At 38.3% G+C, this 144,179-nt stretch overlaps 6 protein-coding genes and 1 long non-coding RNA gene across 11 annotated transcripts; 3 read left to right on the forward strand and 4 right to left on the reverse strand.

Moving 5' to 3' along the window:
• The first annotated feature begins 14,575 nt into the window (after positions 1-14,575).
• Positions 14,576-40,076, forward strand: LOC145777230 (proto-oncogene tyrosine-protein kinase ROS-like). Its single transcript, XM_082588557.1, has 25 exons — positions 14,576-14,728; positions 20,111-20,239; positions 20,872-20,979; positions 21,484-21,621; positions 22,813-23,042; positions 23,439-23,586; positions 24,248-24,438; positions 24,974-25,159; positions 25,406-25,518; positions 26,139-26,306; positions 26,905-27,034; positions 27,674-27,752; positions 27,982-28,062; positions 28,519-28,772; positions 28,936-29,063; positions 29,375-29,501; positions 30,259-30,356; positions 30,939-31,142; positions 34,709-34,843; positions 35,340-35,427; positions 35,738-35,885; positions 36,890-37,017; positions 37,275-37,378; positions 37,778-37,936; positions 38,920-40,076. The coding sequence occupies exons 1-25, from the start codon at positions 14,617-14,619 to the stop codon at positions 39,107-39,109; spliced, it is 3,576 nt and encodes a 1,191-aa protein (XP_082444683.1). The 5' UTR covers positions 14,576-14,616; the 3' UTR covers positions 39,110-40,076.
• A 1,750-nt stretch (positions 40,077-41,826) lies between these two features.
• Positions 41,827-45,932, reverse strand: LOC145777673 (uncharacterized). Of its 3 annotated transcripts, none has more exons than XM_082589107.1 (4): positions 45,812-45,932; positions 44,581-45,148; positions 42,805-43,416; positions 41,827-42,109 (listed from the first exon to the last, which is right to left on the reverse strand). In XM_082589107.1, exons 2-4 carry the CDS (start codon positions 44,951-44,953, stop codon positions 42,096-42,098), a joined length of 999 nt encoding a protein of 332 aa, XP_082445233.1. In that variant the 5' UTR covers positions 44,954-45,148; positions 45,812-45,932; the 3' UTR covers positions 41,827-42,095. The 3 variants fall into 3 exon arrangements, with proteins under 3 accessions (XP_082445233.1, XP_082445234.1, XP_082445231.1); XM_082589108.1 differs by having other exon boundaries at positions 42,805-43,164; positions 45,837-45,852; XM_082589105.1 differs by having other exon boundaries at positions 45,837-45,852.
• A 9,554-nt stretch (positions 45,933-55,486) lies between these two features.
• LOC145777368 (uncharacterized) lies at positions 55,487-64,157 on the reverse strand. The gene is made up of 7 exons (XM_082588734.1): positions 64,000-64,157; positions 61,697-61,786; positions 60,358-60,676; positions 58,606-58,785; positions 58,078-58,218; positions 57,522-57,642; positions 55,487-56,564 (listed from the first exon to the last, which is right to left on the reverse strand). The coding sequence occupies exons 2-7, from the start codon at positions 61,728-61,730 to the stop codon at positions 56,397-56,399; spliced, it is 963 nt and encodes a 320-aa protein (XP_082444860.1). The 5' UTR covers positions 61,731-61,786; positions 64,000-64,157; the 3' UTR covers positions 55,487-56,396.
• A 10,781-nt stretch (positions 64,158-74,938) lies between these two features.
• On the forward strand, positions 74,939-77,902 carry LOC145777435 (uncharacterized). The gene has a single exon (XM_082588807.1). The coding sequence runs from the start codon at positions 74,939-74,941 to the stop codon at positions 77,900-77,902; it is 2,964 nt and encodes a 987-aa protein (XP_082444933.1).
• A 5,193-nt stretch (positions 77,903-83,095) lies between these two features.
• LOC145777437 (uncharacterized protein F54H12.2-like) lies at positions 83,096-84,394 on the forward strand. Its single transcript, XM_082588809.1, has one exon. The coding sequence runs from the start codon at positions 83,096-83,098 to the stop codon at positions 84,392-84,394; it is 1,299 nt and encodes a 432-aa protein (XP_082444935.1).
• A 2,664-nt stretch (positions 84,395-87,058) lies between these two features.
• On the reverse strand, positions 87,059-105,546 carry LOC145777520 (carbohydrate sulfotransferase 9-like). 3 transcript variants are annotated; one of them, XM_082588917.1, is made up of 5 exons: positions 105,438-105,546; positions 94,758-94,873; positions 93,482-93,673; positions 89,286-89,426; positions 87,059-87,426 (listed from the first exon to the last, which is right to left on the reverse strand). In XM_082588917.1, the coding sequence occupies exons 1-5, from the start codon at positions 105,519-105,521 to the stop codon at positions 87,066-87,068; spliced, it is 894 nt and encodes a 297-aa protein (XP_082445043.1). In that variant the 5' UTR covers positions 105,522-105,546; the 3' UTR covers positions 87,059-87,065. The 3 variants fall into 3 exon arrangements, with proteins under 3 accessions (XP_082445043.1, XP_082445044.1, XP_082445045.1); XM_082588918.1 differs by lacking the exon at positions 105,438-105,546 and adding an exon at positions 101,882-102,187; XM_082588919.1 differs by lacking the exon at positions 105,438-105,546 and adding an exon at positions 95,469-95,548.
• A 16,661-nt stretch (positions 105,547-122,207) lies between these two features.
• On the reverse strand, positions 122,208-124,613 carry LOC145777647 (uncharacterized). Its single transcript, XR_014290343.1, has 3 exons — positions 124,377-124,613; positions 123,473-123,607; positions 122,208-123,203 (listed from the first exon to the last, which is right to left on the reverse strand). It is a non-coding gene; the product is annotated as an uncharacterized LOC145777647 (long non-coding RNA).
• Between the last annotated feature and the right edge of the window lie 19,566 nt (positions 124,614-144,179).

The raw sequence follows: 144,179 nt of genomic DNA on the forward strand, positions 1-144,179 counted from the left end.
CCAGGTAGAGGCAATTATCGTAAAGTTTCTTGCCCAGAGAAACAACAGCAAGTGCGAGTGGCTGGAGTCGAACATGCAGGCTCTCGACTGCGAGCCCAACGCGCTAACCACTCGGCCACGGCTGCCGTACTAACTTGCCCGGTATTGCTTTCCATTATTTCATTTATTGTTCAAATTTAACAATTTTTTTTGTCGTTGAAAAGCACAAACATAGGTTTAATGAATTAAATAAATTCCAAGTTCCAAATTATTAATAGCTCCTTTTTTGCGATTGCTTAAACCTGACCTGACCTGCCCCCGTTTTCTGAAGGTGTTGCGACCGTGCCAATTTTTTTTCAACTCAATAACTTACTTCGATCACAAGCACGTTTTAACGTTCGCGTTTTGTCGCTTCTACCTTTTTCTTGACCTTTGCTATGTTGATGTGTATTGTTTTGATATGATGGTCAGAAATAAAAAAACAACTGAACTGAACTGAACTGCTTATCACCAAATAAATTTATGAGATAAACAAATTAAAGTAGGCCTAAATGCTAATTAAAAAAAACATTTCATTGTATATTTAACTACTGACTTTCATGTTTGTATCTCGTTTAACATACAACATACGAGAAATTGTTATTCAAATGCAGCTCCTCACACAAGCTTTTGCAATGCGTGATCTCGATAAATATGTAACATATATCTCACCAATAATAAATGAATAACAAATGAACAAATGGGAGACCAGTTAGACCTGCACTAACAGGTCTCCCATTTGTTCATTTATTGTTCAATTTTACCAGATTTGCTAGCGTTGGAAAGTACAAGCATAGACCCAACAAACTAAGTCAATGCCAAGCAGGGCCGGATTTAGCTGATGGGGGGCCCGGGCAGTGATGGGCACTATCGGCGATAATTCATCGACGATAATTATCGGCGATAAATTTTTATCGCTTATCGTTATCGCTCAATTATTTTTTCAATTATCGTTTATCGTTATCGCCAAAGGCAATATTTGATTATCGCCGATAATTAATCGCCGATAAATTTTATTTTGGATCAACACACATGTGGAAAGATCGTGAAAAGTAATATTTTTACTAGCCACCTAGTTAATGAAACTAAAATTAAAACCAGTTCTTCTTCAGTGCCTGAAGTGTGTGTGCACAGGTCGTTATCAGGGGAGGGGGCACGCCCCCCTGCAGCGACGGCCCTGACAACACAATAATTTTTAGAGTTGCAAATTGCAATGCAATGAAAGGCATGCAACAAGTCTCTTGTTGTTTTGCTGCAATGGGCAATCGCGAGTGAATTATACAATTAAAATGTAAGCGCACAGACAGTAGGCTACAGACTCCTTTGAAGCGAAGCGAAAGGAGTTGGCAAGTGGTTTGTGAAAGTGTCGCAATGCGAGGCCGCTTTTACATCGAAAACATGGTCTTTCGCGCCACCTCACGATCAACTATTGTATTCTTGTGTTTTTTTTTCGTTGGAAGTGTTAGTTTTTAGTAATTGTCGTAAAAAAATAATCTCTCTCGTCAAAAAATATCTCTCTCGTCAAAACATGAAACTTACTGTTTTAAGCGCATTAAATCTTTAGATGAGTAGATTAACTAAAATTGCAAGAACTTGCCTTGAGACGTACGGTTACGTCACAAATTCAGATTAAAAGACAAAATTCACACACAATAACAACACAAGATCGGTTATAGACTGTAAGATCGATTTTTTTCTAGCTTGGCGATATAACTTTAATCCAAAAATAATAATCGAATGCATAAGTGCCATTTAACTTAAAAAGTTAACCCATTTGTGCCGAAAGTGAAAGTACTTAAAAAAAAATTCGGAAAATTTAAATATTGCATAATTATGACCTAAAAAACATATCACAATTATTTTTTTCCTAATTGTGTTTGTACTTTTTGAGAAAAAAGCCGTCCTATATATAAAACGCTAGGCAAATCCGTTATCAAATTTCACAAGTTTCTTGTGCGTAATGCGTAAGCGTTATTACGTTTTACTTATCGCTCAAAGTGATAAATGGGAAATGTCTTGTTCATGTCTTGTCATGTCATTATTTTCATCCATAGGCGTAGCCAGGGGGGGGCGAAAGGGGCCATGGCCCCCCAAATTTTCAAAAATTGGATTCCGATATTGAGCCCTTTGTTGAAAATATAATAAAATTTGTAGAAATTTATAACGTTTTCCAAGACATCTGGCTATTAACACCCCCAAGGATTTGTTTTAGACACACAGAAAGACACCAATAAATTTTGCAAATCGTAAATCGCGCAAAATTTACGCGATTTACGTTTCTTTAAACTAATTTGTAGATCAGTTTCAGAATGGCTTACTCTGTTGGGTTTTTGTGTACCGTAGTTTTTAGTTTTTGTGTAGCTGAGTTTTTGGTTCTCTAATTTTAGCCGCAGTTTTGCCCGTTTGTGTGTAAGAGCTACCTTTAATAAGTCAATAGCTGGTTTTCTGCTAATAAATTTCATACAAATATTACCCTAAAAGTGTTTCCAGAAAGCGCTATAATCCATTATTTGAGTGTAAATTTGCAAAAATTTTCCGGGGGAGCATGCCCCGGACCGCCCTAGAATACGCGTGCCTTCGGCACGCTCTAACCCCTCATCACTTTTATTGCTTCCCTTGTTCAACCCACTAGGATACGCCACTGCATATCAGGTGGCGATGGCTTAATCAAACACTTTGTCGTTCTCATCATTTCATCAAATATTTGGCCCCCCTCCAAATTTTTTTTCTGGCTACGCCACTGTATGTCATCGAGCATTTTATTGAAATGAAAGTTCAAAAAATATGAAGATGAAAATTAGCAAAGTAACACAACATCACTGAAACAAGTCATTGCGGAATATGATATTGCTTGAAGCATTTGACATGCAGACAGACATCACATTTTTTGCATCTTGTAGTAGTTTTTGCATGACAATAGGCGGATCGAGTTGCGTGGTAAAATTATGCTAAATACAGTATAACCTTTCTCATTTACTGTAGCCTACCTATGCGACATAGCCTACCCCAACCAAATATTTTATTCCCACTAATACAGTGCCTACATTGTAATTCTTATCTCAACAACTCAGCGTTCTGCCATTGCTTTAATGATGGTGTTCAAACAAAAAAAAATTATCTGAAATTATCAGTAAATTACGATAATTATGTTATTGTTCTTAAACAAACACGACTAATTTGACAAGCTTGATGGATTTCACAGTATGCACATTTTTGCTACCTATAACGCTTAAGATTACTGATAAATTTTCAAGCATTTTGCGTTTTTGGTAAACAGCCCTTTAAGCAGAAAGCAAAATACAAAGTTTGGAATTAATTATGGTATTTTCATTTGATTTAATTATTTTGCCTACTGCACGTAAGCGGCAGTGTAACTCAATTGATAAAAGCATCCAACTACGGCGGTTACCTCAGTGGTTTGATTCTGGATCAAGAGGTTGAAGATTCGATACCCACTACCGCTATTGCAATTCTATTTATGCACAACTTATAAAAAGTTTTGTCCCTTTACAGTATATTATGTTCGATTTTTCGGCATGTTGATGAAAACAGTTCGTGCTGCATGGGATGGGGCAGCGCTAATCAAGAAAAAAAAAATTATCGTTATCGGACATTATCGGCGATAATTTATCGTTTATCGTTATCGCTTAACTTTTTTTTGATTTATTGTTTATCGTTATCGCTTTAGGCATTTTTCGTTTATCGATTATCGTTATCGCTTAACTGAAAAATGAGTTATCGCGCCCAACACTGGGCCCGGGGCACTTTTAGATCGGGGGGCCTCCGTGCAAAAACCACCTCTACGTTTTCAGTAGCATCAGTCCAGTACTGCACAGCATTTTGCAGAAACTTTAAAGGCCAAAAGGAAAAAATAACACAAAATCACATTTTTTCCACATAGGGGGGCCCTTCAAAAGTCGGGGGGCCCGGGGCAACTGCCCCCTCTGCCCCCCCCTAAATCCGGGCCTGATGCCAAGTCTCAAAATACTACTAGGTCGCTTTTGCGGCTGACTAATATTAACCGAGGTCAAACGCTTATCACCAAATAAATTTTAATGATAAACAAATCAAATCAAAGCTAATTTATTTGAAGAACATATCATTGTGTATTTAACTATTGATTTTCATTTCTATATTTCATTTAACATAGGGAGATGCAGGACCCATTATACAGCGTTGTAGCCTATTTTATTTACTTCAAAACAAATTAAGTTGTATGAAGTTTCGTGTTGCAAAAGCTTCCGGTTTAAGAGAAACACAGGATTTTCCATTTTGGAGTCAAAAAGTAAACTTTTGAGAGTTCAGCAATAAGGCGAGAATTTTTTCTATTAAAACTTTTCGCAAAAGTTTGCATGCATTTGAGGTTGTGTGGTATTTAATGCAACTTGCCACAATATTTCAGCGTGATTGCTTGTGTAAATACTTTTGTATTAATTAAAAATAGTGAATTTTGGCCGTGGTGCAAAAGAGTTCAACACTATCTCAGGGATATCTAGAACAACGGGATTGCTGACTTTGCAAATTTCGATAAAGCGATGGACACTAGAAGGGTCAGCGCTGTTAACGCCTGAAAATGAAAAAGGTGAAAGCGCGTGTCAATTACGCTGTTGAGAAGTCGTCGTTTTTAGATATCCTTGCTGTGAAGCTAAAATAAGGTCTTGAAAGTGGGCACTCCTAGGCATCTTCCCTAGCAACGCCCATAGCAACAACTAATAGCTGGCATTGTCTATAACTTAAGATCATCATTTTAAAGCAAACTTTTGCTGTTAGTCTCATCCAAGACTATTGAGTATTGAACACAGCTTTAGTTTTTATATTTAATTGATTATTGCATCACTTTTGGGCAAGTTTTAGTCATCAAAAATAGGAAATAAAAATAACACGAAAAGAAGTAAAAAAATTCAATTTCGTGGTATTGCTAAACAAAGAAAGTTGGATAAGGTTGGTTGTAAGTCTAACAATGGTGGTAGACTTGATGAACTGTTACTGTAACACAAGTGTAACCTTTCCTGTAACACCAGAAAGCCATCCAACAACAGAAGATCAAAGCCCTTTTTACCAACTTTCTACTTCAGCAAAAAAAATTAGGTAAACAAGACAGTGGCAAAATCTCTGCATATTCAGAGATCTGCCAAATACTCGACAAGTTTTGACTTGACAAATCAAGAAAAAGAAGCTTTGACACATCCAAGGCCAAGAGAAAAACATTAAAAGCACTTAAGAAAAAATTACAAACCCAAGCAGAGGCAAAAAAAGGGTCTACTTATGATAAAGGAGGCTTTAAGGTGTTGAAAATGTTTATTGTTGTTTTTCGTAAAATGTGATTTTTGACCAAGTACCAAATTTTAATCCCAAATATCTCTTTCATTTAATTGCCAATCGCTTTCAAATTTTTAACACTATCAGACAGAGTAAACATGCAAAGCCTCTGGTCAAAGAATTTCAGAAATTTTTTCCATGATGCTGTCGGCACCCATTTGTTTCATGTCCGAGGATCAAAAATTTTGAAAAAATGCAACAATTCGAATAACTTTTTATTTTCTCAAAATATCTTCATTTCCTTCCATAGAGCTTCAGTCTTGATACTTATAAACAGTCTGTTAAAATTAGATTCAAATCCAGTTTGTTTTTTTTTTGTTGAATTTGTATTAGCTTACGTTTATTTTATGTTATGTTGTCCGCTCACTATTTTGTCTCATGACCACACTCCCGCATAATTATGACAGATTGCTACCACCTTTTGTGTTTGTTCGTCAGTTGTTGCTTGTACGCAGGTCAGTGCAGTTTTATTGAATTTCAGTCATTTATTATTAACATTTCACGAATAATTTTGTTTTGTTTAGATAAATTAAGATATTTTCCTGAAGAGGGCAGAAAGTTTTGCCGAAAACGTTTGAAATTATGTATCTATTTCATTTCTGTATTAATTTTGAATTATGCAATTCAATGTTATTAAGTTGTTATCGATTGTCTGTCTATGGTTTTTAAAAAGTACCTCTCTACCAAAGCTATACTATCCAGTAAGTGGTATTAAAAATATTTGTGTTTAAAATTTGTGTATTTTTCACAACTTGGTGGCGGTTTGGGGAAAAACGGCCACATTTTCATTTTTTTTTTTTTGCTTTTTTTAAATTATTTCATCTTCAAGCATCATTTTAAAAACAAGAAATGGGTTGTATGTTGAGAAATTCACATTTTAGTTTGTGCAGTAATGATGCAGTTACCCTCCTATTGTCCACTTCAAAACAGAGTCAGCAATCCCGTTGTTCTAGATATCCCTGCACTATCCCTATGAAGGTGCTGATTTTGGTGAGATCTGTGAGTTCAACACTCTCCCATCTATTGATGTAATGTTAATCAATCTTAATTTGGCAATTAAAGTGTTTATTTGTGATTGTGGTGCTGACTGTTGAGGAGCAGACCGGATCATCAACCACTGCAACATTTTCAGCCTGCCTAATGGAGTGAAAGGTCTACGTGTCTTGGATGATGAAACAAAAAACCTCCTGCTCTTTAGTAGCCTTCCAGCTTAGTCCGGGAAACAAATTTTTTTCCCACGAACTTTTTGTTAGGCTACTTCGCATAGAGTTTGAATTAATACCGGGTGAATGCAAACATTTTTCGTTTGCGTGTTTGGTTCAATGGTTTCATCTTTTGCTTTATGTTCGTAAGGACAACGGTTCGACGCCTATCGTAGTCCATTTTTTTTCTTTAAATTAAATTTTGCAATGCACAAAAGCTTTAAAAAAATGGTTAGAGTTGGGTTAGGATCAATCCTTAATCAATTCGGAAAATGTTACTTTTACAGTGACCAGAATCAATTTCTTTTCTTAACTTTTTGAAACAAAACTAAACTAGGTGTGTCTCAGCAGTGACGATCGGTGAGGGAAAGCAAGGAAAGCAGTGCTTACCTTAGCAAAAACTATGCAAAATATAATGACTGAATTCTAGGTTTAACTTATTATTTTTATCACGTCTATTTTAACTTGAAAATTACTGTATTCGTGACTAGAATTACTCGTAACACTTGTGAGTAGTCTAAGTCCTCACCAAACCGCATGTCTTGCCTATAAATGCCAATTGACGCAAACGCTTCTGTCAGAAACAATCACTGAGGCTCCAGGTAAGCAACTATCAAACTTGCTTTCCCAGATTCAAAAATGTCAAAAAACGCCTTCGTTTTAACCAATCCTCACCCGTTTTGCAAAACGTCACCAGCTGCTTAGCCAATCAGATGTGTTATGGTTATGGTAGGTTAGTTGTGCTTTCCCAGTGACGTCAATGCGTACATTCGCTAGAGCGACTAGACTAACTCGTCAGAATGGTATCTCGTCACGGTAAACGCACAGCATCATAATGCCAAAAAGCCTGTTGCAGTTTTTTGATGTCTCCTCGCCATGTACTTTAGCCTACTGTACTAGCTTTCATAGTCATGCCTTTGCCCTTTTTACAGCGTTGATATAACGTTACTTCGCCAATGAACGTTCAGGTGCGGATGCAATATTTAGTTCGTTAAGCTTCTATACGCAGGAGGCAAACTTATCCAGCTTTTTGTACAAATTGCTTGCGGTTGTATTGTTTAGGCCTAAGTGTTAGTTTTTGTAGTGTAGGCTTAACTGAATATCTGAGAATGAACATTCATGACGAATTAAACATTTATACAACTATTATTCCATGTCTAACACAGGATTTTGGTCCTGCAACGTTAAAATTAAGATTGTTCATGACTTCTAAACATTAAATGGATGTATGATCACGACATAGGCGAAGCACAATTTGACAGATTTTTATTTTTGATTTGTTTTGGAAATGCTCTCAGAGCGCACCAAATTGGAAGTGTTTTTTAAAAATTTCTGGGGGAGGCCCCCCAGACCCCCCGCTGGAAGTGTTGCCTTCGGCAACACGCCTTCGGGCTTCGCCCGACGGTTACGCCCTTCGTGCCTACTACCTTGCTGCAGCATATTTCCAAGTTGCTTTCCCAACGGTTTAAGCCACCGAACGTCACTGTGTCTCAGGCTACGTTATTTTTTAAGTTCAATGTTTAGATTTGGACCGGAATGGCGAAAATTGGCTGCTGACTTTGAAAACCGCTCGAAAAAAATAAATCTGTAAAAACAGTTACGTGCCCCTCGCGGTAACCAATATATGGCTACGCTTACAGAAATATGCAAATGAGACAAAAAATTCGCGTCCGGGAATGGGTATAGATCAGTGGTTCTTAACCTGGGCGCTACCGCCCCCTAGTGGGCGCTGTTAACTTTTAGAGGGGCGGAAATATTCAAGGGGCGTTATAGGGGGCGCTACATTCAGAAGGTGTAACGATATTTTCCTCACTGCAAACTTGCTTTAGTAGTTCTGCTGGGGGTACGAGAATCCACCGAGGATGAGGAGCTATATACAGTATAGAGATTGTGTTTAACAAGGGAAGTAGTGATTCTCTCTCAGAGCATTCTATGTTGGCCTATACAGCACAATGCACAACACCATCCGACAAGCGTGGACGTCGGATGGTGTTGTGCATGGCCTTTGTTGTTGATAATGGGCATTGTTTCCCTTTCCTTGTAGTAAGTAAATGGCATTTTGTGGTCAGCTTTTGGCAGGGACAGCGGGCAGGCAGTGCAAGCAAACCATAAGGACTGGTCATAATAATAGTCAGTCAATAATGGTTATTAGTGTAACTCTTACTAACTACTAAAAAATCAGCAGAGATGTGCCTTAAGACTTTTAAGTTAAGAGCCTTAAGGCACATCTGTGCTGATTTTTTAGTATTAAAACTAACATCGGCTTAAACTAGTTTTTTCTTACTAACTAATAACTAATTACTACTGGCTGTAGGCTAGCCTTATAGTCTTGGAAGAAAATGTCATTAGTAGGCGACAGCCCTTATATTATGGTGGGCGCCAGACTATGGAAATCTCTGAAAAGGGGCGCTGGGGAAAAAAAGGTTAAGAACCACTGGTATAGATAAACCGTTGGAACTTCGTTAGAACTTTGTTCGTCAATCAGACTCTACTCCTACTGTATAATAGTAAGGCAGTCTACACATTAAGCACGAAGCGTACAACAAGCTTTCATCACAATAACATACAATTTATAAACATCGGAAGAACGCGTAAATATGTAGGGACTGGTGATGAACGTCGATTGTTTTCAACCCTGTGCAAATGTTTTTCTCTGATAATATTTAAATAAAAGGTTTCGCTCTCTCTCCGTTTAAGCAAGACGTTACATTATGACGTCAAATCCATGATTTCATCAACAATAACTTTTAACAAATTGTTACGGACAATATCTGTACAAATCAAACGTCACATAAAACCGTTGTCTACTGAACCTGACGTCTTACGTCATATGGACTATTGCTAGAAATAAGCAAAGATTGCATCACCTTTGTCACACCTGTTGAAACATTACATAATCGTTAAATCTTGAATTACGAGATATGGTGTAAGCCAAAGCCAACAAGTGCTTGAATAGCTTCATAATGCTTATTATTATTACGTCACAGAAGCTGCTTACGTGCGTTTGAAATATTGCAATCCATTTGGTTACAACGGTAAACCATAATCTCTTCGTGGGAAAATTGCAACATATAAGATTCCCGGATCCGTTCGTCTGTATGCAATGACCGAAAGAAACACTCTTTTGAAAACGTCTATTCAAAAAGTGTATTTCTGTAAAAATAGCCCAAGGCTGTCGAAATTGAGGTGCAACGCGATACACCACTAAACTTGTCACTACAATGCAAATTACTTGGATAAAAACGGAAATTTCGTCCAGCTGGCAAGCACTAAGCAAAACAGTTAAATATGCGACCAACTCTCAAGTAACAATTTTAAGAATGACCAGAATACATTGCAATATCTCAAACGCACGTAGGCAGCTACTGTGACGTAATAATGATAGGACAAAGGCAGGTTAGTTGATACAAATTTTACATAAAATGCGTTTTTTTACGATACGCTAGGTGTAGCGACGCAACTTTAGGTGCATATGAAAGCTCATTTATAGGGTTACTTTTTCGCCAAGTTTGGCTCCTTGCATTTAAATAGCAATCAGTTTATGCACCTTGGAATACAACATTCTATAATGTATCAACTAACCTTTCGAAAAGGTTAGTTGATACACTCTTAAGGTTAGTTGATACACACATTGCAGTCCAGCAGGTTAGTTGATGCATGGCTGTATTCAAGCAGAAAAAATCAGGAAATAAATGTTCATGAGCAAAGCAGTGAGCAGTGTTTTTTTAAGGTGTTTTGGGGGAACGAAACGGTCCCCCAAATTGCTCCAGCGGTTTCCCAAAATTTGGATTTGCAACTACAGTAGAAAAGTAAGTTTCTCGCTATGTCTTAAGCAAATATGTCTATTTTTTGGTATTTAAATGAAACACTTGCGGTCTCTTAAAACTACTTAGCGGTCACCCAAACCAAACCTTAAAAAAAACCTGGCAGTGAGTATTACCGTCCACAATAAAACACATCACATAAACGAATGCCCTTTTTGTAAACAATTATATTGTCAGATTAGTAGGCCAAATCCCACTACTTCAAATAGTTGCTCCTTCTGGAAGACCCTCCTAAAGCATTGGGGTATGGCACTTTATAAAACTGTGGTATTCCAGTTATGTCTGATACACAAACTATTTATTGAATTAGTTTATACAAGATATTGAATTATTATCTGTAAAACATAATGCAACCTTTTTGGGCACATGCCAATACTTAATTTTAAGTTTGCTATTTTTCCCATAGCAATTAAATTTTGGGGCACTAGCAGACTTGTCAAAATCTTGAGGGAACACTGCCCCTAACTATCACATCATTGACTTTGCCCAATACAATCTAGGCCTATCTTAAGGTTAGAGGGGATTGATGTTGATATTGCATAACAATTTCCATAAAACCTTGATAATTTTGGTCATGCAGTTTAGTTGATACAGTGTCTCAACTAACCCATAGATTAATGTATCAACTAACCTTTTCTTAAAATTTTGAAAAACATGGATGTCATTGTGCCAATTAACACAAGAGTTGGAAAACTTTTTCACTTGCACATTGTTACCTTGCCTCGAGATACTAAATCTTACCTATAAGTAAATATTCTACCTTAACTCAACTTTCTCTAATTCATTGTAATGAAATTCTGATAAAAATTACAAAAAAGTCTAAATTTCTAACTTTTTTCAATCTTTTCCAAATTAAGCAACTCTACGCTGCCAAATCTTTATCTGATATAATTATCATAACACTTGACCAGCTGATGGCTGTATTTCCCAAAAATATTGTTTATTTGTTTTTGTTTTGGGGGGTGTATCAACTAACCTGTTGACTGTTGTATCAACTAACCTGTCCTTGCCCTAAGCAATGATAAGTTATTCAAGTACCTGTTCAAGTTTGGCTTACACCTGTTCAAGTAATTAAAGATTTAACGATGATGTAATGCTTCAACAGGTATTCAAACGGTTGTACAATTCAAGATTTAACGATGATGTAATGTTTGCTTATTTCTAGCCATAGTCCATGACGTAAGACGTCAGGTTTAGTAGACAACGGTTCTATGTGACGTTTGATATGAAAATTGTCCGTAACACCATTCTCGTCATTTTAAAATTGTTGCTTGAAAAGTTGGTCGCATATTAGGCCTAAAACGGTTTGTTTGTGCTCATACCAACTAGACGAAATTTTCGTCTTTATCTCAGTAATTTGTATTGTAGTGACAAGTTTTAGTGGCGTACGGTGTTTCCTTCATTCTTCGACAGCCTTGAGGCTATTTTTACAGAAATACAATTCTTGAATAGACGTTTTCAGAAGAGTGTTTCTTTCGGTCATTGCATACAGACGAACGGATCCGGAAAATTAATGTTACAATTTTCCCACGAAGAGATTATGGTTTACTGCTGTGACCAGGGCCGGATTTAGCTGATGGGGGGCCCGGGGCACTTTTAGATCGGGGGGCCCCCGTGCAAAAAATTTTTTCGCGCCTACGGCGCGTCAAAATCATCTCAACGTCTACAGTAGCATCAGTCCAGTACTGCACAGCATTTTTCAGAAACTTTAAAGGTCAAAAGGAATAAAATAACACAAAATCACATTTTTTTCCACATAAGGGGGCCCTTCAAAAGTCGGGGGGCCCGGGGCAACTGCCCCCTCTGCCCCCCCCTAAATCCGGGCCTGGCTGTGACCACGAATAGCGCCAGTTTCAAGTTGCTGCAAAGTAGCAACTATTCAATATCTCCGCAACAATTAACCTCTGTGACAAAATCTTACCATGAGCTCACCTTTGTTGTTCTACAATCGTAAACATATTGTTAAAACTTGCAAATTTTTAATTACGCAATTATTTGTCCTTTCTTTTAATCTAAAAGTGCTTTATACCTCCACACAAATAAGTTTTACACACATTAATTATTTCCAAATTCAAAATCTATTCATTTTAAAACACGCTATTTCAAAAATTGGTGTTCTAAATTCTGCAATTCAAACTCATAAATAAAGAAATTCCTTGAAAACTCATTTCGTTACCTCTGTGTCATTCAACGGAGCGTAGTTAAAGTTACCCCTGCAAGCAGTGGCGTAGCTAGGGGGGGGGGCGGACCGCCCCGGGCGGCACGTCTGGGGGGCGGCACTTTCAGACAGGACGTTTTGTTTTTTTTGTTGATAATGCAAAAGTACACGGAAAATAAAAACAAACAGAATGGCAACGTTCAAAACAGTGGCGTAGCCAAGGGGGAGGAGGGGTCTGAGGGTTACAACCCCCCTTTGGCACGCATGTGACGTCACGATATTGAGAATGATGCTTTCAGTCTCTATGTCTCTAAAAGAAAGTTTGCCTAATTTTAAACGAAACTCCATTAAAAGAGCGAGAATTTTGCCAATACCAAACATTCAAATATCTCAGCCAGGAATTAGCAGCAAGAAAACATAGAGACTTAGCTTTATTAAGTTACCAAAAAATTCCCAAGAAAACATGATCTTATCCTTTTGCTATGCCACCGGACAGCACCATTTTACAGGAATATTTATACCAGGGGATTTATACCCACATTTTTGTTGAAAATGCTCTCAGAATGCACCAAATCCAAAGTAATTTTTCAAAATTTTCTGGGGGAGGCCCCCAGACCCCCCGCCGCTGGGTGTCGTCTTTGGCGAGGACGCCGTCGGGCTTCGCCCGCCGGCCTTTAAAACCCCCTCTTTCAAAATTACTGGCTACGCTACTGGTTCAAAACATACAATAATTTCACTTTAAGTCAATTAAAAAAATTTCATTTTCACATGCTTTTACTTGAAGGGGTGCGGCAAAATCTGACTCCGCCCCGGGCGGCACATTCCCTAGCTACGCCACTGCCTGCAAGTACGTTCAGTACTTAACAACTTAATCAGATTGACCAGGAGCAGTGAAAGATTGTTTCGATTTGGTCATCTCGTCAGTTGCTTCTTCTTCTTCGTCGTCGTATGAGCTGTTCTTCCGGACTATATGTTTGGGCATGATGTCATCAGCCACTCGACAGTCTCGTCATCCAGGGCCTTCAGTCCAAGCGTTCCATGTGGTGGTTGATAGATTGGGCAGTCATGGACGACATGGTCTACAGTCTGGTCTGTGGCGCCACACTCGCATCCCGGTGAGGGAGCCAGGCCCCATCTGCACAATTGCACATGTCTGAACGAAAGCGACCGACGCCGGTTCGTAGGCGGTTAAGCCGGACCCACGCAAGTCTTGCGAGGGACATTCCCGGAGGGTGGGGATCGACGTCGGGTAGGAAATCATGGAGTCGGGAGGTGTTGTTTTGCCACTCCATGTTCCATGTGTAGTTCGTCCAGTCATTTGCCTATATTGCTCAATGCTCATATCCAAGCACATCTGGTTTTTGTAACACTTAAAAGTTAATTTTTTATGAGAATCTGGCAGCATTTTGAAGTGTCATTCAAGCGTGATAGTCTGACTAATGATCCATACCATAACCGCAATGGAAACTGGAAATGGAAGGACTACCGTACCTAACAAATAGAGAAGTTAAGTTAGCAGGAACCTACCTGTATCACAGGAGAAATGTAACGGATGTTGTTTGCCAAAAAAGTAACTTTTGTGCTTGAAATCGTGTAGTTATGTGTCTTTATTCTGAAAACTTACTGATAGCTACTAGTACAGTAGGCTACGTATCTACCGTATCAAAGTTTTGAAAAATTCTTTTTGGGCATGAACAGTTGGGTTTCCTATCATCTAGTCCTAGAATCATCTTCAAATTGGGTAGCTTAATCTATTAAGCAAAGCTATTTCGTTGTAACAGTTTTCTGAAATTTCTGTTGTCACTTTCTTTTTTGAAAACACAGCATTGTTATGGTTCTTGACAAAGCAGAGTTTTGAAATCCAAAACTGTGTTGATTTGTTTTGACTTTGTTGAAGGAATTTGGTTGAGTTGCAGATTAGCTAAAGAAAACATTTAGTCTGGTGTTGTTGCAAAATTTTCATGTATTGTTGCAATATATCAGGAAAAACAAGAATTTTTTTTTTTGGTTTCCAATTTGTATCGCGTAGTCGACCACTTGAGGTAAAAGCAAAGTATATAGCCTACATATTGCGTTGTAAATATATAATGGTGCCATGGTAATGGATAATTGTCTTGTTCTTTTATGTTTGATGACTTTTTCACCCTTTCACTTCATTATTGGAAAAGTTACATATGAGCCAATTAGAGAAAAGATTTTGCAGACAGGTAAGAAATAAGTTTACTGTCATCACTGTAGCAGTATTGTAAACATGGTGGTCTTTAAGAGTTGTAATAATTTACAATTGCTTCATTATTTGCAGCTATGTAGATTGTATTGTTAAGAGCTGTTCCTTTGAAATATTTGTGCAAACACAAATCAACATGCCAACAATAGTTACGGTAGAATTCAGCTATCATGCTGTTACAGCTGTCATGCAGCTCACACAAAATAATTATTATGTTATGAAAATACTCCCACTTGGCCTTAGAATGCATTCAAATGTAGCATATTTCCAGATAACATGACACCAAAAATCTGTCATTTATTATGGTATATACTAGTTTTCTCACAACTTTAAACATGAAGCTTTTGAACCCAAAAGCTTATTGCACTGCTAGATTAATTATACAGAAAACTTTGACAATCAAAATTTTTAATGAAAAGTTTTGATGAAACTTTATTATTTAGTCTGGATTTAGAAGCTTTGAATTTTGGTCATTATCGAATAGCTTTAAATTTAGCACTATGAATTGTCCATTCTTAAATCGGTATATGTCCTTAAAATGTTTGAAGTGGCTATTTTTACCTACTTGTTGCCATGGTTACAATCAGGTGTTGCCAGAGTTAAGATTAAAGTTAGGAAGGGTTAAGGTTAGAGTTAGGATTTTTGCCCAGGACTAAAATTTTTTTCCAAAATACAAGTTTTTATTTCCAACAGCTTTAAACTTTTCTCAAATTAGGGCAGAATTCCTTATCTAGCAATGCTATTGAGGCTATATTCACACTATAGTCAATTTGGGTAATGCGCAGCGCAGGAGAAATAACGATAATGCGCAGCGGTGCGCTTTATAAGAAACAAACAAAGAAATTTAATATTTAAAAGTTGGTTATTTACAGCTAAACTATCCAGCTGTTTAGTGGAAACCAAGTCAAAAGAAGGATTGGACGGCATCCAGGCTAAAATCTTTCTTTTCATGCGTCACCTATTTTCTCTTCATTTTAACTTAAAAAGTCGGATTTCTAACTTCGCTGCTGCAAAGAGAAGAGCGCTTGTATCGAAACGGCTCCAACGTGTAGCGATCATGCACACACAAGCCTTTATTTAAACTAAAAGATGATAGAGAAGTAATTTTGTTTCTTTAAGAAAATTGAAAAATACGCATTTGGCCGCAACAACAGTCACCCGGTGAATGCGTGGCAACCACGTGAGGCTTTGAAATTGATAGCCAGACGGTGATACAAAATGGCGGCTCGGTCTGTTGTGTTTCCCCAGGCAGCAAATAAGTCATTTTTACGTTGCTTCAATGTTTGCTGACGTTGAATCAATATAAAAAACATGTGATTTGCTGTCCAGTGCAGTAAAAGCGTGCTTAGCTAAGCATCTCGGCTTGGACAGTTACAGCACAGAATTAAAAATTTACCGGTGTTATTAAGATGTTGAAGTTTTAGACAACAACAACTACAGCAAAAATTAGTCGTAAATCAACCGGAAACAGTGATCCCAGCGGCTCCACGGGGGTGCAGCTTAATGCGAAGTATAGCGATACATTTCGCTTTCCCACTCCAGAGGATAAAAATGTTAAAGAAAACAAAAAACAGTTTAGTATGGTATTCAGCGTTAAAATGAACTACGGAAGGTATAACTTCATATTTTCCAGGCTATCTAAATCTTCCTACAATATCACATTGTTTGTGTTACGTTCACTGTTCGAGTCATAGCAAGGAAAACAAATTATTTCCTGTTTCGAGCATTTAAAGAGAATGTCCCCACTGATTGATAACTGTTACTGCCAAATTTCTTAGTTAAGCCCTCTGCATTCATTTGTGACTCGTTTGTTAATTATTTGGCTTTTTTCTCCTTTGCAAGTCTACTGTACTAAAAAAGCCACCTGTTTTTGTTTTTTCTTTTATAATGTTTTGGCCTCTGTCGCGTTTGTGTTTGCACCTGTGCTTTGTTTTCGTTAAATCAATAACTTATTAGTCAACGATATAACGTCAGTTTACATCGAATTATACAACCATTATGACCTATTCGTTTTTCAATAATTGCCAATCCTTGAGAAAGGGAATTCGTAATTGTACTGTAAATCGTTTTGTTTCATTCGACAAAATTGCTTTTCTCTAGACGGTCGCAAATTTAAGAAATCTCAAAGTTACCTGTGTTTAAAAGATTGTCTAAAAACGCACAATAAGAACACGTGAAACTCAATTAAAACTTATATATATGTTGTGTTGTTGTTAGCAATCCAGACAGTTCAAATAGAGCAAAGGTCAACAACGATAAACAAAATACATCACTGTAACGTTGCAATAAAATAGACAAAGCGGATGTTACAATAACCCCTGTTGGTAACTTGTGCCATAAACAGCCATAATTTTTATCTGCTATTTTGATAATGATAATTTGTGCCATAAACAGAGTTTTTTAGGCAACTGACTGATTTGTTTTGATGCTAAAGTAGCTATATACATAATGCCCGTTGTGTTGTTATTTGTGAACGCCGCTTCGTTTAGTCGTTTATTTTATGCGTCAGCAAAATCTTACATTTTGTCGACTCTGTGTTTCTTGACATTGAATCAAGGTAGTTAGAAGCTTGCGCCGGCAAAGGCAGCTTGTACCTTTGTGTGTATGAGGAATCATTTCTCTTTTCAAGCTATAAATGAGGTCTGTGCTTGTCATGTAAAGCTTATACTGTAGTGTACTAAACACTGATAAATTTCGTTTTCCCGATTTTGCCTGGTGGTACACTGCAAGGGCACAAAGCTGTTATAATGCAGGCTAACTGCGCATTCGATTGCGCGGTGCGCTTTAGCCCAACGCGCACTGCGCATTCGTAATTAAGCGATTATTGCGCAAGCGATGCCGAAAATTCGCTCGAAAACAAACAAAAGGCGCACTTGACCTACTTCTTAGTACAATTGATCTACAAGTAGCAAGGTACTTAAAAAGTTAAAACTGGCTTGTTTAAGGTGTAATTTGACCAAATGAGAGCAAAGTTTGTTAAAATTGGCTGCGCATTACCCCAATTGACTATATATAGTGTAAATATCCATAGCCTATAATGTTAAATAGTGAGGGTATTTGTAGTTACACCGCTTGCTAATGAGGCATTCCATTATAATTCAACAAATTTTAGAAAAAAATGTAACCACTAGGTTTCAAAAGGTGTTGGTTTTGTTATAATTTGTTGTTTTAAAAATTTGAACTTGGGCAAAAAAAAATTTTGAAAATCGGACAAGCGGTTTTTGAGATATCGGGTTGTGAAATTTTGTTGTTGTCACTAGGCGGCGCTGTTGATGTGCCCAATGTTTTTTGATTTTAGGGTTATATTTGGGGTAGAAAGTTGGTTGAAGTGTCTATTCCACCATTTTTCATGATGCAGATTTCAAAAATGGTCTCAATTTTAGTCTAAAAGCATTAGCTAAGGAGTTATGGGGCATTTAAAAAAAATTGGGGGACCAAATGCCAACCCTCAAATTGTCATGTGGGCAATGAGATATCCCAAAAAAAATTTCTGTTCTTCAAAGTTTCTTGCATATACTTCATGATAGTATAATATTTTTTTATGAGACTTTTGTCCTTTTTGCACAATGCAACCTTATATCAAAGATCTATTAATGCAATATTTGAATGATGCTTGCTTATGATGTCACAATAACAAATTATAGATTTCCCCAAAAAACTTTTTTTCATTGTGAAAATTGCCCGGGAGAACAAAATTTGACTGCAATTTTGAAACAAGGGCTGGTTTTCCCGGGCAATTTTCACAACAAAATAAGTTTTTTGGGGAAATCTGTAATTTGTTATTGTGACATCATAAGCACGCATCATTCAAATATTGCATTAATAGATCATATAACTTCTCATGCAAGTCTTTAATAAAAGGTTGCATTGTGAAAAAACGACAAAAGTCTCATAAATAAACAGTATATATATTATCATGAAGTATACGCAAGAAACTTTAAAGAACAAAAAATTTTTTTGGGATATCTTGTTACCCACATGGAAATTTGGGGGTTGGCATTTGGTCCCCCAATTTTTTTTAAATGCCACACAATTCCTTAGCTAATTCTTGTAGACTAAAATTGACATAATTTTTGAATTCTGCCTCATGAAAAATGGTGGAATAGACACTTCAACCGACTTTCTACCTCAAATATAAACCTAAAATCAAAAAACATTGAGCACATCAACAGCGCCACCTAGTGACAACAACAAAACTTCAGAACGCGATATCTCGAAAACCGCTTGTCCAATTTTCAAATTTTTTTTTTTGCCGAGATGCATTTTTCACATACTATAACAGGCCTCGAAATTCACGGCGGACATGTCCGCCGTCACAGCATGTGATGTCCGCGGGAAGTACCATCTAGATCGGTCACATTTGTCCGCCGAGAAATAACACAGCAACTAGCGATACAAATCGTCATTGCATAACACGAACAATTGTTGCGAGAATATAATTTCCCGTGCATCTAGAAAATGTGAATACTGTATCTCCTAATTCCATTCAAGAAGGAAAACTTTCGATTTTTACGTTGCTTCAACGATTGCTGACATTGAACCAGCGTAACAAAGACAAATTCTTCGCTAAGAATCGATGGGAATACCGGTACTTCCACACTAATCACGCGCAACGTTAGTTCAAGTCTTACGTCACAATGTCTGGCTTTGATCGAGTAATATTGATAACGCAAGGTTGGTTGCAAAATTAGATTCTACGAGTAGGCTATATCACAGCAAGATGCAGCAAAATTTGTTAAGTTTTGGTATTACAGTAAGAAAGAAAACGTCCAGGGAAAATTCACTTTCGCTCAAAAGACACGCAAAAATAAACCTAAAGAAAAAAGCTCAATGAAACTTTGCACAGCAGAAAAAAGTGGTGTAGTGTAGAAGTTTTCCGACTCGTGCCAAGAGCATTGTGACGCAAGAAGCCACACGATCTCGTTCGGTGGAAGCTAATCAGATATGCGGCGTATTAAGCATCTACACAGCGCTTTGACTCTTCAAGCGCACATCGTTGGTCTGATGAAAGCCTTTCGGAGTGACTTTGCTGAAATTTTAAAAAGCCTTCTAAATAGTAGCTATAGTTTTCGAATGGCGAAGAATTATCAAGATAAAGTGATTAAACATGTCAATCGACGTTAAAACTGGTGTGTCCGCCGTGAAACTTAATTTGTCCGCCGAGATAGCTGCTCAGATCGGACACGTTTGTCCGCCGTCAACAAAAACGAATTTCGAGGCCTGCTATAACATATGCTTTAGTCATCAAAATTGAAGACTTAGTGGTTATTTGGATTTGTTGAATTATAATGGAATGCCTCTAATATTAACAAAAACTTGCTTGAAGTTTAATGTCATTCTGACGTACTTTTTTCTAATTCAGCTATTGTAAAATCAAGACATAAAAGATCAACTGATGAAGGAAGCTCACTTGTACATAACTTAATATTGTGTCAATCAACATCATGTCAGTTGGCATTTGATGGTGCCACCTACCTTGCAAATGTTCATGGTAAGAAGTTTCAATGTATTATTATTATTATTATGTATTACATTTCATTATGTGGCAATAGTTGGATGATAATACAATTTGTGGTTACCATTGCTGAGACTTTACCTATTGCAAATACAACATAAAATCCATACCTATTTTGCAAAGAAGGACTACTCAGACGACAAAATTTGCCAGTTTTACATTGATTTAACATCTGTAAATGTTGAATCATTGTAATCACAACAGATTTTGTTGTCTAGGTATATTAGAATGCTCGATTGTGGCTTTCATTTGCACATTTTTTCGCAATTACAACTTTATTTGTCTGCCTTCATAGCTCTGTTGGTTAGCGTGGGACTTTATGGACAAAGAAGCTTCAAGATCAAGCGACGCTGGTTCGACTCTCGGGGTGTGTGCTTGGGCAACGTTCATTAAGGTCTGCTCTCCATTCAGCGGTATGTAATGGACGGAAGAGTTTCCTGGCAACAACGCTTCAACAATTAAAAACTTCACTCTGTCAATCTCGGTGACTGGGCCTGCGTCAAAAGCCTTCACAAGTATGTGAAACTACCAGGATGAAGCTCTCAAAGAAGCTTTCCTTTCCCAGTCCGAGGATAAAGATTCAATTAATCAAATTTGAATTTTTGCAGAAGGTCTTGTCCGTTCGACCTTTGTATGCAATGGCCAGGATATTTGGGTAGTATCATCATCAACATCAGACTGCACTTGCAAAAAGAGATATCACCATCAGCAACCAGGTCATCTTTACATCAAAATTACCAAGCCTACTTTGCTGTATCATGCTAACAACGTCAGGATAACCTGAATGCAATTTTTTTTCAACTTATTGATGTTGCTTTCGTGCAACTTGCTTTGCTGACGTTAAGTTTCGCGCCAAACTTTGGTTTAGTGAAGATTGCTTTTATTCTCAAAGCAGCTTAAGAAACAGTTCTTTGGTTGTTCACTAAAATCGATTGACTGCCTCCAAGTAATATTACGGCACTCATGTGCTGACTGCCAACACATGTGTTTTACGTTTATCAAAAACTGCTTAATTGGTACAGCAGCAAGTGCCAATAAATCTTTGTCTTTGATTAATCAAGGCTGGTTTCACAACTAGTACAAAGAAATTCGTATAAACATAGTTTATCCAGTTTCATTATATATTGTTTGTGAATTATTCCAAGCATCTCACATCGTAATTTAGAAGCTGTAGGTGCTACAATTAACATCTTGTGAAAGCAATGGTCCTGTTATTTCAGTGCGGTCGTTATTGGTCGGTGCTCGTGCGCTCCATTGGCTCAGTGCTTCTGATGCAACCTTTTCCACACTTTCTACTGCCACCTGGCGGATTGTCAACACAACCTCAGATGATGCCGTCAACCAAACGCACATTTTAAGTAAGGAATATCTCTGCTAACAGGTGCATGTGCTTCATAGGTTTTACTAACAAGTTTTAAGAATACGGCAGCCACATTCAGTCCCGGTCTGATACAGCAACATGCAGCCCTGATAAATATTTGTGGTTGCATCTTAAATGTAACCGACTCTTGAGTTGTTGCTCGTACCTGGACTTCGTGGCAAGTGAGTGGCGATGATTGCTTTGTACCTTCTGGTTAAGGTGGGTCCCATACTTGATTCAAGCATCGGGGGATGAGAAGATAAGGTTCTCATTGTACTAAGCCTTCGGCACTAACGAGAGTAGGGTGGCCAGTTCTTTTCTCTCGGCCGCCTTTACTTCAGCAACTATGCCCACCCAAATTATTACACCCTGGGTAGAGGTGAGCGGTGTTTGTCAACAACCAGCATAAGCCGGGAGTCGAACCAGGTTTGCATAATTGGAAAGCCAACGCCTTATCCGTTGCGCCATCCCACCGCCTTCTGGTTAAATTGAAGTGCAAAACCTCAAAAGGACTTTGAAACATGTAGATTTAAGTGTATTCAGGAAACTGCTTTATGGCATTATGTTGTCAGGTATTCTGGCGCATAGTGAGAAAATGTCATAAATCAGCTATTTTCATTAGTTTGCCTCTTACCCATTCGCTTGAGCACAAATGAGAAACAAAGCCTGGTCTCATTAAAACTAAAAGAAACTCATGGAGTCATGCCTGACTCAGTCCAGCTCAGGCACTACGTTTTCTTCTGCCCTGCACAGTGCACAGCTTATTACACTAATACAGAAGCAATTTGAACCAGATCACTGTTGGATTGTTTGTTTTTGTTGCATAACTGAAGCGATTTAATAGAATGTATACTACGTTTCTAAAGGCAAACAAATCAAAGCATTTAAAAGTATCTTGCCACCTTCAACTCCAAATAATGACGATGGTACTGAAAAGCGACTACCTACTTCTTTACAGCAGTCTGTTCAACATTTTAGTGTTATAGTTTGGTCAAACGTTAGTTGATTTATTATAATTCAGACGACTTTTGTTGAACCTTTGAATTCAAGTTGTCGAACCCTAACCCAGGGAGCTCATGATTGACACAGTTTTGTGCAACAGCTGATGCGTTAGTGCGTTGTTGTTTGGTCTGGTGGTAAAAAAAATTCATAGAAATGTCATCATTCAGTTTCCGGTCATACTTTCCAGGCTCACTTTGCACCATTCCTCCAGCTCTGGCCGCCGCCCCCGTTATAGAGGCTTTGAACGGGACTTACATCTTATTCAACTTTTCAAAACTGATATCTTCACAAAGAAAGCTTGCAGTACAAAAGTGTCATGGAGTGGTGTCTACTGATGACTTTGTCATGTCCTTCATATACTTCATGAATGATTCGGATCATACGATGTGCTTGGGAAATTCTGATTGCACCGAACAGGTAGACTTGTACTCCAAGCTGATAATGGCAAATGCAAAAATCAAACTTTTAGGTCCTTGACATATCAAAAAATTTGCAAAAAAAAATCAATCAAATCTTTCCCTGGACCACATATGATCGTGCGGTGCATTGCAAGCTCTTACTTTTGATCAATTGTCTTCCGATGTTTCTGAGAATTTGTTTTGTTGAAAAAACGGACGTTTATTTACAAACACTTCTGTTGTGATTGAGATTTCAATTACGCCTGATAATATGAATTTCTGATTGATTGATTAATCCAATAAAAGTAATTCCATGCGGTCTTTAAGGTTGCGATTATTAGTTTATGACAATTAAAAGTAACGATCTTCAAATTTAATTACTTAATTATGTGTGCTTGTATTGCTGTCTTGGCAGGCCGTCAGTACGGACAACGACATTGCCCTTTTGAGCAACCTCTCACCAAATACTTCGTACTGGATGAGACTCTCAATAAATCGAAGCCTGGGAAATGTTACTTATCTTTCTTGGTCCCCTCAGTTCCAAGTTTCCACAATTTGTGGAGGTAAGTACTTTGCTAATGTAGTTTTTATTCGAAATTCAATTGCTTTGACAAACAGCGTGGTAGATGTTCGAAACTACCTTTGTTTGAGAGAAAGCAACTGAATTCTACTCAAAGAAAAACAAATCTTCACTTATATACCATTCCATGATCATTGTGTGTCTTCCACGTGTGCGTTTCGTGAATGGAGCCAATGCGAGAAGTGAGTTTCCTCGTTGCGGAACGACTAAAGGAACGTTTTTATCTTTTCTCAAATACTTTTCGAAACGATTCTTGAGACAAAGTAGCCTTGCGTTGATACCAAACGGATTCTTGTTCCTTGTCAAAAAAGCAAAATCGCTACATTGCACCCTGATTTTGAAGAGTTTTGATTTCTTTACTTTCACTACACTGAAAAGAAAATAATAGCTATTTTAGTCTTTCATAATTTTTGAAAATGACACGGCAAGTTATTTGTGTAGCTTCAAACGTTTTCTTATCCAACTCGTCTGTTTCGGCCATTATAGTATAGGCTAATACTGTTTTTTTTTGCATCTTTTCTGTTTTACAAACGACTGTGATACGTTAAGTTTGATTCATCAATTCCAGTGTCGTTTCTAGCAACTAGTGCTAGAAACGATAATTGTCCTGATGAACACCCAAACTTTTCAGTATTCAATTCCAGTGTCATCGCCGGTATCCGAGGTAGCTTGTCTTCCCCAGTCTTTCGATCGTGTCCAGATAGCGTGGGCTCCTCCAGTGATGCAGAACAGTGTTGACATCCGGTACGTGGTAGCTACCTCATCCACCCGAGCAAACATACCACCGCGTTCCTTCACTCACGAAGCCACATCCACTGATGGACAGATGTATGAGGTATGTCCTTTCACAGGTGGATTGATCGACAATAACCTATGAATTTAGACAAACATCTCACAGAGCATTGAAAATAAACTTCTCTTGCTACACCAACCATTAATATCTGCCATGTAGCAGTGAATCTCTTCTGATATGTATAGTCGCTGATGTCGCACAATATCTATGACAGCGACGTAAACGGGTCTGCTACTATTCGGTGAGTCCGATTCGGTGAGTTCCTAACCTCTAAGTCTAACCCCTAACCCTAAAACGGCAATGATAATTAGGCTACGGTACCCGATAATTTAAAAAAAAATTGAAAAAATCCCCCGTTAAGGGATCGGACTCACCGAATCGGACTCACCGAAACGGGCCATTCCGACGTAAACATATGTTTGTTTCCTAAAGTCTATTTCAATCGTTACAAAATTTATTTGAATCTATTCGGCCGTGTCAATGAGTCTTTAACTGGTTAAGAAGGCGAGAGATACTGCGGTGAGGAAATGGTTTATGGTTTCGTTGCCGCGCATTATTAACTGGCGATGTTTTCCAGATACAAGCACATGCTGTTGACTGTCCGTCTGCCAGAGAATCCTTCAGTTCTGTATCACTATTCTGCGCTCCCTTCCAATCTCCTCCACGTCTGTCAATCAACAAGACCACGAGCACAACGATATCATTGTTCTGGGATCCTCTTCCTCCCAACCAAGCATCCAGCATCACAGTGTGGTGGTCGGAGGTGGGTAGATGCCACTCAACTGTTAGGAAAACTATTTTCACTTTAGGAAGCTTTCCTGCTGCGCTGTTATCGAACGACAATGATTGCTAACTCACATTTAGGATTTAACATATATGGCTTGCGTATTTATTTATTTCTTGTTACATTTTGCTACAAGTTTACACATTTAATACGTAGTGATCACACTTTGCATGCCTAGTGCCTGGAAGCACAAACGCAGTGAACATATACATTGTCTACCCACAGAGCAACCGGGATGATGTATGGACGGAGAGTGTCTCCCTACCAGGCACCGCGTCACGTGATACCATCACGGATCTGAAACCAAACACCGCATATGAGTTCCGAGCTCTCGTAAGGTTGGCATGCCTGTAGGCTGTAGATTTTACTTTTCATTCAATTGAAAATAATTTGACGTGTATGTTCAATGAAGCAAGACAGGAGTGTGCAGCCTGAGGTCCGGGAATTGGCAACTTCAGTTCAGCAGGCCATAGCCCTAAGAGGGGCCATAGGCCACGGTCGAAAGGGCGCCACTCCGCATTCCGCAATCGACGGCGTGCCTTTAAGTGTCTTGCATGCCTTTAAGTGACAAAGCTACAACTGCTACATGCTCTTGAGCGGTGTCGAACTGACCGCCTTACGAACGTCGAACCATGGCTCTCACCGCTCAGCCATGCAGCCGACTTAAACCGGCAACTTAAAATGTTTTATCTAGTAACGTCAGAAGGGCAACTACAGTTTTTTCTTGTTTTACCTCAGTTCTGTAGCTTCATTATTTTGCCAAAGATCAAGAATTTTCGCTCCTCGACAGTAGGATGATGGCGACTTTCAGTGTTATATTCAGAATTAGTTTTGTATTTGATTATTGTTGCTGTTTTGGGATATCGTGACACTCTGAAAAGTTTTGGGTTAATGTTATGAAAATTGCCATGTGCGTTTCAATAATCGACAAAGGCGATTGACCCGATTTCTTTGACAGGTATATATCAGGAACCAAGGTATACACCCAACGAGTTCAAAGCATTCGCACTGATCCAGGCCCCCCGAACCCACCCAGCAACGTACAAGTGGTTATTGAAATCCCGGAGAGTTCGTTGACTTGGGTTCCGTCTGGAAGCAAAGTAGACAACTATTCAATAGAAGCGAGGTAACATCTCTTCTCTAGCGCCCTCTAACTTGCATGACAAAATTGTTGCTTTTCATGATTTGTGCAACATTGTCTTCGCGTTGTGAACATGTTCCATAATTTGCTTTGTTGTTTGCTATTGCGGTCAAGTGGCTCACTTTATTTTCATAAAACAGGTTCACCCGTGGCCTGGTTTTACCTAATCTAGTTTAGGTTTGAAGTCTCAACCTAATGCATCAAGTTGTTATTTCAATGCATTTTCCGTTTTCCATTTTCCAATGCATATTCAATAACCTCTGTGGTTAAGCACCCGACTGTGCTTATCACACGGCGTTGGTTCGGCTCTCGGGGTGTGAGCAACGCATTTCAGGACCGCTCTTCATTCAGCGGCACATAGTGAATGGAATAATTCCCCGGCAACAACACTTCAACAATCGGAAACTTCACTCTGCCAATCTCGGTAACCGGCCCTGCGTCAAGAGCCTCTACAGTCTACAAGTATGCGAAACTACCAGGCATAACCTATCAAGGCTTTGTCAGTCCGAGGATAAAGATTTAAAAACCAACCAATCACAAGGAACAAAACAGTGTTTCAAACTACTTTACTTTGTTGTTATAGAAACCGTTCCGACCCAGCAAGCGCTCACGTGTTGTTTGGTGATTGGTCAGTGATGGAGGTGGTTAATTCAATCGGTGACCAGCGATGGTTGATACAAGGTTTGACTGACCAGCAGTGGTATGAATTTAGGGTAAGTTCGTTGATCGCTTCGAGTGGCGACTTTGGAATAAATATGCGGGCATCGATCCGATTGGGAACGTTGCTGTGCGTCAACAAACGCAACATGTCTTTGAAACGATTTGATTCTCACCGTTGCTGAACGATACTTGTTACAGCGTAGAAATATTACTAATTACCGCGAAAGAGCGAATTATTAAACAGCTTTTGTAAAAATCTACTCATTGCCTGCACATATTGAGACTTCCATTTGGCATTTGCCGGTCGAACTATCACTGCTTATATCATTTCAAAACCTTCCCGGCATTCCTTTTGACATTTCCTTGTCATCCCCTCATGAGTTATCGTTCCTGTTTGTCTGAAGAATGAAAATGCGGTTATTTTTCCATCAAAATTTCAGCAATGCAATCCTCCACAATGCTGGTTCAGCTTTAGGTGAATGCAGCCAATCCGGTAACTCACTTCAACCACATCTCTCCACTCAGTGATACCTAACTGATGCAGCGCTTGCAGGCAGCAACAATTTAACCTCATCTGGAAACTTTGAATTATTACTTTGCTTTTGATACCTTACTTTTCACGATAATCTATTGATTTGATGACTTCAGCTAATTGTGAAAGTTCAATGATTGGAAGAGCAATGTATTGACAGGTATTCGCCAGCAACAGCCATGGTAGGGGTGACGCCGGCCCGAGCACCCTCCCCCACAAGTACATTGCCCCTGTTGATTGTAAGTTATTGTTGATGGAATTCGCAATTTTAAATTCATATAGATTTGCATGAAAAAAGACTAAACGTTTTAAGGCGGAGAAGTGTTTAAAATTTGCACTGGTCATCATCAGGGTTCTTCCTGGCTGCAGTGCTTGTATGGGTGGTTGTGTTACCTTCAGTGTGTGGGTGATCACCACACTGTATCATTGGTGACCTGCTGGTGCAGTCAGTTTGTTACTTTGTTGCAGATACCAGAGTGAGGTGGATTGCGGTTGGCTCGTCGATTGGTGGCGCCATACTTCTAATTATCCTTGTCACCGCGTACGGCTGTGAGTCCGCCTTGGTGTGGTTTTAACCTTGTAGCCGACAGGCAGTTGGTAGTCAAGTCTGATTTGCTTTGATCGTTTGACATCAGTTCCATACACGGCTAATCTAGACGGCTTTTTATTCAAGATTGTAAATGGATGTGGTCTGTGGATTATGAAATACCTATTGACTTAATTGAACATTTTATCCGCGCCGTGGGTACCCGATTACGTGTCCTTTTTCTATAGTTGTTTAAATAGCGCTGTATTTATCGCAGATACCCGTGACGTTTAGGGCTTCACAGAGCAGCCGGTAGAGGCTCCAGCCTTGTACATTCTTATCCTAAATGTGTTCCTTTTTGATGAGTGCTAAACATGAATAATATCCAGCACCCCTTTTGAAAAGTCTGAGTTAACATCAGTGGCAGCCGGCAGGGTTGCCCAACGTCATCTAAATTGAAGAAAACGCTTCATTCCCAGGTTGGAGGTACCGGATACGGAAGCGGCGTCGCAAAGCTCTCAAAAGTCTCCCCTCCGACATTACCACCATCCAGCTCAACTACGGCATGGACGTCGAACTGGCTCGAATCAGACAGATGACTCAGATTGCTATGGCAACTGGCAACCAGGAAGGACTGGGTAACCTTCCCTCCGACTATAGGAAGCGTCTGAGGTTATTTCCGAGGGAAAAGTTGATGCTTGGTCCTCAGCTGGGTAGCGGGGCGTTCGGGGAGGTATATTTTTAGCTTCACAACTTCCGTTTAAAACTTTAAAATAACAATTTTTGTTTTGTCATTTGTCGATATACATATAGTACATCCCACAGTTGCTACGTACACTCGTACAGTATATGCTGTATATAGACAATTTTACATACAGTATATCTTCTACTCACAGGTGTACCAAGGTACGGCAATTGGTATAAAAGAGGGCGAGGATCGAACTCTGGTCGCGGTGAAGACGTTGAAGGTGACTGCGAGTGAGAACGAGAAGTGCGAGTTCCTGGTGGAGGCATACTTTATGAGGTGGGCCACTGTTGATCTGTGGCGATCATTGATGGGACTGGTCCCTCGCTGACGTGGCATGATTGCCGAACTATTCAATAAAAAAAAAGTGTCAATGAGTTTTCAAACTGTAATTTGTGCATGATTTTGCATTGAAAATGTACATTGATACGGTAGAATAACCGTTTGTGCAGTAACACTCGGATTGCACGCGATGGTTACGTCATGGGAGGAGCATCGCATCTCTATCATGTTGTAGCAACGAATCTAGGTTGTAAGTGCCAACAGCGACATCGAACGGTTACTGAACTTCCTCTTGTGGCTGTCTTTAGTTTATTCGACCATCCGAACATCATCTCCTTGCTCGGGGTGTGCTTGGACAATGAGCCACAATTCCTCATTCTGGAACTCATGGAAGGCGGGGACCTCCTCAAGTACCTGAGAGGCGCAAGGCCATCGGTAATACGTCATGTAGGCTATCTTTTTGCGAAGTGAAGTCGACCACAGTAACTGCGTCTATTGACTACGTAGGTTGTTGACGCTTCAAGAAACTGCCGCTTGTGTTTGAATTGCAAGCTACCATCACATTCATTTATATTCTTCACACAAACTAATAGAGTGCCAAGTCTTAAAAGAAAACATTTTGTAAAAGTGCAATGTAGTTGTGACGTTTAAAAACCCTCTTCACATCATTGTTGCGCTCAAATTGTTTTGCTGACGTCATCAAAGAGAACGGAAGTTTGTATGTTTGTCCTACCGAATCATTCCTTGATTGCAAACTGTAAGATCGAGTCACTGCCCGATTGTTGGACGGCTACGTGTGTTGTGAGACAGTCCTAGTGACTCTCAGTCAATTGACACCTCGTTTGAAACTTTGAGCACTAGTTTTGTCCGTCTCTGCATCAAGTTCTAATCTCCAGCAAAACAAATCAATTTACCAACCAAGAGCACTTACTGCACGACATATAGGGAACGCTGGGAAAATTTACGAACTGAGCGTTTTGTTCATCAAAGGCCGCATCGGCTATGATACTGTAGTTAGTGTAGTAGTAGTATCAAGTAGGTCTTGTACATACAGCACCTGAGGATGGATACATCATTGTTATCCACATAGATGAAGAATTATTTTGTTGCAACATTCGTTGAAACAGTCTTAAATGTACCATTGTTATTATAGACTTTTATAAATTATTCTGTGTCTATATGTGATCACCAGGTGGCAGTAGCACATCTTTCCATGGTGGACTTGCTGGAAATCTCTCTCGACCTCGCATGTGGCTGCCAGTATCTCGCTAGCAAGCACTTCATACACAGGTTTGTCCCTTCCACGCATTTCATACCTTCATAGGATTTGTACCTCATGAACATTCATCTGCTTGAGGTTGAGAATCTCGATAAATGACTTCCTGCCTTCTCATGTGTATTGTGTAGTTAATCCTATCATTGTCGGCTACATAGCTGAGTGGCGAGAACCTTGGAACGGCAATCGAAAGGGCGCTGGTTCGACACCGCTCAAGAGCATGCGGCCGTGTCTTTGGCAGGACACTTAAAAGCTATGTCTGAAAGTGGACACGAAGATTGACTTCCTTGCCTTTCCGTCCACTTAATATAAATGTTCAACCACCGGGCGAAACCTGGATACGATAAAAACTCCATCATTTTGCAAGATGAACAATACTAGTACTTGCTCGATTAAAGCTAATACGTGAGTCGTGTGTAACTGGAAGGTTCCTTTTCTCCAGTTTTGTCCCATTGATAAACCAACGACTCACCTGCCACCTTGCGATGTCATCGGTGCGCATGTTTCTGTTGAGTATGTTTCCACACCGAGTTGGGCAACCGTTTGTCCCACTACCTGGCCGCATCTGTCGTAACCTTGTTGTTCACCCATTACAGAGACATAGCCGCAAGAAACTGCCTGGTATCAACCAAATTGTATCGCACCCAGACTAGAGTAGTCAAGATAGGAGACTTTGGTCTGACCAGGGATGTTGACAAGAACGATTCTTATTACAAGAAGGGCGATGGAATGCTGCCTGTGCGTTGGATGGCGGTAGAGAGCTTGACAGTGAAGCGCTACACAATCCAAAGCGATGTTTGGTGAGACACTTAAGTAATCATGGAGATTGGAGAACTTGTTCATTGCGCTTCGATAGCTTTTGTAAATTGTTATTTTTTCACAATCGTACAATGCCCCCACGTGACGTTGGTACTTCAACCTCCAGTGCCGACGCAGCCAATAATGCAGGCAGTGGCGTTGGTTTGTGTCAACTAAAGTTCTTGCTGAATGAATTTTAGGTCGAGTAGTTTGTGTAGACCTGATATTTACTCGTAGACTACTTTAGATCTTTAGCGCTTCACCTTTCAGCCGCTTGTGTTGCCTGAGGCTGGGCCGGAACTGTTTGTTGCATTTATTTAAATTTCAATTATTTGGTATTCTCGCACAACAATCGGAGTTGTAAGATTTTGAAGCACAGCTTTAAGCGCATGGTTTATATTGAATCCCCTTTTCCGGCCATGGTTGTTTCCCTGACCCATCAATTGTTGTAATGGGCCAATAGTTATTGTCGGTGACTTACCTTTGCGATAGTCAACTTTCAGGCTTTCTGTTTTTCTTCTCGCTAATGTTTCGCTGCTCCAGGCTAATCAGATTGAGTTATTCAACACTGAGCGCACTCATGCCTTCCTCTATGTTTGTGAATTGTATGTTATTGTGATATAAGCTTATTGTGTAAGTTTTTTTTAGAATCTGGTTGGCAAATACAGTTATTTCCCTTTCCTTCGCTCTCGTCAGCACTTATCTGTCGACTTCCCATACCACGATATCAGCAATATCCCCAAGAATCAATGTTTCATTCCTATCGCACGAGGCAGTCGCCAGTTAGCACCGTTCCACCGTTAGTGTTTAGAAGCCTCCAACTGGTTAGCTATACTCGGTCATGTACTTCCCGTTTCTTTTGCAAATCCGCCGATTTAAATTATGACGCTTGAAATGTTTAAGTTCCCGCAAGGCAGTTTGTTCCGCCAGCAAAGTCATGCGTTTGCTTGTCTTCGGCTTTGATGTTCTTTTTACTAGACGTGGAAGAGTATACTACCTTAAAAGCTATCTCGTTTAAGTGGTTGGCGATTCGATCGTTATCTCTTGTCTCAACTCCCTAAGTCAAATCAAAGACACTTCATTGTCCCCGTTAACATCTAGTCAAGGTCTTTTCCTGTTTTTCCCATTTCCCCGATTTATTGGGATTCCTGATGCGCATGAGTGACTCGTCAACGCGCCGTAACATTTCAGCTATCGCAAGATCTTGGAAGTTGTTTTTTGTTTCTCAACTTCTATATGCCTGATGTCAAGCGTCGCGTATTGAAAGTCGACACTCGCCCTTCAAAGGGAGCGGCTATAGGCAGATTCCATCAACACTTCTGCCCCGTAACGACATTATCACAGTTGTGCTCTAATTTCTCATCACGCAGCGTCAAATTAGCACAAAACTGGAAACTTGTTATATTTTTGGATTGTGTCGTTTCAAGAATTGATAAAGGCGAGGTAATGTCTTCATCCCCTCCCCAGCAGTGACCCCTATCATGAAATATTCACTTTGACGAGGCATTACAGTTCTCAGAGAGTGTTTGGCTCCTTGCAAACAGACATATGATGTTTCAATTACAATACATGTAAAGGTAACTTGAAAACTTTACTAAATATCAGACAACAATTCTGCGGTGTGGTTGGTGTCTTGTGTTCAATGGTTGTCTGACTTTTTGTGGGTCGCTTGCGCTGCATGGGTTACGTCATGGTTGGTTTAAATAACCTATGAAGCAGCATTTGAAAACTTTCATGATGTTTTAAATCTTATTTTATGGTTTGTCTTAATGGTTTTAGCATTTGCGGTATGTTGAATGTGTTTGCATGCGGCCGATATTTTATGATCATTAACTTTTTGTTCCACCCTACCCCTCTCCGAGTTGCTTATTGCCATATAAAGTGAGATATTAAAATGTCATTTTAAATGTTTCTTATAGTGTGACGTTTAATCAATGCAAATAAATGCAAATTATGTGGTTCGTTGCTGTGCTGATAACTATGCCCGGTTTATACTCCATACCCCATAGTTGCATCGATATACAAACGTAGAATATGCACTTATGCAGTGAACAGTTTATGTTTCAGTTCACACCATTATGTTTTTTTGAAGACATTGTCATCTGCAACATACTGATGCTTTTGTGTCATGAAGTTTATCTGAAAATCCTTGCTACTGGTTGGAAGCACTTGTGGCCGTTCGCTAGTAACTTCTTGATCTTTTCGATCTAGAAACGTTTAACAAAAGCGACACCAACAATAACATGCGAAGGTATTGCGGCCGTCACTTGACAATTGTAATAGATGAAATTTTTGGGAGCTTCCAGTTCGAAATTATTTTGCGTAGAAGTATGACAAATTTTTAGTTCGAAAGTTTGCTGTAAAATTTGAGACGAATTGAACCCAAGTTAGATTGTTTTATTTGGGTGGGAGCTGGACCCATCTGGGGCTAGACAATTACCTTCTTCCTTTGATATCACTAATTACCTGGTTAAAGAAAACCGTTATATTTGTGTCCTTCCTCCTATGAGTGCTGGACTATTTAAGATCTCTACACCTAGTTAGGACAGATCCACAGCATGGACCTTATATGGTTGAGTACCATGCGTATCACTGTTCGTTATTTTGATGAGAATTACTTTATTTTCTGAGTGTGGATCTTTTTGACAACAAAACAATTCCACCAGCATGACGCCCGGGAAAGTTTTTGGTTTTCGCCGGAATGTGACGTTTAGCCAACCGCGATTAGTTTCAAGAACTTCCGATGTCTGTTGACTGTGCGACTCGATACTCTGAATTATGCAGCTAGTGGTGGAATTAATCGACTAATCTGTGGTGAGGCGAAGTGGCTGGTGATTGGTTGAATTAAAGTGCCCCCTTCGCGGTTGACTGACTCCCTTTCTTGAACCACGCAACAGTGTTGACGGTTTTGTGACATTACTTTAGTTTGATGGAAAATAATCGGTGTTGCAAAGTGAGAATGGTCGAAGTGAATACAGCAGTAAGCGTGGTATGGCTTTTGCAAACCTTGATACTCCATCAAACCTGGTTTGTTGAATGACACCCATCTTTTCCATGTTCAACTGATCTGTTTTGACGCAAAAGCCTACTGTTTCTGTGGTCGTCAGCTGTTTCATTGAACTATTGTTCTTGGATAATACAACTGACGTTGTTTCTAAGGCAATGGCTGGCCTCTGTAGTCATGGCAACTAACCTAAATAGTTCATACGCTACCGACTGTAACAGATGAATCTTTTTCATACTTTTGATTTAGTTGAGAACCACCAATGAAATTTTACCGCCCTAGACCAGTTTGTGTGTGCCCGCATGAAGACTTGTTGGGTCACTATGTCCCTTGATTTTCAATGGGAAATGCAATTCCTCGCTCTTGTGGGTCTTCACCAATTCGTACTCCTTCACTATGTAACCTAAGCCACGTCTTTGCACAAAATGAAGTGAAAGTTAACGAATGGCAACGATGAAATGGGTCAAGTTTGGTTAAAGTGAGTAATGTTTGTCCAGTGGCTGCACTTGATGATACGTATGACGTTTTGTTGAAGCGGTTCATGACGTAATTGTTTCCTGGTAGGTCGTTTGGCGTCACCTTGTGGGAGATTCTAACATTCGGTCAGCAACCGTATCCTGTCTACAACAACATGGAGGTGATTCACTTTGTGAAAGAAGGTGGAAGGCTTCCACAACCAGCTGCTTGCCCGGATGTCTTGTTAGTATTGCTTTGGACTTGCTTGAATTAACATCTAGAAAGTCCCAGAAGCTTTTCAATGCTGGGCGTCCAACCAGTTCCGTGCTGTATTGTTGCTTGACAAACCCAAGCTTTTCATCAAGTTTTGTTAATGTTATCCAACTCAATGTAAATATAAAGTACTTGCACAAATGCTTTTTATTTGATTCCCAGCTTATTTGTCAAACTAATACTTTTCCCTGGTTTGGTTGTTTGTTGGTTTTGTTTCCATACATGTGGCGCAACTTCATTGGAACGATTTATTGATTTTATAATTCCATTTTTCCAAACATAATGGCTTAAACGATAAATATATTTTGTTTCTTAGTTTTGAAAGAGGTTCAAGTATCCGGTTTGTGAGTAATTGAGATATGAGAAACTGGAAAATGTACAACGAATTACTTTCATTTTTAATTGTGGAGAGAATTAGAGAACCTGCAAAGAAAAGTTTTTGATCAACATTTCCATTGCTTTCAAGGTACGACTTGATGAGGGATTGTTGGAACACAGAGCCGACCCAACGACCAACCTTCCAGAAGATTCGTGAAATGCTGGAAGGTTTCAAGGTAGGTGGCGCTGTTGTTGCAGTCATGTTGTCTGTGTGGATCCAAAGAGCCGCGGAATGGAGGCTATCCTTGAACTGCGCTCGCTGTTGTCGCATAATGAAACAAGTTATTCTTCTGTGTCGCCAGACGTTAGAGTGATGTAGTGCATGGTTGACACGTCGAATGATGTCAATAACCTCCTGAACTTCACTGTAACCTCGCTTTTTATCCTTCGCTTTTTCTCGAGACCAAAAGCAATCAGTCTATATAGTTACCTGTCACCGCTTCGTTCCCTTGTAATAGTGAAATGATTTTTTGATTTCCCTTACAGATCAAGTGCTCATTGGCTGACCAGTTCCGCAAGCACACCGTCCATCTGTCCAGTGGTCCGGTCAACTACTCCGCAATGGGCACGACTGACGCCGCCTTCACCGACGGCGCACCCAGCTTCGACAATGACGCTTTTCTAAACGATGAAGGTGAGAGCATCATACATTGATCTGTTTCAATTTGTAACTAAACATGCACAGCCGAGGAGTACCAGTCAACATATTTATATTAAACAAACAAGAAGTAGATTATTTGCATTGCAAGCAGAAGTACAAGTTGTTTTTATTATTTCACTAACGTTACAATGCACAGCACATTCTAGTATGTGAGTATTAAGGTGTTTCATATTATCACCATTTTCGATTTTCAAAAAGCCTGGGGTCTGATGTGATGGGGGTTTGGGTAAAAACTCGACACCCAAAATTTTACCTCATTATGACGTCGTAAAGATCTGGGCACGTGCCTCCTGCCTGTGCCTCCAATGACTTTTTTTCTGCTCTCAGTTCTACTTTCGACTCTTAGGAGCGATCATAGGAAACCGCATCGTTTGCGCATTTTGACACCAATTTTGGCACTCTACGAGAAGTAGTTTTTGAAATACGTGAAAATGGGGTATTTAGAACTTCAGGGGGCGTGCCCACATCTTTACGACGTCATAATGAGGTAAAATTTTGGGTGTCGAGTTTTTACCCAAACCCCCATCACATCAGACCCCAGCCTTTTTGAAAATCAAAAATGGTGATAATATGAAACACCTTAGTGAGTATGGTACAAACTATAATTTCGAAATTCCAATATATGCTGCAATACGTGTGAAGGCATGAAAGAAAGTTAGTTTAAAACATATTTGGAATAATAATTACAATAATTTACTTAGTTGACATTGAAATGACATAGAGACTTCGGAGAATAATTTTCCGAGCGACGACAATATGTCACGATGACAATTTTATTGATTGCCTGATCAGACACTCAGTTAGAATTGAACCAAGCGTAACGCAGAAGGAATGTCTTTGGACAAAGTCAACGTATGCGATCCTTAATGCCAGAGAAATGTTGCTCTTTTCGTAGCGTTTAACCTCACAAGACTGATACGTTTCGTCGTACTGTGGTACGAATAATTCTTTGTGATTCGCTATCAAAACTTCCACAGATATCGCCACCACCGATCACTCAACCACCGATGTGACCGCTAGTAACCTCCCCGATCACCTGACACCGGGTGGTTTGCATTACCTCAACCACGTGCGTGCTCGCTCGGCTTCCACCACTGACTCTGAAGTAACTATGTGGCTTTCATTTTAATTTTATATCTTGTTGTTTTGAAGCAAATTTGTTTTTTATTGTGAAGCGAATCTACCTCAAAGTTGCAGAATATCATCTCCATAATGGCATGATCCGCGTTGGCTCATAAGGCTTAACCTAGATGTGACAGAGCCTACCCCTCAAATGTATTTGTGGTGAGGACATGTACTTAGCAGTATGCGCATGATTATTTGCAAGGCATCCACTTTGTTCTCATATTATTTATACTCCAGTTTGAAACCGTGTGCAAGCAACCCTTCACTGAATCACTGAACTATGCCATGATGGGATTTCCCCCAAGCAGAGAAACCAGTGTTAAAAGTGTCGTCACGCATCAGTAAGTACTTTATTTATGTCCCAGCTAGTTCCCTTTTTGTATCTTTGAATTGTTGTACTTTGTTGTTCCCGTGTTGATTCAACTTTTAACTTGTAATATCTCGTGTAGCACCCAGGATGCTGTTGCATCAAGTTATGTTTCTTTTTCGTTTTACGACTTGAGGTTTCGTATGTCTGAATTAGCTGCACCGTGTTGTCGCACACACGCTAGTTCTGCCAGAACTGTTGCACGGGGTGTCACTGTGCGGCATTTGATAAGTTCTTCTCCAGCTTTGGTAGCCAAACTCGCATTCACTTGCCATACTTTATTGATTGCCACAGCAGCCCTCCATACAAACATTGTTGCGTAGTAACAAGTTTGCCGCTTGTCATCGCTTTGTAAGCTTGTTATTCGCCGCAGACCAGCCACCACCGGTTCGACCCCGATCGATGAAACGAAGCCATTGCAATCGTACCCCACCAGCCAACCATCGTCGCCTAGGAACCAGTACGTGAAAACACCATCCAGCAATAATTTGGTGGCAGGATTACCAGCCCGAAACGGTGGCAAGACATCCGGGTACGATTGATTCGAATACCGGTTATCCAGTACTACACTCTGTCACACACACACACATGCAGGTTTTTTTTTAAGGTTTGGTTTGGGTGAACGCTAAGTAGTTTTAAGAGACCGCAAGTGTTTCATTTAAATACCAAAAAATAGCCATAACTACATACAATCAACGCAACATAAAACGAATTATTCGACAAGGCACAGCTTAAATGATTGTGACAGCGACCAAACAGCCTGCCCAACACAGCCGCCAAACAAGTTTGCTGCACAATCAAACAAAGTGTGCTTGTTGGCTTCTGCTTGTTATGTTTCCACACGTAAAAACTGATCATTATGAGCCATAAATTAGAAATAAACATTGACGAGTATCGAAGGTGCACTTCTTTTGTGAATAACTCTTTGATTCAGCTGTTGGCTGTACCTCCACTTATTCTTTTTTCCGGACGTGAACTATTGATCGTAGGCTATATTCGTATTATCGACAAGATATAGCGAGAAACAACCATTACTTTTCTACTGTAGTTGCAAGTCCAAATTTTGGGAAACCGCTGGAGAAATTTGGGAGACCGTTTCGGTCCCCCAAAACACCTTAAAAAAAACACTGCACACATGCATACACAATGATGTAACACTGTAGTATTGCTTAGGTGTATACACTTGTGGCAATACAGTTGTGTTTCAATATAAACATGTTTAAATGGAGTTGGAAAGGCAACCTCGTGCTTTGGTGGCTTCGATTTGCGCACAAGATGAGCAATTTAGCAATCGAGTTGTCGCTAGATGATTTCCACAAGTGGATTTCATAGACAACAACACCAGGCTATTGTTTTGTTATAATTTCTGTAAGATGCGTACATTTGATGGCATTTTGATTTTAAATTATTTATTTTAAAATTATTCGTGTGGGGTCTGAATCGGAGTCCCTACAAAATCTCAATACTTCGGGTAGCTTGATGGATCAAGTATTTGCACTTGTTTTGTTTCAACAGCAACGTGTCTTCGAAGAAACTGCAAACTAGCCGGGGATACAATGGACCCCCTCGTCGAAAGAAACGTCAAAAGAGAGCCCCCCGGCACCCTCCACCCGAAAGAGGTTGTAGTAATGAATCCGCACCAACCCCCGCTGATGATGACCTCACAGAAGATGACGTCACTCGGAGCAACTCCACTTTCGTATGACGATGATGGTTGGGACATGTCGCTTGGGGTCAACAGAGGTTCTGTTGTTTATATTTGTTCATTCTGGGTCCGTTTGGTTGCTCCTTTGTATCTGTTTGTTCAAATTGTTGTTACATCCTGCACTTGCTATGCTGATCAACAGTTTGCCTCTGATCAAACGCGCTACTTGCGACGTCATAGCTTCTCACACCAGTCGACTACATGTGAACATTGCATCTCGGTGTACAACAAGGTCGCCTTCAGCCTGCACTTGAAACAAACGCATCGTCTAATTCCGCTTCGATTTGCCTTCATTCTGTGCATCATCGCGTATTGCCCGTGGTGCTGTGGCCATTAGGCGAGTATGGCGGTGGCGGAGATCGACTTTGCTCAAACAGCCTTCCATTTATCCGGTCACTGTACACATCACAATGCTGATTCTCCTGCGTCGGCTGAGTGTTGGGTCATTGTAATACTTCCCTATTTAACTTGTTCTCCACGGTACCGCTGCATACACAATTACACAACCAATCATAACGTTACTTTTGCCACACTTGTTGCATTTATTGAACTTCATATTTTACTATGTAAATATTTTTTCGTTTCAAATTTTTTGAAAGTTTTTTCTTGTTTTTATCTTTCAACCGTTTTATCACAAGATGATCATTGTCTCCCAGTTTTAAAGTATTTTGTTGAAGCAAATTATATTTTTGTTACTTTCATGTTCTTTCGTGACGTATGGCAGTTACCATGCCAACCAGTTGTGGGTGCTCTCCAATCCCGTTGCTTACTATGTTCCACGCTGCTGATGTCTTTATGGTTTTATATTTCAATGTTATCAACAGAATTTTTTTCTATCATAGATCATCCTGTCATGGCGGGTCTGAAGCACTTTGTCCGTCATTCACGTTTTTATTACGGTGCAGTGATGTTCTGTATTACTTGTTGCTACGTTCTACTCACGTTGTCTATGCAATAAATGGTGACGACATAATGCGTCATTGTGGGGCAAGAGTGTGAACCCGGCGACCGTCCAGGCCGGGTTTAGCTGAGAGGGCCCGAGGCACTTTTAGATCGGGGGCCCCGTGCTAAAAAGTTTTTCGCGCCCTCGGCGCAAAAAAACTTTACAAAGTAAATTGAAAGTCACCCGCACCGCTAATGCCTTTAAGCCAAGCTCAGTCGCCACCTTGTGACTAAAAATTACCCTTGAAAGAAAAAGGAGGCATTTTGCAGAAACTTCAAAGGCTAAGAGAAAATAATAATAACACAAAATCACATTTTTCCACGTCGGGGAGCCTCCAAAAGGGGGGCCCGGGGCAACTACACCGCCGGAAGATATAATGAGTTGTGTAGACGCAAATTAAACGTTTGAAAACAACGCCAGGATGTTCTGCCCTGGTGCAACCGCAGACACAGGTAGGGCAGTGTATTGTATACTACCCTTCCAACCAGGCGCGAATCTAAGAGTTTTTTTCGGGAGGGGCCAGAAAATTTGAAAATCAATTAAAAAGAAAGAAAAAGCTAAACAGATATGAACAATGATACTACGACATATACGATATGCTAGAAAATAGACATTAAAACAACCATTTTCATCAATTGTGATGCCGAGGGACTAATATCAGCTGTTTAGAAGCATATCAAACCATTTGATGCGGAAACATACAATTTTTCACAAAATTTATGGGGGGGCCCGGGCCCCCCCATAAATCCGCGCCTGCTTCCAACAAATCTGTCCTTTATTACGTTAATTTAATGTCTGCAGTTGAATCTACCTAAAAACGACTGATTTGCTTGATGGTTTTGATTTGATTCAACAGAATGCGCCTGCACAATTCGGTGCAATGAACACCGCCATCTTGCAACAAATTGTGACATTGGTTGGTTAGTTTGAAAAACTTCTTTTGCGAACACACCCTGCTGCATACCTGGCACGTTACTCACGAAGGTATCACATCGCTGGCTACAGTGACTGTATATTCATCCATTTGCTTAAATCTTTACTAGACTAAAAACTAACGCGCGTTGCACTTGATTATTTGTGCTGCCCTGATCCGATCGAACCCTTTGATTCAAAAGAGTCTCACACTGGTTGACCTAACCACTGAGACTGCTTGAAATAAATCCGCGCGGGGTTGTTAAGAAGTAGGCTACCTGTCTTGGACGAATGCAACGTACACAAACCGTAGGAATTTTGCTGGGACATACAAAAGTGTGACCGCTTAGGGGAAGACGAATAAGGCAATAGCTCATCTGGTGACAATATGAGTCCTGTGAAATCAGTGGATAGGCCTACTACTCTTTCATTGTTTGAGATTGTTGATTTTTTTCATTCAACAGTCGATTTTGGTTCTTTATCGCTTCAGTCATGATGAGCAAGAACCTGTCCTGGTCCACGTTCAGAGAGAAACAGCAAAACATAATTAACACGATTAACTTCAACAAGACTTCAACAATCGGAAACTTCACTCTGTCAATCTCGGTGACCGGGCCTGCGTCAGTGGTTCAAAGCCTCTACAAGTATGCGAAACTGCCAGGATTAAGCTCTGCAAGAAGCTTTCCCAGTCCGAGGATAAAAATTCAATCAATCAACCAATTTCAAATCAGAAGAATCAAAAGTAGCTGCGATCAACTGACAAGGAACATGATCTTTAACGTGCAAAAGCAGTGTGTTTTGTGACACTTTGTATTTACAACAATAGAATAGATCTTCATGCGAAAAACAATAAAAAGCCAAAGGAATAATACCGAACAAATCAACAAGCGATAAAGGTGATGACGTAGGGTATTGCTATGACAAGACTCAAATGATTATAATAATTAAACGTCACGACATGAAGGAAACTGCCATGATTCTTTCAGGCCTTCTTCAATTCAAATGCTTTTCAATAAGTTTGATCGTACGTACAGTACCACAACTATTTTGACAATTAGAACATAACAAGCAGATGATTTTGTTCATGCGTGACGTGATGGCGCCTTGGCTGTTATCGCCATCTTCTGGTGGTTAAAATCGTAAACCTGCAAAATATAGTTCTTGGTAAAGATTCGCATCTAATCAGTTACAACGATTAACTTATTTTGACGCTAATTCGGGATAATACAAGCTTGCCTCCGTGTTGATCAGTTTTAACTTAAGATTGTTTCTGGCATGCTTAGGGGATAATAAATCGGGTTAGACAAAAGTGTTGCAGGATGTTCTTTCTTACCATGCTATATTTTTATTTGACACCTAACGACAGATAGGTCTGTAGATAACTGGCAAAGACCTACGTCCACCTCGTTAGCTCAGTTGGCTAGCGCATGACTTCGTAAACGAAGAAACTTCAAGATCAAGCGTGCTGGTTTGACTCTCAGGGTGTGCGCTTGAGCAACGCATTCTAAGAACTGCTCTCCATTCAGCGCCACCTAATGGATAGAATAATTCCCCGGCAATACCACTTCAACAATCGGCAATTTCACTCTGCCAATCTCGGTAACGGGTCCTGCGTCAAGAGCCTCTACAAGTATGCGAAACTACCAGGAATAACCTATCAAGGCTTTGTCAGTCCGAGGATAAAGATTCAAAAACCAACCCTACGTCGACAAGGCTGCTTCAGAAATAACTACAATTTAAGGTTAGACACTTGTCTGACTGCGTCACTGCTGAAAGTTGAGAGTGACTTACTGCATTGTTCGAAATACAAAAGTTGATTAAAAATATACGTTTTCCTCACCAGAATAATGGGCTAGAGGCCATAAACTTTTAGATTCCGATCCTCTGCATGCCAGAGATGATGTAAAAGAATTTCTTTTCATCACTGATGCTTGCTGTAGCAGCAACGGGTTGAAATGCTGGTCGAATGATTGATTTGCTGCGGCGACGGCAGCTGCCGACATCCCATACAAGTCTTGAACTCCCGAAGCAGCCACTGCCGCATTCATAACTTGATGAGAATAAAAATTTTGGCCGGGCAAGGAAGGAGAATTTCCAGCGAGAACTCTCCACGGATCCGATGTTCTTCGGGAAACCGCAGCGGCAGCCGCTACAGCACTGACGGTTTGGTGAATACTTTGGAGGCCAGAGAGCTTGCTTTCTGACGAATAGAGATCAAATGTTGAAGCAAAATGTGGAGGACATTCTCTCCAACTTACGGAAGCACCAAAACCAGCACGGTGGTTGGAGGGATGTGATAAAAATGGGGAAAACGCTGTGAGACCATTAAACGGATAAATAGAGTTTTTTGTTTCTTCAGATGTGGATTTACTGAGTGACGTTGTTGAAAATTGGTACTCAGAATCCCAGAAGCTAGCTGGGAATTTTCTGTCGCACATTCTGGAAGTGATTTCTATAAAAAAAATATGATAAAAGATATTTAGTTTTTAAACATGTTGATAACTGTAGGCTACCAATGACCATGAAACTTCCAGGAAATTATTCTACCCATTTGTTGGCTTACTGTAACGTTTCGAAGGCGCCATTTTCACCTTACTGGTATTAGCGCACAGCAAACTGTCACAGATTTTCACCCATGTCACGTTCTATAGCTTTCATTAAAAACAGTATTTCAAGCCGTCTGCGGACCAATAGCGTGTTCAATGCTACATCGCTTTGATGTGAAATAATGGTTGGCGAGGTTGAAGCAAAACTAGCTCTTTGGATTCTTAAAAATGATTTATGTTTGAACGTTAAACGCAGACAGTGGATATTGTTCAAGCAACATGTAGAGATGAAACATATGTTTTGTTTCAACATGATTGACTGGTCGAGTCCGCTGATGTTCATTATTATTTGATGGTGATGACCTGGACAGGCAAACCTGTCATCAAATATTCAATGTCAAGTAAAAAGTAACTCATCTTGGAAAAACTTTCGGCCTGGTTAGATTGAATAACTCATGCGATGGTCAAGACCTCTGACTCATTTTTCTAAAATATCTGTTAATTCTTGCTCATTTTTAAAGTGTTTTGATTTTTTTTTTTTTTGGACAATGTTAATTTTTAATAATCAACTCTCGAATTTGTGCAAATGAACAAAGACGAGCTCTGTTAATTGCTTTCGCTGCCCTCCATTCATCTTCCGAGTTCATCAATTATGTAACAGCAACCGCAAGAAGAGTAATTACGCACATTGCTTATGCAAACCCGGCCGCCTGCTAGTAATTAAATAACTCATTTGACCCCAATAAACTCTTAGTGGCCAAATCAAAAGAATAACGTAAGTTTACATCAACAAAATATTAAGAACTGAAAACTTGCAAACCGACAAAATTTTCGCTTAAAACATGATACTCTTGAACAAGTGAACATGTCAAATACAAATATCTCACTGTCCAGTTAATTTCCTCAAGTGGATGATAAGACCTAATCATGATTTGAAACATTTCAATTTGTGGAGATGTCAGTAGCTATGTTTGCTTATAATGATTCAAAGTCTCAAACAAAAATATTTTGTATATTAAAAATATTTTGTATATTAGATATATTTTACATGGTAAAACTCATAAGCTTACTTTGACGCGGTGATTGTGACCGCAACGCTCTGTTGAAGTGCTGATCCACTTCGTCGCTAGTTCTTCCATCAAAGTAGCTCAACATAACACATCGGGAGTTTACACGGCGAGCGGTTGGGTTTCGCTGCTTCTTCATTCGGCCTCTGGTTGGCAAGTGCCCCGTTGAAGACACATCGACGTGTTTCGTTTGGGTGGATGGCAATATAGGAATTGATGATGATGAAGCGGATTCTACGTGTTTTGTACTAAAGAGATTCCCTTGTTTGTCATTGTGGCTAAGATTATCTTGGAAGTGATCCACCTGTGTAGGCGTTGACAGTCTTTCGTCTTGACCCGGTAAGATTTTCTGATGTTGGTTGGATGACTCGACCATGTCTAGAGAGTTTGATGCAAGGATTTCGGAATAATCTCGGCTCGTCGGTTGATGAGGCGATCCAGTATGAGGTCTGTGTTCTGGTGAAAATCTCAACGGAGAGTCGGATGTTGTTTCCTGATCCGATCCTTCTGACGTTGATTGAGCTGATAGGAATTCTGATGAATGATAAAAAAGCTTTTTCCGCCAAAATACCTAGTAAATTTGAAATAAAAATAATTATTAGTGAAATACTGGGAAAAGTGAAGAAAAATAATTAGACAGATGTCAAACCCACAAGCGTGATATAAACGACTTCGTTACATGTCAATTCAAATAAAAATTTTACCGGAAAAAGATTAACTTATTTTACTTGAAAATAAATTTATTTGTAGGCTATTACATATTTCTGAAGAAGAAAACTTGAAGTAAATCTTCAATTGATCAATTGATTTCAAGCAAAAAAATGTTAAATTTGTAAAATTGCTTCCATCTGTATTTCCTTGGTCACGTGATCAGGTGACATTATATTCCATAAATTTGGACAGGCAATAATTATGTTAATCAACAAAAATTCGGTGTAAATTTTCAACATATTTTAGTGCATTTGATGCTCAGCCTCTGTCTATCTCGAAAAAGCTTATTTTCCCATCATTGTTTTAAACAAGCACACTTTAAAAAGAAACAGTCGATATAGCTTACGTTAAAAAAATGATGACAAGATTGCTAATACATTTCTTTTTATGTCAACAAAAAGCCTTGATATTAGCAGCTGATAGCCTACTAATTGTCATCAGCTTATGCAAGAGAGATCTGAAATCGTTTAGTCTAATTTTATCCATAATAATTTTGGTAGACAATTTTTAAAAATTCTCCCACCACAAATGTGAATTCTTCTTCAAACCTGCTTGCTCATATTCTCTCCCTTTGCATGATGCAGTTGTGTTGAGTAAGGATGGTACATCACTCCTGCACAGCTCATAATGAAATAGTCAATTACGTTCTATGCCTAAAACAATCAGATAATGTATTACTAGCGCTGCATATTTCCTCAGTCATAAGCAGTTACAGCCACTACATTTATTTTGTATTTACAAGCAGGTTAATGCGACTGAACCAAAATACTCAATTCCGTATTACAGGGCGAACTTTGACATCGGACATTCCAAAAAGTCTATTATCTTTTTAATCGTTTGTTTCGGACTAATTTATTTATTCCTCCATCATTTGTTTACTTCTTGTTAGTTGAACCTTTCCATCAAGCCTGCATTACATGCTTTACTTAAATATATCAGAAAAGGAATAGAGTATATAGACTGCTCAGAAAACCCATCTAACCTTCGAAATAAATCCAAGGCCAAGATTTAGTGAACAAAAAAGATTTAGTTTGTTGAATTATTGTGAACAGGGCACCAAGAAATTGTTGTTGGGGGCTTCTCACTTGCATTTATAAAACTATGTTTGTTCTCCATACAAAAGGTCGGCTGGTCTAGAAAGATGCTATAGCCTGGTCGCCTACGTTCCTTTGTTCATAATACAAAACTAAACTGAGCAGTTCACCAGGTGCTATTTATATCAGTTAAAAATCCAACTTTTGTGAAATTTTTGAATTTTTTTGAAAAAGTTTTATTGCAGAAGATAGATGGCGCTTTGGGCCGTTGATCGCTGCACTAGGCGGGTGTAGAATTAACTCTCAGCACAACTTTAAGTTTTGAACTGTTCTGACCGATGCTCGTCTTACAATTGATGCAGCACCGCGCTCGTCTGCCGTCATATCGTCTTCAGGTTGTTGGCACAAATGTCAATGAAGAAGGTAATCGTCAGTTTCAAGTCGCCACTATGTGTCCAGGCGCCAGTCCTCTGCGGACCGATGCGCGCCGCTGCATTTGCAAACAAACCCGAAAATCTGTGAGGAAAATGCGATAATGGCCTACGCGTTCCGTCGGCCACTTTTAAAAACAAAAACACGCTTTGTCTTTTAACAACCGGACATATTGGTGAGTGATAAAATATCAGTCTTCTGAAGGTATTCCGGCGCTGGTTATGGTATGTTGATGTTATTTGAAGCCGGCAATGAAAGAAAATGTTTCCATAAGTGTGATGGTAAGAGACAGCCTTTGACAACTATTTACCGACAGCACTTGTAGTTGTTGGTCTTTTGTTGGTTCCACGTCAACCTAAGCGGAATGTCAATAACTTGGAAGTGAATATTTTACAAGCACATTTCGGCGTAGGCTACTATATTAATTGATTGTACTGTTTCATTGCTTTAACGAAGGCTATGTACATTGAAATTACTTCATTAAAATTGAAAACGAAACTGCAAGAAGACGTCTTTCAATATTTGTGTTTAATTTGACAACGAAGACTTTGGAGAGTAGTTATTTCGCTAATTGCGTAACTTGTAGTTTGCTTTTTGTATAAAAATTGTTTGACTGTCAAAGTTAAAATTTTGTCACTACTATGTTCATCTCGTTTACAAGCACAAATTCTATTCGCGGCTGCTTTTTCAACGCTATTGTTGTGACGTCATTTAGGAAACGATTGATTGAATATTATTTGTATCGTTTTATTAACGATTTTCTAATAATTATAAACCATTTCGATCTTCTGGCCATTCAGTAATCCTTTTATTTGTGTTAAATCACCTTTTCCGACCCCTAGTCAGTTGGCAGTCATTTTAGACCACCCAGGGCTAATTGAAAGTGCAACAATGGCTGTTGGATTGGTTTCATTTTCCAACTCACTCTGCCATCCAGTAAGCTTGCATTGTCAAATTTGGACAATCTGTAAACATAAGTGCAGTTAAAATGCTAATAATTGATCAGGAATTTTGTAATTAAGCCGATTGTATAAGAAAGTTTGTTTGACGCAGGCTCTGCTAAATCAAAACTTGGTTTGGCTCTTTTGCAATTTGCATTGCTTTCTTCACCTTTTTGCCAAAGTTGCATAAACGGCAAATGATGAAAAGTTGTTAGTATGCATGGTTGGCAGAAGGTAAGCGATTTATTTAATCATGTTGCAAAAATGTTTGTTGATGATGAGTTTTTAAACATCAAACTAATGAAACAAAAATGGCAACAGACCTTGCAACCGGGGAGGTCGTGAAATGGATGATAATAATCTACAAAACAATGAGAAGTAGGTGCAATTTGTGCATTGTGTTACACCACGTAGAATGGATGAACTAAACCTTGGGGTTAATGACAAATACACGGCATTTAACTATTTAAATTGTTTATTTATTGATTGATTAATTAATTGCTCACAGTTAGCAATTTTCTTGATATTGCCAAAATATTTCATTTTTTGTCGTCCTTTTGTTCGTTTGCCTTGCACCATCCCAGTCAACATTAAATTTTCCAACGAGTTGCTTCTTGCTATGTGTCTGTAATATCTTAATTTTCTGAAGTTGATGTTGTTAATCAGACTCCAGTCATTGTCTATTTGTTGAGTGACGAATTCATTTGTTTTTCTTTCCATCCAGCTGATGCATAATAGTCTCATGTGACACCACATTTCAAAACTTTTTAATGTTACGTTTTTTGCAAGTCCAAACTTTACATCCGTATGTGGCAATTGGGAACCGAATACCAGAGTTCGCAGCAATTTTAATAAATTTAAACACCACTGATGAAATATAAAGAAGAATATTTGTAAGAATTGTGTAACACAGAAGTGTGTGGGAAGACGACACTGTTGGGTCTTCGGCTACTCATGCTTACAGAGCATATTCTGTTACAAAACATCTATTCTAGAAGGTACAAACATCATGTAAAGAAGGTGAAGGTGTCTGCGCAAAATTTTTACATTTAATCAATTAACATCAATTTTACAGTAATAAACCATAAAATTATATTACGATTGATGTTCTGTATAGCTGTCAAACATTGTGACACACTTTGCCATGTAGTATTGTAGTATGCAGCCATCTATAACCTACATGTTTTAATTAAGCGGCCGCAAGTCGAGTTTCAGCGATCTCCAAGTTGTTGGGTGGTGGAAGAATGGACGGTTGTTATAACAAGCTGACCTTGCTTGGCAATCTAGGACAGGTTTGCGTTACAGCTGTGAGTTGTCTGGTAAGTTGGTACTTGACCACTGGGTTACAGTATGGACCGACTCGGGCACTGGAACGTCGGTTGAGGGGTAAATTATAGTATTCTATAAAAACTTAGAAAAACCGAGCAATTTTAACATTCTTTCTACATAAATGGATGGCCAATCAACCATATAGCAATCGATTTACTATTCCACGTTGAAACAATAGCTCCCGAAAGTTTAGCGGGGCCGTCAGCACAAACAGTCTGGTCGTTTTGTAAACAAGCTCATTGAAACGAATGCACTTGAACAAACAAAAGCTTGTCTTCAAATATCACCTTTCCAATGTCTGACTTGCACTTGCTTCGCCTCAGTCAGCAAATTAGCTCGTTTTTACGTTGATTAAAAGTCTGCAAACGTTGAACCAACATAAAAGAGGATTAATTTTCCAGCAGGGATTATCTTCCAGGCATCCTACAAACTGCCACCCAGAAGTAACAAGGTTGGCTCGTGGTTGTGTCTTGTCGGTTTACACAATGTCATGTCGAAGAATGTCGCTTCTGGTGTAAGTCTAGATTCATCATATCTGGTGCAGATCTTTATCAGATGAGGTATGGATCTGAAACGACCTGGTCCATATGTAAACCAGATTAAGTGGCTGTCTGGGATTACTAGCCTATAAACAAGTAAGCTTAAGTGATTGCATGGAAAACTTTGCCTGCATGCAATTATGCATAGGCCTAAGATTGTTATTTATTACTACATGGAACCCAAAGTTAAGATTACTGCGAACTCTCGTTTTCTCAATTGCCAGTATGAATGTGAGATTTGGACATGCAAATACATGACTTTAAAAAGTTTTGAAATGTGGTGTCACATGAGATTATTATGCATCAGCTGGATGGAATGAAAAACAAATGAATTTGTTACCCAACAAATAGACGATGACTGGAGTCTGATTAACAATATTAACTTCAGAAAATTAAGATATCTCGGACACATAGCAAGAAACAACTCGTTGGAAAATGTAATATTGACTGGGATGGTGCAAGGCAAACAAACAAAAGGATCAAACAAATTACAGGAATAAAAAGTGTGCCAGAAGTATCAACAAAAACAGAGCTAAATGGAATGAGTTCACATGGGAGGCCACAGCTGACCGAATATAATTAATCTGTTATAGAAAAAGAAGAAATTCAATCCAAACAAAATAAAAAGATTGAATGAAAAGAAGAATGAAAAGCTCGAGTTGAATCTCTGTAACGGTTTTGCCAAAGAATTTTTGAGTGATTGTACAGAAAAAACACTTCAGACTAACATTAGCCAAGGCTACATCTGCTTATTTTGCAATATATCTGTCAACGACCAGCGTGCTGTCATAGGCAGATCTGTTGGTTGTTTTAGGATACCGCCAAGTCAGTAGAGATTTGAGAAAAAAGTAGCGAGGCATTAGGCCTATAAGTTATTTCCGGGAAAGCGAAATGTTTGAAAGATGTTTGATGTGAAAATTTATTTCTGAAGAACAAGGCTCTGAGGATTTTCTTTAAATTTTTTCCTTCAATTGCCTAATGTTCTTTTTATTGTTTATTTAAAATTTTGTAAATTTAAAACTCAATATAAACTCAGATTTAAAACCTCAATAAAATCAAATTTGAAACCGATACCAAAGGTATCTCACCCTACCGCTTTAATCAGCTTCAGACCAATATCTCTTTTGCCAACCTTCTCTGAAATTTTTGAAAAGCTATTATGGAACGAATAGCCTACATAAACTTTTGGATAAAAATAATATATTAACTTCCAATCAACACAGACAATTCGACAGAGTTAAATGTAACTCAGGTAGCCTATATGATGACTTACTCAAAAACTTAAACAACAATAGGCCTAACTATATGTGCTCCATTTTTCTTCATCTGAGTAAAGCATTTGACACTGTTGATCATGGCACTTGATTGAACAATTAAAAACAAATTATATTGTTATGGGTTACGGTACGTTCAAAAATATGGGATTTAATGAAGTCGTAGGCCTACTTAACCAACAAACAGCAATGCACCAAGCTTAATTCTAAATTATCAAGCTTTTTGACCGTCAAATGTGGCATCCCCCAAAGTTAGGGCTACCATACGTCCTCTTTTAAGAGGATTTGTCCTCTTTTTTCAAGAAAAATGAATTGTCCTCCGAGGACACTAAAAAATGCTCAAATGTCCTCTTTTTTGACAGTTTGAGTTTTCATGCTTATATTTTCAACGGGATTAGGTTGCTTGATGACATTTCAGCGACGGGTTGCAGGCTATTTGTTTTCTAAAGATTTTGTATAGGCCTTTACCAATGTAACATGCTGATTTATAAATTCTACAAAAATTGGCGCATTTTTATGGAACTGTTGTTGAACGTTCATTGCCTGGTTCTCTGCAAGATATTAAACGACATTTTAAAGGCCATGCTCGGACTTTCACAAAAAATTATTCTTTTACCTGCATGCGTTTTATATTGATACAACGCTTGTAGACGTTGTTGATTACAAACGCAGTTTGGTTCGTTTGTTACTTGAAACAAATCGAAACGAATGTCTAAAAGTGCAATGTGTAGCCTATAACACCTTACAGCAGGGTGTGCAACCTTTAGTACAGGAGGGCCAGATATAAATAACTGGGTGAAACCGTGGGTCGCAGGCTTATTTAAGATATGATTTCTAGTAGTTGCAATCACAAAAAATGTTGTTGTTTTTTTGTTATTCTTATGGTATTATTAGGGATTATCTCCTTGCAGAAATAAGTTAAGTTAAGACGCATAAATTTCTGAAGAAAACTGCCATTCTAATTTATTATCACACCGTCTTTAAACGAGCTCAGTCAGAAGTCAAAAAGCCAAGCCAAAAAGAGCCATTTTTGAAGCAATGTATTTTTTCAAATGTGGAAAGTCATCTTGGTTGAGATGTTTTCGGTAAAAATCGCCAAAATTTATTTCTATATACTTTGCTTTCAAATCCGTTTTCTCTTGAAGATCAATCAGTTCAAGTTGGATATCAGCTGGTGCTTTGTCAATGTCTGTGTCGAATGGCGAAGAGAACATACCAAACAAATATTCATGAGATTTGAAACGAGCCAAAAATTCAAACAACAATTTTTCAAATTTAGTTTTCTTCTCAGGATGCACACCATAGTCTCTAAAAGTTGGAAAGTGGAAAAGATTTCTTATCTGTATATGAGCTTTCCAAAGTCGTAATTTGTTCATAAATCCTTTTATGTGACCATACATTTTTACGTTCTACGTAATTAAACACAATGGATTAGCTGTGGCCAGTGGGAGATTTCTAAAATGGTTAACAGAAAGTACGAAATCTATAATAATCCAATCCACAATGAATTGTTCACACGTACCAGACTAAACTAAATTATAAACACGTTTCGCGGGCCGCACACAATTCAAAATTGGCACACCTTTGCTGACCGTACAGTTTTTCTTCGCGGGCCGCCATAGGCCTACAGCTTTGCAAGGAAAGGAACAACTTTTTAGTTCACGTCGTTTTTAGCATCTTAGCGGTTATGTGGAGCCTACTGTTTTAATCATGCTTCTTGCAAATAATTTAACAATTTCGTTAAGGCTGACCAATCCTTATTAAAAAAAAGTTAAAGCTTGACCTGGAGGTCGTGCCTGATTTGTCACATTTTGCAGATTTTTGCGATCATTGCTGTCTGACTGAAACTGTTTAAAAATTAGGTATTTTTTTCACTTTTTGCTGACTCTTAAAAATATAAAATCATTTGTTGTCTTAAAGGAAGCACTAGAAATGAGAAAAAATAAGTTAAACGTTCAGTCAATCTGTTTTCTTGTTTTTATCTGGTTACTTTTGCTGCGTATGCCTACACTGTAATGATCTAAAACATGTAAAAGATTCTTCAAGCGTAAAATTCTACTTGCTAGCGAAACGTGTCCTCTTTTTAGGCGATGAAAATATGGTAGGCCTACCCAAAGTTCAGTCCTTGATTATTTCTGTTATATGTGGACGATCTACCTACTGCATCCCAGTGACGTGCGGTGAGGTTCCTAGATGGTGAGGCACTAATTTTTTTAAGTCACGTTTAGAATAATTTTTCTTTAACAACAGAAAAGGCATCGTACTAATAAAAAAAAATTAGCAGCATGCTTTCACATTTATTTAAAAATAAAATCCATGCGCCTATCCTTTAGGACAAAAACATCTGTGACTTTGTTGTAAAAATCTCTTCTTTATTCCAAACATTATCACTGGATGTTGAAAACAAGAGACAGGAAAAGTAGAATAGGCCTAGGCGATTTTTAAAGCACAGCCACTCCGTTTTTTTTAATACATTACCAATCTCTTTGAAAGCTGAGAGTTTTTTTTTTATCCAGTCGTCTGATGCAAACCTTTTAAATCTGAAACAGGTCTTCCTTTATTTATGACTTCAACTTTAGATTGAAAGGTTAGTTTTGAAGGCAGTGCCTTACCTGCCTCCCCCCTCTTTTTGAGGATGACACAACCTAAACATGACCCACCACAATCTGACTTGCCTGAAACAAAAAGTGAATGAATAAAAAGCGTTGATGCACGGTATGGATGAGAACCGACAAACTACCTATTTCACTAAAACTAGTTTTATAATCACTTATGGTATATGACATGGTATAAGTCATGGTATATGACATTGCTTATAAAATAAGATACTATGTGTCTATGTCCCATTATTAACATTACGATTAAAAATATAACTTCCGATCGCCTCTTAGATTTGTTTATACTTTTCATTATTTCAATCACATCTTCAAAAATTATGTAATTAATTGGAGTAGAGCCAACAAAACATTCCTCCACTACACAATGTTTCAAAACAGATTTGTTCGAGCGAGCTGGTTTAGTGTAAGGAAAACCTCGACAGCCTACTTGTAACTTACAAACAACCAATTTCAAGTTTTGTTTGTCGTATCCAGATTTACGCCCGGTGGTTGAGGATTTAGATTAAGTGGACGGGAAGGCAAGGAAGCCAATCTTCGTGTCCACCTTCAGGCATGTCTTAAGTGTCCTGCCAGAGACACGGCTACATGCTCTTGAGCGGTGTCGAACCGGCGCCCTTTCGATTGCCGTCCCATGGCTTTCACCACTCGGCTATGCAGCCAACATTTCAAGTATTAAAAGTAGATGATCGTACAAAGCTGGCATGCACACTACAGTTCATATTTAAATATGAAAACAATTTATTGCCAGCTTGTTTCTCTAGCTGCTTTGTTGAGCTTGATGACGCACATCAATATGGCACCAGACATAAAGCTAAAAATGGATTTTTTTCTAAAGATTTGAGACCAACTTTGGCAAAAAAAAAACACTCCATTTCTTGTGTGTACACTGTACAAGTGTGGAGTGACATTTCACACGACATTAAAGGTTTACCGTTCCATCGCTTTACACAAATGTCAAAAACCAACTCTTACCGGTAGGCTACATGGAAAATTGGATATACTCCATGCACACCTCAAAGTTGATAATGCAAAGGATTACTTTTCTCAATATTATCGTTCTTCTTAATTTTTGTCATCTATAGCAACAAAACAAACCAAATCATCCTATTTATGTCTGTTTTCCATGATAATCATTACATTGTGATCAGGGCCGGATTTAGCTGATGGGGGGCCCGGGGCACTTTTAGATCGGGAGGCCCCCCGTGCAAAAAAATTTTTTGCGCCTACGGCGCGAAAAACCACCTCTACGTCTTCAGTAGCATCAGTCCAGTACTGCACAGCATTTTGCAGAAACTTTAAAGGCCAAAAGAAAAAATAACATAAAATCACATTTTTTTCCACATAGGGGGGCCCTTTAAAAGTCGGGGGGCCCGGGTCAACTGCCCCCCCTTAAATCCGGGCCTGATTGTGATGGCGGCCTATACGTTTTTTTTCTGTTATATTTTAGTAAAACTTTGGCGACAACTGTATTCTAGCACACAGTCATAGATTGGTCGTTGGCTTAAACTTGGTTGCTGGTTTGAATCCTTATCCTCGGTTTTCTCAGCCTGAGAATGAAGAATCAAACCAACAGCAGTTTGTTTTAATGTCAATGGCTAAACCCTTTTCATTTACTGAAGTAGTGTGCCACTGTGCCTGCCTCTACACACATATGTGCATGAATGAGTAGTTAAATTTATTGTTATGGAAGTGGTGGCTGACTAGATGACCGCTTGTGGTCTTTCGTTACCATCCTGATTGCGCCATAATTACCACCAACTGTAACTTACAATGCATTGTTTTACTTTTCATTTACTCTGCTTCTTTGTTTATATGTGGCGCTATTGAAACAAAATAAATTGACTTGACTCAAGTTTTCAGATTTGGTACATTTCCAGGCCGGATCGTATAATGTAGGCCTACTCTCTAGAAAAAGTTATTTTCTTCAAACGACTTTAAAATCCCTTAACTGCCACGGGCTCTTTGAAGAGTCCCACCTCTTGACAGATTGACGATTTGAACTATCAGTGAAACTCTGTTTTTTTTTTTTTATGAACAATTTATGAAAAAAGTTTTCCAATCCCAAGCTCCAATTAGACAGATGAAAGTTTCAATTGTATGAAGTAAAAAGGTCACAAACGGTGAACTGAGAGAATGTGTGCGGCAGTTAAAGAGATTTAAAAACAGACTATCCATATCGTGATGAGCAGAAACCAGACATCATGCGGGTTAACAGCACCACAAAAACAAACACCCGGGCGCTAAAAATGAGACAAAATGGTAGATTCTTCAATCAACATGGCTACGTACCACCAGACTTCACATTCCATTCTAAAATTATTTGCGGTAATAAAAGCTAACGTCGGTAATAAAAGCTAAGCATCATCCATAACATCAGGAGGCAACCTAGTAGTCTATAGTCACCAGAAGAGCGCGAGTCACTTTATCTAAAACCATTTGTTGCAATGATTCAATTTTATTAAATACTTGCAAGAAAAACACTTTATAAGTTAGGCCAGTGCAAATCACAATTTGCGTTAGTCCAGAGATGCACAATATTTTGATCTCAAATACAATTCAGACTACGGTACGCTTTGATTTATACGGCAGTCAATAAGTTATTTCCCAGTCAGCAAATCAATCTTTTCTTAAAAAAGGATGGATTTGAGGTTTAGGAAAATGTCAACCTTACATTTTGTTACCTCAAACCGTCTGACCAAATTAAGCTTGTAGAGTGGAAGAGCCAATTGAACAACGTCGAACAGGGTCGACGTGGCTATTCATCATGCGATGCAGTTAAAACTCATATCAGAGAAGGTATGACCGTTGAGTCGCATTATACAGTGCACAGAGCAAGTGGTATTTATGTCAAGAGCTATTCGGCGAGTTTGCTCTGCTAAACATTGCCGACACATAATTGAAAGAATTCAAATAACTAATGCGTTTTGATAATATTTATCTACTATCTAAGTTCACTTGAGGAAACTTCTTGAACTTTGACCTGCACGCATGCGTCGTACATCACGCTGTGCGCAACGTCCATATGCGCACGCACTTGACGCTCATCGCTACACTTGACGTCACAGACCCCGCACTGGTAGATTGTGCCGTCACTTTCACTGCAGGTCTCCTGGGGGAATGCACATGGGTCACTCAAAAGAAGCCTTCTCGAAATTAGAGGAAGGCGAAGACTACCGTAAAATAAAAGTCAAATATATCCATGTACACGGTTGATTGGGAACACCCTGGCTGCCTAAAGATACGGCCTGATTTGTCACATATTGCAGAAATTTCCAGATTTTTCTATCTTTGGGCGAATGTTCAAATAAATTTTTCTAAAAATTATATTTTTACGCTTTCTTTACTGTTTTCCCCAGATGACACAATAGGTTTTAACATCCTTAGATGTTGAAAAACAAAGAAAATTTGATTTCGAAGATTTTAGTCAGACTGTTAATTTTTCAATAACAGTCCGATTCAGTGTTTTTAAACTTACTTTTTCTCATTTGCTACTGCTTCTCCAAGGTAACAAAAAGCTTTTGTATGAATAGGAGACAGCAAAAAGTGAAAAAATCTCAGAAAATGTCAGTCAAACACTCGCAGTAGCTGTAATCAAAATCTGCAAAATGTGACAAATCAGGCCGCATCTCCAGGTGGCCATGGCAACGCTTATGGAGCCAGGAAATTGAGCGGTATGCAAGACGGCCTTAAACAAATAATTTGCAAAACGTCAGACAATATAAAGCTGGTTTGAGAGCTAATGATATAGTTAGGAATAACCACTGTTTAGAAACAGATATACAGTAGAAAATTCCAAGCCTGCAATGAAGGTAATCGTGAACACATGAGCTATTTCACTGCACAAACTTCCATGCAACTTCCAACAATGATAATGTGCTAGCCTTTGGTGGCCAGAGCAGTTCAACACAAAGAAGATTGGAACAACTACTTACTGCTTATCTTTTTCATGGTCAGCTTCTGATATTATATCGATTACTTCGCACAGCGATGTCACATACTTTATTATGTTAGTATATAGCACGCAACCCACACAAGCCACGGGTAAAAGCACAAAAACGTTTCTTACCAAGTGCTTCTGGAATTGATTCTTCGATTTGAAGATTTCACAACAGCGGCTGCACACGAATTTTTCATTAGAAGGTTTCTTACCACTACACTTCTCCACATGAAGGTTGTAGCCGTGCAGCCTGCAAATTGATTGAAATGTGTTTAGTTTTATCTCACACTTGATCGAAAGAAACCCAAAAACCAAAGCTACGAAACGAAGTACACATAGAACTTCAGAAAAATCCATTCTACTGTAAATTAACATTGTGCTTGCATAAACACAAGTGTTCATCGTTTTATATCAAGCCTGAGTCGGCCTTTTTTAACGACTCCGGACACGTCAAACTCCCTAGCTCTGCATTGTATGAGGTATTTTCAACAGAGTCGAACTGACAGAGTGTTGGTGAGAGAAAGTTTTTAACACATTATAAACACCATCAAGTAGTAAAGATGATGGGACTAGATGGTATGGTTTAGTAAATATTGGTTGAAGTGGTAGCGATCTAGCAACCTACAAAGTTTCAAAATCAGTTTTTATAGATTCACTCTCGTATCAACTTTAACTTGAAACCAACCCTAGATACTTCTTCCCACATAAAGGACAGAGAAAAAAATCCTTCCCAAAATGGCTGCCATGCTTTTCTTTCTTGTGCTCCGCGAGGCTCTTCTTGTAATAGTAGGACCGTCCACACAAATCGCATATTTCACGCTTTTCTCTGTAGACACAAATACTTTATTGTTTGGCGCATTTCACAACGTTTCGAAATAGCTTATATAGAATTTTAAATGAAACGCTTTCTTCATATCATTGGTTAGCAATGAGTTCAGTTTATTTCTTCTGCTGGCGAATAAACAAGAATAAGGTCGTATAGCACTATAGCCTTGTGCCAACCTTTTATGATCCACCCGCCATCATTCTCTTTTCAGCTGAAAGAAGTTGCAAAAGTCGATATTGAGATTGAGTTTGGTAGGATGAATGCATGATACAAAGATAAGATCATTTAGCAACATATCATACGCCACATATCAAGAATGGAGAATTTCCGAATGCACAATACCACAAGAGCTACAATTGATCGACAGCTAATTGCATATCAACTCACCCTTTGTTATGTGTGACCAAATGGTTAGTTAGGGTGCACTTTTGTATGAACGATTTCTTGCAAACTTGGCATATGAATGGTCGCTCTCCGGTGTGGGAACGTTCATGTGTGCGCTTGTCCTTAAGGTAGAGAAACTTCTGTTGGCAATACTGACAGCTATGCTTTCGATCCTGGTGATTTCTGTAAACAATCTGGCTTGTTTTTAACAAATTATGGTGATTGTTGAGCAAAGTACATATAAAGTTTTTTGCTTCAACAAAATTGATCTCAAGAGATAATTGCCGTCTGCCTTCGAAACACGGCATTGTAGAACATGAAAATGTGTAAAACTATAAATGTTATAATTAGGGCAACCAATTTTTTGACCTAAAAACTTGAAATTTTGACTTTAAAATTTACAAATTTTGACCTAATCTTGACCAATAACTTTCTGCGTTTGCAACCCGAATACGAAGTAGGCTACAAGCATATTAGAAATCAAACCATTAGGCAAGGATATCGTCTTTTTCTAATGAAATAAAAGAAAAATGTGGAAGACTCAACGACATCACAGCTAACGAACAGGTAATGAAAGTCACTCGAAAAACTGCAAAAGATAAATATGAAGTGTCTTTAAATATCTCGAAATTACTGAGAGGGTTCTGCAGTATTATACTTCAACATCAAGTAATGTTTCACATTATCGCCTTTGAAGTTCCTGTCTTCTGCCATTCACCTTTAGGTGTTGAGGTATATTCAGAAGCGTAATCAAGCAGTGTACTACAAACTTTAGAAGAATTTGATTGTTTAACCTTAGGCATAATTATAGGCTAGCTAAAAACAAATATGAGAACATCAGGAAGCTAAAAGTCAATGTATAATGGTTTGAGCATTCATCTAACCAAGAACAGAGGCCACGTTACCGGCCTTCCACGCCTAGCCTACTTAATATTCAATCGTCAGTAGTATGCGAAACAAGATTATTACGTCAGAAATTGCAACAAAAAATCAGTATTTGACTTTTTTTACTTAATAACTTTAAAACCTTTCTTCGTGTCAGTCTGAAATTTAGTTTATTTACGTTAAATTATAAACTTTGAACAAGGCAGAAAAAACTTGACTTTATTGACTTTTGGTTGCCCTAGATATAATCTTTGCACAAAATCATGACATCAAAAATATAAACTTGTGTACATGACATTTCAGTGACTGCGTAAAGGGAAAGTGGAGGTGAAATAGCGTAGCGGATAAGGCGTTCGTTTTCCAATCACACAATCCTGGTTCGACTCCTGGCTTAAGCTGGTTGTTAAAAAATCTGATCACCTCTACCAGGGTGTGATAAATTGGGTGGGTGTAGTTGCTGCAGACAAAACGGCCGAGATAAAGGAACTGGGCACCCTGCTCTCATTAGTGCCGACGACTCAGTACAATGAAAACCCTCACGCTTGGATCAAGTACAAAATTCATCTTTTATAAAGGGAAATAAAATTCGAATTAAAAATGACAAAAATGCTAAGATAAAATTGCATGGGAGCTGTCAAGTGTCAAGAGTAAGAAATTTCAGGAAAAAAACTAGGGTGATATAAATATGTGAAAAGAAGATATGAAAACAACATGGATAAAAAAAAGCTAGATCTAACAGTTGAGTGTGGGAAAGATCAAGTATGATCACAAACAAAGATCAAAATGCAGGCAGGAGACAAATAAGTAGCAAATCTGTTGTTACTACTGTACTCCATAATTAAAAAAAGTGTAAGATTGCCAACAACAAACCTATAATGTCGTCGTAGATGAAGTTTATCTCCACATATTTTTCCACATCCTTCATATGGGCATAAGAACGGTTCTTGAGTAGGTAAAAGGTTAGAACAACTGCCCTTTTTTTGTTTGCCTCTCTTAATTTTGCTCGACTTTTCTAAAAGTTTTGTGTCATGTGTGGGAATTAACAAACAGTCTCTGGATAAACCTTCATTTGAAGATTCGATGGTAACCTTCAATGGGATGTCACTTTCATTAAAATCATCACATTCGTCATCATTCAAATCAATGATGACAGTGCTTGTGATTGGTTTGCTCATCAAAGCTTCATTATCTAAAGACAACAAAAAGTAGGTCAGCTGAGGCTGGTTCTAAAAGATGAAAATAGCCTATGCAATGAATGCTCTACATCTAGATCAGGGGTGGACAACCTTTTTAACACAAGGGCCAGTTAGGAAAATGAAATGGATACAGGAGGGCCGCAAATAAAATGAACACTAATTCATATTTTCAGAAATGGAGTTTATCTTGTTGAAATTTTGTACAAGAATATCATCCTCATGCAGTGAATTCAATTCAAGCTGGATTTCTACAGGCGCAAAACTTATTTCACAGGTACAGGGGAGTGAAAAGACGGTCATATCACTTCTTAAGTTCTAAATTGTGTAAATTGAAAAGAAAATTTAGCCTTATTTGGGAAAAAATAGCTGGAAGATGAAGGGCCGCATGCGGCCCGAACGTTGCCACTCCTGATCTAGCTTAAATTTCCCAACAAAATTTTTCAATTATTTTTTAAAATTTCTTGCGGTTGCAGTAATAATATTATTACATTAAAATGACGTCGTCGTTCGTATGAAGTAGAAAGTTTGTGGTCAGCCGAATGGAAGGACTTGGAGCCAACTTTTCGTCAGATTGTCAAGTGTGCGGAGGCCTGTTATTCCATTGGGAGGGGAATAGATGGGACACCCAAAGATGATGTGGTTAGTTGTTTGCTCCGGCGCACCGCACTGACAAGCAGCAGAGTCCCTTATGCCCCAGCGTGTCAAGCAAGCCCTGAAGCGGCCAACTCCCGTTCTTATTCGGTTCAGTGTCACTCACTCCCTTCTCTGAAGTTCAGAACCAAGTGGGAGTGAAGAGGCAGTAAACATTAAAATGACAAATTTTATTAAAGTATAATATATATATACATTCAATACAAGAAAAAAAAAAGGGTTTTAAATCGGCACTGATGAGGTTTGGCTTGTTAAAACAAATGTATTTATTTTATCTAGAAATTAATAGAATATTTTTGTAATGCTTTAGTTCTGAACCTCAGAATAACTAGCCTGCATTACAAACAATTAGGCTTACTTACCTGTAATATTTTCAATCAAACTACAGTCCATCATTGTTAGGTGCACTTCATTTGGTGGTTAGCAAAACAAGTGATTTGCATGCTGTATATCTACATCACAATAAGGTAGCATCAAAAATACAGAATTTCAAACATTAAAACAGTGGTTCCAAAACTTATGAGGGTGACTCCAATTTAAGTTTGGTGAACATCTTGCGACCCAAAACACAGACAAGGTAACAATTTTAGTACTTATGTCAATTTTATATGAGCAAACATTTTAATTTAATAATTCAAACATTTTTCGCTTAATTTCATTTCAATTTATTTTTCTTTGTCGGAATGCAAAAGAAACAATATTGTGGAATAAAATACAAAATTCTCTAAATAAACAGAAGGCGTCGTTGGATTTTCAAAAAATTTCCGAACAGGGAACTCTCCGAAAAAGGCTGTCTCCGAATAGGAAACTCTCTGAATCGGACTCGCCGAATAGTAGAAGATCCACACAGCGCAAGGATCGCATATAAAATTGAACTTCTAATTCAAAAATAAAAGTTCAAAAATCTTGTATTGTTAACTTACAGTATACGATAATTTACGTCTATCGTGATTTATTAAAGGAAGTGACTTGAATGCCGGCAAAACTACTTATGGTGCAATAATTGATTTTAATAAGAGAAGCCAAATAAATGTGCATGATGCAATAATCCAATCGATGTTGGGATTAAAACAACTTGGTAACTCATGACAAAGACAGGACTCGACCAAACATATAGGGTGAAACTACTTTACCTTTGCTTTACTGTTCACACACTTCAATCCACATGTTTTGGTCAATTGCTCTTTGTCATGAGTTACCAAGGGGGGGGGGGGGGGACTTGTATACCAGCTCCCAACTTATTTTTTTAAATTACTTCACAACAGTCCCATTTTGGCAGATTCAGACCATCCCTCCATGATCCATTTTTTAACCTTTTGTGACCCATGTTTCGGTCACGGCCCATAGTCTGGGAACCACTGCATTAGAACAAAAGCTAGGAGTCAGGGTTGCTAGATCCAAAATAATTCTATAGCAAAACTTTGACCAAAAAAAGCCAAACATAGAAAAAGATAGCTAAATTTCAATCCGCGTAACACTAGAAGGATTTTTGAGCATTTTAATTGATTTATTCAATTATTTTCACATAAAGACACCATTTACAAGACTAAAAAGTCAAATTAACAAATAGTAGCCTATATGCGGTACCCTATCGCCTATATGTCACGACAAGAGTTGGAAAACTTTTCAACTCGTAAACCAATTATTTTTAAAGCTTGACAGACGTGGGCTATGTGAGTATCCTATAACGGACAAAGAGTGTTTAGCTGGCTAGATAAACACTCGATATTCAACTATTATTAATAAGAAATAAATAAGACGCAGATCATTTAAGCTGAAAATATTATGCTACTGTGTCATTCAGTTGAGAAGTTATTACAACCCAGCATCATTCAAGCATGGTGGCATACAGATGGATTCATTTGAACCATGCCATTAACTGGTGGACCGCAATGATGACCTCCATATAATTTCAAAAAGATTGCTTAGCCTAATTATCTAACAAATGTTTTATATGATACAGTTGTAGTTGTACGTATATAATCTTGACATAATCTTGATGTACTGTAATTAAACAAAAAAAAAATTGGCTGCAGAGACCATCTTATTTTTCATAAAATAAACTAGATGAATCCAAAAAAAGACCAGAATGAACCAAATTCAACAGAAATATCAAAAAAAAACAATAGCAGCAAAAAAAAGTATAAAAATTGGACATTGCAACTGCAAAAAAAGTCATTCCCCAGATAAACACAAGCTCAAAGACTTTGTCACAGCTTCTAACATTTTATGATTGGAAGTGGCTATTTTTACACACTTGTTGCCATGGTTACAATCAGGTGTTGCCAGAGTTAGGATTAACGTTAAGAAGGGTTAAGGTAAGGGCTAGAGTTAGGAATAAAGTTAGGGTTTTGATCTTTGCCCAGGACTAAAAAAAATTCCAAAATACAAGTTTTTGTTTTCAACAGCTTTAGACTTTTCTCAAATTAGGGCAGAATTCCTTATCTGGCAACGCTATTGAAGCTACTATATAGTGTAAATATAGCCACAGCCAAAAAATTTTACTGTAATTTGTACTAACTTTCAAATTTTGGGCCTGATTTAACTTGTGAATGATGTGAGCTTACTTTTGGGTAACTTTTAGTGGTAGGCTACTGTAATTGGGCTAGAAATAAAAAAAAAACCTAAAGACAAATAAAAAAAACCTAAAGACAACTACACTTGCATTTATCACTTGCTAAAGACAAATGTTGCCACTGCTGTTCAATTTTCCCAATGACTTCAGGTTCTATCTGGAATTCTTCCAATAGCTCAATCAAAATCTCTTCCAGGTTTAGCATTTGATAACATACATCAATGACTGCATTGAAAATAGTCTACCTGGCGTACAACATCTTCGAAAAGACCAAACATAAACCCAAAAAAATAGACCAAAAAACAAACTATAAACCAAATCAAAACAAACCTAATAATGGTTGAAAAGTAAACCAGATTTGGTTTTAAACAAAATAAAATGGTTGGTAACACCAGGGTTGCCAGATATTTTTAAAATTTCAAGCCCAAAAGAAATTTCAAACTAGCCAGAGAAGCGTCTTTTATTATTTATGGTCACAGCGGTAAACCATAATCTCTTCGTGGGAAAATTGTAACATAAGATTCTCGGATCCGTTCGTCTGTATGTAATGACCGAAAGAAACACTCTTCCGAAAACGTCTATTCGAGAATTGTATTTCTGTAAAAAATAGCCCACTGGCTGTCGAAACTGCAGTGCAAAGCGATACACCACTAAACTTGTCACTACAATGCAAATTACTTAGATAAAAGACGGAAATTTTGTCCAGCTGGCAAGCACTAAGCAAAACGGTTAAATATGCGACCAACTTCTTCAAGCAACAATTTTAAAATGACGAGAATAAATTACGATATTTCAAACGCACGTAAGCAGTTACTGTGACGTAATAATGATAAGCAATGATAAGTTATTCAAGCACCTGATCAAGTTTGGCTCACACCTGTTCAAGCCTGGCTCACACCTGCTCAAGTTTGGCTTATACCTGTTCAAGTATAGTTAAAGATTTAACGATGATGTAATGTTATGCTGCAGCTGCAAACGGTTGTGCAATTCAAGATTTAACGATGATGTAATCTTTGCTATTTTCTAGCAACAGTCCATGACGTAAGACGTCAGGTTTAGTAGACAACGGTTCTATGTGACGTTTGATATGAAAATTGTCCGTAACAACAAACTAGCCCAAAATTAGAAGAATTCGTTTACAAAATCAGTCCAAATTGACGAAATACAATCAATTATCAAAGAAATTATTTCTTACACTGTAAAAAAAACACCTAAACAGCAAGGCACAGTCCTAAATGATGAATAATGCAAGATACAATAAGGATTTAAAATTAATTAAATCAAAAAACAACACAAACGTTGCCCACAAAAAACAATGATGAAGGGAATATTGAAACTATTTTTTCATTCTGTTTACTTCTGATTAACTGTTTGTAGCCTACCACTAAATGATTGTTCAACAGATTTGTTGCTGGAATATTACGTTGTTTGATGCTACTTTCGAGTCTTCGACCTTCGTATTGAATACTGTAAAAGTAGGGGAGGCCGGGGTACAGTGAATCACGGTACACAGTGAATCACCCGACCAAAAGTAAAAGGTATATATTAAATTTTCTCTGTAATCACTGTTGCGTGACCACAGTAAAGCTTTCGTTTCACGTGCAAAACCACAGGCGGAGCATAGTTCAGCATTTTGTCCAAGATAAAATTTGTCGATTTCGTTATTAAAAAGTAAAAAAATGATGTTGAAGAGTTTTGATCATATCTTTGTGCATGGTCAAACTTATGCAAGAGTGTTTATATAGAAAAGTACAGTTATAAGTGGGCATAAATAGGAATAAAACTTAAAACTCAACTCGTTTGAGAAAACAGAAGCATGTTTTTCTCATTTTTGTTTTGAGGATAGGCATAGTACACAGTGAATCATGCCTCAGTGAATTAATGGCGGATTTGATTCACTGTGTACCGGACTTTAGCATACTGTGATATGTGTATAAAAAGTTTTTTTTTAGGCTATTTTAGATACGTTTGTAACTAAATATGCCTAGAGCTAGAAATAAGCCAAGAAAAATTGGTGCTACTCCTCCGGAGTTGATGAAAGAAGCTGTAGCCTAGAGCAGATCATCAAAAATAAAACTTCAATGTCTAGGGGGAGCAAGCTTGCAATCGGGGGGATGGCTCCCTCTCCCCGACCCCATGGCGACGCCTCTGTGTAGCTCATGGATCTGTTCCTTTTGCCTATTTACAAGAAGAAGTTTATGTCTCACTTTTAAAAAGTAACTGATTGTAACCGTGATTCACTGTGTACCGGCACCGGTCCACAGTGAATCAATTTTTTGTTTACATTTAAAATGCAAAATTTCAAAAACTAAAAGTGCAACAGATCTTGCATTAGAGTCATGTATAGTTTAAATCATGCGGAATCGTGTGACAAAATTTGATGTTTCAATGTTGATTTGAATGTAAAAAAATGCAAAAATAAACATTTGTGATTCACTGTACCCCGGTCTCCCTACACATAAATGCAACGATTTACACTCAAACTTACACATTAAATTGCAATGCTTTGGCAATCATAACAGCAGCTCTAAAACAGTGTCTGCATTAGTTCTACCTGATTTACAGCATTAATCTATAATACTCCAAAGCAGAACATTGCTATAGCCATAGTGGGGAGCCAGTGAACAATATGACTATGACCCCTACGGTAGGCTATAAAACCCTACTAGACACTCCAGTAGACAGTACGGCAGAGCACTGGGAGCAGGTAATAATTAATAGATCAAACAAGCAGCCATACCATTCCTCCTTCACGTGACGTTTCCATAGCTTTTCCGCTAAGTCGCTAATCCAGTTTAACAGAAAAAAGTTCACCTAAAATTCACTCTGATTCATTCACTGTAAAGCAAAATTTATAAAATTTCAATGAAAACTGTTGTGATTTTTTGCTATTTTGTGCTTAATATTGCTCCAAAAACAAGCCCAAGAACCCGCAACCCGCGACTGCTCAATTTTTCCCGCAACTCTTCTATCAAACTAGCCCAATTCCGCCGGAAAACCGCGGACCTGGTAACCCTGGGTAACACCGGTTATGGTGAGTAACGCCTAGAACATCACCCAACTAAGGCAAAAAAGAAAATTGAAAAAAGAAAACTAAATGCAAAATTAAACATCTCGCTTTTCCTTTCATCACAAGTATAAAAGTAACTACTTTCAATTCTCTCATTTTCGCAAACCATCATTTTTTCCCGATTAGTTTTCTTTTTTCAATTTCTCTTTCGCCTGAGTTGTGTGATGTTCTAGGTTTTTCCGTTATGATGAGACAGAAAGTGTTGCCAAAGACCTGTTTTCATTTTGCTTTGACGAAAGCTAGAAAAAAAATTTTTAGCCTAGTCTTACTCTATTTGATGGCTGTAACTATTTCTTATGTCCTCGTAAATAAACTTTACAATTATTGTAACGGTTGTTTGATCAAAGAAATTAAAATTAAAAGCAAAACTGCCTTAACTAAATTTTTATTCTTTTCATTAAAAATTTGCACCCATGAATGTGGAAAATGAAAAAAACGGAGAGTTTAATGCACTCATATTTTTAACATTAAGAAATAACGTGACGTTGTTTAGAGAGAAATTCTGAGCTCAAAAATAGGGAGGGGCCTCACAAATGGAATAGCCTAGGGCCTCTCATGGTCTAAATCCGGCCCTGCCTACAAGGAATTGTCATGTTTAAGTGGCTACCTTTTCGTTGATCCTGTACACATTTCCGCTTTGTACCGATTACAATGTGGTAATGGTAAATACTAGAACCTGACCATAAAATCAGCAAGGAAGAAATTTTAATTTTCAGTTTTCGAAACCTGGTTGATTCTAAGGTCAGGTTTCAATTTTTTTTTTTTTTTGTTCCAATGCTTACCTTGCAATGTGGGCCATAGCTTAAAGTTTTATATAGCCTACAGTATAGGCTATTATTGAATCACTGAAGCTGCCCGGTTGCTGAGTTTAAGAGTGAGTTTTTCACTTTATGAAGGGTTGTTTGTGAATTATTCCACCCACTAGGTGTCCCTGAATCGAAAGCAGTGCTGAAAATTCATTGCAGATTTTTTGCATGAGGTAAAACAGATCAATCAATCAATGGTTTATTTGCCAGAAACAAGAACACTAGGCTACATGGTCGAAATATGCAAGCTGTAGGCTATATACACTGCAAAAGTGGCTCAAGTTCCCATACTGACAGGGAGAAAACGAGACGACCATACTGTCTACTAGTAAATTGCCAACCTACAGAAATGCTAAATTTGTAGTAATTTTACAATTTTAAAGGTTAATCGTATTTCTTCTGCATTGTCAAAAGTTTGAAACCTCTGCCCTAGACTATGCGACGGTTTATAAAGACAATGTTAAAAACATCAAATTTACCCAAGTTGGCAGTAGGCTAGTACCATTTTTGGTGTTTAGGTACCACAAATGGGATAATGTCACATGGAGGTAGGCTGTATATCTCCATGGCCATTCCAGTGTACCCACTATAGGCTACTGAGGAGACCAAAAGGTCAAAACGGTGTGCACTGTCTGCAGTTATATATATAGGCCTACTATAGATAGGCTATTCTACATGCACAATATGGTTTGATTGGTTTGGTTTTGAATTTTTTATCGTCGAATTGATAAAGAGTAATAGGTTATTCCTGGTAGTTTCGCATAGCCTAGCCTACTTGTAGAGCAGTGGTTCTGAACCTTTTTCCTTCTTGACATCACTTTGAAATCACCGTTCTCGCACCCCTTTTAGAATGACTCAAAAGTAATGTTGTTTACATTAATAACAAAACCATTGTGTTTCTTAAATCTTTATTCATACAACTGACAATGAAATAACACATTAGCCTATGATGCTTTCCTCTACGGGGATCTGAAAATTTTACGTGTTTTTACTTGTAGTCTACCCCTTATTGCGAGGTTTGGTGGCTAACAATCTTTTATTCTGTGATGGCATTTCCTCATGCCACCTGTCACGATGGGTCGACCAATCTGCGGTTTTGCCAATCGCAGATCTTCTCCAATGTAGTCTAGTCAACGCTTCTTAGGACTAGGGATGGTAGAAGTAGGTATTCCACTGTCCCTACTTAGGACACTCACAAAGGTTATTTCCATGGACGTTAAAGAACTAAATTTTCTTTGACCACGCGACTTCTTCCATGTGTTGCACGTGTCCGCACCAACGCAGCTTTCTCCATTTCATGACATCTCCAAGCTGATAAATGCCAAGCCTGGATCTCAGCTCTTCCATCATCACCTGTCAGAAAGTCACTTGGAATAGATCCATCGTTCCATGCCATTATCATCGCAACATGACCAATTTCACTTTTTAAGAGTGATAGGCCAAGTCTTATTTGTATGCAGTAACAGGGTTTATGAGAGAAATCAGGACTGGTCGGGAAACAATACGTAAAATGGGCCCCAAATTTTTTTTCAGCAAAAACAAAAGCAACGAATTTGTATTTATACGTTGCATCATATGTTTCAAGCTGAACATCACATATTTCAAGCTGAAAAGCACATTCCTATGAATTTCAATTTCACTCGACTACACTTGCATTTATCACTCTACACTTGCAGCAAAATTGCTAAGGTTGTTTACTAATTTGTCTAGAAAAAATTGTAGAGTCGTATGGTTTGCACATCTCATACGCGGTGCCTTTGGCACTTCAACCAGTGTTTAAAAATGCCGTAACATAAACACATATATACTGTCATATATCAACATCTACACATATCTGTTTCAAAAGTTGATTGGTTTTGAATCTTTATCCTCGTACTGACAAAGCCTTGATAGGTTATTCCTGGTAGTTTCGCATACTTGTGGAGCAGGGGTTCTTAAACTTTTTTTTATCGCGGACCCCTTAAAAAAATTTTTGGTTTGCGTGGACCCCCTTTGTGGCCTAGTCCAAGAAACTTTTTTGTTCAGCATGAATTGGACATAACGCAATAAAATTAAAATAAATTAGTATCAAAATTTATGTTTTATTTAATTTTAGAAATAGCGAATGCAGATTGTTTTTCAATATCTTTGATTTAATTTCATTAACCGTACCTGTTACTGGCGTAGATCCTATGGTCTCGCCCTCTGCTAATTCAGCAATTTCACATAGAAGCAGTGACGCTAGAAACCTGAGATTTCTTGACTTTTACTTTTTTTTCTTGCCCCAACTTTTAATCCCGATTATGTTGGTATCGGATAATTGTGAAGTTCACAATAAACCTTTTGTCACAGCCAGTTATGAAATGCAAGAAATGTGCTGATATTCAATAGCTTGATTGACAGTTTACTATTAGCGTGCGGTTTCATTTTGTGTTTGTCACTCAAAACGCGACAGCGTTAAAATTCCATCCTGTATGCAAGCAGAAAAATCCGTCATTTTTACATTGATTCAACGTCGATTTTTCTGTCTGGGTAGGGAGTCGGTCTTTGACGCGATATGAGCCATTCTTTGCTGGCAGACAATAATTAGGAAAGTAATTTGTTATTTGCGCAAATTGCTTTGTAGTGCAAAAAGTGCATGGAATACTGTTTGCACAAAAACAAAATTGATGAAATTCTGTGTTCAACGCAAGAAGACTTTCAAAATAAAATGTGAACTGAGAAATTTGACTAAGAAATGGCGAAAATAGGTCTAAAACCGAGTCTTTATCATCTTTTCTACCTAAAATACACAATCACGAATATATTTTGCAAAATAAATTGATTGAAGTGATAGATAAGGCTTTTGACCAACGGCATGCTTTTTCCCGTTGTTATTTGATATAAGCCGACGGAGTAATTAGCAATCAGAGAGACGTAGACCTGATGGTCTCGGCCAGTAACTCTTGCCGCCATAAGGAAGCAGTAACAGATACGGTTAATGTGAAGTATGCTGCTGTTTGTCTTCAACAAGAACATGAAATTGTGGCTTCGTGTTTGATAGAGATGATAGGATAGTTGTTTGAACTTAATCTTTTTTCTTTTGAAAAATTTAATCCATTTTTGAAATTATAAGTTACGGTACACTAAGATTTCTATATGACCCCAGTTTAAGAACCCCTGCAGTAGAGGCTTTTCACGCAGGGCCAGTTACCGAGGTTGACAGAGTGAAGTTTCCGATTGTTGAAGTGTTTGTTGCTTGGGTTAAGGTTAATTATTCCTGTTGTTGCCGGTAAATTATTTCATCCATTAGGTGCCGCTGAATGGAGAGCAGTCCTTAGAATGCGTTGCTCATGCGCACCCTGAGAGCCGAACCAGCGCTGTTTGATCTTGAAGCTTCTTCGTCCACGAAGTCACGCGCTAACCTTGCGCACCGCAAACGATAGCTTTGGTCCACTCTACTGCTGAATACCGCACCATTGTTTGGTGCCGCAGTGCCCCCACCCGCCTCATAGACCAGCCAATCAACGACGCATTACGGAGGGGAAATCCGGGACCAGTGGGACAAAAAATAACTTTTTTTTCAATAACTCAAATAATTAAATGATATGAGATGTTCTACTGGTGCAAATTAAGCTAAACTATCACAAGATGTATACAGTGACAATCTGCTTTTATTCCGACGTTTCGTCAATCAGACACGACTGACTTCTTCAGGGGGCTAGACCAGATTGACGAAACGTCGGAATAAAAGCAGATTGTCACTGTATACATCTTGTGATAGTTTAGCTTAATTTGCACCAGTAGAACATCTCATATCATTTAATTTAATGCCTGGTGAACAGCCTCATTCAATTTTCAACTCAAATAATCTTCGAACAATGTGAACCAAACTTATTTTTTATAAAGTTCCACAATTTGCTCACATCTTCAAAACAATTTTCAACAACTTTTTTTTGATGTTTATTTTCAAGTTTTAAATGCCGCATTCAAGTGCCCCATTGGTGCCTCACCTAAGGAAGCAGTGGGACATCTAAAAAATGCATTTAGTGCAACAAGAAACTGGTTGCAAATAAAAACAGATTTTAAATTGCTTTCATACATGCATTTGTGTGTCACAATGTATTGTTTCGACTCTTTACATCAAAGAAACGTTGAAATAAATAGTTTTAATAGATTGACTCCACGAAACTCTCAAACTTTAAAAACAAACGCTAGCTACTGGAAACAAAACAAAATACGCGATGGAGTTGTTTAAATGTCCAACTTTTATGAAAAAACATTTGTCAAGCACCATCATATTGTATCGTATTTATACTGTGCCACAGGTCCTGGAAAAATGTCCCACTGGTGCCTGAACCTCACTTTGAAATATTTTTGTCTTAGTCTAAAACTTAAAATAAAATCTTTGCGTTTCGCTTAAGTGGAAGTGCAAGTTATAAAGATTAACTTAACCTAAAAATATGACCACTGCTGTTTACATCAGCAAGTGAGAAAAGTCTCTTTGGTGTCACGATTGAACTACAAAAACTTTTGCCATCAAACAACACTGACCCGTATCTCGCTTCCACACGCAAAATGTCAGTCATTTACATCCACTACGCTTCAAGAAAGTGGTAGTGTCCCACTGGTAAAGCGTCCCACTGGTCAACTATCTCCCCTACTGTGACTGGATGCCTGCGCCCTACTCCAACAGCAACAGAGTACCTAACCCCTGCAGGGATCCAACCTGCTGAGCTTCTCCGACAGGGAGCTATTACATACACCTGACTTGCCGGACAGAATATCCTGACCACTTGCTCCACGCAAAACTCTGCGTTAGTAGTAGTAGATGCATGGTAGAGCAAGTAAATGTACTAACCCTTAGTACGAACTGGTAAGACCCCTCGCTTGGTACGAACCCTAGATCGCATCCTTTGTGGTACGAACCGAAGATAAGGTTGTTTGGTCTGAACTTTGTGGTACGAACTTGTAAGAACGGATGTTATGACGTAGCCACCGGTACGAACGGATGTTATGATGTAGCCACCGGTACTAAGCCTAGTCGGTACGAACGGATGTTATGATGTAGCCACCGGTACTAAGCCTAGTCGGTACGAACTTGTAAGAACGAATGTTATGACGTAATGATATGTAAGAACGACCGGTAAGAACTCTATGAACGAACTTGGTATCGAACCCTCCGACCTAGGACGGGTTCGGTACGAACGAGTGATGCTAATAGGTTATGTATTAAATCTAAGTACGAACTTTAGCTAGAAACTACAAGCTAACATACTCTATGTCTTGGTTTACTTATAAAAAGCAACAAATAAAAACGGGGGAGACTGAGGAACTGCTCAACCCTGAGCTTTGGAGGTATGTTAAAGATTTAATATTTTAGTAATTTTAATTTAGTAAACACAATTAAATTAAGCGACCTATAAGTTTAAAACTATTGATAAAAAAATTAATAAATTACATGACATTCATTACAAACCCTTTCTTGCAGAGATGTGAACTGGCAAGCGGTGAGAGAATTAGAAGAGGATTTGAAAAATCCTAATTTATGGCAGTGAGTATAATAAATAAATCTATCTTTTTATCATATCTTATTTTTATCACATAACTTTAAAATGTTCTGTAGGTCAACCCATAACTTTAAATAAGCAGTTCAACACGTAAATTCACAACAACTTTAACATTGACTAAATAGAGTTATTGTTTGTCATTTTGAAAAGTTTATTTTTTTTACAGAGATATTGAATGGTCACAAGCACAAACCGGCACTGGGTGCGTATTTTCTAAAAGTAAACCACGCTTTTTCTTTGTTCGTTTTTAAGTCACGTGGTAATTATGGAATTTTACATCACGTGCTAACCGCATTTTTTAAGTCACGTGCTAATTATGGAATTTTACATCACGTGCAAACTCAAGTCATGTGCGTCTTTTTTTTTTGGATTAGAACAAAGGATGTGTAATTTTGTTGAAACACTTAATCCCACCTCCAAATGTATCCTGTTGGAGGTTCGAGTGGTAATCCGCATAACATTGCACACTGACCTCCATCTAACACTTTTGTTTGTTCATTTTTTTTCTAGACCACCTTCTAATCAAGACCAACCTCCCAAGGAACAAGACATTCAGTAGGTGCCTACTCATCTTTAATTTGTTTTAGTTGTATACATTATTTACCTAAATAGCCCCACTATACACCACACAGATCAAGCAACACTCCTCTTTTCAAATCAGAATCAGATTTGATATTAATAGACAAGTTGCTAAGTACAGTCAATGGTCTAACTCGAGTTGTTCATGAGTCTTTTTTAATTCCAGGGAATTTCGAAAACAAAATGCTTCCAGCATTCATGCGAAACATTTCACCAAACAGAAAGTGCAAGATCGATTCAACTTTGCTTTGAATGACAATGATTTGGCTTCCAGGAGAGATGAGCTTCGTCATGTGGTGTTTGAGTCGCAACAATCCCAATTCAAAATTAATTATAGTTTTGGTTTCATTTTAAGACATAGAGTGAATAGAACTTTGCGCTTTTGGCATGCCTCTCATGGAAGTGACCTGGTCTTGCGAATTCCACCCCTTATTTCAAATGCCCAAGATTTTGAAGAATTTTTAGACACTTTGATAAATCAAGACATGTTAGAGTACGCACATTTGCAGCGACCAAACTCAAGCTGGGTTGTTGAAGAAGTAACTAATGTGACAATTTTTGTTAGCAAGTTGCCTAATCATACTATTGGTTGTTGTGTAGAATTACCAGATTTCATTGCTAATAAGAATGGAATCCATGCTCTCGTCAAAAGTCAACAATCCCAGCGGTCATATACAGACAATTTATGTTTCTTTCGTTGTTTAGCATTACAAAGTGGTTGCACCTGTGTGAACTTAGAAACAGTTGCTAAACAAAAGTTTCATGCATATTGTTCACGCTTTCATGTTGATCCTATGCAATTTTCAGGAATCTCACTATTTGAGTTGGGTGAAGTTGAAAAGTTTTTTAAAGTTAATATTTGTGTTTACAAACTGGAGATGAAACAACAAGTATTTGCTACTTTAGTGCAAAGGAGTGCAACGCGGTTTTCAGAAACAATGTATTTAAATTTATTTGAAAACCATTTCAGCTTTATCTACAACTTGTCACTTTACTCTAAAACTTTTGTGTGTCAAAAATGTAACAAAATTTGGACCCAAGGGTTTATGTACAACAGGCATTTGAGGACGTGCGAATTTAATGTGAAAAATAAATTTGTAGGAGGAGTTTACAACACACCTCAAAATATTTTTGATCGATTAGAGCAAATCAACATTTACATCCCAAAGTCTGAGAGATTCTATCCATTCAGAGGGGTTTACGATTTTGAATGCTTATTTTTAAATGACCAACTCCCCAACAGATCTGACACAATTCAATGGAAGGCTGAGCATCGGGCATGTTCAGTAAGTGTATCTTCAAATGTACCAGGGTTTGAAAATCCCATATGTTTTGTCGATGAGGGTAATGTAAAAGAACTTGTTGCTAAAAAATTAGACTACTTGGGTCAAATCTCTTCTGCTGCTTATGACATACTTGTTGCAAAGTTTAGCTATGTGTTTGAAGAACTAGAATCTCGTTGCTCATCTGATGAAAAAGATCCTAAAAACAAGCCCATTAAGGAGTTAATTGAACGTTTCGATTCGTATTTAAAAGAGTTACCTGTCCTTGGTTTCAACAGCGGCCGGTACGATTTGAATTTGGTAAAAGGGGAGCTTTTTGAGCAACTCCAAAATGATATTGAGTTTGTAGTGAAAAGAAATAATAATTTCATGTGTGTCAAAACAGACACTTTAAAATTTCTGGACATTATGAATTACATAGCACCAGGTTTTTCTTATGATAAATTTATCAAAGCGTACGAGGTACAACAAACCAAATTCTTTTTTCCGTATGAATGGTTAACTGACTTATCCCAATTGAACCAACCTTTTCTGCCGGCGCACGAATGCTTTTACAGTAGTTTGAAAGGGTGTAACATTACTTCAGAAGAGTATGCTTTATGTCAAAACACTTGGAGAGAGGAGGGTATGGAAACAATGAGGGACTTTTTAGTGTATTACAACAATCTCGATGTCGGGCCTTTTTTAACTGCTGTAGAGAAATGTTTTCAATTTTATAAATCCAAATCTCTTGACATGTTTAAAGATGGGATTTCTGTACCTGGTTTAACTTTGAAATATCTCTTTTCGACCCTTGATTCTGGAGTTAGCTTTACTTTAATTGACCAGAAAAACAAAGACCTTTTTGACTTGTTGAAATCTCAAATAGTAGGTGGACCTTCGATTATTTTTCACAGATACCAAGAAAAGGGTGTGACAAAATTGCGTGAACTAGAATACGGCACAAGTGCCAAAGTGTGTCAATCGATTCTCGGGTTAGATGCTAACGCTTTATACTTGTTTGCATTGTCTCAATTAGCTCCAACAGGACGGTTCATTCGTTACAAAGAGTCAGACGAGTTCAAACCAAAAACATCTCACAAATATGGACATCTTGCAATGGAATGGCTTGAATTTCTTTCTGTACAGGAGGGTCGCCACATTCAACATGCATTTAACAAGGGTGAAGTAAAAGTTGGTAAGCTCTTTGTTGACGGTTTTTGTAAAGAGACTCAAACAATCTACCAGTTCCATGGGTGCTTTTGGCACGGTCATGTCTGCCAGCTCAACATCGATTCTTCAACCGGACTGATGAAAAAGACGAATTCTTGCAGTGGCATCTCGATGGAACAGCTGCGTGAAAACACTGAAAAAAACAACAAGTATTTACATGACTTAGGTTACAGAGTGATTCAAATTTATGAATGTCAATGGCTTGAACAAAAAAAAAGTTACAGTGTAAAACAATTTTTAAAAACCTTGAATGTGCTCAAACCCTTTTACAATATGACCCAAGACTCTTTTCTTTCTGCAATTCTAGAGGATAAGTTGTTTGGGTTGGTCTTGTGTGACATAGAAACACCTGAAGCATTGAAAAGTCATTTTTCTGAATTTTGCCCAGTTTTCAAAAATACTGAAGTCTCTCGTGAAGATATAGGAGAGCACATGCAACAATTTGCTGAACAAAACAGGCTATTGTCTAAACCCAGACGCATGCTGGTGTCAAGTTACTTTGGTTCCAAGCTGTTGTTGATTACCCCTTTGCTAAAATGGTATTTACAGCATGGTCTTGTTGTGACAAAAATCTATGAAGTTATTCAATATCAACCCAACCAGTGCTTTCAGAAATTTGCAGATCAGGTCTCGAGCGCCAGGAGAACTGGAGACATCAATCCAAGCAAGAAAATTTTGGCTGACACTTTCAAACTGTGGGGTAATTCAGCTTATGGTAAGACCATCACAAATAAACAAAAGCATAAAAAAATCAAATTCTGTAATAATGAGACAGTAACAAGTGAAATTAATGAACCATTCTTTCATCACTTGAACCCAATCTCAGAAAATCTTTTTGAAGTAGAGAGTTTCAAGAAAAGTATTAAATTAGATTTACCTCTGCAAATTGGTTTCTTTGTGTATGGGTACGCTAAACTGCGAATGTTAGAGTTCTACTATGACTTTTTGGATAAATTTGTTGACCGCAGAGACTTTCAATGTCTTGAGATGGATACAGATTCTTTGTACTTTGCTTTATCTGCCCAATCTTTAGAAGAGGTGATAAAACCAGAAAAACGTCTTGAGTTCTTCACTACCTACCATTTGTGGTTTCCTTCCATTGCTTGTCCCACCCATCGTGCTGATTTTATTTCTATTAAATGTCGTGGTGGTGAATTTATTCCTCAGGACTGTTGCATTGCACAGCAAAAATTTGATAAACGCACGCCTGGGTTGTTTAAGGAAGAATGGTCAGGAGTTGGTTTTGTAGGTTTATGTTCTAAGACCTACTATTGCTTTGGGTCTTCAAACAAACAAGTTTCAAAAGGGTTGAGTACCACCACAAATAATTTCAACAAAGATTCATATCTCAATGTTTTAAAAACTCACCAGAGTGGGAAAGGGGTCAACGTTTCATTCCGAGTTAAAGACAATAAAATGTTTACATATCAACAAACAAAAAAGGGGTTGGCTTATTTCTACCCCAAACGAATTGTGTGTGCTGATGGAGTGACAACATCACCATTGTCTGTGTAATTTTTCTTTTGCTTTGTCATGTTTGGTTTTCTTAGAAATGTTTTGGTTTTACTCATGGGGCTATTGCATTGTTTCTTGTGTGTTTATTCATGTTTTTGCTTTCAGGCTTTAAGATTATTTTTAAATTACAAAATTGATATGTCAAATCTATTAAGTGATGAGGATTGTATACGGCTGGCGTCCCAACTCCATTATTCCGCCGGATGGTTTGTTCTTGGTGCGCGACTTGGCATTACATTCCCGATTCTTGAAAACATCGAAGAGGATTATCGATATGGTATGTTTGAACCAACCAATAATCAAGTGTGGAGTTGTTAAAATTTCTAACATTTTGTTCCTTTGCAGCATTTGAAAAAAAAATCGCTTTGTTCCGTGCATGGGTTCATCTACGAGGACGCTCCATCCCCGATCTCGTTGCTGCTCTGCGGGAAGCTGAAGTTTCAGTGGATGTTTGGCGTTTCCTGAACAATAAATAAACTGTTATGTATTGATCTCGTTCCATTTGCAACGATGAACCCGTCATTAAAACATCCTTTTACCTGTCTAGTGGCTGGACCTACTCAATCTGGAAAGACTTTCTTTGTTTCTAAGTTAGTACAAAACGCTTCAACAATCATCGAACCTCCGGTTGTAAAAATAATATGGTGTTACTCGGAATGGCAAGTTGCGTATAAACAACTAAAAAATGTTGAATTTATTGAAGGCTTACCACGAATGGAAGATCTTGATGATTCTCAGGCAAAACTTGTTATTATTGACGATCTTATGGGTAGTTTTGAAAAAACATTGGCTGATTTATTCACTAAAAAGTCTCACCACAAAAATTTGAGTGTGGTTCATATTGTACAAAACATTTTTCATAAAAGCACAGGGCATAGGACGGTTAGTTTGAATTCACATTATCTCATAATATTCAAGAATCCGCGAGATGTGACTCAAGTGCGTCATTTAGCGAAACAAATGTATCCACACAATCTAGGAATTATGCAGGAGGCTTTTCGTGATGCGACGTTACAATCATATGGTTACCTTTTCGTTGATTTGAAGCAAGAAACTCCCGATCACATGAGGCTAAGAACTAAGATTTTTCCCGGTGAAAGGCAGGTCGTCTACGTACCAAAAGTATAAATACTCGTAGTGTTTGAAAAAATCTATCATTTGTCAACATGTCTGTTAGATTGAGAAGAAACGCGTCGACTCTTCAAACTCTTGGCACCTGTAAACCTCCACTTAGAAAAGCTATAGTGAAGTCAGCGGGTCATGATTTGATTCATTGTTTATGTGAGTGTGCACTAAATATATTAAAAGGTCACGTCCCTTTGAAACCCCATCAAAAGCGAGTTTTATCGCGTCACAAACAGACCTTAAGAGCTTTGACAAAGAAAAACGTATCTGTTCAGAAAAAAAGAAAACTTATCCAAAAGGGTGGGTTTTTAGGCGCCCTTATCGCCCCACTTCTATCGGCAGTAATTCCTGCAATTAGTTCACTGTTTACAAGAAAATGATTCATGCAAGGAAAATGGTGTTGGTTGACCCAAGACACCTCAATGACCAAGAAAAACGATCAACAGAACGCCAACTTTCCAGTTTGGATAAAGAGATGAATGAAATTCTTGCCAGTGATTTGGCAGATGACGAAAAAGTAAAACTTTATCAACAAACTTTGCAACGCTATCTACAATTTCAAACTAAAAAAACCCAACCAATGCATATAAATATTGAACCACCCCTTGAAGAAAGAAACGATAAACAGCAAGTTTCACAAAACAAAGAACAAAGTGAACAGCGACTTTTGAAAAGTATTCCTATGAGATTTGCGAAAAAAGGTCAACTGTTGATAAACTTTATAAAAGATAACCCAAAGCTGAAATGGAATGATAAAGGCGAATTGATTGTTAATGAAACGCTTGTCCCCAACTCCAACATTGAAGACTTGGTCAATGATTCTTTGAGTGCAAGAAAAACCTTTCAACCAAAGGGCTGGAAAACGTTCATGAATGCGTTGAGAGAGTCTAACGTCCCTAGACATTTAATTGTAAACAAAGAGCGGTTAAAATACCTTGAAGCTCCATCTAACTTGCACGTCCCTTATTCAGTCTCTACACCAAAAAACAAGCGTCCCCCACCCCTGAAATCACGCAGTGAACCTAGTAAAACAAACTTCTGGGTGCCTTATTAGTCATGTCCTTTCAAAAAATTTATTACAACCCTAAAAAGGTTGGTAGTATTGGTGGTGTAAATGCTTTACAAAGAGCTTCTAAAAAATCCTCAAAGACAGTGAAGCAGTGGCTACAAAACCAACGTGCTTACACCCTTCACAAACCACTGAGAAAAACATTTCTTCGTAGACGTGTCATTGTTGGTGCCATAGACGATCAGTGGCAAGCTGATTTGATTGATTTGATTGGTTTGAAACGACACAACAGCAGTTACAGATTCTTGCTGACTTGCATTGATGTTTTATCAAAATACGCTTGGGTTGTCCCACTCAAACAAAAAACTGGAAAATGTCTTATTGATGCATTTCAATCAATTATTGAAAAGAGAAAACCACTACGTCTTCAAACAGACAAAGGGAGTGAATTCACGAATCGTTCTTTCCAGATGTTTTTAAAACGAAACAATATCTCTTTCTTTACCACACACAATGCCGAAACAAAGGCGAGCATAGTAGAAAGATTCAATCGAACTTTAAAAACCAAAATGTTTCGATACTTTACAGCTAAAAATACCCAGAGATACATTGACATTCTTCCTGACTTGGTTCATGTGTACAACCACAGTTACCATCGCTCAATCAAGAAAGCTCCAGTTGCGGTGACGTTACAAAATCAAGAAGAGATCTGGCAAACTTTATACGGAGAACCTCAAGTTTTAAAACAACCAAAACTTCATGTTGGTGATGTGGTCAGAATAAGCAAAGAAAAAAGGGTATTTGAGAAAGGCTACCTCCCCAATTGGACTGAGGAGTTGTTCACTGTTTCTAAAGTTCTGAAAGAATACCCACCTGTTTACAAAATTAAAGATTACAATGGTGACGAATTAGATGGTACGTTTTATGATGAAGAACTCCAAAAGATAATCAAAAAGGACGATCAGTACTTGGTAGAGAGTATTCTGGCAAAGCGCAAAAATAAAGTTCTTGTGAAGTGGTTAGGTTATCCACATTCTTTTAATAGTTGGATTGGAAGCAAAGAGTTACAGCGTTTCAAGAAGTAATGTTATATTCCCGATCAAGATATATCATTGATTCATTTCGTGTGTCATTGCTGTCGTGCAATCATGAATTCTATTCAAATAAAAACAATTTTAGAAAAAGATGTGTTTGCGAATGTGATTTTTAAAGGTGTGTTTGCAAGAGATGAATTGTTAAATTTAGATGCAGAACCTCCAGCTTTGATTGTATTTAATTTAGACCCACGAAGTTTACCAGGTTCACATTGGGTTGGCTTGTACATCAATTCGGAAAGGAAAGGTGTTTACTTTGATCCTATGGGAATAAGACCTTTGTTTCATGATATCTACAGGTTTATACAATTGCATTGTTCTGACATTCAGTTCAACGATCGCACAATACAAGATTTTAACTCCACAACATGTGGTCACCACGTCATTCTTTTTTGTCTTCTCTCCGCTAGAGGTCGATCCCTCCAAGAAACCCTTGAGATTTACTCTAATGATTTGAAAGAAAATGATGATTTAGTTCGAAACGTAATCCACCTATAAATACCACTCTTTAACACATACAACATTCATTTCAAAAATGGATACCGAGATTGGATCATCACCAGCACCTTCCATAGCAAGTAACAGTTCTATTCAACAAAAAGGTATCTGGAAACACTCTTTAGCATTTGTCTTTCAGGTTTTGTTGATTTACATCATCGTGTGTGCTTCAATTTATAACTTGAGCAATAACACACAACAGAAAGATTTGTGGATTTCTTTGCTTGGAACTTGCCTTGGATTTATTCTTCCAGCTCCGAAAATCAAACGTTGACATGTACTTGACCTTACCGTCAAACGCATCAATGGATATATTTCCAGACAATACATTAACAAATTTTAAAGTAAAGTTACCTCACAGAATGGAACTGTCGGGTGAATGGGAAGCTGGAATTGTTGAATTTCATTATCCAATTTCTTGGTATAACGTTCCTGATGGGGGTAAAAGAGACTTATACATACTGACCCATTACACAGATAAAGACGTTGACAATACCAACTCAGGTTCGTTCACCTTTAAGAATAGTTATGGATTCTTGAGTATCCCACCAGGTCATTACGACAAACCACGGGACTTTGTATCTGCTTTAAACAAACTCAACCACAACATCGCCCAAATGATTCCAGACGCTTTGGAAAGATACGGACTAGAGCCACCATTCTTTAAAGTTGATTTCAACCAACAGCTGCACAAATTAAACTTTGACATAAAACCACCGCTAGTTTTCGAAATTTCTGATGAAGTAAAAGATTTGTTTGGGTGTACTTCACGATATTTAAACGGAAAAATGTCTGCCCCAAACCAACTCAAAATCAAACAAATTTATCACACTTTGTATGTATACTCTGACATCATTGAAAATCATATCGTCGGAGACTCTTCAGTTCCTTTACTCTCAGCAGTAACAGTCAAAGGAAGAAAGTTTGACAATGTCTCACACACTTTCCAAAAGGTTCAATACCACCCCTTACGAGTCAATGCATTTGAAATGGTAGAGATCAGTATAAATACCGATACTGGACAGATAGTACCGTTTCAGTTTGGAAAGGTGTTGGTAACGCTTCATCTACGTCGACAAAGAAAATGGTAGCGTCAAACGCTTATGAACACTATTACGTCAATCAGGCTGGAAGTGGTTTGCCAGTTTTTCATGGAGCCCCTGTACAAGGCGGACATGGGTTAGGTGGTGTTCTTGCAGGGATTGGTCGAATGGTTTTGCCGTTAATTAAAACAGGAGCTAAAGCAATTGGAAAGCAAGCTTTACGGTCTGGTTCTGAGTTTGTCGGTGATGTCCTTAGCGGGCATAATGTTAAGCAAGCAGCTATTCGGCGATCAAAAGAAGCTGGGAAAAACCTCTTAGGGTCGGTATTACACCAAAAACCGAATAAAAACAGAAAGCGACCAAGACATCAAGTCATTTCAAAAAAATCAAAGCGCAGGAAGCAGTCAAAAGATATTTTCTCTTAATGGCGTTTCTCCACCCTCAATCTTGTGAATGTGTGAAAGGTCAGTTGGATTTGTTTTCTGTTCCGTTGACACAAACTTCAGTCGAATCAGGAAAATGGATTGAATTTAGACCACTCAACAATATATCAGAAGGTGGAGCAATAGAATTCAATGTGAGTTCATCACACTACCTTGATCTGACCAATTCTTACTTTGTAGTAAGTGCACAAATTGTGAAACAGAATGGGGAAAATCTAGGCCAAGACGATGTAGTTGCACCTACAAATCTGTGGATTCATTCTCTTTTCTCTCAAGTTGAGTTGACTCTCAATGACAAACTAATTTCTGCATCAAATGTCACTTACCCTTATCGAGCTTATTTGGAAACTCTTTTGTCCTTTGGACAAGACAGCAAAGACAGCCAGCTCACTGCATCAATGTGGCAAACTGACACCCCCTCACACATGGGTTCCCTTGCTGACAACAATACCGGATTTACAAAACGAAAACAACAAGCTCGTTTGAGTCGTGTAGTTCACATGGCTTCAAGACCACACTTGGATATATTCTCACAGAATAGATATTTGCTCAACGATGTCAAAATGCGCTTAAAATTCATTCGCTCTAAAGACGGATTCAATTTGATGGCTGCAAATAATTCAACTTTTAAAACCGTACTCAAGAACATCTCTCTGTTCATACGACAAGTTTCCATAAGTCCTTCGGTTTCTATTGCTCATACAAAAGCTTTACAAGTCGGAAATGCTAAATACCCCCTCCGTAGGGTTGCGGTAAAAAGCTTCACAGTGTCAAGAGGAAACATGTCTGCCAACCAAGAAAATCTTTTCAATGGACAACTCCCCAAACGGGTGGTGCTTGGATGTGTGACAAATACTGCATTCAATGGAACAAGAGCTGAAAATCCATTCAATTTTCAAAACTTTGGAATCAACTTTTTAGCTCTGTACAAAAACGGAGAACAGATCCCTTCAAAACCGTTGCAACCTAACTTTCCTTTAAACCAGTACGTTCGATCCTACATGTCCCTATTCACCGCCACAGGGAAGTTTTTAAAAGACCAAGGCAATGGGTTGAAATATGATGAATACCCAAATGGTTACACACTTTTCGCCTTTGATCTCAGTCCTGACCTAACTGATGATGGATCGTTGGATTTGGTAGAACAAGGAAATTTACGAATGGAGCTGCGTTTCAGTCAAGCTCTGGAGAACACAATCAACGTGATCGTTTATGGGGAGTTTGACAATATTATTCAGATTGACAAGAACCGCAATGTGATTTTTGACTACACTGTTTAATAAATGTTGTATTGAAATATTGCGCAATAAAAAAAGAGAGAAAAAGAAAAAAAAGTTTGATGCTATATAAACTAACATTGGTGAGAGAAAGGTACAACATTCAAGAATTTGAGGCAAGTCTAAACCAGCTTTTGTCAGAGAAGGTAGAGTAGTAAAGAAATTGGGGCAAGGTAAAATGAACTCTTATCAGACACGATTAAGAACATTTAGTGAGGCGTGGCCACACCAAGAAAATACTTTTTCCCCACCAGATATGTTTGCTGAAGCTGGGTTCTTTTACCTCACCAACTTAGATTGGGTAAAGTGTTTTTCATGTGGGGTGAAGTTGCAAGGATGGCATGAGAAAGATGATCCTTGGTTTGAACATGCAAAGTGGAGTCCTCTGTAAGTATATTCTGACATAAGAAAATTTTATAAAATTGTTTTCGATTGTTAATTGGTTATTCACATAGCTAAACCACGCTATTTTGACAGATGCGAATATTTGAGAGAAAAGAAAGGAACACGATTTATCGAAATTATCACAAGTCAGTTTTTAAACGGACGACATAGCAGTTTTACACGTGATGGAAGAGTGTTAATCAACAACCAACGCACAAGAACAGAACAGAGAAATATGTTTTTCTTCGGAGAAGAAGACACTTCTCGCCTACGAGATGAGCAACCCAGACCAGCTGGAGAAGTACTCATGCAAGGAATTCAACGACCTGAAACAGAACTAACAGATACTTACTCTTGTGTTGTTTGCTTAGAAAGCAGAACCAATACCATCATCTTACCTTGTGGGCACATGTGTTGTTGTCGGGATTGTGTGCAAAAATTAAATACATGTCCTTATTGTAGAAAAAAAATATTGAAAACTGTTATTGTTTATCGTGTCGAATAAAAGTTAAAAAAAAACAACCTCAGTCATGGGAATTGAACCCAGGTCACTGATCATTAGCAATGTAACATAAAAAAAAAATCACTCTTTACAGACCACAAACGAAAAAATATTTATTTGTTGCTTTTTATAAGTAAACCAAGACATAGAGTATGTTAGCTTGTAGTTTCTAGCTAAAGTTCGTACTTAGATTTAATACATAACCTATTAGCATCACTCGTTCGTACCGAACCCGTCCTAGGTCGGAGGGTTCGATACCAAGTTCGTTCATAGAGTTCTTACCGGTCGTTCTTACATATCATTACGTCATAACATTCGTTCTTACAAGTTCGTACCGACTAGGCTTAGTACCGGTGGCTACATCATAACATCCGTTCGTACCGACTAGGCTTAGTACCGGTGGCTACATCATAACATCCGTTCGTACCGGTGGCTACGTCATAACATCCGTTCTTACAAGTTCGTACCACAAAGTTCAGACCAAACAACCTTATCTTCGGTTCGTACCACAAAGGATGCGATCTAGGGTTCGTACCAAGCGAGGGGTCTTACCAGTTCGTACTAAGGGTTAGTACATTTACTTGCTCTACCATGCATCTACTACTACTTGCGTTCCACCTCAGGAATCCTCCCGACTGATTAAAGTCAAGACACCCCTTTGTACCAGCTGCCTTTAAATTATTCAGTGATCATACTACCAATGCAGCACATTATACGGAAGACACTTGGAACACAGCATGGTGTGCAACTGTGCAGCCGACACCAAACTCCATGGTTTTATACCTCACCGGTTGGCTCGCTCCCCTGGTATGGACCTGCCCCGGCCGAATTGGGTCAAGCTCAATAGAATTCGAACAGGAGTCAGCCGCTTCCATTCCAATAGGTGAAAGTGGGGTTTCGCTACTTTATCGGCCTGCGAGTGCGGCACGGAGAAACAAAGTGGTAACCCTGTCGTTCTTGTAAGTTGTATGCCCCATTTACAAGGCACCAAATGCATAGCAGAATTGGACGAAGCTACACTCACCAGGCTCTCCACCACCTGCCCTGAAATCTGAACAATCCTGTCTGACAAGAAAAAGCGTTTGTAAACATTAGTTTAAACAGGAAAACGTAAAAATTAAGCATCAACTTATTGATTACACGATTGAGTATGAAAGCACGCACGCTTGAATTATGGTGTTGGAAAAAGATGCTGCGTGTTCCCTGGACAGCCACAAATAAATAAAGTTTGGATCAAACTATACGAGATGCATTTGTGCAAACTAAAATCGTCAAGCAGAATGTTTTGTAGGCTACTCCTTATTCACGGGACGAAGGGCACGTTCAAACAATACATAACTCGCATCAATATTGGAACTGGCAAATTCAATCCACAACACTTTTCATTAGGCTGTCGTTCATTACTACATGTGTACTTCTCTCTGTTTTTGTTTTATTTTTTGCTATTTGTTTTTTGGGTTTTGTGGCCGTGCTAACTACTGATATATAGCCTACTACATAATTTTTCATTCACCACGTTTTAAACCTTTCAAGGTTTTGCCACCTTTTCCCGTTCGTTAACGTGCTGGTAGGTTTATATCGATTTTTGTAGTTAGTATCTTTTTCGTCCCGGACGCGTTAATGACGAAAAATAAAATGATTGATTGATTGATAACATCGAATGAGGCGTGCACATGAGTTGAAGGAAGTTTTGAGGGATCGGGAGTAATAGATTACCTAGATGAAGGAAGAGGCTCATACTTAGTCTAAATTGGCGTAGCCTACTAAATAACTAGGCGTACTAAAATATCAATATCCGCGATAAAGATATGGATCGTAATTGTAAAATAAAAAGTCATCTTTATATAATTCCCTTAAAATTTCTACTTGGTTTTCCGGTATTTGTTTATAATATTTTTCCGCCACTGAATTACGACCAACTGCTCTTTTTCTACTTTTGATATGAACATCTTCTGGTGACGAAACGTTTGACTTTGAATGTTCCATCACATAATCAATCATGCGGTTTGCTTCTTTGGCAAAGTCATCGAACTTTATGATGTAAGAATAGTTGAAAATGCAAGGTTGACAAAGCATCACTTGTGGCTTCCAGTGAATGTCTAAACTGCAAGCACTCGATTTTATTTCCCGGTGGCGCAGAATCAAATTTCTGAAAAAGTTTTCAAATGTTATTTAATGTGGATTCATAGTATTCACTACTGTGTGGTGGTCATCCGGCTGGCTTTGCTGTTATTGCCGTTGACCGGATACTCATTCACACACTACCGCTGATTGGTTCGATATGCTTGAGATAACACAAGCAATGTTGCCAATTCATATTTATTTCTAAAAAAACATTATATTTTACATTGGTATAGTAATTTAGTGTTATCAATCGAAAAAGGGCCATTCTGCTTTTACCAATTATACGGTATTCAAAGGTATTGCAAGAAGGCGTGTGTAAAATAATTAATTTAATTTCAATGGATGTTACAGCTTTTAACGAAGCATAAGATGGCGAATTAAGAGGAGTGTAGCGTTTGATTAATTACTAAAACGAAAACAGTTCTCTGCAGGTGACAAGATGACAGATGTTTTAGGACAGATGACAAGATGACAGATGTTTTAGGACAGTGATACAGCCTAAAGAAGTCTACCATGCTCATCATCACTTAAAAACTTGTCTATTTGCACTCAAAAATTACTACGAGTCTGTATATAGGTTAGCCTAGTAGTAGTAGTAGGCATCCTTCCATCTTTTCAGATGATGGTAGCACTCTGGGTACGGCAGCTTCTCATATGGCTCTGAAGTCCAATCCTGGCGTGGCAGTCTCGTCCACAGTTTGGACATATGAAATCAGAGGAGTTCTGAGGCTGCTGTCTCTCTTTTCTTCTTTGTCTTCTTTCCTCTAATTGCTTCCTCCGCCTCGACTGACCCTTTGCTAGACCCGCACTGACTTCGTAGCGCCATCTGTTGCGATTTGCTGCGATCAGCGAACACGAAACCACCTAACCCAGACCAAAAACCCAACAAAAATTACAACACAACCTTTCATTCTCGTGATTACAATTAGCTTAACCTAGGACGAAGATTTGCGACTCGTAGAGGGCAGCAAATCTACTTGCTGGTTGCCAAGGAAACATATCGGCCCTATCGGGCAAAACGGTGGAGGTGAAATATTTCAAAAACCGGAGTGCCGGTAGCTTGTCGCATGAGTAAAATCTACTGTGAATTGGTCAACCGTTTTCGTTTGCCGGTAGCTGTATGAACTGTGAGCCACCAACTACCTTTCACATCGGCCAGGGATATCTTGACACTACAAGATATCCCTGATATCTACAGAGCTTTTATACAAACTGTATTAAAAATTGTTACGTTCCAAGCCAGAAAAACTGAGTTAAATGTTGAATGCAGCTATTTCACCGAATAAGCACTTTTTGCAACTAACGGTGCTGGAATGTTTGAATTAGTAGCAACAAACTCGAAGTTTTAACTCAAGGATGAAGCAAATCCTTGGTTAACGTTATAAAGTCAATTAAAAGATTATAGAATGATATTTTTATTATCTGGATTTAAAAAACGAAGTCGATGAACTCATTGTTGCCATCAATTGACTCAACAAACGAAGTGGTTAGATGCAGCATTGTCATGTTCGCCAAGTTTCTTGTCACTACATTACATTTCTTGTGTGGTTTTGTCATGACTTGTCCTTCAGTGCTTAGTGTGCTCTAAAGTAGATACCTTTTAAATAAAAATATCTTCACTTTCCTTTACTCGTGTTTGTAAATTTTTTTACGTGCGGGTACCATGAAAGTTGTGCTTTCGTCAGAGAAATCACGGGAGTTGTTTTGTTTGGTGTTTGGGATCAGCATGGCATTAAACTCAAGTTTTTCGACAAAGTAAATTTATTATAGGCCTACTCTTTTCAAGATAGTATTCTTTCCTGAACTCACCAGAAGAACGCAAAAATGTTGTCAAGTAGCTTAAGGTATGAGCCTACTTTAGCTATTCTAATTTCACAAACTTGCCTTATGAATTGTGGAAAATGTATATGTCCAGTCTTCATCACTTCGATGTAATCAAGAACTTCACTTTGTTCCGATGGTGATAATATTTGAAACATTTTCAAAGCTTTGACGTCATCCAAACTCATGTTCAACAAATCTTGGCTTAAATGTTGAAAAAGATGATAATGATATTCACATGTGAAATTGTTATCTCTAATCGCATATTCACCAGGATCAGACTCTAATGTGACTTTTCAATCCTTAGCATAACGCCAAAAAAGCAACATCCATAATGTTGAAATATCGTCCTGATGTTTCGTAGTAACAACAATAACATTCTGTATTGTCTTCAATCGCACTCGGTAAAAAATTTTCCTAGAAAACCTATGGCAACATAATGTGCATGCAGTGGCACAGCAACGTTCTAGCATAGACCGGTGCAATGGTCTAGTGCTTCCCAATTCGTTTATCACCCCACACCCCATGGGATTGATGAAGCCAATCTCGCACCTCCTGTTTTGAAGCGGAGTGGTTCTGGAAAAAAAATTTAAAATACGTACGAAAACAATGCAGAAAAACAGCTCACCGGCCTTTATATGGCTAACGAATAGGAAAAAGGGGCAGCCTTCAACAACGCAATCAGACCAAATGCAAAACGAATAAATAAAGAAATAACACAAACTGAGAACATAATGGCGTTAATCAAGACCTTTGACTTTTCTCCTGCCTCTTCTTTGCAATTATCTGTTCGAAACGTGGAACCTTGTGGGATAATGCAATGCGCAGATCATTTTCGGGGTCCAAGGCGTTGCGTTATTTATTCTTCATGTAAAGTAGAGACGAAAATCCCGATTCACACAGCCAAGTGGTAGCAAATGGAACCGAAACTTGCAATGCTTTCTTAGCCAGAGTTGGATACCCAGTTTAAACGCTGCACCAGAAAGTTTTGAGTGAGCTAGACTCATAAAGCATCTTTGTCGATTGGCATACTTGCAGTTTCTGCTTCTGATTTTCAGCACGTCAGATGCCTGGTCCGAGGAATTGAGCACTGTGCCAAAAATAAAGTCTCGCCTCGTTCTATTCGATGTCTCTCCTGCCTCTTCACTCCCACTTGGTTCTGAGCTTCAGAGAAGGGAGTGGGTGACACTGAACCGAATAAGAACGGGAGTTGGCCGCTTCAATGCTTGCTTGACACGCTGGGGCATAAGAGACTCTGCTGCTTGTCAGTGCGGTGCGACGGAGCAAACAGCTAACCACATCATCTTTGGGTGTCCCATCTATTCCCCTCCCAATGGAATAACAGGCCTCCGTACACTAGATGACTTGACGAAAAGTTGGCTCCAAGTCCTTCCATTCGGCTGACCACAAACTTTCTGCTTCATACGAACGACGACGACGACGGCATACTTGCATATCTATCAGATGTTCCTTATCTTCATCCTCATCTCCCATCTTCTCTAATTTGAAGGCAAAGGGATTGATGATCGAAGTTTCCGGTTCATTCAGATCTCCTGGGGAGAAATATCCGTCAAATGATTCTCTCAGGCTTTCCAAGGGATGACTAATTTCTGCCTTGACATATTATCGCATTATCCCGCAACCAATCACGTGACGCTTGGACCACAGCCTTTCTGTTATCAGCAACTTGTCGGGTGGTATTTTTGTTTTGTTGTTCATTGTGCTGTATAGGCCAACATAAAATGCTCTGAGAGGTAATCACCACCTCCCCCGTTAAACAAAATCCATCTCTATATACGGTATGGCTCTTCTTCATTTGTGAATTCTCGCACCCCCAGCTACAGCTACTCGCACTCTCAGGGGGTGCGAGCACCCTCAATCGGGAAGCCCTGGTCTAGTGGTTTGAGTGCTCGCCTCTGTGTCGGGACATGACGGTTTGATTTCCTATCGGGTCATACCAAAGATCTTTTAAAAATGATACTAAACTTCATTTTTGCATGGCATCCAGCAGTGAAGTGGGTTTAGTTAGGCCTACTTCCTTGACGTCGTTTGCAAAGACAAAGCACTCTGCTCTTTGTGTCGGGGAATAAGCCAGCTACCTTACTGGCTGAGCGAACCGAGTTCGCACAACCAAGAGAGCTCCTTCAAAATCTTGGCAGTTGATGGCGATTCAAGACGTCATCAATTTTAAAGCCTGAAAAGCTCAAATTGCTCAACAAATAAACAAAACAAACAGTAACGTCAATAATATTTGGAATTTTCAATGTCTAAAAACATTCACGTGAGAAATTAATTAAATAAATCATTCCCCGATATATTACCATTCAGATGAAGAAGTAATCATAGACTGAATTCACAAAAAGAAGTACAAAAGTGCAAAAACAGTATACAAAAGGGTTTTCCACAAACTAGTGGGTGTTTGTTGGTCGGTTGGCTGGCTGGTTTTGAATCTGTATCCTCAGATTGACAAAGCCTTGATTGATTATTCCTGGTAGTTTCGCATACTTGTAGACGTAGAGGCTCTTGACGCAGAGCCAAAGCTGACAAAGTGACCAAGACTGACATAGTGAAGTTTTCCGATTGTTGAAGTGTTGTTGCCGGGGAATTATTCCATCTATTAGGTGCCGCTGAATGGAGAGCAGTTCTTAGAACGCGTTGCTCAAGCGCACACCCCGAGAGTCGAACCAGCGCCGCTTGATCTTGAAGCTTCTTCGTTCACGAAGTGACGCGCTACCCAACTGAGCTAGGGTTGGCTGTGTTTCATTTTAGGATTCTCACCAGGAATACATCTAGCTGTGTAATTTGTTACTGAGCAAACAGACTACCCAATTAGCAAAAGTTTCTTTTTCTACACGATTTCAACGTCTGTATACGTTGAAACGATGTAAATATGGAAATTGTTGTTGGCCAGGGGAAAAGGCATCCACAAAATCGATGTGTTTCATGGAACTGGAGTTTGACCAATTATTTTCCAGGAACGTTTCGCTCGTTTTGGTCCGATGAAGAAAGTTTGGAAAGATATCAAGCTCTAGTTTAGCGTTGATTTAAATGTTCGAATTTTGAATAAATTGTAATAAATTAACGCTTTTGAATAACCACGTATTCTTTTGTGCCCATTGCGACAAAATACAGCACAATACATTACAGATGCAATGTAACAAACAATTGGAAAAGGACATATATCGAAAGGCAGTAGCGTAGTCAGGAATTCAGCGGCGGGGGGTCTGGGGGGCCTCCCCTAGAAAATTTTGAAATATTACTTTGAATTTGGCGCATTCCGAGAGCATTTTCAATAAAAATGTGATATGAATATTCCTGTAAAATGGTGCTGTCGGGTAGAATAGCAAAAGAATAAGATCATGTTTTCTTCGGCATTTTTCGGTAATAAAGCTGAGTCTCTATGTTTTCTTGTTGCTAATTCCTGGCTGAGATATTTGAATGTTTGGTATTGGCAAAACTCGCTCTTTTAATGCAGTTTCGTTTGAAATTAGGCAAACTTTGTTTTAGAGACATAAAGACTAGAAGCATTATTCTCAATATCGTGACGTCACACGCGGGTCAAGGGGGGGGGGTTGTAACCCCCAAAGCCCCCACTCCTGGCTACGCCACTGGCGAAAGGACATTCGTCTTCGAGACAGCTGCTACTCTTATATTAACAAGCTATTAAATGTCTTTGCCGAGACACAACAGCATGCATTTCGAGCGGTGTCGAACCCACGTCCTTTCGAACGTTGCGCAAACGTTCTCACCAATCGGCCACGCAGTAAAACTATTTCTTTAAGCTCCCAATCATAATTGATAAGAAGTAGAAGAAAACTTAGCTAGGCCTTCTCGTCTGCTTAGTAGCCTAATGTGTGACTGAAAAACTAACTTTTGACCGGGCCATTTTTGAGTGTCCTTTCTAAAAAGTCCAAATGGGATGAGAGACATGTAACAATGCAAGAAAAAGCTTACGGTTTAATGCAAGCTTAATGCAAAGCTTAATGCAAGAAAAAGATTATTACCTGACTAGGCTGTGACAACAAACTGCTCTAAAGTTTACAACTACAACAGGAGAAAGTATCGGCCCTGTTGTAGTTTGTTTATTTGTATAAGAAACCATTTGGTGCCATATAGCGGTGAGTGCTAAGTTTATTTCAATTCCCCCAGCCATCGCTTTCATGTTAAAATTTTGTTTGAATAAAGTTTAGCAAAGCTTTGAGAAATTTCAGTTTGCAAATACTGAAACAACAACATCGAGGCTCACCAAACCAACCCACCTTGAAGCTACTCCATAGATGTTTAGAGGTGCTTGCTCTTCAGCAATTTTTGTTCCTAGATGGGAAGGATAAAAAGTGTTGTTCTTTACAAATTTGTCAATGTAAGCAGACACCAACCTTTCGAGTGGATGGCGTGTTACAAGAAATGACGTATAGTTGTCTCTACCCGGCTTTGTTTGTTCTTTGAAAAGGCTGAAAAGAAAAACTCATTTAAATTAATAAGCTTGTAGCTTAGCCGAAGATTATTATAAATTTCCATTTAAGTAATCTACTACCTAATGTTATTTGAGAAGGAGTCATTTCACCAGTTTTGATGATGTAAAAAATTTGATACTACTGTAAATGTATCGTAATTGTAAAATAGGTGCGCTTTGACCTCTAATTTAGCCCAAGTCAGTCAGAGTCAGACAAAAAACTATAGTATATGCTATTATAGTATGAGGTCTACCACGTGATACGCCTCAAACAGTCTAAATCTAAAACATGTGTCCTGCCCAAGACAATGAGCGATCGTGGCCGGACGGTGAAACCGTGGTTCTGAAGAGAACGTAAGGTTTTGATCATCACATGATCCACCCTCAACTTGATTATTTTTGCTGGAAAATGACAAGAAAAACTCCCAATGATCTATTTGCACCATTCTTAAAAGATGTAGAAAATGTGCACACAGCGCCAAGGGAGGTGTATGGAAATATATGTTACATTGCTAGATCTCATCCTATAGTGGCACCAAAATTTTGTACTCTCTTCCAGACTCTCTTGGATCATTGAAACTCCTTGATAGAGTCTTGTTTATCCAGAGTGCAATTTCAAAATGCGATTACTAAACTTAATAAAATTATTTTAAAATATGAGTAGAAACATGGGTTAACTTTATGAAAACCAAGAAATTAAATTTCGTGACTAATCAAACTTGCTAATTCAATCTACCTCCACCTAACGATTGATTCGTCAGTATATTCTCAAGTTTTGAATTTTGTTGGGTATATGTTGCTGATTGCTGTAGCTTAGTTTGTTATCTTTTAGCAAAGTTTGTCTTTTTGCGAAGAATAGTAAATATTGAAAGTTCTACTGTGCTTAAAATTAAAAGACATTGACCGCTGAAAATTAGACAATTAGACAAAAACAATATGTAACTTTAACAGCTGTCAGTTTCGCTTTACTCAAAATGTGCAGTTTATTTTCACCAGGGAACTTGCATTAGACAATAATTCTACTTTTCCTGGTAAACGATGCTACTCTCATCGCTTGGAGCACTATAGCAACGGCATCTTACTTTCCAAAACATGCGTTTCCATAATCGCCACAAGGTCTCTTTTTCAGATCCGGATGCATTTTCAAATAAGAAGAGTCGAGATGAAGTAAAAGCTCTTGCATTGTACTACTTGCTGCCTAAAAAATCACAAACTTTATCTCTTCTGTGTGCATCACAAAAAGCATGAATTATTTTTGATATATATTCTCTTGTATTGCTACGTAAAAAAGTGAGAATTGTTTAAGCTTTGTCCATAAAAGTTAAAAAAATGATGTATTTTCTGCATGCGTGGCTCCCTATTATGTCACAAAGCATAGATCATTGATATTTTTACGTTACTCTCGCTGTTAGTGAGCGCTTCAGTTGTAGCAAACGACGTGGGATATAGGCTATGGAATAGGCTGGCGCAAAATCTCGAAAAAAAATTTTTTTTCTTTTAGATTTTTCGTCAGTTTGTAATATTGTTCCTTTTGGTAAATGTATCTCCTATACCAAACTTCACAAAAAAATATTAACGTTTGACCCTGGTTCACCTGGTTTGAATTTTTTCAAAATATCGAATTTTCGCTTATCCCTGAAACTGCTCACTCGCTATCTTCTAATGCACTCCAGCATCTTAATGGACACAATAAGAGGCAGTAACACAAACTTGTAGCAAGCAAAGTGGTTTAATTAGCAGCTCCATGAATACTGACACGTGTATTACTCTCAAAATGTCGAATTCTAACTTACCACATTTCAGACATGATTTTCTTTGTGCACCGTTCACCGTAGTAAATATCTACTGCTTTCAGTTTCTTGAATCATATTTTATCGATTTTCACAGGCCAACAAAAATTTTTTATATAGAAAGGCAGGACATGTGAGAGTCATTTTAAGGTATTTCGAGGCCCCTGATTCTGAAAATGCACTAAGTTTTATCGAATTGGCTCTAGTTTTGAGTTAGCCAAGATTCCAGCTACCACTTTTGATAACTAAATCTTTAGCTACTACAGTAGGTGGTAGAAATGGTTTTGAGAAAAAAAGCTTGACCTTGCTCCAAAACATTACTGAAGGTATTGAGGTTACTCTCAGTCATGCCCGTTTTCCTATTGTTTCAAGCAAATCACCACTTGAAACAAGAGAGGGCAAACATAAAACAGAAATAGCAACGTCCACGCAATGACTGCCTTGCACACTCCATGTAAACATGATGTTCCAACTTCCTTCGAACATGCTCACCGTACAAAAGTATCAATTTTCATGGTGATTCCACGGCTCTCTTTATGCCATGGTACTCTGAACTTCTTAGCCTTGAGCCCAGACACGGGTTTGAGTGCAATGTTTGTGTTGTATTTCCAGACGTTTAATATAAAATAAACAATAATAATTGTAGCGATAGCCAACCAAGTGAGAAAACCATGTACCTCTTGTTACTTACTGATTCAGTGTATAAAAGCAACGCAATATATATCAAGAAAGAAACGCAAAACAATCAACTAAGGAACGTGGTACAGAACGCTTAATTGATTACACGCGCAGTGCGGTAGTAATCAATTCCAACGTCTGTACCAGAAAACGCTGAACTGTGATTATGTAGTGACGCTGGTCACGAGTTACATATATTCAACGTAAATAAAATGACGACTATAACACCTCCCCCGATAATTTTTATACACAAAGAAAAATATGAACAAGACACCGAATTAAACAATAACTCTCAAAGTCCGAAACGGGCCGGAGGTCTGCGACGACGGCTCGACCTTCGTGGGTTGTGTGGCCCGAATTCCGGTACAGTCGGTGTGTCGTCCGAATCCGTTCGAGCTGAGGTGGAGACAGCGGAGGAGTCGACTGTTGGTGCAGGAGTTTTTCCCGGCTCCTGGTCCTCCGATGATGCATAGCGAGGTTGCAGTTGGCCCATATGGCGCCTCCACGTCGGACCATGTGGCAGCAGACGTACCAGGAAGATTCGGCTACCCTGTCGCTTAATCACCTCTGCTGGAACCCAACGAGGATCCTGGCTCCGTCGTGGAGTGAATGATATTGCGTAACAGGGATCTCCCGGTTTGAAATGTCGTTTTGTAACTTCAGAGGCGTCCGTGTTGTGAGGGTTTGTCGGGGTACCACTTGAGACGGTGTGGGGAGAAGCGTGTCGATCTTGGTTCGAATCTGACGATTGTTGAGTAATTGGCTTGGAGAGTAGCCACTCGGAGTGGGCGTGCGTCGATACTGCTGTAGGAATTCCAAGACGGCTTGTTTCGGAGGCAGGGAAGATTTGCGAAGTGCTTGCTTGAACGTACGTACGAGGCGCTTCGCCGCTCCATTGGTTTCCGGATGGTAAAGGGCACCCGTGATGTGTACCATACCCCTCTCCTTACAGAAAGTTTGGAATTCTGTGGATTTAAAAGTAGTAGCATTATCGGTAACTATAGTATGGGGATAGCCGAAATGAGCAAAATCTTCTTCTAGCAGGTTGATAGTAGCTGTTGAAGATAAGGAAGTAGTAGCATGAATACAAGGGTATTTAGAAAAAGCATCAATGCTGAGTAACCAATGGTAACCCATGAATTCTACCGCATGATCTATGTGCACGCGACTCCACGGTGCTTCTGGAACCGTCCATGATTGGACCTGGGTTTTAGATTGCGGTTGATATTCGCCACAGGTACTGCACTTGTGACAAAGTTCCGCTATGTCTCGATCGATGTTTGGCCAGTAGACGGACGTCCTTGCCAACTGCTTCATTCTCTCAATGCCGAAATGTCCTTCATGAAGCAACTGAAGGACGGAAGGACGAAGTTTAGAAGGGATGACCACTCTGGAACCGTAAAGTAGACATCCGTAACAAGTAGAAAGAGAGTCTGCGTACTTACGGAACGGTTCGACCGGGTCTTGTGGAGAAGACTTGACCGGCCATCCTTCATGAATGAAACGCATTACCGTGGAAATGATAGGATCTTTAGAAGATTCTTTACGCAGTGAGGCGGCATTTGGGGTCTGGACCTGCAAATCCAAAGCATCGATAGCACAGACGATACCAATGTCATCCGCACTTTCCTCTTCATCGAAGACTTTATCCCCTCCTGCTGGTAAGCGACTCAAAGCATCAGCGTTTTGATGATCCTTTTGTCTTCCTGTACTCAATAGTGTATGTAAATTGCGACAAAAAAGAGTGCCCAACGAGCCAAACGATTTGCTGCCAAAGAAGGTGTCGATTTGGTCGGGCCAAAAAGACTAAGCAATGGTTTATGATCTGTGACCAAAGTGAATGATCTACCAATCTGTGCCATCTGGGTAACGGTGAAACAAAGTAGCACCGATGCCCACACTAGAAGCATCACATGCGATACCTACCGGAAGTGACGCATTGAAATGTGTAAGAACTTCATCAGTAGAAAGATAATGCTTCAGCTGAACAAAAGAGTTTTCCTCTTGTTTTCCCATCTCCAAGGAATGTCCTTTTTCGTGAGATGGTATAGTGGTTCTGCTACAGTAGAAGCGTTCAACGGTAGAAACTTCGAGTAAAATTGTAAGGAACCTAAAAATGAACGAAGAAAAGATACGTCAGTGGGGGCAGACATCTCCAGTACGGCGTTTACTTTGGGACCTTTGGAGATGCCCTGCCTGGACAAAATGTGTCCGAGATACTCTACCTGAGGTTGTGCAAACTTACACTTGTCTTTCCTACACCTCAGGCCTTTTGAGTGAAGTCGATCGAGGAGCCGTCTAAGATTCTGGAGATGCTCCTCAGCAGTAGTGCCACTGACAAGAATGTCGTCTAGGTAGACTGCAACCCCTGGAAGGTCGGCTGTAAGGTCGTCCATGATCTTCTGAAAATAACCTGGAGCAGAAGATATGCCAAAAAGGTAAAACATTTTGTAAAAGTACGCCACGGTGAGTGCTTAATGCGAGTCGTTTTCGACTGTCAGGACCAAGTCGAATCTGATTGTAGGCATCAGCCAAGTCTATCTTGCTGAAACCGTACCCACCACCCAACTTTTGCATTAAGTCTTCTGGTAAGGGTAACGGGTGACGATGGGTCTCCAGGGAAGGGTTCACCGTGACTGAATAATCGCCACATATGCGTAACTTGGCCTTCGCTTCTGAAGAGTTTGAAGGCTTACGGACTGGAACAACCGGTGTGCCCCAATCGTAAAACTGAACTGGTGTCCATACACCACGTGCAATGCCCGAATCATAGGCTTGTGCTAAGTCCTCCTTTAGCGCGAAAGGTACAGGCCTAGGTTTGAGAAAAACAGGTTTAGCATCAGACTTAAAAGCTATGTCTAGTTCATAATCTCGTAAGCACCCGAGTTCAGGCTTAAAAACATCTTTGAACTCGTCACATAAGAGGGAGCATGCTTTCTCCAGACTCTTATCAGGCTTGTCGTATGACTGGATACTCTGTAAAGTAGAATAGTTAGACAGAAGGAATTTATCGATAGAAATTCCTAAAGACGAAATTGCATCACGACCTAGCAAGTTCAGTCCTTTGACTGTCGTGACTACAAAAGGAATATTATCTGACCTTCCCGTGGAAGGACAAGTTACCTGGGCCGTGAAAGAACCCGTGATTGGTACTAGATGCTTGGTAGCAGATTGGAACTGCGACACTGGTGCTTTCAATTGAGGTGCGCCTACCCGAGTCCAGACGTCGTTGGAAAGGAAATTTCCATTTGTAGCAGTGTCCAGTTCTAAGTGTGTGGTTACCGAATTAATGAGATCGGTACTTCCAACTTTGAATTTCGAGGTTTTCTGCAAGAACTAGAGAACATGTTAATTTCCTCGATACAATTTACCTTAGAAGGTTTGAACTGTCTAGCTTTCTTTCGACAAACACTCTGTAAGTGTCCCGTAATATTGCAGAAATGGCAAGGGGCTTTCTTAAACCTACAGTCATTGGCGTTGTGGTTGGAATTACCACAGCGATAGCATTCTTTATTTTTAGAAGTAAAGAAAGTACCTGTAAGTTGCCTAGTTTTTGGAGGTTTGCTGATGGTCCTTACTTTCGCAACTGGTACTGGTGGAGTGCCGTAAACAGTTTCTTTGGCCACCTTGGCTGCCTCTTCGGTTTCTGATGCAACCTCCACGCACGTTTGAAAGTAAGTTCATCAGCTCTGATTTTGAATAACGCCTTAAGCACCGCCTCGTTACCTATTGAACAAATAAAACGAGTACGTAAAGCTTCGTCCAATGGATTTGAAATGGACGAGAAGTCACAGGTGGCAGCTGCTTGACGTATGCGGGCGGCTAGTTCTTGAGCTGTTTCACCGGGCTTGCGCTTCATTTCGCTCCAGAAACGGAATCGCTCCCTCACGATGAAGCGTTTTGGGTCGAATTGTTGAGCCATGTAATTTGTAACTTCCGTCATGGTGAGATCGTTGACTTCTTTTGGGTTTGTTTCCTGCGCAGCCAAATTTGTTAACATTTTGTAGATTGTAGGTGATTGATTGGTGAGAAAAACCTGCGGCATTTTGTCTTGTGCGACTGAATGTGCTGCTACAAAGGTGTTAAACCTCTTCCAATAGTCTGCCCACAGTTCAGTGGTGGCATCGAACGTTACGAACTTAGGTAAAGGTACCTGTTGTTGTATTGTTGTTGGTTGTGGTCTTGAAGTTTGGGCTCGTATTTCTCGTAATTGTTCAAGGTGGCGCTTTTCTTGGTTGGCAATTTGATCTTGATGACGTTGTTCTTGTTCTTGGTGACGTTGTTCTTGTCTGGCAATTTGTTCCTTCGTCTGGAGTTCTTGGTTGGCAATTTGTTGTTGCAGGACTTCGATCAGCTTCTCCATGTTTCTAAAATCCTGTAGAAATTCTGTAAAGATCCTGCCGGCGACGCCAGTTAAATGTCTGTTGTATTTCCAGACGTTTAATATAAAATAAACAATAATAATTGTAGCGATAGCCAACCAAGTGAGAAAACCATGTACCTCTTGTTACTTACTAATAATAATAATGTTATGGTTTTTATTTATTGTCGCTCTACAACAGCTAAGGTCTTTTAGCGACAGGGCTCATTTTTAATTTGTATCAGGTTTACGATGTTATCACATTATTACCCGACTCATTCTCACTGCGCTATGCAAGAAAGAACACAATCGGTACCGTTTTTAAAGTCTTCGGTTTGACCCGACCTGGAATCGATCTCAGATCTACCAGCACCAGAGCCGAAGGCAAAACCACTCGGCCACTGAGCTGGTCTTGTTACTTACTGATTCAGTGTATAAAAGCAACGCAATATATATCAAGAAAGAAACGCAAAACAATCAACTGAGGAACGTGGTACAGAACGCTTAATTGATTACACGCGCAGTGCGGTGGTAATCAATTCCAACGTCTGTACCAGAAAACGCTGAACTGTGATTATGTAGTGACGCTGGTTACGAGTTACATATATTCAACGTAAATAAAATGACGACTATAACAGTTTGCATACTTTAGGAGGAGCCCAGGACTTATCTTGATCACCCAGCTTCATGTCAAAGTAATAATAATAATGCTTTTTTTTATATAGCGCTGTGTCTACCGCGGAATGCGTTACTCCTCTGCGTTGCCTCATGCAGTAAAATATATCTGGGTTGTTTGTACAGCATCCTACTTGTCAAAGGCGTATTTTATTAGCCTATATGCCATTTATTTAGCCTATAGATCAGAAAAAAACTTCTTGCAGCAAAGACTTGGCCTTAGCAAAGGCTTAGAATAAAATTTCATTTGTACGTACAGTATCCATTTCAGTAGGCCTACCTTTTCAATATAAAGCTGCATTCATAAACACATGATTTTCGGGATATTTTTCTTGTGATGTAGGCCTACTGATTCACAACTGTTTACATTGAATATTTATGACTCCCTTACGTTAAACACAGTTCATTTCAACCTTTGCTTGCGTTTTGAACTTTCGTGCAAGAAAACAAATCAATAGCTTTTTTTCCCTAAAGTCTGAACCTTAATTCATTTGTCCAGGCAAACACTCACAATAGTATTTCAATAAAATTTAAAATTTAATTTATGTCGTGGAACCGGTTTTCGTTCATTAGAACTTTTCAGCACAACTGGATCGAAACAAAATTACTTGAAACAAAATTACTTGAAACAAAAATTAGCCTACAAAATTAATAGATGTCACTGTCAGCATAACTGTACCAAAACGAACGAAAATTTACATACGGTATTAATTAGATAAAATGTTCATGTCTTCCATGTTCTTTTCTTTTTTTCTTTTCCTTTTCTTCATTTTTTAGCAAAAACGCAACTTTCGAATACTATAATTTGACCTAGCTTGATTAAGTAAAGGCAAACAGTTGAAAATTCAAATAAAATTTACTAATCAGGAGGATAACAGAAATGCTTTGTCGGTGAAAGCTAGAACAAACGCTTCTATTACATCATCATGCAAAACTAGCATACGCAAAAGGTTAAGCATTCAATGCGGCAGAAATAGGTGACAAGGGAATGGAAAAACTAAAAAAACCGTATCTATGATCAAAAGTGGACTTTCGTGCAATATGAACAGTGCTTCCACTTTTGACAATTGATAAATCCTCTTCAATTTCCTTTTTTGTCCTGAAAAATCCCTTTTTTCTCAGTCGGAAACCCGTCAAAATTTCTTTCATAGGCGAGGTTATTTTTGACGTTATTTACTAGTTAAAAAAGGTGCCAATACAACTTTAAAGTTATTTTAATCTCGATTTTTTCCGTAGCACCGGTATGTCGAAGCAACATTGTTGTATTAGAACAGTTACACAAAAGCAGCACATATTTTACAATATGGTTTACTTCCTTTGTTCACTGACCAGCCAAAAAAAACTGCTTGTCAGTTAGTCAGTTCTGGGACATTTACCACCTGGAGTCCTGGACATCATTTACCAATTACCACTCTCATCTTTCCCACCCAGAGTCCTAACCTATCCCAAACACCGAAAATGCACAGGTGGTAAATGTCCAGTAACGAATTATCCATTCATTAACAAATTTATTTTTGTGTTTAGTTCAGTTTTCATTGATGAGCTAACTTGTTCAACAAGTAGGATACTCAGTAACATCTTCACAATCATCTGAAACTGATAAAAAAAACTTCAGGATACTAGGCCTATTCATGATACTGACTCAGTCTGACTGTGTACACTATATTGTATACACATACACAGCCTAGATGACACCATAATAAGCTATAACTAACTTTTTCTAAACCGGAAGGATACCGTACCACTAGCCTAAGCTTATCATACCTTCTGTACGTCGAAGGTCAGTGAACTTTGTCATTGCTACTCAAGTTCAACTGTAAATCAACGACTAGCCTACCTAATTTTAACTAAAAGGATTGAGAACTAGCTCACTCAAATCCAATTCCCATAACGGCGAGAATAGAATCAAGCGACGGAAAGGCGAGAATGGGAAAGAAGGTGAGGGCGAGGAGTTCCGGTCACTTCCGGATGGCCAGTGGTGACGGAAACCAGCTGATCATCGTTATTCCAGTCGTTTTTAGAGCTTTTGTAAGGGAATATTAATAAAAATTTCTATAAAATTGCTAAAAACAACAATTCCCTTTTTAAGACAAAATTTCCTTGTAAAATTGTTAAAAATCCTTAAAAAATCCTTCCGATCTTCATTTCCTTTTTTTATCCTTCGAAGCGTTGAAAAATCCCTTTTTCGGGATAAAATCCTTCAAAGTGGAAGCACTGAATATGAACCAATTGAACTAGACAAGTGTAATTATGACATCATAATGGTAAACAGGGCTGAAAATATTAAGTAATTTGCTAATTGAAAGCTTTTGAGTAACGATTTCAAAAATATTTTCATTGTCGAATATCTCGAAAACTAGAGCCAATTCGAAAAAACTAAGTGCATTTTCGGAATCAGGGGCCCTGAAATACTCTAAAATGACTCTCATCTATTGTGCCAAAAATTTTTGTTGGTCTTTATGTTATAGATTTAGCCTACTGACTGCAAAAAGGCTGTAAAATCAACTAAAATGACACTAAAAGCATGCACTATTAGTGACTCTCAGACTTAGAGTAGGGTGAAGATGTTCCACGTGGAAGTTAACAGAGGAAGTGACGTCAAAATCACGTGGTCAAATTTTGAGAAATCCCCTTTTCAGACACTGCTAAACCCCTTCAAATTTTACTAATTTTTCAAAAAAATTCAGAATTTTTCCTTGGGTGAACCAGGGTCAAAGGTCAAAACCCAACAAAAATTTTTGGTTTGCAAATATCAGTGAGCAAAATGGAACATTATTCCAAACTGACAACAATTTTAAAGAACATCAAGGAAAATGAGCCACCCTACTATGGAAACTAGGCTACATCCTTTCAACCATTCTACACTTCCCGAGTATGGGCAACGCCTCCCGAGTATGGGCGTATGGCGAATGTTTTAGCAGCTGCGCGCGCATCTATCTATGCTGCATAATGTAGGCCTAATCTTTAAATATATTGATAAATTCTCTCTGCAGTAGCTATAATAATAATAATTTCAAAGTAAACCATTTTAGTTCGTAGGCGTACTTTGCAACACCAAAGAGCGTTAATTTACTTTAATACCACAAACTCAGTGGCAATATTTAATATCATTTCTGATACTAAACTGATCAACAAACGCTAATTTTATTTTCAACAATTCTGGGCTATTGGAAGTTTCATCACAGCTGAGCTACTAAACTTTTTGAAGCGTAAGCTAACGACTTGACTTTGCGGTTTTACAAATCCTACTGATTGTAAAGAAGTATTGATCTAACTTCAGTCAGCCCTTTTGATGACTCGACTGACTTTCAATTGAGACTTAAACCCTGTCCTTTTTCTTATTTATGTAACTTAAGAAAACGAAATTAAGTCGAAAACGTTCGACCGTTAAACTTTTTGTAAATATGTAAAATATATTGTTATAATGCTCAACCCTGTTGTATTGTGTCTTGCCTGTCTTTGGTAGGCTACAAGAAAGCAAACTCTCTCCGGAAACTGTATTTATGTAAACAACTTTCCTCACTGTCTTCCACACGGAACTTATGTTAGTAGATAACACCATCACTGTATACAAAAATAAAATCGTTTCTACTCTATATGATATGGCGAATCAAGAGCTTGAAAGCATAGATCAATGGCTATCAACAAATCGATTGTCTCTAAATGTTACCAAAACCGAACATATATTATTCTCATAAGCTTCCTTGACTCATAAGTCAAGGAAGCAAGTCACTATTATGCAACCCACCCTTGAATATTCGGAAAAAACAACATAGAACAGGTTGCCTCAATAAAGTTTCTGCAAATAATTGTAAACGAGCATTTGTCATGGAAATCTTGCTTCAAAAAATAAGATCAACACTCTGCGTGACAAAAAAAATCAAGCCTTTCCTCAACAAACAAGCACTTCTCTCCATTTGCCATTCTCTGGTTGATTCTTTTACCATTTCCACAACGAACACTTCTATTTTCAGGTAAAGCTTTAGAGTGCAAATGCAATACGGAAAACAAGAAGCAATATTTTGAAAAACATGCAAACATGGTTTAATTGTTCAATGTTTGTAGGCTATCAAGCCGGAGTTGACCTTTTTTTCAACGACTCCGAATCCACAGCCTGGTTCCATTGCAACTAGATAAGCCAACGACTTGATCGTTTGGCAGGTGACTGCTTAAAATTCAACTGACTCTGCGTAGGCCTACTGTCGATTGACTGTAAACCTCAAAGTAATCATTTTTGGGTAAGATCATTAAAAACTTACTTTCGGTGTTTCACACATCACCAGTTTGTATTTGTCAGTGAACTTGATACGAAACAAATCTGGTTTGCATTTCTGTTTCGTCATATTGGCGCATTGTTCTTTCACGCGAAGCAATCGACTGTAATACGGTTCATCACATGATAATTCGTGGACATCATCGCAATTGTGGTTGTCTAAAATATAGCCTATATAAACAATCGTTTGTTATATGAAGCAGGAATTACAATCGGAAAGCATTGTCTCCACAGGGTAGGCACTTTAACATGCAGATTTCCAATCCAACCACAAACCATTAACCAATCAGAAGCTACGCTGTTCATAACGTCATCAAGGTTGCATTTAGAAAGAACAAAAAGAACGCAAATTCTAGCTAAATTAAGTCATCGCTTTGCCATTGGTTGACTTGGAGCAGAGGGTTAGGGAGGTGGTAGTCATTTCATTGACGTGGGAATGCTGGAATGGTCACAATTGGACAGACAACATAGCATCTGATTGGTTCACCTGCATGTTAAAGTGCCTATACCGTCTCACAGACTCACAGGAACTGTTGCCATTTGCAAGTCGACATTTAATAGAATAAAGAAATAGGAAAACACTGAAACAAGAAAAGTTTTCTTTTACTATTCCTTTTGCAGTTACATTGCCCACTTAACAGACAAAGACCGGTCATTAAGTTTTTCACCAAACAAACATTAATAATAATGTCATGAATTGTTTATAGTCGCTCTATAAGTATAACTGCTGAAGTCTTTCAGTTTCCGAGCTCATTTTTAATTTTGTATCGTGTTTAAGATGTCGTTAGATTCATTGATGGAGCCATCGAAATACACGCTAGTTTGCCCAAACTGCAACAAAAAAAGCGAACTAGCTATGCAACCGTTGATTTGGACTGTCCATGGACTGCACTACACCGTGGTTACAGCCCAGTTTACACATGTTTACTTTAATTGTACGGTAGTTCTAATCTAATCTCCATTTTTGCCAAACGTTCTAGTTTGTCCTACAGTTTTTTCAGCAAATAAAAGGAAACAGTGCTTTTATCAACTTCATGCTAGGAAAAGCCAAAACAAATAATCAAGATCAAAGTGACATGCTGTAATTCCATCGCTTGACGAAGTAATTAAAAGCTCGATTAATTCGTTAATTCACTGCGTCACAATGTCTATTACAACGTGAGTGGTTTTAGTGCTGTGGTGATGGAATGGCACTTTTGATTCAGGTAGCCATATTGGCGTATTTATTCAAATAAAAAAATACATCTAATAACTGCGTTTAACTAATTCTAATCTAGTTTACATTCTACTTTAATTTGTCAAAAATTGGGTTGCTTTTATTTTAATTTTGGTCTGATTTGAGAAAACTTGAATAACTCTAAGTATCATTGTAATCTAATTTCTATTTGACTAATACTATATTTATATTAAAATACTATTTAACCAAGATTGCCTTCATGCCACCTCAAAAGCTTATAAACAAAATGCTTACTTTTTTATATATGTTTTTATTAAATATGTATCCTCGGACTGACAAAGCTTCTTGTAAAGCTTAATCCTGGCAGTTTCGCATACTTGTAGAGGCTTTGAATCACTGACGCAGGCCCGGTCACCGAGATTGACAGAGTGAAGTTTCCAATTGTTGAAGTCTTGTTGCCAGGAAATTATTCTGCCTTGCATGGCTATAAACATTATTACATTACATATGAACATTATTACATTGCATATGAACATTATTACATTGCATATGAACATTATTACATTACATATGAACATTAAAAAGTTTTACATGGCTCAAAGCTGCAATTCTTTTCGCTTGACTTGTCAGAATAAAGTAAATCTAAATGTGATGACATATTTACTGATAGAAAGAAAAAGAAAAGACAAGAAAATGTTAGGTACCGATAATAATCAACGTAGGATAATTTCACATTAATGAAGGAACTTTATAGAACCTCAACTGCATTGTATAGTAGTCATGCAGTCTTTATTGATGGAACGAAAAAATTCTTTATTAGAAAAGAAGATGTTTAACGATAAAGAAACACTGATTGACGGTTTTTGAAATGTAAATTTTAAATTTTCTGGGGACAGTAGGCCTACCAGCCACGATAGTTTTGTGTAAACTGGGCATTTTTGTTGACCAAATTAAAGTGAAGATTTACTAGAAGATTTACTAATTAGATTAATTTTTGTGTTCCGGATAGCAATAGAAATGTAAACATCTCAAAACCTATTTTGCCGAAAATTTCAGTAAAGTAAATTTTTGAAATCAGCATACAAATGATTTTAGTGACTTATAAAACTAATTTCCTACCGAGCAGTGGGGAACATTTAAGAATCTCAAATTAATTTGTAAAAAATAACAAATGTTTTAGTCCTTTATTATCTAGGAACTTCATTCAGTAGGCCATTTTTAATTGCAGTCATTTAAGAATAAACATACGAGCAACGTAATTTATGCTGACTACTTTGTCCAATCGCTCTTATTTTTTATGTTGGATGTTTAGCTTTGCTAAAGTAAAGATTGGAGCGTTTAAAGCGTAATGCTGCATTGTTATTAATTATTTCAGTCATTGTGATTGAATTAAAATAAGTCAACACATAGCCTAATAGCCAAGCATGTCAACATTATGCTATCGGAAGTTTGTAGCAATTTTTACCTTGGCTAGAAATAGTGAAGATTCTTGTCTTTTTCATCTTGTTCACAAGGACTATTCCACAGTATATGCAAATCAAGCACAGAAATGTCAACAATATACGCGGTTTGAGAGCAGCCTTTAATTTTAAATCATACATGTTCTCAAAGCTGCATTAGAGGCTTCGACTTTTCTTAGAAATAAATTCAAAGAATTACTTGTCATGTCTGCGAATTAAAACAAAAACATTTTATGCAAAATTAAAATAAAATTCTTGATTTCAATTTTGAAAAGAATTTTAATCTGCCAGGTATTATCTAACCCAGGGCTTCCCAAACTTTTTTGCTCGCGACCCCTTTTAATCTCCTAAAATTTTCCGCAACCCTATAAAAGGATAAACAATGCGAAATATACGTTTGTGATATTTATTGAAAGATTTCGTTTAATCGAAAACTAAAAACAAGCTATCCGTACTTGAAGCCTACTACTTAACTACTTGTAGCCTGCTGGAAAAAAACCCAAAAAGTAAACACATTTATTCAGTGTGATGGGTGCAACTGCTCTCTGCTACAAAAGCAAGTCGCTCGATGTTTGTCAATGCTGGTCTTAAGGCGGTTCCAATGTTGCCTAGGCTGGAACGGTATTTTATCAATGTTGAAAACACTGACATGCATACGTGGAGACAAACGGCAGGAGTGCGGTTACTGCTAAGCCATATAACGGTGAATATTCCGCTCTAACGTTACGCTAAGCTAAAAAGCGTGAAACTTTTTTCCAGAGAATACAAGCCACAAAAATTCCAGAGTCAAAAGATAAATCTGCAATTTTTTTCTGAGATTTTTAAGAGAGGTACTTGGCACTTTGTTTTTGCATTGCAAATGGGTTTTGGATCCAATCTTAATTGGTATTGTCCAATTCTAGAAGAAAATGCTTTTTGAACTCTTTCAACAGTCTTGAAAAGTGCCGATAACCAGAGGCTTAATAACGTTTAATTCGACGCTATTGTTAGCCAAAAACTTCTCAGTAAATGAGAATATTTCAAATAAATCATTTTCAATCTTTTGTTTCTAGATGTTTAATTTTTTGATGAATACTTCAACTTTAAATTTCAATGTAAATGTAACATTAATAATAAAACTGATTAATAATAAAAATGTTTGATCCTATTAATTCGTTTGCTTTTTTTTGTAGAAAGTCATACCCCTAGACTAGACAGCCAGAAGCCTAAATTATCCTTTTTTAATTAGAGACTTAGAGTCTCTCAATATTCTTTTAAATTATCCTTTTTATTTTTATAAACAAATTACGACAGTTAGATAGTAAAACCCTACACTAAGGGGGCAATTAGAAAGGGAAGAGCCCTACAAATATGTACCAAAAACAGGCAAGACACAATTAACAATACAACAGGGTTGAGCATTATAATAATATATTTTACATTATAATAATATAATAATATATTTCACTGTCTTGTAGTTTTATTATCCTGTAATGCTTAATTTCAATTTCGTTATAGGCCTACAATATTATATGAACACGTTCTGATAACTAAAAATTATAATTCGAGTAATAATTGTGTGGAAATAATTAATGGAGTCAGATAGCCAAATTAGTCAAATTAGATAGAATATCTATCAGTTGGTCAGACAGCCTTAATATTAATTTAAATTCAAATAAACATTAGACATTAAATAAACTGTTACCACATTGATGACCTCACACGTGTAGGTTTAAGCAAAAGGTAAGTTTAACAAGATGTAGCAAGCAAAATAAGAAGAATCTGGTAAGTACGCTATGCTATGCTACAATGTTTTATTTCTAAGGTAAAAAAGCACGTACTGATAACTATATTTTAAAATAATGTAACTTGATAATATTTCACACGTTGGTTCGCCAATAGATTTTGTCAGATTTTGTATAGCCTACTGTACTTTTTAAGCGCAACGCCGGCAATTTATTGCTTGTCAAACGTAACTGATTTTTGTTGTTCGATCATGGGAAGTAATAAAGCGAATTGTTCAGCGGTAGACCGCTTATTTAGCCGCCGATGTCGACAATTTTATTTTCATACCGAAGCGCCGTTTGCCACTTTTAATATTTTTAGACGTTCACATTAGAATAATTAGATTCACTAATTAGTAATTGCCAACAAGTTGCCTTTTCAGGGAAACATAACCATGTAACTTTTTGTTGAAAAATCGCAGTGTCAAATGAAACTTGAATTTTTAGCTCATTTTAATATTCCTTTTATTTTGCCTTACTCGGCATCGCAGATTGCAGGACACCCCGTCCCAATCTTATTTTATACAGACGTGCAGGCGCCGCTCTGCAAGCCGTTGTGGTTTCGCTCCCAAGCAACCATCGTAATTTTTGTGCGTCTTTTTACTCCGGCTAGGAGACACTTTGGTACCCTTATACGTTCTCAGCTGAAGCAATCAGTTCGTGTAACTCCATGGGGCAAAGGAAAGGGGAAATCATGCGAAGCGGCCTTCGCCATAGAGGTTGTTATCGTACCCCCATTTTTTTTATAATTATTAGGAGCTAACATGATTTGAGAAACTTTGTTTAGCTATTATAGCCGCTGTGTTTCTTTTGGTTGGAAATTGGAATTGCAGTATATGCACAGTTATTTACCCTGAATATGGAACTTTGTGTGTAAGCTTGGTTGGCATTTGGCCATGTAAATTCTTTTATCTCTTGATAACGCAAAAGCGCTGCCACATAGCCTACTTAGATCAATAAAACAGTACCATTCATCACACGTCGTTCAAACGTTGATTAACCACTAAAAAACATACTAGCCGCTTTAGGCCTAACGTTTTATCTCGGTATGTTCTATTGAACCATTACTGTTTCCTGTTACATACACCCTATTAGCCGTAAGCTTAGCCTACGCCATGACACTGTCATGTTACGTAGTACTCCCATTTATCCTATGTTATTATTTACCGCTTTTACATATCGTACTTTAAGCTACACCATGTCTCACTGACATTGTTCATTCACTGATATCTCATCACCACCTGTTTTTCACTGCATTTTATTACAATTTTAGGTGCTCATCATTTCACCTAGCCTACGTTAACTAAGCTATTCGTTCTCAACGACTTCGCTCATTCACTGACATTGCATCCCCTGTATTGTATCACATTTTAGCCTACACACTTACATCAGTCTATCAATTTTTCCTGCCTGTTCTCACACTTGAACAGCTTCTAGAACCTCATCAGCTGGCATTTGCTGCCATGACTAAATCATGTCGCCCAGTCGTTTCAACAATTTTTGCTATACTTTTATGATTGTGTTATACTATCGTGTAGTCTACATACCTTAGTTATTGCATGTATCTTGCGGATGCTACTCTGTATCGTTTTTTTGCAGAAGCGCCACCTCACCACATGGTTGTTGCTAGACGAGATACGAGAGACCTCTAGACACATTGAGAGACTGACAGCACTACGACGGATGACACGACATAGTTCTCTATCGCCACCATACGGTGACTCTCATCAACTTACTTGCACGTGAGATGCCTTTACTTAAAGAAGCTCTGCGCAGACGACGTCAACTCGGCTAACCTCATAGCCGCCAACATGCACCGAAGCTGCATCGTTACCTTTCAACATGGTCAATCCCATGTCCACTGCTACATTGCGACACCACGCGTAGTTGCATTGTTACGCACTCAAGCCTTCTTCACACAAGAAGCACTGCTGCTTGCGACACACCGACGTGCACCACAGTTGCACTGTCTATCCAGCATCCAGCTGCTCAAGACGTCTGCTTTACAGCTTGCGACCTTACAAGCTGGCCACTCATTTATGTCGTGCTCATCATTCGTCAACAGACATAAACTGAACTGCTCATCAGCACTGCTTGTCAGAGTCTCAATCAATCATCAATCATTTTATTTTTCGTCATTAACGCGTCCGGGACGAAAAAGATACTAACTACAACAATCGATGTAAACCTACCAGCACGTTAACGCACGGGAAAAGATGGCAAAACCTTGAAAGGTTTAAAACGTGCCTGAATGAAAAATTATGTAGTAGGCTATATATGTCTCGAACTCAACATGCTTGAACTGTATACATAGCATATCTGGTCCTCAAAGACATTACTCTCATAAACGCCATCTCAGTCTAGTTAGCACAACCTTCGCGCACGCGTAGCTCACCGCTATTCTATTATTATTATGGTTGCTTCTATGAGTGTCAAGCCTATCTCCCCGGACGCGGGCATGAACAGTCAACGACACTCACATGCCTATATAGCCTAGCCTACCATATTTGTGTATTTTATCTTGCAAGTGCAATTTGTGAAAATCATCCTAAGCCGAAAGGATTCCAGGGAACTAAGACATCGCCTTATCTCTTATGATAAACGACTGTTACCCCTGTAACCGCAATTACTGTAGCCTATTACAGTCCTGCAATTATTGTATATCGTAGCCTACTAAGCCAAAATGGCTCCCAGGGAACTTAAGACATCGCCTTATCTCTTATGATAAACGACTGTTATCCCTGCAATCACGTTATCGACTACTTGTTAACTTATGTGTGCGTCCAATCTCCTCATCCCACGAAAGGAGGGGGGGTCATGTGTCTTCCCCAAGCAATTGTTAGCCTACAATTGTCAAATTTCTTTGTAAAGTAGCCTACATATCTTATAACCACACACCTATATATTCTTGCATCATGTATAACCGAGTTATTGTAACATTATTTATCTGTTATTTTGCCGTAAGGAGGGAAGTGTGTAACATGTACCATGTTTTAACTAACAAATTTATATTTTAACATTTAACCGAAATTTATCATTATTGCAAAATGCATTTCAATGCTGCAAATTCAAAACCTAACGTTCTCACAGAACATAAGTCAAGCTTCCTGTTAACAAATGCCACTCACACAGAACCTAGCTCAACACATCTGTATTTCTAATGCGACATAACTATGAAACCGGTATAGCTTTTCCCTTGATTCTTACGATAGCTGTTATTGATGAAAAGGCTCTATCGGTATATTATGAAGTAAGCGGGGAATTGAAAAAGACAGGCATTCGAAAATAGACTTGGAAAGCGAATGGACTGAACTTTAGAACGAGAAGGTAAAATTCACGACTGGAGAATGTCACTCATCCGACACCCGTCTCAATAAACTAGATTGGTTAGCCATTTTCTCAATTCCCCGAATAGTAAAATTTGTAACACTGATTAATAATAAAAATGTTTAATCCTATTAATTCGTTTGCTTTTTTTTGTAGGAAGTCATACCCCTAGACTAGACAGCCAGAAGCCTAAATTATCCTTTTTTAATTAGAGACTTAGAGTCTCTCAATATTCTTTTAAATTATCCTTTTTATTTTTATTAACAAAATTTACGACAATTAGACAGCCAAACCCTACGCTGACAACTTAAGTTAGGCAGAACCTTACACTAGGGGACATAGAATAGCTAAGAACCCTACATTGGGGGCTCGTCCGGGATTTATGTCCTTTTTATTAAACAAAAAGACAATAAGAATAGGCAAATCCCTACACTGGGGGCTTTAGAAAGTTAAAATCCCTACATAAAAACCATTATTTTACAAAGCTGGTGGTCTATCAGATTGTACAAAAACAATTGTATTTTTAACAAACCTTTATTCTATCTAAAAAACCAAGTTTAATAATGGATTGCTGTGAGTTTTCAGACTCGGCATTAGGTCTACAACGGATAGACTCATGAAAAGGCGACAGAAATACGCTTTTCTTGCTTTATAAATGATATATTTAGATCCAGCTCATGTATAAAACAACTTGCTTGTCGAACGCTTTGAGAATTAATGGATGCCTGTCATCGTCTATTTAAACATCGACATAACATGGTAAACGTTGATTTACCATGTTATGTGCAGATCCTTGATACAATCCGACCGTTACCTCAATTTTTTGCGTAATTCCTGTTCCACATTGATGAGGGTGGCTGCTTGACTAGAAGACCTTCCAGGTCACTTCGCAGTCCCTTTGTAGTATCCACAGATTCTACGTGATCGTTCGTTCTATTTGACTTTGCTTTACGACTGTGATGTGTTATCTATACTCGCAACCAATAAATATCATCAATCAATCCACACGTCTTGCGTTCTACTTCTTTAGAACGTGTCTTGGATCAGACGGACATATTTCTCCTCCACCTCTTCCATTTGAAGACAGTTCCAAATTTCCTTTGGCACCCGATCATATATGCCTTCTCTAGGTCGATAAACACGCAATGTAGATCTTCTTGTCCTTCGCTGTATTTCTTTATCAACTGACGCAACGCAAATATTGCATCTGACGTGCTCCTTCCCGGTATAAAACCAAAGTGCTGTTGTGAAATAGGGACTTTTCCCTGCGTTTTTTATCTAATATTCTCTCCCACAACTTCAACGTATGCGAGGTGAGTTTGATGCCACGATAATTTCCACACTTCTGTATGTTTCCTTTCATTTTGAAAATTGGAATCAAAATGCTGCTTCTCCACTTATCTGGCATGTTTTCTGCCTTCATTATCGTCTGGAAAATAGCGGTTAGCCATTTCGTTCCAGTCGCTCCCAGTGCTTTCCAAACTTTTATTGGGATACTATCTTTTCCTGGTTTCATTTTCTGCAAGGCGTTTGTTATCTCTTCCTCCTTAACTTCAGTCACATCTTCATCCGCTGCTAGATCTATTGTCACATGTTTTCTTGGGTTCTCGACAGTCATCAATTGCTGGGAGTACTCTTTTCATCTCTCTAGAATTTCTGCATCACTCATAAGTATCTGTCTGTTCTTATCCTTCACCATCTTTGCTTGGTAAACATCTTGGGAGTCTTTATTCATTTGTTTGGCTATTCGGGTTATCTTTAAACGCCCCTCTTCTTTTTCCAGGTTGTTGTACAGGTCTTTATATGCCACACTCATTGCTTTCGCCACAGCCCACTGTGCTTCTTTGTTTGCAGTCTTGTACACCGAGATAGTTAGATTACATCTGTTCAAGTTTTTTTCTTTCTTGCATTTCTTTCTTTTTCTTAACGGCATTCTGCACCTCCTCATTCCACCACCATGTTTTTTTTTCTTTTCTGATTTGGCCGTTGTGTATCCAATTAATTTCTTTGCAGTCTCTTTCACTGCTTTGCTGAAAACCATCCAAGCCTTTTTTTTCCCCAAGTGGCTTCCTTCACTTTCTTGACAAACTCTTTCCGGTGATCTCCTGAATTTAATTTTTATTAACGCGTTTTTTGTATCTTCATCGCCTTCTGTCGATTTTTATATTGTAGTTCAGTTTTACATACCGACAGTTTATGTTGCTTTGCAACTGCCTCATTTGGTAGTACATAGCAATCTTGTACTCTTGGCAGTATAATAGCCTACTTCTCCTGCACAGTGCACATGATGTAGTCGACTTGTGAGTTCTTTCCTCCACTGCTGTACACTCGAAAGTAGGGTGAATCTTTATCAAAAGTATGTGTTGGTCAGTCCAGTGGCGTAGCTAGGGGGAGGGGGCGTCCGCCCCGGGCGGCACGTCTGGAGGCGGCACTTTCAGAATACGATTTTTGATTTTAATTGTAATCTGATAAAAAAAAACGCATTTCATTTTCACATGCTTTTTCTTGAAGGGGCGGAAAAATCTGAATCCGCCGGGGCGGCACATTCCGGCACATTCTCTAGCTACTCCACAGTTGGTCACAGCCATGTCATTTTCCAGCTCGAAATCTACTATACGTTCTCCTTCGTTTCTTGATCCAATACCGTACTTCCTCATGATCTCCGTGTATTGCCCTCCTATACAACACCAAAAACCAGCCAGTTTCCACTCCGTCTTTGAAGAAAAGAGACAAATCTTAACTTGGCCTTTGCTAGTGTCGACAGCTCTCTTCCTGGCAGACGTGTGCCAAAATTTCCATGGTTCCAACGTCGGCCGTCCCTCATTAGCGCCCCAAAACTCGTGGCTCCTGTTCAGAGTCAAGGGCGTTGACAGAGGGGGTCTAGGTGGTACTTTTGGACCCGGGCCCGGAATATTTAAGGGCCCGGATTAAAAAAAAATTGCCCCGACTTCAAACATTATCAATATCTTAATATAATCAGATCTAAAGGAATTGCCATTAGAGGTTAAAACAGCCATCAGATGGTAAAGTACCGGGTCCCCTTCTGGGTACCGGGCCAACTTTAGCTTTCTAGTAGTAAAATAGCCACTTCAGCCACCAAACAGTGAAATAAGAATTGGTCTAGTATAGTGATTTCCCTAGCCACGAATATTGCCCGAAGCACGAATTTCAAAATAAACAGGTTAATATTTGTTCAAACTCAAAAACTGAAATGGCACAGGTAAGAAGATTGCTATCTCTATTTCTGCACTAAAAATTAGACCAAAACCGCTTTTCAGATTGCAGCAATCAGCAAATGTTTGACCGAAGCCCAAACACCTTTCCCAAATCAAATTGAAAACTTTCTGACTGTCTGCACTACCTTTGCTGTAAATTTTGTTCTGGTAAGCCAGAATGACAAGTGAAATATCAATGGAATCGGGAAGTAATACTCTAGCGCCATGTGACAAATAAAAGTTCAAAAAAGCAACCGCTAAGTTAGATAGAGATAGTAAGTTTTGCGGTTCAAGAAATTTTAAGTTTGCTCAAGATTTGTTAAATGACCATGCTTAAACGACATCAATAAAAGTTTGTACACAACCTTTATATTCATAACATTGTCGATGAAGGGGCCCCGAAAATAAATTGGTACCGGGCCCGAGAAATCCTGTCAACGGCCCTGTCCGGAGTGCACCGATGAAGTGATGAAACTTCAAAAAGCCGATTGGAATAAATACAACCTCTTGACCAACTACTCAAATACAAAATTACCATCACTTGAAACGTGCAGCGTAGATGAGGTATACCAGGACTTATGCAATGTCATAATAACTGCGGCAAAGGCCATAATACCACGTGGCCGTCGAACCAGCTACATACCATGATGGGACTCTGAGTGTGAGACTTTTTATCGCTCCTACCTAAACTCTGCACCTTTTTGAAATATTTCAATAATTTTAACGCAAAATAAACTGTCTCTGTCTCATTTGCAGGCCCGTAGCCAGCCAGGGGCCAGGGGGGGCCTCGCCCCCCTGAAAAAATGTCTCCCCCTGGCAAAATCCCAACATTCTCGAGCAACAGCTACAATTATAATGATTTTGCCCATCTTTCCCGTTGTAGAGCTCCAACCTAGGCCCAATTAACTACAATTGTTTTGTTTAGTTAACAGCTAAGATGATTAAACAATTTCTCCCCTCCTACCCCCTCCTTTGGCAACCTCAACATGATCAATTCAACCAAGGCCATCACGTGTTAGGTTGGTAGAAAAATTGTCAGAAACTGTGCAAAATAAAAATGTTTTGGGAAATAATGATAAGCTAACAAAAAGGGAATGGTTTTCTAGCAGGCCTACAAACCGGTACAAATTAGGCTATTTGATATCAGCTGTCGCTATTCTCTGTAGTCTGTACCATACCTTATTCTAAGGGTCAGTGATAACCAATTTGTGCAGTGATAAACCAAATTTGTGCAGTGATAAATCGCAAAATGTGCAGTGGTAAAGCAAGTCGTTTTTGAAGACAACACATACAAAATATAAACCCGTAATCTTTTAAGCAGTGTTTATTTTTAGTCTTCAATCCAGTCAGTGTAAATAAATTTTGTTTCTACTTTTCTGATCTGTGAAGTGTTCAACCTTGCAGCAGATATTGCTATATTTGGATCTAGCACTGCCGTTTGTGAGTATGGATTCTCAGTGTTAACAAGGGTTGACGCTCCCCAGGTCCGCCGGAACGATTTTTGACTGGGGGGGAGGGGGCAGGATTATGAAAAAAGGTCACTTTAGTTGCTGAAAGGACAATTTTTTTTAAAGCTTTAAGATAAGATATAACGATAATGCTCATCGATCAGCTCACTATCGAGTAATGATACAAGTGTCCGGTATACAAAGAAGGACATCATGCTATGTTATAATGATGTAACCTACTGTGTTTAGGGCCTCTGAAAGAAATTTTCACTAGGGGTACGAAGAGTTATTCCGGGCCCCTCTCTCACTCCGGGCCCCCTTTGTCTTCAGCAAAACACTTGATGTTTGCTTAGGCGTATTGCACACCACACAACATTTTACTGCAGAATTGGACATCTGTGCGCAATAATAGTATCATCATCATTTTCAGCCTGTGAGAGCCCACTGCAGAGCGTAAGCCTTCCCCTTTTCATGCCAATTTACATGATTATGTGCTAGTTGGTAATAGTATCAGGCTGCGATAAAACTATTATTTTGTGTTTTGTATCTGTCCCTCGCTAATTTGTGTAGGCTATCCTGCATTGAATTCGTGTGTCAGTTGTTGATGGTGCTGTTGAGAGGTGTCGCTTGTACAGCTTTAACGTAAAATTTTCAAATTCATTTATTTATTTCTCTTACATGTAGCCTATAATTTTCATGATGAGGACATTATGTGGTGTTGTAAACGTTGGATTTATTAGTTTTTTCTTGCTTTTTTGTGTGTTTAATAAAAAATGTTAAATCCGTTAACGTTACTGAGTGTTACATGTAGCCTATCTGGTCAAACAAGTCAAGCTCTCTACCAAGGCTCAAATAAAACATCTAGTTAAAATATAATCAAATTAATCATCTGACCAATAACCTTTCTTCATTAACTTTTGCATTCACCACATGCCTAGCAGAGGTGAACAAAATCACTTTTTTTTTCACTCCGGCTGCGCTCCTGCTCCGAAAGTATTCACTCCGGCTCCTACTCCGAAATTCATTTTGAAGTGAAATAAACGTGAAACTAACTTAGCCTACCTTTATCAAAAAGTTTTTTAAAAACACAAAAAAGCCCAAAAATATCCGGGCTTTTAAAAAAAAAGTCTAGCGGGTTGGGAATTTTAAAAAAAGCCCGGTTTTTCTCAACCCTGCTTTTGCTATACTATGCCCCCCCCCCCCCCCCCCTGGACAGGAGAATAACTAACTTTTACGATTTAATTTATTTTTTTTTTTTAACAAACATTTTTGCACGTAAAGCGTTAAATTACCACTTTGGGCACTGCAATGCATTCAATTGCTTTTCCGGGCCCATTTTCTACATTACGGGCCAAACATTTTTGCGAGTAAACTATAAAATCACAATTTCGGGCCTCCCAACAATCACAGTCCTGGGCCCTCAAGGGTACGCCGTACCCTCCGTACCCCCTTTCATAGGCCTTGACTGTGTTGCAGGGTACTGCGACAGTTTATCGAACGACTATTGATCGAACGACAGTTAATCGAAACGACAGTTTATCGAAACGACTGTTCATCGAACGAAAATTAATCGAAGAACTAACCCTAATCCTAGATAAAATTTGTTTCGGGAGATTCGTCGTCCGATAAACTGTCGTTTGAATTGTCGTTAGATAAACTGTCTTTCGGTAAACTGTCGCTCGATTAACTGTCGTTCGATAAGTTGTCTTTCGATAAATTGTCGCGTCATGGTGTTGCAGAATTTTGTGCCGTGAATACTACTTTGAGGCAAAAACAAAAGATTATAATTAGACTAAAAGCAAATAGCAGAAATTGTTATATTGCAAAATGTGCAGTAGCTTACATGAGCTTAAAAGGGCACTATTGCCCCCCTTGCCCCTCCATCTACAGAAAAATTGAAGGCAGGGGGGGGCATCCGCCCCCCTGCTTCCGGTGCCCCTGACGCTCACACTAGACGGAGCATGTTACAGCCAAGACAGGCAAACTTGGTGCTTATGGCCTTTGAACATTCGGTATCGAAATCTATCGATTTAGACTTGTTTGTGAGACGGTTTGCATCCAAACATCCGCGACTGCAATTGCAATGGTCTAGCTCACGAGTGTATAGGCGGAATGTAATCATATATAGCCTATCAAAATCCTCGGCACTAGCTTCTTCGAGCCAGTTAAAGTTTTTGCTCATAACAAGTACCGCTATTTATACAACAAGTCAACAATTGCTGTGTTATGTTGGTCATTGTAATATGGTTGCCGTGATTTAACTAGCGGATAAAATAAGAGACTAGTTCACAGTGTAGATTCTAACGATCTGTTTAAGCTTGATGCTGCGAATTAGTTGTGGTAATATCGAATTACACGAGCTTTCGGAACACAATTCCCTAGTCATGTGCTATGACGAATGGTGTTGAATTTAAGCGAAACTAAAAGCGAAACTCAATCAATTGCATAAGAGACTAGTGTTGGTCTTAACACTAATCTGATATATTGCAAATTTTGTGGATACCGGTATTTAAGAGGTTAAAATGCTCAAAATCATTTAAAATTTTTCGGCCCCCCCTAACAAAAAGTTGGCCCCCCCTTGCTCTGCGGTCTGGTTGCGGCCCTGCTCATTTGGAGATAAGTTTCTTGGTAAATCGTTTTTAGATCCAAGTGCTTTCGTTTCGCTGTGAACACGAATTGGAAATAACAAAAATTTGAGAAAGTCTAAAGGTCTAAGTCGCCAGGCCATGATAATTACGCGGCACTGTGCGCATACCTGCTGTTGAGTGGCGCAAGGACTGCCATGTGAGCAGATAGGCTACTGAATTTTTCGTGATTCATTCGAGACTAACACAAAAACATTGTCTTACATCTAGGAGTTATACAATGTTGTAGGGAGGCACTGTACTTAACCCTATCTTAGTAGGCTACGAGCTGTTGTCGTAAGCGGAAAGTACGTCACGGGCTATCTCAGCCCCGTGCTAATTAATCTCTAATAACGGGAGCTATGACAATCACAGAGCCAAAATATTTTACAAGATAATAGCCATGTGTATTGTGCGTATAGAAATTAAATTTTTACCTAACAAATTTATTGAAATAAATTGTTTGAGTTAAAAAAAAATGTCAGAAAGTCGGTTTTTATTTTAATTTCCCGAAAATAGCTTCAAAATTGAAATTTTTGAATTATAACATAGAGTTATGCAAAACTAAACAAAAAATTACTTTTACTCATAAATATAAGGCATTTTAAGCGTTTTTACATTTCAAAGTAATTGCACTAACATTTATATTGCACTAACATTAACATATAATATAGCCTAACTAGCACTGCACGAAAATGTCTAGCCACCTGAGACGAAATGCTTATTGTGAAGGGCAGGAAGGTAGAAGAATGACCTGTGTAAGTTTAAAAAATTAGCAAAGAATTAAAAAATAAAGTTCGAGAAATTTTACATTTCTAGCATATTTCCTTCTGTGAAATACTTCACTACTAGAGTGGGGCGTACTCATAAAACCCTATGTCGATACAGATAGGGTCAAGCTCGAAGTAGTAGGCTACTCTGCTTACATATGCTTCAAACCTGACTAACAAGTCAAAACAGTATGCCCTCCGCTGTCCAGTGCCAACGACAAAACATAAAGCGTTCAGTTTCTTTAGTTTGTTCAGTTTCTTTAGTTGTGTGAAAGTATACCTTCAGGCGACATTCAGCTTACTTGATCAAAAGCCCGCTTTGCTCGCTTGCTGGTTGGGAATCGTTGTTCTCATACTGAGAAACTGTTTGAAAGAGAAATCCTGGCACTTTCGCATACTTTTAGAAGCATCAAACTCGGGCTTCCGAGTGTAATCAGGACAGGTTGGAAACAATACGAAAAATGCGTCCCAAAAACAATTTTCAGCAAAAATAAAGCCAATAAATTTGTATCATGCGTTGCATCGTGTGTCAAAAGTCAAAACTTTATTAAGGTGTTGCGATCGTGCCATAACTGATTGTCCTGCTTTGGTATCATGCACGTTATAACGTCCGCGTTTTGGCGCTTCTACCTTTTTCTAGACCACTGCTATGTTTGTCATATAGTGTTTTTTTTTTCGTTGTGATGGTCAGAAATAAAAACAAACTGAAACTGAACTGAAATTTTTTCAGCATGAAATATTGAGCTCCTTTAAATTTTCGATTGTAACAACGTATTTGTAATATTAGAAACGTCGTCATGAAAAAACCTTCTTTCAATATGAAAATCAACAAGCTTCATTCGACTGTACTTATAGCAAACTAGGGACTTTATATTACGGGACGCGAAACTCCGCTTATCCGCCAACACTAGAAGGGTCACTGCACAATTTAAGTAGATACGCAGTCGCATCGAACAGCACCATCAATTTTGAACATATGAATGTATTGTCACTAAAGAATGGCAACAACGTTCTAATAAAGTAATAAATGTATCAAAACGCTTATATGACATTTATTAATAAACTGACATAGGCCTATGCATATTGTATGCTACAGGCTATATAAAGCTATGTTGCATACATTTCACATACCAGAGCATTGTAAACAATATTCACATATCAAACATTGTCATGTACATAACATAAATAAACAATTACACAATGTATAATAAATATGGTTCTTCTATAACCAAGCAACCTCTTCTCAATATATATTTAATGATTGCTTACAGTTAGTTTTTTGAAGGTAGTTTTTGAATTTTTCGCGATGAACTGGCAACCAAATCTTTTTTAATGTCTTCAAAACGTTAAGTTCATTCTTTGCGACACAATTGAAAGCAGTTTCTACAATCATTTTAAAGCTTGCATGACCAGAATCACACTTTAAAGATACGATGACAAGAAGGTAATTAAACTGAGACAATGCGCATTCCGTGAGAGCGGAAACAAAAATATTACGTTGATTTCCAATAGTAAACAGTCCTCCTTTTAAATTCCTTTTAATTTTCCACTCTAACACTCTAATAACACAGCATAATAATGGTGCACTGCAAGAGAGGTTACAATAAAACATAGTTCTGTTGGCTTGGATAAACCACCACGATCAGCTAAAGCAAGAAGCTTGCAACACTCATTGCTTTCTTCCACTAAAGTGTCATCTTGACCGGCAACAAGAAGTTCCTTGCAAGCATTACATTTCCTACGAGGACAAATGCTTCTGTCAATATACCCAGCAACATAGTATGCCACATTCATGTCAGATGTGGATAGGTCATCTAATGTCACAATCCTAAAAAAATCAACCAGCCAAGTTACTGACAATGCAACTTTTGTTGCTGTAATTGCTGGGAAATTTAAGGATGACAATTTGGCTCCAGCTAGCAAAGCTTCTTGTTGAAGTAAAGACAGCATCATCTTGTATTTTATTACCTGAAACATTGAGTAAATGTAGTATCTATCTAAGAAGCTTCAACTAATTTCGGCATAAGCATAATCTTTGGGTAATGACAGTACTTTATGAAGATAATGTGTTCTAATATGTATATTTTTTCTTTGTAATCAGTCATACAAATTTTGGAGGTAACATGCCAGAAAGCTTCAGTCTCCACAAATAATTAAACAATTAAGAATAAACAAATATACTTCTTCATGTGTGCCTTTGCAGCAAAATGTTATATAATATGTGAAGTTGCTCTAACCTTTAAACTGATGTTTCACAAACATCACTTTCCACAAATTCTCCACTATTTTGATAAATCGAGCGGTTTCAAGAAAAGATGGGTGATCCTCAGCATAAAATTCCAATCCTCGACTAGTTGATTCATGGAAAATGTCTTAAAATGTGTCATATGTTTAAGAGTTAATACATTGCAACTTTCAAGAACACTGAAGTTAATGTAAATGACAGTCATGCAAAATTGATAAGCAAGCATATTTCTTTATATTGCAAACAAGCATATTAGATTACAATATAAAATAGACAAAACCGGATAATTGCATAGTCCAATTGTCAAATTTTTTATGATACATGCGATTATCCAATTGTGTTATGGTTTAGTATTCAAGAATCTCATGCGATAAAACGGTTTGTGTATTTAAACAAGATATATATTGAACCATAGGCATACGAAGCCGAGCAACGTTATCAAGTTTAGCATATTTAAAAATTATTATATTTACAAAAACACAAAACTACGCAACAATTAAATATCGAACGTTTTTGACATCACAAGATGTCCTCTTCAGGAATAACATACATACAACTTCAGGAATAACATACATAAAGTTGTATGTATGTTATTCCTGAAGAGGACATCTTGTGATGTCGAAAACGTTCGATATTTAATTGTTGCGTAGTTTTGTGTTTTTGTAAATATAATAATCTTTAAATATGCTAAACTTGATAACGTTGCTCGGCTTCGTATGCCTATGGTTTAACAAGACAAACTCTCTACCGAAGCTGTATCAAGATATATATGTGATAAATCAATTTTATCTGCACAAGTCAAAATTTTAGTTTACGATTAACAAAACGAAATAAAACAAAGTAACTTCAGTTACTTAGATTAACAAAAAATACTGTAAACATACTTTTTGACTTACTGAGAGCATGTGTCAGAAAAACATGGCTTGCATGAGTGTTCCAAAATGTGTTCAAAGCAAGAAGTTGGAATATCAAAATCAATCAATCAACTTCCAATTTTTTCATGGTATTGCTCGCACCCATTTTTCCTCAGTTCAACATCATTGGGAAATTTGAACAGAGAAGTTTTAACCTCGCTACTTGATTTATATCCAGTTGTACATCCGGGTACATAGCAAGTGTTAACCATTTTATGAATTAATGGTCAAATGCATTACCGTATATGGTTATACATAAATAGTACTAAAAGTATAAGAATGATTAGTACGTTAAAACTACAGAATTACCTATGACATCAATACCTTGCCTAGGTTTTATGTGTGAAGCATTTTCTGGTATAAAAACTGTTTTATTTAAGACAAGTGACAGATTTTACATAAATAAAACAATTAAAAAGTATATGGGTAATCCACTTAGTTTTCATTCTGCTAATAACAGGATTTCTGCTTTATTTAGAATTTTACACAATTTTAGAATTTTACACTTTTACAATTTTTACACTTTACAATTTTTACACAATAGAATTTAAAATTTTACACAATTTGCCTTAACATTATAGCGTACGTGAACAATGAACATCAAGTCTTGTGCAACATCATAACATTTGATGCATTCCTTCGGAAATATGTTTTTTCTTTTGTTGGAAGATGTGAAGTATCGTCTAACTCTATTGTTGCCTCCTTGATGAGGTCCGACTGCCATCGTAAATCAAATTACCGTCTTCAGTATAATAATTCTATGTATTCTATTATTTAGTTTTGATGGCTGCCATGTCATCTGATTGTTTTTATCGTTCTGAATACTTTCAGTTCTTCTAACTTGTAACACTACCGTACCATTGTCTGTAAACTTGTAACAGTTGATAGCATATTTAGTGAGATTTTGTGCATTTGCAGTTTGTGTATTATTTGTTGTTTTTCGTTGTTGTTGTTCGATGTTTGCAGTTTGTGTATTATTTCGTTGTTTTGGATATGGACAGCTTTGTCTGATGCAAATAAATATTATTATTATTTGAACAAATGAATAATATTTATTAGCCTACCTACATTACATGACATCTAATAATATTTATTACCTACATGACATGACATCTAAGGTTTAACAAATACCAACATACCTTCAATGTCATCATTATTATAAACTAATTGACTACTGTCACTGACTGACTAAAATATAGAGCAGACTATAAGACTAAAGAAAAGTTTGAAAATAGTCTCCACTGCTAAACTGTGAACTGGTTTGAAGTGCAATAGTCACACCAACAAATTGTTGCCACAGTTGATACCTATATGATATATCCCACACCAAATTAACGTGTTAGGCTTTACTAGTGAATGCTACAATTGCTACAGTCCATAAGCAAAAGGTGGCCATAGATTCAATGCAGACATTATAACTTGTTTTAGCAAAGTCCAAAGCCAACCAAACTATAAGCCTGCCTTGGGCTAACGTACTTCTCAAAAGCACTTTAACAAATTTGTATAGTTAACAACTTATTTCCTTTAACTTCTCCAAATTGAAGTACCACAGCAACAATCTTTTGGTTACTTCTCACTTGCAGATACGCTGCACGCTAGCTTACTGCTAATCACTAAAAGGAAGTATCCTGAAACTAGCCCTTCTAGTGTTCGGATAAGGAAAAAAACGGATGAGGCTTCGTATCCCGTAATATAAAATCCCTATAGCAAACACGCCATTGTTGCTCAATATTTTGTAAACGCACAATTATACATTAACCAATCAGAAAGCAAGATTTAAATCAGCTGATTGCAGCCATGTGACTCATGCACATGATATTGTGTTCTACTCGAAACGTTTCTAATATGAAGTAAATATGTGAACGTGTCGCCGTCGGCAGGGTGGCCTACAGGTTTGAGAGTTGGGATTAGGGAAGTATTAGGAAATTTCAATGAGCTAGATTCGATTCTCACCCTTGCCTTTATTGTTTTTTCTTCTGCAACTACTAACACAAAGTTTAAAACAAGAATCAACTCTTTTTGCTGAGTGATAGAATGGTAACAATGACTGCAGGCTTGTAGACAAAATCGTCCTATGTTACAGTGTCCGCCGGTCAAGTAATGTCTTAGAAGAGCTTAGGGCTATTTTGGTTGATTGATCAAACATTATCACGAATAACTTAAAAGCATGTTTGCATATCTACGAATCGATTCATTAGTTCGAATTTGGAACAAATCAATGAGTCGCTCAGTAAATAAAATGATTTGTTCATGCAACTTAAAGTTTGAAGTGCCTCCGATGAACATTTGCAAAATTTGTCTACATTTTGAACTGTGTACACAGGATGGCGATAAGTGACTCCAACAGTTATGCTGTTATTTACTGCTCCTACTACTGCATCTACGTCTTCACAAGCTTTGGGTAGACTCGGATTAGTGCTTTTACAAACTGAAAATTTTAGAGATTCTTTGTACAAGCCTATTCTTCCTTCATTAGTTGGACCATCAGAATGAATAAAGGCACAGCCATTTAATATTTAGATTATTGTAAATTTTATTTTCATTTAGTTTTGTTTCGGTAATAGCAATAATAATATCTGGTTGTTGCTTAAATTCAGACTGATAATTGATAATTCTATCCATAGGCTATGTTTTTGTAAACTTCAAATATTTGTATGTGTTATAAAAAAAGATGCGAAACTTGATTCAAGAAACCATAAAATCATTATTATTTTTCTGATATTAATGGCCGGCCAAGTGGTTTCACCTTGAAATATTTTGACAATATCAAGCAAATTACAATAATAAAAAGCATGCCAGAAGTAGGAGGAAAAACAAAAACAGACCAAAATGAACGGCCACAACTGGTCAAACATGATTAATCTGTTGAAGAAGGTTTCAGCTTCGGGTCTGGTAGATCATAAATCGATTCCAGGTCGGGTTAAAGCGAAAACTTTGAAAACGGTGCCGATGGTATTTTGACCAGCTCAATGGCAGAGTGGTTTCGCCTTCGGCTATGGTGCTGGTAAATCTGAAATAGATTCCACGTAGGGTCAAATCGAAGACTTTGAAAACGGTATCGTACCAATTGGGTTCTTTCTTTCTTGACGCAGTGAGAAAAAGTTGGGTAATAATGTGATGACATCGATAACCTGACATTAAATTAAAATGAGTCCTGTCGTTAAAAGACCTTAACTGTTGCAGAGCGACAATAAATCAAATAAATAAAACCAAAACAGTAATATTATTGTAACGTTAGCTCCATAGGCGCCGACTTCCGGGGGGCCAGGGGGCGGCGCCCCCCGTAAATCTATGGTTGAGGGGCAACAAAAATGGTTATTACAAGTGGTGTTTCAAAGATAAAACACTTCGCGAAAGAGATTTAAATCATTTAAACGGACTTAAAGAATGCCGAAAGCGAAAAATAGCCTACGTTGCTCTTGCCCGCAAAACAGCAGTTGATCGCATGGCTTTCTCATACGGTATGGAAATTTCAAAGTAGATGGTAGAGTAACTTACGCTGCTGGAATAGTGGAATAGTCACGTAACTATTCACTGCAATATTGAGTAAACCAGCTAAATTAGACGCGCTATTTTCAACGAGGTCTTCCCGCTGTGAGATCAGTTATTATGATTCAACAGAACGTATTGTTTTGTTCACGATGTGTGAGAATTAAATCGAAAACCGATAAAAGAAAAGGTGATTAATGGTCTTGGTTGCAGATATTGCTTGCATTAACAACGTCTCTTACCGCAATTATCACCTAGCTAACCTGACATCATTGTTTTATGCGGCCGCTAAGGTTTGACATCGACTTCCACGATCATGGAATGTTACGTATTGGAACGATTATATCCTACTTACGCAAAAATAAAAATAAATTAATCTCTTAAAACAGCTCTTTCCGCTGTTTTGTCTTGTAAGCTTTGTATATTGCTCAACAAGTGTATAAAGTTTAAAATTGACAAGAAATCATTAAATTTGAAAATTAAGTTTGAATCACTGCAAATAATCGTATTCAAAACTTTTAGATCGGCCGACGCCATTACACACTCCGTAATCTACGTCGGCAATGATTTTGCGGCAGCAAAAATGTGTTCATTTTGAAAACTGCCGAGCTTGTCCCGTGTATAAGTTGAACCTGTTTTTTTGGGGTGAAAATCACTTGCGAACATCTCGACCTATACTCGAGTATATACGGGATTCGATAAAACATATCAGAGAAAACACTTCGCCGTTGTTAACGCTTTGAAGGTAAGTAATTAGTAAAACGAGCGAAACGAAGCTAATAAAACTCATAGCGGGTTTCCACTCTGCTTGAGATCGTGAATTTTTGCGTTATATTTCGTAATATATAACTTCACTGTCGTGATCGTTGTTATTCACTCGCACGAAAAGGAAATTAATCGGCTTGTTTTCCGACTGTTCCAATTATGAGCTAACAATATCAAAATTTTTACGACTAGACGTAGGCTACTGCATGCGTAAAACTAATCATTTAAGGCAGCGGTTCTAATAAATTCGGTTAGCAACCTTGGTGTCAATATAAACAAGACACTAAGCTTAATCAAAAACTATTTTAATTGAGTAAAATAGCGTTATGGTTATGACGTCATCACCTTTCTCGCCCCCCAAGGTTTTTTGAAAAGTCGGCGCCTATGGTTAGCTCCTAAGGAGAGTCAGACAAAGACCTTTATATCCACCGTCTGCGTTTACTTGTGTCTATTGGAATTTAATTCATTCATTGCCAATAATTTAATTCCTTCATCGCCTTCATCTTAAAAGTACTCAAAGGACGTTCAATGGATTTCGCAGTCAAATTGTCGATGAATTCTCAAGATGATCAAGACTCAATCAATCAAATAATTAAATAATCGATTAATAGCATATTTTCCAGAAACAGGAACAGTAGGCCTATATAGTCAAAATTTGCAAGTTTTATATGCACCGCAAGAGTGGCACAAGTTCCCATACTGATAGGGAGACAAGCAAACGACCATACGGTCTACTAGTCAATTGCCACCCTACAGAAATGATAATTTTGTCATTTCAGAAACAAAACAGTGTAACCGGAAAATATAATGTTCCGCGTTTCCAAATACACCAAAAGGAAAACAAACGATGATGAAAACACGTAGAAAAAATGTTTGTAGCACCGATCATATATATTATTAACTCGAATCGAAAGTTGATTGATTGATTTGATCTTTACCCTCGGACTGGAAAAGTTTTTTTGAGAGCTTAATCCTGGTAGTTTCCCATGCTTGTAGAGGCTTTGAACCATTGACGCAGGCCCGGTCACCGAGATTGATAAAGTGAAGTTTCCGATTGTTGAAGTGTTGTGGCCGGGGAATTATTACATCTATTAGATGCAATGGAGAGCAGTCCTGAATTGCGTTGCTCAAACGCACAAGTAGAGAGCGGAATCAGCGCCGCTTGATTTTGAGTCGGACGCGTAACCACCCAGCTAATTGAGCTAAAAGTCGCGAATAAAAAGCTGCACATAGCTCGAAGCTGCAGGTTTTACTTATAGTACAAGGCATCAGGCTAAAACAGGTCGTTAATATCTACATTGTGAAGTAAGCAACGATTATGTTGCAAAAAGCAAAACTCAATCAATTGCATTACTTAATAGCCTAGTTGGATCCTTTGTTTAGCCTAGTTGGATCCTTTGTTTAGCCGCCATTAGCAGACGACCTTGTGTTTTGAATCTGGAATATTATCTCCTGTGATAGCGGCAAGCCATGTGCCATGCTTCGGTTGGTCTTTGGGCAGTCTACACACTGCAACTTCATTTTCTTCGCTGTTTTAGTCAGGTAGGCTACAGCATTTCTTAACCATATTTACAAAAGTCTGAACAAAATAGAATAAAATTACCCTACTGCAGAATAAAATTAAGCTCGGCTGGCCTTAGCAAATGTTCATGAATAATTTGCTCACTGCAGAAAAAAGTTGGTCTTGAATTCCATCTCTTCAGAAACACGACAGTCAATAGCCGACAGTATTTTATTCTTTACCTTTAAAGAGTCATTTTGCTTTTGTGGGTGGTGTCAGCAAGGTGTCGCCAACAAGGCTATTTTCAGACAAAAATTTAGATCTGATACGTGGCACCACCATCATGATGTTCCATGATCCATCCTTATATTAAGAGCTGGATACAATGTGCCATTGTTCTCGGTCATGAGCTGTTCGTACAGAACTTTTAAATTTAATTTTGTCGATTTGAAAATGTTTGTTGTTCAAATACGTGGCATGAGATACAATTTTGTCAACTCAGAATAACTCAGTGGAATTTTGTTTACTGACTAAATTCATTGAAACATTGCCCCTCTCTTAAATTTTCTAGAAACTTTAAACGCGTGTGCCAACATGCTGCGGAATGTAAATGAATACGAGAAATGAATAAGCAAAATAAATTTCGCAAGAAAAAAAAAGAATAAAAAAGTGCGTTATTTTTCTCGTTTTTAGAGGAAATGTTATTGTGACCAAGAGCGCCCTGGATCCCCCTGCTGTGAAGTGCGCTTCATAGCGATCTATATACACAGGCCTTGACAACGTGTGAACTGAAGGCCGATTAACTTCGATTTTGAATTCTAAGCTACCACCTTTAGTCAGGGTTGTCAGATTGGCTCTTTTGGGACCAAAGTTCACAAATTTGTCCCTTTTTAGAGGCAGTTGGCGCAAAAAAAAATTTTGTTTGGCCCCTTGGCCCTTTGTTTTTAGTATTTGGCTCTTTTTGAAAGCAGTTGGCACATGCTATCAAACTAGCTATTTAAATGAATGTCTTTCGGAAATTGAGACTGAAAAGTGTTATTACGATTTTTTAGACAGTGCTTGGTGTATTTTGTCAAAAGTTATCTGGACAATGTGAATGCCAATGCCAAAGATTCGAGTGGAAAGACTGTAAAAGATGAAGATTTGGAATTGTTCTTGTAGAATGTAGACTGTGTTGTTGTAATGTTGTAACGTTATTGACATTGTTAACGTTATTATGTTTTATTAGCAACGTTATTAACATTATTGAACAACTTGGCTCTTTTTTACCTAGTTTGGCCCCTTTTTCGACATTGTTTGGCTCTTTTTCTTAAAAGCTGTCTGACAACCCTGCTCTGCACAAGGCTGAGTACTCACTCGTACAGCGAGCAGTTCTCTTGTGTCATGAATTAGTGGTACGATACTGACGAGCCCAGCCTTATGGGCGAAACATGATATCTATCGCTGTCAATTCAGTTTCAGTTTGTTTTTATTTCTGACCATTACAACGAAAAAACACTATATTATGACAAACATAGCAGAGGTCTAGAAAAAGATGGAAGCAACAAAACGCTGACGTTATAACGTGCATGATACCAAAGCAGGACAATCAGTTTAAAATATAGTACGGTCGCAACACATTAATAAATTTATTATAAATTTAGAAAAAAATAATAGACTAGTGAATTTTTTTTAACAATTAACAAGGTACCTTCAGCTATTAAAGCCCACCTAATTTTGATTGCTCATATTTCTCAATTGCTTTGATAACATTGGTTCATACTTGGTAGGAATATAGTGCTGGTACCGTATGTGTCTACCAAATATTTAAACTTAACCCTATCCGTAGCGACACGGGGTTTTATGAGGACGCCCCAATCTAGTACTGAAATATTTTACAGAAGGAAATATGCTAGAAATGTGAAATTTCTTGACTTTTAGTTTTTATTCTTTGCGAATATTCTAAACCTAAACTGGTCATTTTTGTACCTTCCTGCTCTTCACAATAAGCATTTCGACTCAGGTGGCTAGACATTTTTGTGCAATGCTAGTTATATATATGTTAATGTTACTGCAACTGCAATATAAAGGTTAGTGCAATTACTTTGAAATGTAAAAACGCCCAAAAATGCCTTATATTTATGAGAAAAAGTAATTTTTGTTTAGTTTAGCATTAGGCCTACTCTATGTTATAATTTAAAAATTTCAATTTTGAAGCTATTTTCGGGAAATTAAAATAAAAACGACTTTCTGACGTTTTTTTTCATCTCAAACAATTTATTTCAACAATTTGTTGGGTAAAAATTTAATTTCTATACGCACAATACACATGAAAAAAAGAAAAACAAATCAATAGTTTTTTTCAAGTCTAAACCTTAAACCAGGGGTGTGCAACGTGCGGCCCGCGAAGAAAAATTGTGAGGCCCGCGAAGATGTGCCAATTTTGAATAGTGTGCGCCCGCGAAACGTGTTTATAGTTTAGTTTAGTCTGGTATGTGTGAACAATTCATTGTGGAGTGGATTATCATAGATTTCGCACCTTCTGTTAACCATTCTAGAAATCTCCCACCGGCCACCTCTAATCCATTGTATTTAATTATTTGGAACGTAAAATGTATGGTCACATAAAAGGCATTATGAACAAATTACGACTTTGGAAAGCTCACGTACAGACAAGAAATCTTTTGGAAAGCCATTCAACACAGACATTGACAAAGCACCAGCAGATGTAACTTGAACTTATTGATCTTCAAGAGAAAAACGGATGTGAAAGCAAAGTATTTAGAAATGAATTTTGGCGATTTTTATCGAAAACATCTCAAGTAAGATGACTTTCCACATTTGAAAAAATCCATGGTTTCAAAAATGGCACTTTTTGGCTCAACGTATCTGTGCAATCATTTTTTTTCTGAAATGGGCGTCATGAAATCTCCCTATCAATCGGTTCTGACGGACGAACACTTGAAAAACGGACTTCGAATTGCGATTGCACTGCTATTAAAGTAAATTTGGAAAGAGTCGTCGGAAAAGAAGCCAGCTGCAAATTTCTCACTAAACTCGTTTAAAGTCGATGTGACAATAAATTTGAATAGCAGTTTTCTTCAGAAATTTATGCGTCTTAACTTATTAATTCTGCAAGGAGACAACTCCTAATAATGCCATCAGAATAACATGAATAACAAAAAACTAATTGTTTGTGCCTGCAAGTACTAAAAATCATATGTTAAATAAACGTGCGCCGCGGTTTCACCCAGTTATTAATATCTGGCCCTCCTGTAATAAAGGTTGCACACCCCTGCCTTAAACCATTTGACCACGCTAACACTCACAATAGTATTTCAAAAAAATATAATTTATGTTGTGGAACCGGTTTTCTTTCAATAGGATTCATCAGCACAACTGGATCGAAATGAAAAAATTACAGATTACTATCAGCACAACTAGCCCGAAAAAACGCAAATTTACATATTAAATAAATAAGTCACTGAATGTTCAAAACCTTCATTTCTTTGCTTTTTTCATGGTATTGCTAAATAGGCCAAATACAGAAAATATTACAACAATCAAATACAGTAACTTACTAAAACTGTCCGTACACGCAGCAGTGAAGAAAAGAATAACTGAGATGAATTTTACAAGTAGGATTAAGAAATGCTGATGACGGTGCAATCTAGAACAAACGCTTCTATTACATCATCAGGCTAAACTTGCATTATGTAAAAGTTTAGCAATCAATGCGGCAGAAATAGGTGACAAGGGATGGAAAACGGACCGCCCCGGGAGGCAGACGGACCGCCCGGGCGGCACGTAGGGCGGCACTTTCAGACAGGACGTTTTTTTTATAATGCAAAAGTACACGAAAAATAAAAGCAAACAGAATGGCAACATTCAAAACATAGAATAATTCCACGTTAAGTCAATTAAGAAAATGAAATTATCTATTGCAAAAGTCTTTTGAAACTACAAGTTTTTTTTTATTACAAACTGACTAAATTAACTTAGTCTCTATAATAGTTTCATGACCCCATCAACGTCATGTCAAGTCTGTGTCGCATTCATTGTTTTTCTTCGCCTGCGGAATTTATAAATTTAGCATCGTCGAGTGCGTGTTTGTTTTTCTTTGCTGCCGTCGTTTGTCGCGTGCCAAGAAATCGCTGAATGAGAACAAGATGCTCCCTTCGCTGTGCTCAGTGCAGCGGCCAGTCTCATTTGCTTTCTTTCGCTAATATAGCTGATAATATTTCTTGATTTTCAGTGAAATAAGGAGTTACCTTGTTTTTACACATCGTTGCTGAATACTGATTACCCATAGTAATCTACTGCTGCTGCACTATACAGTACAAACATTTAAGTAAAGGATTTTACTGTATAGCGCTATAAGGCAGTGTCTATGGAGTCTACAGACGCTTCATGTTTGAAATCGATTTCACACGATCCACGCTTAACCCCCCACAAAAACAAGTCAGAAAATCTTTGAATTCTACTTACGCGAAACTATAATCCTATCGCTGTGTAAGTTAGACCGGTTTTGCAGAGCTCCGCAATGCATTTTTTCAGATTTAGATTTTTTATTAATTGCTGTAACAATATACTACCTACTGTACTATTGTTACTGACTGGATTTCACTTTTGGCCACATAAACCGGCCTTGTATCCTGAATTATATATTTTAAATACAGAGAGAGGGGGAGCACAACATTATGTTTATTAACTGTTGCGCATACAAAAAATATTGACGCCGTCAGCGTTAACGCAAACGTTCGAAAAACCATACGTTGTATGCGTCAACGCAACTTGTAAAAAAGTTGGCGGCGTCAGCGTCAGCGCATACACTAGCGTAAACTCATTTTGTTTGCTAGGTGCCAAACATTCACACGGTATAAACCACTCGAAACAAACAAGTTTTATTTTGAATTTCCACGAAGAAACACAAGCATCTGAAAGTGTTCATCTGACATTTTGCTGTGTTTTGATTCCAATATGTCTTTGCCCATTGAAAACATTCTTTCAACTGCAGCGCTGGAAGGTATTGGCGTGTTGTAGCGAAAAAAAGACATTAAAAAGTATGCGTTGACGCTATGCGCTAAACAACCGCGAAAACTTTACGGCGTAGCCTCAAGCGCAAACTATCCAAAAAAATGTGGCCGCAAGCGTTAGCGTAAACAAAAAGTCTACGCCGCAAGTCTGCGGCGTATACGTACATCTCTGCTAGAATGTGGCTATTAGATTGAGAAAAGTGAAAACATTGCGCAGTAGCATGGCTAAAGTCTACTTAAAGATGATTTTGCTGCATTTGCATACTTGTAATTTGTGCGCTTGCTCATTTTGTATTCGTTTTACAGTTGATAGGAATAAGCTTCTAGGCTATATGATTCTACCCATATTTTATTTTAAAGTATTGTAAGGAGGCCTATTTAAAAATTAATGGAAAAATTATAAAACTTACGTTGCGAATAAGTAAAGAAAGTTCAATGAGCAAAAGAAGAAAACGTCTATATCATTACATTGGTAAGCAACTATTCATATTACACTATATTACACAGTCTAGTAGAAATGAATTAAATGAATTTTTCTGCCGTTATGTTTTTAATACGTTACAAAATTCCTACTAGCCTTTATTAAGCAGAGGCGGAAACATGCTCTTCAAATTTGGGTAGCCTTGTAAAAGGTTACAAATTGATTATTTTAATTCTGCAGCAGTTTTTGTGCTTTTGCATTCAGTATATTACTAAATTATATTGGTACGTTCTTCTGACTTTACACCGCAAATTAAAAAAAGCACGTTGCGTATTGCAGTGTTGATAAAAAAACGCATTTCATTTTCACATGCTTTTTCTTGAAGGAGTGGCAAAATCTGAATCCGCCCCGGGCGGCACATTCCCTAGCTACGCCACTGCAATAAGGCCCACCATATTTTTGGTTAGGGCATACTGGAAATACAACTCTTTATGCTTGAAATCATTCAATTTTTTTCTACTGAAAGTGGTAGAAAGTGATCATTTCCATAAACCACGATTTTCCAACACTTTTATGATTGACAATGTGCCACGACCATGCAAAATCTAATAAAAAACGCCCAACTGTAAAAACCGACAATTAAAAAAATAGAAATAATAAAATTGTGCTTGTTTGACCGTACCAGACTTCTCCTTCTTGTATTTATTTAACTACTAGAAGATGGCCAGCTCCACTTAAGCAATAGGTGTTACCTTGGTAAAACTTTCAAAAACAGTTGTCATGAAATTTGGTGCTGTTCAATTTATGAAGATAGGCAAGTAGTCCTTATTACTGTACCAGGTGGGCCTTATTACTGTACCAGGTGGTCCTTATTACTGTACCAGGTGGGCCTTATTAACTGAAGGTACCTTATGAATAAAAATTAAAAACAAACAAGACAAAAAGACAGTTGCTATGTTGATTGACCTTGGTGGATTATCAATTTTGTTGATGGTCTTGAGAGGAACACTCTTGATACGTTCAATTCTTGCTACAATCGGTTACCGAAAACAAGGCCTATGAGAAGGGGGTACGGAGGGTACGGCGTACCCTTGAGGGCCCAGTCCTGTGATTGTTGGGGGGCCCAAAATTGTAATTTTATAGTTTACGCGCAAAAATGTTAGGTTAAAACCATCCTAATCGAATAAATTCAAGCATAAAAGTTGTTATTCGTTAGTTCTGGGGGGCTCATAATGTAGCAAAAGGGCCCGGAAAGATAATTGAGTTGCATTGCGCTGAAATTAGGGGCCCAAAGTGGTGATTTAATGCTTTACGTGTAAAAAGTTTCTGTTAAAACCACCCTAAATTATATCATAAAAGCTGGTTATTCTGCTGTCCGGGGGGGGGGGCATAGTATAGCAAAAGCAGGGTTGAGAAAAACCTGGGCTTCTTTTAAAAAGTCCAACACGCTAGGATTTCTTTTAAAAAAAACGGTTGTTTTTGGGCTTTTTTGTGTTTTTAAAAAACTATTTGAAAAAAGTAGGCTAAGTTAGTTTCACGCTTATTTCATTTTAAAATGAATTTCGGAGTTGGAGCAGGAGCCGGAGTCAATACTTTCGGAGCAGGAGCGGAGCCGGAGACAAAAAAAGTTTCTTCGTTCACCTCTGCTAGGAATGTGGTGAATGCAAAAGTTAATTACAAGGTTATTGATCAGATGATTAATTTGATTATGTTTGAACAAGATGTTATGCTGTTTTGTTGGTTTGAGCCTTGGTAAAGAGCTTGACTTGTTCCAGATGCATATAACACTCAGTAACGTTAACGGATTTAACATTTTTTATTACACCCCAAAAAAAAACTACTAAATCCAACGTTTACGACACCACATAGTGTCCTCATCAGGAATAACTATAGGCTACATCTAAGAGAAATTGTAAATAAATGAATTTGAAAATTTTACATTAAAGCTGTACAAGCGACACCTTTCAACAGCAATATCAACAACTGACACATGAATTCAATCCAGGATACACAAATGGCCGAGGAACTGATCACATGATATGCACAACATAAAACACTAAATAATAGTTTTATTGCAGCCTTGTTGGTTTTGAATCTTTATCCTCGGACTGACAAAGCCTTGATTGGTTATTCCTTGTAATTTCGCATACTTGTAGAGGCTCTTAGTCTTGACACAGGGCCGGTTACCGAGATTGGCAGAGTGAAGTTTTCCGATTGTTGAAGTGTTGTCGCCGGGGAATTATTCCATTCACTAGGTGCTGCTGAATGGAGAGCAGTCCTGAAATGCGTTGCTCAAGCACACACCCCGAGAGTCGAACCTGTGCGCATGATCTTGACCCGGGCGCGTAACCACTGAGCTAACGGGGCAGATACTATTATTGCGTACAGATGTCCAATTCTGCAGAAAAATTTGTAGGCTTATGGTGTGCAATTCGCCTAAGCAAACATCACACGTTTTGCCAAAGACAATCGGGGCCTGGAGTGAGAGGAGGGCCCGGAATGACTCTTCGTACCCCTAGTGAAAATTTCTCTCATCAGAAGCCCTGTGGCCGAAAAACATACTCAAACCATCAACTTATACTAGCGATTTTGGCTACTCACAGATCGACCTTGTCAAAGTTGAAGTTGCACGTTGTAGACCTGTTCAAAAATCAAAAAATTTTAAATTTTTTTAACTTCTCGCATGGTTTCCTGTGATTTTTACCATGAGAAATCTGAAAATGACAACCATTTTACTCTCGGATAATGGCATATCCTGCCTCAAAAGGCTTAAACACTTCCATTTTTGCCAACATCTATCATGTTTGACCTGTTAAGCCATGATTCTGATGGTGGAACTATTTATTTCAACTGAAAACACTTTCATCCAATAAGTTACTAATAGCTGACAGGTGAAAATCAACTTTTAAATATTTGGCATCATTTTGAGAAATGTAGGAGGAATAAGAAGATTAAGAAGCAGCACTTAGCGCCACTATTGGTGGAAAGACATTCTGCTTATTTCAGGCAACTTATACACATCTTTTAAAATTTCTCAATGGGTATCATTTGACAGAAAGAGACATCAAATTTATGTTTGATGATGACGTCAAGGTGACGCCATAAAATTCATGATGATGTCATTCTGAAATTCTAAACTTGCGTTATAATAATCTATAGAAGGGCAAGAGATTAGCTCATTATTCTGTAAGAAAAAAACAGCAAAATTAGTAGGCGACATAGCGGTATAGCTACTTTCTATCCCTGTCAAATTGCAGGAGGGAAACAATTGAACTGCGCAAATAAGAAAGAACACTCACTCTGAAAGAAAAGCTGTTGCTGTAACATCGGTAGTACCGTTTTTTAAAACATATTAAATGTCCTGCATAAAAGTAAAGCTCAGAAAATAAATTAGCTGAACATAAAATACAAATGCAAAACACAGTGATATGCAATTCTACACAATGCTACTGCTTCAAACTTGTCTACTTTGTTATTTGGTGCATGGTACTAACATGATTGCAGATGAGGGCATTGAATTTTTCTTGAGTGAAGATAGAGATTTGACTGATTACTGTTGAGATGACTATGTTGCAGAATGCAGGCCATCAACTGGTTCAGAAATAATTGTATTGGCATTTCTAAAAGCAATTGAAGCCAGTAGAAGCATTTTGCACTACTGCTGATCATCTTTCGATTTGAAACAATCAAATAGTGATAGACCGGAGACAATATTTTGACCGGAGGCAGGATGTTCCGGCCAGAGAATATCAACTCCGGCCTGAGGTCGGTCCTTCCGGCCTTTGGTAATATCTACCTCATATAATGAATATTTGAACCAAGAGGTTGTTGGCAGCAGCATTGGCAGGGTAGTCCAGAAGGTATTGTAGCGTCCAAGAGCTTTCTCTGACGTTACGAGCTTCGATTCACTGGCGTCGCGTCAGAATCCTGTAATCCACTTGGTTTGTACTACTGCGGGTTTTTAGTCTTGCTTAGAAATCTAGTGAATTGAATTGAGGGAATTGTAAGCACTGAATTTTTGTAAGAATGCCTAATCGCATTCTAGATAGTGCTTCGTACACACGTACATTTGCCGTTATGTTGCATTAATTTGTGTGGTTGTGTTCAGCGATTGCAATGCTTACAGCGGCGTTCTTCCAATCAAGACTAGTGTCCTTTTTAAGTAACTACAACCATGATTTCTAACTCATTTTTCTCATTCTCATTTCTCACTGAAGAAGAACTCTTGATTTTTGAATTCAAGTGGGCAATGTAGGACCGCAGAGCGTTGTGTTAATTTCTGGTGGTGGGATTATCAATCATTATGGTGTTTTTCGTTCAATAGGCTATACTCTTGTTGCCTGGATTCTGTGCAACGTTAAGCTTATTATGTTTGAATGAATCAATAAACTAAGCAATACCAAAGACCATCATGTCCTGGCCACACCTTGCTACCATAGTGCCCAGAAGTGTTGTCGTCCTGACAACGATTGTATATGAGTGGAGATGCCAATGAACAACGCGCCGCTACATATTTGTGGCGACCCCGACGTGATAATAGTTTGCTTCATCCCTTGGCTGGATGATTCCTTTAGGACCCCTGACTGTAGTGCCTGTAAACACCCCTGGCTGCTGCACATCTTCTGCTTAGCTCTCGGTTCCGGGTAAAACGTGAAACTGCATCTATTCTTTTAATTACCTAATTACTCGTTTAGTTGTAATAGTTCACTACTTTTTTCCTGTCCCTAGGCGTCGTTCGTTTACGACGCGCCTTGTTGTTATACTTACTTCGTCATCAAAACGAATTTACGAGATTTAGTTTTCGGATTACTATCCGACCTAGTCCCTTTCCGGTTTTCGAACTTTAAATGACTAAGGATTAAATTTTGCGCAAACACAGTTCAGAAACACCATGCCAGTGAGAGTCGTTAACAGTGTTGCCAACCTTGCTGTTTTCCCACAAGTTTAGGCTTGTTTTTTTCGAGTTTGCGTATTTTTTTGAGTTTTTGAGTTGCTTGTTACTAGGCTTGTTGTTTGGCTACCCAACTTTTTTAACTTGTTTTTTGACACTGAAATTGCGAGGTTTTTATTGTAGTCAACATTGTAGGCTATCCCTTCCTTTCAAGATAATTATTGCTTGGAATGGCGTAAACAAATGTCATTCTTGAAATAAACGTGATGTATGGACTGCAAAAGTTGTATTGAAAATTTTGAACCGGTAAGCTGCGTGCTTTATGCTAATTGGTATTGGTTGCAAATTATTGGGCTTGTTTTTGTGTTGATTTGCCTGTTTTTTAGATTCACTTGCTTGTTTTCAAAAAACAACCTGGCATCGCTGGTCGTTAAATACGCAAATACAATATTTTTAGTAATTGCTATTCATTGCTTTTTTAAGTATCGATAGCGGAAAGTCATTGCTTTTTTGGGCACTATCGAATAGTGAAATAGTCGTTGCTTTTTGACTAACGACTTCCAACCCTGAATGTAGGTTACCATGTCTGACTACTCTTTCCAATTTCAACTGCGGCCATTGTGCCCTGCCGCTGTGGTCATCGTGGATATTGTTCTACCATGGACGTTCGTTACGGGCTTCACCGACATTGTACTGATGTAAGCCGGCATGTTACGGCAAGCTGACAGTTGATTCGGAAGACACAGACACCATTCGTCAGAAAGCTATTCTCGCTAAAGAACACAAATGGTTCTATGTTGAAAACCTCCCCGCACTCGACAAGCTTGTTTTGGAACCAGGAATGCACTTCCAGATAATTACACTAACATGAAGAAGTATGCCTTTGGCGCCTTGTCTATTTTTAGATCAGGTTTTCTTCAGCATGAACTTCATAAAACAAAAATACCACGCTCTCGCCTGATGGATGAAAGCCTGTAGTCTTGTTTGAAGATAGAAATAACATCTTACAACCCTAACAATCAAAACTTTGCAAGAGCGTTCAACTTCAAAACAGTAGTTACACTCACATTAAGCTAGTGAGTAGCCTACACTAAACATTTATGACGTTATAATTGTAAAAACTTTATACTCACCATTTCAATGTTTTTTGCAGGTGCATCGGTGATTGTATAATGCGGGGTAGACAAAAAAAAACAACAAGATATAAAACTAATTCCATACTTGTAATATATACATACAACCTGCTTTATGTTTGTACTGCCGTTGCGTTAGCGGCAGAATATTTTTCAACACTGAGCGATAAGCATAGCTGTTGGCAGTTTACGGTTGCGATTTTTCTATTCTGTTTCAAAACACAGACAAAGAGAAGGCAAAATGTCTGTCGTTTTCAGTATTGGTGTTCTGATTTATATTTCTAAAACATCCCAAAATACGTATGTTTACTTTTGTGGCTCTTTACTGATCATATCTGCTGCAGTGCTGCTGGATCACAACTGATGCAAAATGGCTTTTTGTTTGAAAAAGGTTGCCGACCCCTGGTCTAGACCCATTGAAAAATTTCAAGATGTGTAGAGGTGGTCAGAAATAACCAAAATGCTTTTTCACTAATAGTGGCGCAAAGTGCTGCTTCTTACTCTTCTTATTCCCTCCAGGCCCTCTGGAAGGTAACAACCCTACACGGGGAAAACATCTCTGGTGAGTTCACAAAGGAAGAATTTTCCGCCGCCTTCCAGCACATAAAGCCAGGTAAAGCCCCGGGCCCTGACCACCTATGCCCGGAGTTGATACTCCATTCTGCTGCCTCCTTAAGATCTTGATTAAAAGACTTCCTTTCCTGCTGCTTGCGCCATCTGAGATCCCAGAATCTGGAAAAGAGCCCTTATGGTTGCACTTCCAAAGCCGAAGAAGCCACCAGGGGACCCGAAGAGCTACCGCTCAATCTTACTGCTTTGCATCTCCTTAAAGACCTTCGCAAGGTTTATCTCCACCCGTGTCGAACCAATAATGGATCTGCAGCTCCCCAGTGAGCAAGCTGGCTTCCGACACGGACGGCAAACGTAGACCAGGTCACACTCATGACCCAAGACATTGAAGATAGCTTTTCGACAAAGAATAAGGCTGGCGCCGTGTTTTTTGATTTCACGACTGCCTATTACACCGTGTGGCATAGCGGCCTTACCTACAAGTTATTCCGTCTGCTCCCTGACAGACACATGGTTAATAATGAGGATGGAACTTGTGCAAAACCGCAGCTTCGCCCTCACAACCAGTAGCAGATATCGAAGTAGACTACGCCGACTTAAAACGGCGTCCCACAGTGCTCACTGCTCAGTTATGACTTCTCTCCTGTTCAATATATACACCTACGACCTGCCCACCACCATCTCCAAGAAATATGCTTACGCAGACAACCTGGCACTCCTTCACTCAGTGGGAAATTGGCAGTCTGTCTCACAACAGCGTGCAATACTTCCAGGAAGAAGATATCTAAATAACTTGCTTCAAGCTGCGTTAGCAAACAGCCGAGTGTCTGAACGTGATTTGGAAGACACAGACACGATTCATCAGAAAGCTATTCTCGCTAAAGAACACAAATGGTTCTATGTTGAAAACCTCTCCGCACTCGTCAAGCTTGTTTTGGAACCAGGAATGCACTTCCAGATAATTATACTAACATGAAGAAGTATGCCTTTGGCGCCTTGTCTATGGTTTAGATCAGGTTTTCTTCAGCATGAACTTCATGAAACAAAAATACCACGCTCTCGCCTGATGGATGAAAGCCTGTAGTCTTGTTTGAAGATAGAAATAACATCTTACAACCCTAACAATCAAAACTTTGCAAGAGCGTTCAAAACCAGTAGTTACAAGCTGGTGATTAGCTTGCACTAAACATTTATGACGTTATAATTGTAAAAACTTTATACTCCCTATTTCAATGTTGTATTTTGAGCTGCATCGGTGATTGTATAATGCGGGGTAGAGAAAAAAAACAAGAATATAAAACTGACTCCATACTTGCAATGTTTACAACCTGCTTTATGTACTGCCTTTCCGTTAGCTGTAGCATATTTTTCAACACTGAGCATAGTTGTTGCCAGTTTACGGTTGCGATTTTTCTATCCTTTATCAAAACACAGACAAATAGAAGGCAAAATGTCTGTCGTTTTCAGTATTGGTGTTCTGATTTATATTTCCGAAACACCCCAAAATACGTATGTTACTTTTGTGGCTCTTTACTGCTCACATCTGCTTGAAAATGACTCAAAATGGCTCTTTGGTTGAAAAAGGTTGCCGACCCCTGGTCTAGACTTATCGAGAAATTTCAAAAGATGTGTAAAGGTGGCCAGAAATAACCTAAATGCATTTTTACTAATAGTGGCGCTAAGTGCTGCATCTTAATCTCCTTATTCCCTCCATACGTCTCAAAATGATGGCAAATATTCAAAGTTGATTTTCACTGTCTTGTGTGCTATCAGTAAAGCATTGGATGAAAGTGTTTTTAGTTGAAATAAACACTTCCATCGTCATATCCATGGCTTAACAGGTCAAAAATGGGTGACTTTGACAAAAATGAAAATGTTTAGGCCTCTTGAGAAGTTATATCTAAAGAAGGGGTCAAGGGGATACGAACGCTCGCAGCGATTGCCTTATTCTCACGACACTACCAGGGCGGTAGTTTGTAGCGCGTTAACCATGCCGTTAT

The sequence above is a fragment of the Aplidium turbinatum genome, chromosome 9, assembly GCF_918807975.1.
Source record: "Aplidium turbinatum chromosome 9, kaAplTurb1.1, whole genome shotgun sequence".
Lineage (NCBI taxonomy): Eukaryota > Metazoa > Chordata > Ascidiacea > Aplousobranchia > Polyclinidae > Aplidium > Aplidium turbinatum.

What these genes read in the sequence shown, in the direction of transcription:
- LOC145777520 (XM_082588917.1), bottom strand. Translation starts at nt 105,521, where the DNA reads ATGACGAAACAGAAATGCAAACCAGATTTGTTTCGTATCAAGTTCACT. An exon ending in GGAAACGCATGTTTTGGAAA is followed by an intron (nt 93,674 to 94,757) that starts GTAAGATGCCGT and finishes TTTTCTTTTCAG; the next exon opens with CCTTTTCAAAGAACAAACAA. An exon ending in CATTTTCCACAATTCATAAG is followed by an intron (nt 87,427 to 89,285) that starts GCAAGTTTGTGA and finishes AAACTTTTTCAG; the next exon opens with AAATTTGATTCTGCGCCACC.
- LOC145777368 (XM_082588734.1), bottom strand. Translation starts at nt 61,730, where the DNA reads ATGATGGACTGTAGTTTGATTGAAAATATTACAG. An exon ending in TTTGATTGAAAATATTACAG is followed by an intron (nt 60,677 to 61,696) that starts GTAAGTAAGCCT and finishes TGTTGTCTTTAG; the next exon opens with ATAATGAAGCTTTGATGAGC. An exon ending in CATCTACGACGACATTATAG is followed by an intron (nt 58,786 to 60,357) that starts GTTTGTTGTTGG and finishes GATTGTTTACAG; the next exon opens with AAATCACCAGGATCGAAAGC.
- LOC145777437 (XM_082588809.1), top strand. Translation starts at nt 83,096, where the DNA reads ATGGCGTTTCTCCACCCTCAATCTTGTGAATGTGTGAAAGGTCAGTTG.
- LOC145777230 (XM_082588557.1), top strand. Translation starts at nt 14,617, where the DNA reads ATGGTAATGGATAATTGTCTTGTTCTTTTATGTTTGATGACTTTTTCA. An exon ending in GTACATTGCCCCTGTTGATT is followed by an intron (nt 27,753 to 27,981) that starts GTAAGTTATTGT and finishes ACTTTGTTGCAG; the next exon opens with ATACCAGAGTGAGGTGGATT. An exon ending in ACAATCCAAAGCGATGTTTG is followed by an intron (nt 31,143 to 34,708) that starts GTGAGACACTTA and finishes GTTTCCTGGTAG; the next exon opens with GTCGTTTGGCGTCACCTTGT.
- LOC145777435 (XM_082588807.1), top strand. Translation starts at nt 74,939, where the DNA reads ATGTACAACAGGCATTTGAGGACGTGCGAATTTAATGTGAAAAATAAA.
- LOC145777673 (XM_082589105.1), bottom strand. An exon ending in GTCACAATCACCGCGTCAAA is followed by an intron (nt 43,417 to 44,580) that starts GTAAGCTTATGA and finishes TTTTTTTTATAG; the next exon opens with AAATCACTTCCAGAATGTGC.